This window comes from Rana temporaria, chromosome 12 (assembly GCF_905171775.1).
Source record: "Rana temporaria chromosome 12, aRanTem1.1, whole genome shotgun sequence".
NCBI classification, from domain to species: Eukaryota; Metazoa; Chordata; class Amphibia; order Anura; family Ranidae; genus Rana; species Rana temporaria.
In genome coordinates this window covers 79304719-79448897 of record NC_053500.1, presented here as the reverse complement: position 1 = coordinate 79448897, position 144179 = coordinate 79304719, and positions in this window count along the sequence as shown.

Here is a 144179-nt window from a genome sequence, read left to right as displayed (position 1 = left end):
TTGAGTTGTTTGGAAGAAACACACAACACTATGTGTGGAGAAAAAGAGGCATAGCACACCAACATCAAAACCTCATCCCAACTGTGAAGTATGGTGGTGGGGGCATCATAGTTTGGGGCTGCTTTGCTGCGTCAGGGCCTGGACAGATTGCTATCATCAAAGGGAAAATTAATTCCCAAGTTTATCAATACATTTTGCAGGAGAACTTAAGGCCATCTGTCCACCAACTGAAGCTCAACAGAAGATGGGTGTTGTAAGAGGACAACTACACAAAGCATAGAAGTAAATCAACAACAGAATGGCTTAAACAGAAGAAAATACGCCTTCTGGAGTGGCCCAGTCAGAGTCCTGACCTCAACCCGAATGAGTTGCTGTGGCATCACCTCAAGAAAGCGATTCACACCAGACATCCCAAGAATATTGCTGAACTGAAACAGTTCTGTAAAGAGGAATGGTCAAGAATTACTCCTGACCGTTGTGCACGTCTGATCTGCAACTACAGGAAACGTTTGGCTGCCAAAGAAAGTTCAACCAGTTATTAAATCCAAGGTAATGGAAAATGGTAAAAATAAACTGTGCTAGGATAACTACAAATTAGTGATGGCCTTAACCACTTGCCGACCGCGCACCGTCGAAATACGTCCACAAGGTGGCTCTCCTGGGCGAGATCACGTAGTATGACGTCCGGCGCGTGAACGGCAAGGGGGCGCGCGCGCGCGCCCCCCCGCCGTTCCCGATGATCAGATTCGATGCAGAACTGATCAATCACCAGGTACAGGCCAATAAAATCTGGCCTGGACCTGGTGATCACTCTAACCAATGGTTGTCTTCCCCTGGCAATGTTTTGTAAACATTGGCAGGGGAAGTACTGCTCTCTCCCTCGTGTCGGTCTTTCCGTTCCAGACCGAGAGGTAGAGAGCATCTAACCGTGAGTTGCACAACACTACACTGACACCAGGTCACGTAGGCACACAATTCACCCCCCGATCACCCCCCAAATTAACCCATTCACTGCCTGTCACTGTGTCACCCAGTACAGCAATCAGATTTTTTTTTGATCGCTGTACTAGTGTCATTAGTGACAAAAATAATTGTTAGGGTAATTAGTCTTAGGCCCTAAAAAGTCTAGGGACCCCCCCTAACCCCCCCAAAAAAGGTTTAACCCCTTCATTACCCCCTGTCACCAGTGATCACAGTATAAGTGTCACGGGTGACACAGTTTAGCTAGTTAATTTTTTATAGCATCAAGGCACCCGCCATTTTTTTTGCAATAAAGTTTTAACCCCCTGATCGCCCGGCGGGTGATCAAAGTTTGGTTTTAGCGCCAGATAGGGTCTGCGTCGCCCCAGGCAGCGGCCAATAGCGCTAACACCCACGCACGCACCATACGCCTCCCTTTAGTGGTATAGTATCTGATCGGATCGATACTTGATCTGATCAGATCTATACTAGCGTCCACTGCAGTTTAGGGTTCCCAAAAACGCATGGTTAGCGGGATTAGCACAGATACCTGCTAGCACCTGCATTTAGCCCCTTCGCCCAGTCCAGCCCACCGAAGTGCAGTATCGATCGATCGATCACTGACACAAAACACAAAAACACATAACTGCAGCGTTCGCAGAGTCAGGCCTGATCTCTGCGATCGCTAACAGTTTTTTTGGTAGCGCTTGACTCGGTCACTAACAGGTCAGGTGCTTTTTTGCCTGTGAATCTCACCACTGTACCCCTAAATTTAGAGCCCAAAATGGCAAATCGATGGTATAGTGATGAAGAGGCCTACTTGTTTATGAGCCTGACAGATAGTGATGAGGAGGTCACGCATCTGTCAAATTCTTGCTCAGAATACGATCCTGTAGACGACAGTGGCTCCCTGACAGATAGCTCTGACGACGGAGTTGTGGTCCCTGCTAGGGTCAGGCGTACCAGACCCCGATCTTCTGCTGTCGCTGAGGTGCAAGAACCGCAGGGCTCTCGTATGGAGGAGAGAAGTACTAGCGCCGCTATTCCTTCTGGTGAACTGGCAAGCACCAGCGGCCTAGTACATCCTGGTCGTGACGAGTCCCATAAGTGCAGTTCAAGCTGGAGAGGTGGCAAGCACGAGTAGTGTCCCGCTGCCACCAAGAAGAAGACGACAAAGACAGGCCCGTCCCCATATTGCCCTTCCTGCTGCATTCGCCAATCCTGATTGGGTACCCACCACTTCTGCAGCACCCGTACTTCCCCCATTCACTGGCCAACCCGGAATTCAGGTGAATACAGTTGATTTTACGTCACTGGATTTTTATTCGCTGTTTTTCACCGAAGATCTCTATAGATCTATTGTGGACCAAAGCAATTTGTACGCTGGTCAATTCATCGCCGCTAATCCCCAGCTGTCCCTTGCCAGAGATTGGAAGCCAATTGTAGTTTCCGAATTTAAGATCTTTCTGGGCCTTTCCCTCATCATGGGCATTACTAAAAAGAGTGAGCTGCGGATGTATTGGTCCACGCACCCAGTTCACCATATGCCCATTTTCTCTGCCTCCATGACCAGGACACGATACAAGCAGATCTTGCGGTTCGTGCATTTTAGTGACAATGAACTCAGTCGTCCTCGGGGAGACCCTGGATTCGATCGGCTCTACAAAATTCGGCCCCTCGTAAACCACTTCAACGAACGGTTTGCAGCCTTGTATAATCCCCATCAAGTTGTCTGCGTTGATGAGTCCCTGGTTAAGTTTTCTGGCCGCTTGTCATTCAAACAATTCCTTCCCAGCAAGCGTGCCAGATACGGGGTCAAGTTGTATAAGCTCTGCGACAGGGCAACAGGCTATACATCTAGCTTTATGGTTTACGAGGGAAAAGACAGTCACGTAGAGCCAGAGAATTGCCCAGATTACATAGGGAGCGCTGGTAAGATAGTGTGGGAATTGGTGTCACCCTTATTCGGAAAGGGGTACCACTTGTACGTGGACAATTATTACACAAGCGTGCCACTTTTTAGTCCCCTTTTTGATTATGGAATTGGCGCATGTGGCACCGTGCGACCTAATCGCCGGGGCATCACCCAACGGCTTGTAGAATCCTGTCTTAGTCGGGGGGAGAGAGCCTGCTTACAGTGTAATAATTTGTTAGCAGTGAAGTGGAGGGATTCACGGAATGTTTTCGTTCTGTCCACGCTTCACGCAGACACGGCAGTCCAAATTCCTACGGCGACTGGTGTTGTGGAGAAACCCCTCTGTAACCACGAGTACAACCTTAACATGGGAGGGGTGGACCTCAATGACCAGTTGTTGGCGCCGTACCTAATTGCCCGGAGGTCCAAACGCTGGTACAAAAAAGTGTCAGTTTATTTGTTTCAATTGGCTTTGCTGAACGCTCATGTGCTATACAGAGCTTCAGGACGGACTGGATCCTTCCTAAAATTCCAGGAAGAGATCGTCAAAGCCCTTCTGTTTCCAGATGGTGCTGTGCCCCACCTTCCCAACGCAAATGCAGTGAGCCGGCTGTATGAGAGGCATTTTCCTTTTGTCCTCCCTGGTACCCCTACCCAAAGAACCCGCCAAAAAAAGATGTCGTGTCTGCAGCAAACTCGGATTTAGGCGTGACACCCGCTTTTATTGTCCCGACTGTCCTGACCAACCTGGTCTCTGCATTGGTGTATGTTTCAAACGCTACCACACACTAGTTGAGTTTTAGCGTAGGGTACAGCACCACACAGTCCTAGGCACACCAACACAGGGTCTCGGAATATGTGATGGCCATCACATTTTGAGAGACCATAATCTGCAACGTTCAGTTTACAGTTTTCTTACAGTTTTTATAAAAGTGAAAAAAAGTGGAAAAAAAAATTAAAAAAAAACTCACACAAAAACAAAAAAAATATATAAAATAAAAAATCCAAAAATAGTTGTGGTTGTATTTTTCTCCTCTCTTTATTGTTCTCTTATGTTCACTCTCTACTGTCCACTCACTATTGTTCTATATCTATTCTCTCTATTTTTACAATGTTTTATTGTATTTGCTTTGCAGGTATGGTATGTTATACTGTAATGTTTGTTTTATTGTTAACCATCATTTGCTTAGCAGGTACGCCATTCAGTTGCATCGCGGATTTATTTAGCGTGACAGCAACAGCGTTTGCTCCCACGATACATAAAGCTGTGACTCCAACGCTGTAGGAGGTGATTTCACCACCACAGTTAAAAAAAAAGCATATATGCCGAAGCATGGGGGCATTAGGGGCGGAGGAGCGATTTTGCTCCTAATGCCGCGTACATACGGTCGAAATTCCGACGGAGGCTTGCCCGTGGAAAAGTTTGACCGTGTGTACGCGGCATAACTTTTTATGCGGGAGGAAGCCCCCATGCTTCGGCATGTATATTTTTTAGGCACAGGTTGCGTTAAAAAATGTTTTATTTTTTACTGTTTTTATTTTTTTGGTATTTGCTTTGCAGGTATGGTATGGTAAGATCTTAATGTTAAAATGTAATGTTACTTTGTTATAATGTTAACCATCATTTGCTTAGCAGGTACGCCATTCAGTTGCAGCACGGATTTATTTAGCGTGACAGCAACAGCGTTTGCTCCCACGATACATAAAGCCGCGACTCCAACACTGTGGGAGGTGATTTCACCACCACAGTTAAAAAAAGAGCATATATGCCGAAGCATGGGGGCATTAGGGGCGGAGGAGCGATTTTGCTCCTAATGCCGCATACATACGGTCGAAATTCCGTCGGAAGCTTGCCCGTGGAAATGTCTGACCGTGTGTATGCGCCATAACTTTTTATGCGGCGTACATACATGTGTGAGCGGCATAACTTTTGTGGGAGGATGCCCCCATGCTTCGGCATATATAAATGGTGCATGTATGCCCATCATTAGAAGTGGGTGGATGAAGGGAGGTATTCTAATGGTGGGCATACCCACCGATCAATCTCTTTTTTTCGTTCAGCCAACAGGCTGCATGAAAAAAAAAAGATTACAATACATGTCCAACAAGAACCATCAACGTATGGTATGTTGCTGGACTTTGAATGGTTATACCAGAATGATGCCTGCGGGTTTAGGTATCATCTTGGTATCATTCTTTTCAGCCAGCGGTTGGCTTTCATGTAAAAGCAATCCTAGTGGCTAATTAGCCTCTAAACTGCTTTTACAAGCAGTGGGAGGGAATGTCCCCTCCCCGGATATAAACCGCGCCATTGGGAAAGTGGAAAAACATTTTATCACACCGATCTTGGTGTGGTCAGATGCTTTAAGGGCAGAGGAGAGATCTAGGGTCTAATAGACCCCAATTTTTTCAAAAAAGAGTACCTGTCACTAACTATTGCTATCATAGGGGATATTTACATGCCCTAAGATAACAATAAAAATTATAAAAAAAGTAAGAAACAGTTTAAAATAAATAAGTGTCAGTCTGGCGTCATATGTAAACAGCAATTGTACCATGCATGTGAGGTATCACCGCGAAGGTCAGATCGAGGGCAGTAATTTTACCAGTATACCTCCTCTGTAAATCTAATGTGGTAACCCGTAGAGGCTTTTAAAGGCTTTTAAAAATGTATGTAGTTTGTCGCCACTGCGCATTTGTGCGCAATTTTAAAGCATGTCGTGTTTGGTATCTATGTACTCGGCCTAAGATCATCTTTTTTATTTCATCAAACATTTGGGCAATATAGTATAGTGCATTAAAATAAAAAAATATGTATTTTTGCCCAAAAAAATGCATTTGAAAAATCGCTGCGCAAATACTGCGTGGTAAAAAAAAATGCAACACCCACCATTTAAATCTGTAGGGCCTTTGCTTTAAAATAATATATAATGTTTGGGGGTTCAACTTAACTTTCTTGCAAAAAAATTATATGTTTTTATGTAAACAAACAGTGTCAGAAAGGGCTTTTTCTTCAAGTGGTTAGAAGAGTGGGTGATGTGTGACATAAGCTTCTAAATGTTGTTCATAAAATGCCAGGACAGTTCAAAACCCCCCCCAAATGACCCCATTTTGGAAAGTAGACACCCCAAGCTATTTGCTGAGAGGCATTTCCTACAACACAAGTTGTAGGAAAGAGAATTATTATTATTTTATTTTTTTTGCACAAAGTTGTCACTAAATGATATATTGCTCAAACATGCCATGGGCATATGTGGAATTACACCCCAAAATACATTCTGCTGCTTCTCCTGAGTACGGGGATACCACATGTGTGAGAGTTTTTGGGAGCCTAGCCGCGTACGGGACCCCAAAAAACAATCACCACCTTCAGGCTTTCTAAGGGTGTAAATTTTTGATTTCACTCCTCACTACCTATCACAGTTTCGGAGGCCATGGAATGCCCAGATGGCACAAAACCCCCCCAAATGACCCCATTTTGGAAAGTAGACACCCCAAGCTATTTGCTGAGAGGTATGTTGAGTATTTTGCAGATCTTGCTTTTTGTCACAAAGATTTGAAAATTGAAAAAAGAAAAAAAAAATATATATCTTTCTTCATTTTCAAAAATAAATGAGCGCTGTAAAATACTCACCATGCCTCTCAGCAAATAGCTTGGGGTGTCTACTTTCCAAAATGGGGTCATTTGGGGGGGTTGTGTGCCATCTGGGAATTCCATGGCCTCCGAAACTGTAATAGGCAGCGAGGAGTGAAATCAAAAATTTGCGCCCTTAGAAATCCTGAAGGCGGTGCTTGGTTTTCGGGGCCCCGTACGCGGCTAGGCTCCCGAAAAGTCCCACACATGTGGTATCCCCGTACTCAGGAGAAGCAGCAGAATGTATTTTGGGGTGCAATTCCACATATAACCATGGCATGTGTGAGCAATATATCATTTAGTAACAACTTTGTGCAAAAAAAAAAAAAAAAAAGTTTGTCATATGCCAGCAACTGGTGGCAAGATATAAAATATTCCATGAACTCAAAATGCCTCTCAGAAAATAGCTTGGGGTGTCTACTTTCCAAAATGGGGTCATTTGGGGGAGTTGTGTGCCATCATGGCATTTTATGGCCTTCAATACTGTGATAGGTAGTGATCGGTAGTGAGGAGTGAAATCAAAAATGTATGCCCTTAGAAATCCTGAAGGCCGTGCTTGGTTTTCGGGGTCCCGTACGCGGCTAGGCTCCCAAAAAGTCCCACACATGTGGTATCCCCGTACTCAGGAGAAGCTGCAGAATGTATTTTGGGGTGTAATTCCACATATGCCCATGGCATGTGTGAGCAATATATCATTTAGTGACAACTTTGTGCAAAAAAAAAAAAAATTGTCATATTCCCGCAACTTGTGGCAAAAAATTAAATATTCAGTGGGCTCAATATGCCCCTCAGCAGATTCCTTGGGGTGTATAATTTCCAAAATGGGATTCAGGGATTTTGTGCTATTTGGGCATTTTATGGCCTTCAAAACTGTCTTAGGTAGTGAGAAGTGAAATCAAAAATTTGCGCCCTTAGAAATCCTGAAGGCGGTGCTTGGTTTTCGGGGCCCCGTACGTGGTTGGGCTCCCAAAAAGTCTCACACATGTGGTATCCCCGTACTCAGGAGAAGCAGCAGAATGTATTTTGGGGTGCAATTCCACATATAACTATGGCATGTGTGAGCAATATATCATTTAGTGACAACTTTTTGTAATTTTTTTTTTTTTTGTCATTATTCAATCACTTGGTACAAAAAAAAAAAATATTCAATGGACTCAACGTGCCTTTCAGCAGGTTCCTTGGGGTGTCTACTTTCCAAAATGGGGTCATTTGGGGGGGTTTGTACTGCCCTGCTATTTTAGCACCTCAAGAATTGAGATAGGCAGTCATAAAATAAAAGCTGTGTAAATTCCAGAAAATGTACCCTAGTTTGTAGACGCTATAACTTTTGCGCAAACCAATAAATATACGCTTATTGGCATTTTTTTTACTAAAGACATGTGGCTGAATACATTTTGGCCAAAATGTATGACTAAAATTGAGTTTGTTCGATTTTTCTTATAACAAAAAGTAGAAAATATAATTTTTTCTCAAAATTTTCGCTCTTTTTCCGTTTATATCGCAAACATTAAAAATCGCAGAGGCAATCAAATACCATCAAAAGAAAGCTCTATTTGTGGGAAAAAAAGGACGCAAATTTTGTTTGGGTACAACATTGTATGGCCGCGCAATTACCAGTTAAAGCAGCGCAGTGGAAAATTGTAAAAACACCTCTGGTCTTAAGGCTGACAAATGGTCTGGTGGGAAAGTGGTTAACCTCCCTGGCGGTATGATTCTGTCTGGAATTACGTACCAAAAGCGGTACAATTATTTTGCAAGGAAATTTGGCGTTTTATACTGTAGGCCTGTAATTTTTAGAAATAACTCACTTAAATCTGACCAAGCAAGAGTCTTGTAGGCATCCCGGGTATGATTTTTTTTTTAAAACAAAATTATAAATTATAATATAATAAATAATTATAAATAATTATAACAAATAATAATATAATTATAATAAAAATTATTCAATAATGTAATCAACTCAAAATCACTGAAATTTGCTCAGTTGCAGAATTGTCGCTGTCATTATTATTTTTTTTTATGACGAATTTCCCCACAAATCGCTATCGCACATTTCTGCAAGTGATTATAATTTATTATCGCTGTTTTCTAGCTGATCTAAAACCATTTTTGACATAAAGGGACACTTTTGGACAATCTACAGTTTTTAGGCAGAAATTACATTTTTTATTATATAAAAGTACATGCAGGGCACTGGGCAGACCACTAGGGACAAGGGGGGTGTGTATTTTTTACATACAGCACTGTAATCTATAAGATTACAGTATACTGTATGTAAAGTGTTTGTTTACTTTTTTGAATTTGGCACCGATCTCCGCTCCCGTGCGTCGTAACGTCGCAGGGAACGGAGATCGGCAGCACACGGGGACACTGTGAATCGAGCGAGGAGGACACGCTTGCTCACACAGCGGGGAGGCATCGCTGGATCCAGGGACAAGGTAAGTAACTTGCCTGTGGATCCAGCGAGAAGGTAAGCCGCGCCGCTGCACACTCTGCACGTCCAGCCCGAGCGTGACTCGGGGTTACCGATCCTAACATTGAAAACCAACCCCGAGTCACGCTCGGGTTTACCGCCAAGGGGGTTAAGGTCTATAAAAGAAAGCAACTAACCTGAAAACATAACAGTGAAAATAAGTGGAAAAAATATAAATAGTTGCGCTAGTATCAAAAGGAAAACCTTTACGAAGAAGGTGACCATAAATGTGAAAGTTGCATGAATGAACATGAACTGTGAACAGGGCCGGACTGGGAGTAAAAACCAGCCCTGGAAAACATTTCATACCAGCCTCATAGCATTATTATACCAGCTGTAATGTTTGGGGGACCAGCTTGATCGCAGGACACAGGCTTTTTAAATCAAAACTAAGGTTTATTAAACTTAAATGGCTTAGCAGCAGCAAAAACAAAGGAAATAACAGTCTCACCGACTTGTACAGCTCAGAACTGCTATCGCAGTTAAATAGTCCTTGCAGGTAAGTCCTTCAGTAGCAGGCTTTCAGGCAACACACTGCCAAGTCCTTTCACAGCTTTTCATAGCTTCCACAGCTTTCCTTGTCCACCATTCACCATGCATAGACTCTCCTACACTCCTTCACTCTCACCTGCACTTCCTGTCTGCTTTAAACTACTTCCTTACACAGGTGCGTTAACCCTTTCCGTTCCCTTAAAGGCACCACAGTCCAAACAGAGGGGAAATATAACGTCCTTCCAGGACCCAGCCATGGCGTCCTGTACACAGCCCAACATCACAACGTCATTATTTTTTTGTTCATAAAAGAGAAAACCATACATTTTAAAGAAACATTTAAAGAGCGTATTATATAAAGATAAGACAGATATGAAAGCACATAGGGCTAGGGAGATATATATGTTACACAGTGGAACCTCGGATTACGAGCATAATCCATTCCAGGAGAATGCTCGTAATCCAAAGTGCTCACATATCAAAGTGAGTTTCCCCATTGAAGTTAATGGAAACGAAAATAATTTGTTCCGCATTGACTTCAATTGCATGCAATACCGCATGTGGCCAGAGGTGGGGGGCGCCGGAGAGCATCGGAGACACTCGGAAATGTCACTTGTCACTTGTCACCAGATTCAGTATGTCACTTGCCATCCGTCCCCTGCCACCAGATTTAGTGTGTCACTTGCCACCCATCCCGTCACCAGATTCAGCGTGTCACTTGGACTGGGTGACAGCAGGGGTACTGGGCAACAGCAGGGGGACTGGCTGACAGCAGAGGACTGGGCGACAGCAAGGGGACTGGGTGACAGAGGACTTGGCGACAGCAGGGGACTGGGTTACCGAGGACTGGGCGACTGGGTGACAGAGGACTGGGTGACAGCAGGCTGGGTGACAGCAGGGGACTGGGTAACAGAGGACTGGGTGACAGCAGGGGATTGGGTGACAGAGGACTGGGTGACAGAGGACTGGGTGACAGCAGGGGACTGGGTGACAGAGGGCTGGGTGACAGCAGGGGACTGGGTGACAGGGGACTGGGTGACAGAGGGCTGGGTGACAGAGGACTGGGTGACAGCAGGGGACTGGGTGACAGAGGGCTGGGTGACAGAGGACTGGGTGACACCAGGGGACTGGGTGACAGAGGACTGGGTGACAGAGGACTGGGTGACAGAGGACTGGGTGACAGCAGGGTACTGGGTAACAGGGGACTGGGTGACAGGGGACTGGGTGACAGAGGGCTGGGTGACAGAGGGCTGGGTGACAGGGGACTGGGTGAGAGAGGACTGGGTGACAGCAGGCTTGGTGACAGAGGGCTGGGTGACAGGGGACTGGGTGACAGATGACTGGGTGACAGCAGGGGACTGGGTGACAGAGGACTGGGTGACAGCAGGGGACTGGGTGACAGCAGGGGACTGGGTGACAGAGGGCTGGGTGACAGCAGGGGACTGGGTGACAGGGGACTGGGTGACAGAGGGCTGGGTGACAGAGGACTGGGTGACAGCAGGGGACTGGGTGACAGAGGACTGGGTGACACCAGGGGACTGGGTGACAGAGGACTGGGTGACAGAGGACTGGGTGACAGAGGACTGGGTGACAGCAGGGTACTGGGTAACAGGAGACTGGGTGACAGGGGACTGGGTGACAGAGGGCTGGGTGACAGAGGGCTGGGTGACAGGGGACTGGGTGAGAGAGGACTGGGTGACAGCAGGCTTGGTGACAGAGGGCTGGGTGACAGGGGACTGGGTGACAGATGACTGGGTGACAGCAGGGGACTGGGTGACAGAGGACTGGGTGACAGCAGGGGACTGGGTGACAGAGGACTGGGTGACAGCAGGGGACTGGGTGACAGAGGACTGGGTGACAGCAGGGGACTGGGTGACAGCAGGGGACTGGGTGACAGAGGGCTGGGTGACAGAGGGCTGGGTGACAGAAGACTGGGTGACAGGGGACTGGGTGACAGCAGGGGACAGAGGGCTGGGTGACAGAGGGCTGGGTGACAGAAGACTGGGTGACAGGGGACTGGGTGACAGCAGGGGACAGAGGGCTGGGTGACAGAGGGCTGGGTGACAGGCTGCTGGGTGACAGAGGGCTGGGTGAGACAGGGGGCTGGGTGACAGGGGGCTGGGTGACAGAGGAGTGGGTGACAGGGGACTGGGTGACAGAGGGCTGGGTGACAGGGGACTGGGTAACAGGGGGATGGGTGACAGAGGGCTGGGTGACAGGGGACTGGGTGACAGGGGACTGGGTGACAGAGGGCTGGGTGACAGAGGGCTGGGTGACAGGGGACTGGGTGACAGGGGACTGGGTGACAGAGGGCTGGGTGACAGAGGGCTGGGTGACAGGGGACTGGGTGACAGAGGACTGGGTGACAGAGGGCTGGGTGACAGGGGACTGGGTGACAGAGGACTGGGTGACAGAGGGCTGGGTGACATAGGGCTGGGTGATAGAGGGCTGGGTGATAGAGGGCTGGGTGACAAGGGACTGGGTGACAGAGGGCTGGGTGACAGAGGGCTGGGTGACAGGGGGCTGGGTGACAGGGGAATGGGTGACAGAGGGCTGGGTGACAGAGGGCTGGGTGACAGGGGACTGGGTGACAGGGGACTGGGTGACAGGGGGCTGGGTGACAGAGGGCTGGGTGACAGAGGACTGGGTGACAGGGGACTTGGTGACAGAGAACTGGGTGACAGAGGGCTGGGTGACAGAGGACTGGGTGACAGGGGACTTGGTGACAGAGGGCTGGGTGACAGAGGGCTGGGTGACAGAGGACTGGGTGACAGAGGGCTGGGTGACAGAGGGCTGGGTGACAGGGTACTGGGTAACAGGGGGATGGGTGACAGAGGGCTGGGTGACAGGGGACTGGGTGACAGGGGACTGGGTGACAGAGGGCTGGGTGACAGAGGGCTGGGTGACAGGGGACTGGGTGACAGGGGACTGGGTGACAGAGGGCTGGGTGACAGAGGGCTGGGTGACAGGGGACTGGGTGACAGAGGACTGGGTGACAGAGGGCTGGGTGACAGGGGACTGGGTGACAGAGGACTGAGTGACAGAGGGCTGGGTGACATAGGGCTGGGTGATAGAGGGCTGGGTGATAGAGGGCTGGGTGACAAGGGACTGGGTGACAGAGGGCTGGGTGACAGAGGGCTGGGTGACAGGGGGCTGGGTGACAGGGGAATGGGTGACAGAGGGCTGGGTGACAGAGGGCTGGGTGACAGGGGACTGGGTGACAGGGGACTGGGTGACAGGGGGCTGGGTGACAGAGGGCTGGGTGACAGAGGACTGGGTGACAGGGGACTTGGTGACAGAGGACTGGGTGACAGAGGGCTGGGTGACAGAGGACTGGGTGACAGGGGACTTGGTGACAGAGGGCTGGGTGACAGAGGGCTGGGTGACAGAGGACTGGGTGACAGAGGGCTGGGTGACAGAGGGCTGGGTGACAGGGGACTGGGTGACAGAGGACTGGGTGACAGAGGGCTGGGTGAAATAGGGCTGGGTGACAGAGGGCTGGGTGATAGAGGGCTGGGTGACAAGGGACTGGGTGACAGAGGGCTGGGTGACAGAGGGCTGGGTGACAGGGGGCTGGGTGACAGGGGAATGGGTGACAGAGGGCTGGGTGACAGAGGGCTGGGTGACAGGGGACTGGGTGACAGGGGACTGGGTGACAGGGGGCTGGGTGACAGAGGGCTGGGTGACAGAGGACTGGGTGACAGGGGACTTGGTGACAGAGGACTGGGTGACAGAGGGCTGTGTGACAGAGGACTGGGTGACAGGGGACTTGGTGACAGAGGGCTGGGTGACAGAGGGCTGGGTGACAGAGGGCTGGGTGACAGAGGACTGGGTGACAGAGGGCTGGGTGACAGAGGGCTGGGTGACAGGGGACAGGGTGACAGAGGGCTGGGTGACAGAGGGCTGGGTGACAGAGGACTGGGTGACAGAGGGCTGGGTGACAGGGGACAGGGTGACAGAGGGCTGGGTGACAGAGGGGTGGGTGACAGGGGACTAGGTGACAGAGGGCTGGGTGACAGGGGACAGGGTGACAGAGGGCTAGGTGACAGGGGACTGGGTAGAGAGAGATTATACAGTCCAGATTACAATTTGCAGGGGCAGCAAAGGTGACAGAGAAAGGGGGTGCACCATGTAACCCCCTCTCTCTCTGTCACCTTTGCTGCCCCTGCAAATTGTAATCTGCACTGTATAATCTCTCTCACCATTGCATGGTCACCCCCCCCCCCCCCTTTGCACCTACCTTTTCTGCCCCTGCTCCAAGGGTGGCCGGCGCCGTTCACTTCTTCTCCTCTGCGGCTCTGCCTTCACACGTGGAGAAACATAGTGGGCGGTGCTGGCGCCGCACGGGAAGATGGGACGTTCGGTTCTCCTGCTAGGCTCCTCCCCTCCCTCAAATACATGATCGCTCCAGTCTAGTCCACACTTCACACAGCGGCGCGGAAAAGAAAGTGAAGCGGCGAGCATAGCGGCCGCAACCCTCCAGTGGCCGGCCCGTCGCTGATTTTTATTAACATAACGTGATGTCATGGACATCACACTGGAGTGAATGCAGCTAATCATAGGGCAGGCAGGCAGGCGTATAATTGTAAAGTGCGGCCGCGGCCCACAGCTGAGCTGGTTTGACTGACAGCAGGCGGCCTACCGGGAATTTTCCCGGTATTCCCGGTAGGCCAGTCCGGCCCTGACTGTGAATTATATTAAAGTGCCTGTCTGCATAAACAGTAAACACATTCTCAAATGTGCAAAAAACAAATACAGATCATAAATTATATGAACAAAACATGAACTGCGAGCCCTACAATGGGCTATACCACTATTATTAAACAAAAACATAAACATAAACACAGTGATTTGAAAAGGAAAAGAAAGTCCATATGGCTGCAATGTGAGGAAAACAGCCAGTGATGATCCAAAATAACAGCTGCTCTTTCTTCTTGAGATCCACAACTTTAAGTGAATTCCACCACCATAGTGTAAGTAAAACTGCTTAGCAGAGCCAAAGGTCCCTTGATATAGGACCAAAACCAGCATAAGTGTTAAACCCAGCAGTCACGACAGAACACTGCATCCATGGCGATGGTACGATGTGATAATACGACAAACTCCTCAGCATAAACGTCAATTGGTATGGTGTCATGCAAAGAAAGCAGATGCCTCGATAGTGTAAAACCAATGACTTTTATTAAAATATAAAACAAACAGTAAAAAACTCACATTTCGTAAGTGTAAGAACAGCCTTAAACCTGCTGCGCCGGCCGGACGCAAAACAGGAAAACCCGTCCATATGGGAAACCGAGCAGATGAGGGTGATGATGTCAGAAAGCCGCTCGTTCCGCCCAACGCATTTCGTGATAGGTCACGTCATCTCGGGGCACTAGATTAAATCCAAGGGTTCACATACTTTTTCCACCTGCACTGTGAATGTTTACATAGTGTGTTCAATAAAAAACATGGTAACATTTAACTCTTTGTGTGTTATTAGTTTAATCAGACTGTGATTGTCTATTGTGACTTAGATGAAGATCAGATCACATTTTTTTTGACGAATTTGTGCAGAAATCCATATCATTCCAAAAGGGTTCACATACTTTTTATTGCAACTGTACCTCAAATCTAACAAAATTATTTCTTCTAGACAGCTTTGTTGGATGCTTTTCTTTGATAGATTTGACTTTCTGATTACTTACAGGCCTGGCACAAAAAATGGAAAAGCAGATTCTCTTTCTAGACTTTCAGACAGGGGTTCCCAGTTTATCTCAGTGGTGTAGTGAGTAGCACTTTCGCCTAGCAGCAAAAGGGTCGATGGTTTCGAATCCCGACCACGACACCATCTGCCTGGAGTTTGCATGTTCTCCCTGTGCCTGCGTGGGTTTCCTCCGGGTACTCCGGTTTCCTCCCACACTCCAAAGACATGCTGTTAGGTAATTGGATCCTGTCCAAATCGGCCCAGTATATATATGTATATCTGTGTGTATGACTGTGTGTCCCAAGCGTGTCACGATCCTACGGGGTAAAATGACCGCACCAGCCAAGCAGACACTGGCTGGAAAAAGCACCCAGAGGCGATTCAGTTCGCATGAGTAGCGCTATACAAGTCATTCATTCATTCATTCATCTCCAAATTCTGGAAGGCCTTATGTCTTATCCTCCAAATAGACCATAGATATTCCAGTGGTTATCATCCGCAAACAAACGGACAAACAGAAAGAGTGAACCAGTGCCTGGAACAATATCTCAGATGTTACTGTACTCATCTCCAGGGTAATTTGTCTACCCTTCTTCCCCTTGCGGAATTCTCTAATAATAACTCAACTAGTTCATCTACTAGTTATTCTCCCTTTTACGCAAATTATGGGTTTCATCCCAAAATCCTAGCAGAGTCTTCATCACTCTTAAATGTTTCTTCAACAAATGACTATTGGTCTACCCTCTCATCAGTATTACAAGTTTTGAAACAAAACCTTAAAAAGGCTCAGGACCGCCAAAAAGTCTACTACGATCTTAGGCTTAGACCCGCACCTTCCTACAAAGTAGGAGATTAAGTATGGCTTTCTAGAAAAAACCTATGGTTACATTTACTGGCGAGAAAACTCGCAAAACTGTTTTTTGGTCCATTCCCAATTGTTAAGGTTATTAACCACTTCCCGCCCGGCCTATAGCCGATTTACGTCCGGGAAGTGGTTATGAATTCCTGACAGGACGTTCCACAACGTCCTGCAGGATTTCATGCTGCGCGCGCCCGTGCGGGCGCGCATCGCGGCGATCGGTGATGCGGGGTGTCAGTTTGACACCCTGCATCTCCGATCTCGGTAAAGAGCCTCCGGTGGAGACTCTTTACCACGTGATCAGCCGTGTCCAATGACGGCTGATCACGATGTAAACAGGAAGGGCCGTTGATGGCTCTTCCTCACTTACGTCTGACAGACGCGAGTAGAGGAGAGCCGATCGGCGGCTCTCCTGACAGGGGGGGTTTGCGCTGATTGTTTATCAGCGCAGCCCCCCCTCGGATCGCCACACTGGACCACCAGGGATGCCCACCCTGGACCACCAGGGTGGGCAAAAAAAAAAAAAAGGCTGCAAAAAAAAAAAAAAAAGACGTAAAAAAAAAGCATTCAAATAAATATGCCAATCAGTGCCCACAAATGGGCACTGACTGGCAAAATCAGTGCTGCCCCACAGTGTCCATCAGTGCCACCCCATTGTCCATCAGTGCCACCCCACAGTGTCCATCAGTGCCACCCCACAGTGCCCATCCATGCCCAGTGCCCATCTGTGCCACCCATAAGTATCCATCAGTGCCACCCATAAGTGCCGCCCATGAGTGCCCATCTGTGCCGCCTATGAGTGCCCAGTGCTGCCCATGAGTGCCCATCAGTGCCGCCTATGTGTGCCCATCAGTGCCGCCTATGTGTGCCCATCAGTGCCGCCTATGTGTGCCCATCAGTGCCACCTATGTGTGCCCATCAGTGCCGCCTATGAGTGCCCATCAGTGTCGCATACCAGCGCCGCCAATCAGTGCCACCTCATCTGTGCCCGTCAGTACTACCTCATCGATGTCCATCAGTGCCATCTCATCGGTGCCCATTAGTGCCGCCATATCAGTGCCCGTAATTGAAAGAGAAAACTTATTTACAAAAAAATTAACAGAAAAAAATAAAAACTTAATTTTTTTCCAAATTTTCAGCCTTTTTTTAGTTGTTGCGCAAAAAAAAATCACAGAGGTGATCAAATACCACCAAAAGAAAGCTCTATTTGTGGGGAAAAAAGGACACCAATTTTGTTTGGGTACAGTGTAGCATGACCGCGCAATTGCCATTCAAAGTGCGACAGTGCTGAAAGCTGAAAATTGGCTTGGGCGGGAAGCTGCGTAAGTGCCTGGTATGGAAGTGGTTAATCAAAATACTATGCAACTCTCGCTCCCTCCTGAGCTCATGATCCATCCATCATTTCATGTGTCCCTTCTCAAACCTTATAGGCCTATCCAGTTCGCTGGTAGGAATCCTCCTTCTGCACCTCCTATTGTAGTTGATGGTGAAGAACATTATGAGTTTGAAGAGATTCTAGATTCTAGAAAAAGAAGAGGACGCCTACAATATTTAATCAGATGGAAAGATTATGGTGTACAAGAAGATTCTTGGGAAGACTCAGAGGAAGTGCATGCACCTGAATTATGTAATCAATTTCATTCTACATATCCTCATAAACCTTCACCCACTTAAGATCCCCAGAGGGTATCTCCTAATAGGGGGGTACTGTAACAAGCACCGCTGCGCTACTGCTCCTCTCTCTGTATGGGCGCTTCAGCGCCGTAGTGTGTTCCATGGTGGAACGTACACAGCACTCGTGCGATGACGTCATCGCCCGGCACCGTGATGCGTTCCAGCCTGGAACGCGGAAGTGCGTCTTATACGGCGCTCTATTTTGAATCTGACTGCAATGTGTTACACCTGATCTCCTGCCTATAAAGGCCTGCACAGGAGATACAGGTGTTGTTCTATTATTGCCAGCCGTATGTCAGTCGTGGAGCAGTGCTAGAGTGAGCTACAGCTTGTCAGCATGGAGGCCCTGTTACACCAGCCGTTTCCTGAGCTCCCTATGCTGCAACACCGTTCCTGGAAACCACTACTCCTTTGCTGCTGATCTCTTATCTGCAATACAGCTCTATGCAAACCAACTACAGGACATTTGGCAACCATCCTCTTTCATGAGAACTTCTCTCCTATCCTTAGAAGCTACAAACGGAAAAGTAACCCTTGCTACATTTATAGTCATATAGAAGATCTACTATTAGTGTTTCAACTGCTATTACATATGCCGTCTGCTTATATGGGAGATACTACGATGCTAAATCCTGCTTACTAAATACTAACTAAAAGGCTCAGCAACCTACAACATACCAATGCTATGTCTATCTAATATATGCAGCTATAAATACCTCATCTATGCATACTACATACCTGAGCTATACTGCCTCTCTCTTGCAACTAATAATGAACTATACTGCCTGTAAGGCCCCGTACACACGACCAAACATGTATGCTGAAACTGGTCCGCGGACCAGTTTCAGCATACATGTTCGGTCATGTGTAGGCGCGAGCGGGCAGAATTCTAGCAAACATTTGCCCGCCAATGCTCCCATATTGCATCAAATTTTTTAAGATTACCACGTCTAATCCATGTTCCCCTCTCCTTCCCTATTATGCTGTTCATTACATTAAGCCATTCCGCTACTGTGGGTGGATTTTGTGCTTGCCATTTTAGTGCCATCAATTTCCTCGCCTGGAACAGGCATCTTATAGCTGCTTCTATAGAGGTGTGGGACCGCTAACCCTCCTCGATTTGTTGGCAGCTGCAGCGTTCGGAGACTAATCCTTGCTTTTCCCTTTTTCCAGATTAGAGTCCTAAAAAGGGTCTCTATCTTTTTAAACCATCGGTTATCAATCCATACTGGGAAGTTGTAAAGTATATAAAGCAATTGTGGCATCCAGATCATTTTGATGAGATTACTGCGGCCGGCTACCGACAGTGGCAAATGTCCCCATGTATCCGCTTTATGTTTAAATTTACCCAAAATTGGCACTAGATTATTATTTATAAATTGTTCTGGTTTACGTGTTACCACAATTCCCAGGTACTCCATCTTCTCCCCAGTTTTTAATTGAGGGATTCCTATCCCATCCATGTTGCTTACCGGGTCCACCGGTAAGAGTGTTGATTTTTCCCAGTTTATTACCAGGCCCGAGAATCATCCGAACGCTTCTACTGTTTGAACTGCAATTTTGAGGGAGGTTGTAGAATTACCCAAAAAAAGGAGGATATCGTCCGCATAAAGCGCGACTTTCTGCTCCTCTCTGGAACCCCTGTATTTCCTGTTTAGCTCTAATTGCAGTCGCTAAGGGCTCAATTGCCAGGGCGAAAAGGAGAGGGGACAGTGGACATCCCTGTCTCGTTCCCCTCTCCAATTCAAACGACTGTGAAACTTCATTATTTATTTTTATTTTGGCCCTTGGGGAGTTATATAATAACTTTATCCATTTAATAAAAGATGGACCAAACCCAAACTTTTCCAGAGCGAACCAGAGATAGTCCCACTCCAGACTATCAAAGGCCTTGGTGGCATCCAATGATATGATAGATCTACCACCCACATTCTCTGTTGGAGTCTGTAAGTTTAAGTACAGCCTTCTTATGTTTATACTCGTGGACCGATTTGGAATAAATCCAGATTGATCTGGGTGTATTCATTTCTGAATGTATTTATTTATTCTCGTTGCCAGTACCTTGGCCAAGATTTTTACATCTGAGCAGAGTAAAGATATCGGTCTATAAGATGATGTATCTAGTTGGTCTTTCCCTTCCTTCTGGAGCACTATAATAATTGCTTCTAACATTGAGGGGGGTGGCCTTCCTCCTTCTATCGCCCAGTTCAGCGTTTTTAGTAATTCCGGGAGCAACACCTCACCGTATTGCTTGTAAATCTCCGCTGGTAGGCCATCTGGCCCTGGGGACTTTTGATTGGGAATCCTTCTGGCTTCCCCATCACTTCTAGCCAGTAGGGACTTATTTTCCAATTTCTTGGAAGACATTTTTTCCCTGTGGTCAGTGATAGCACCAGAGGGGAGTGATCAGAAACCCCTCTTGGATAATAGGATATTTTGCTGACTGCTTGTAAACTTGCACAGTTTCCCAGGGCCATGTCTATTCTTGATAATGTGGAATATGTACTTGAAAAACAGGAGTACTGCAGCACATCTGGGTATTTCGCCCTCCAAATGTCCCACCATCCAACCTCTTCCAAAAATTGACTCAGATGCCCTTCTCCTGACCCTGGGCTCCGTGTCCCTGGTGGAAATCTGTCAGGGGATGCCCACGCAGGCATCCGAGTACTGAGTTACAGGTCAATGGGCTGCACTAATGGAAACAGGCACCAAGATAGTGAAAAAATATATATGTTTATTAAGTTAAAGCACACGTGAAAAACAATCAATGAAAGCAAGCGTGACACAGCAACCAAAAACCACTAAGCAGGTAATGCAGGGATAAGACATAAGCAAGTCCGAGGTCCAAGCCAGGGGTCAAGGATAGGAGAGAGCAGCAAAGTCCAAAATACAAGCCGGGGTCAATAAGCGACAGGGTCCAGGGCAGGGAGCGAAGCAGGAACAGATGGGCAACAGCTAACAGGTCAGGCAGGGAACAGGCTGACAAGCAAATACTGAAGCCCTGAACTCCAGTTTAGGGCGGGCTTAAATACCTGTGCAAATCTGTATTGAGCGACACCTGCTGGAGGCCACCAGAACTGCACCCCTGTTACTGAAGAGAACAGTGCCACCAGCAGGTGACCAGAGTCATGACACAGATCATGACAGTTCCCCCCCCCCCCAAGGGGTGGCCTCTGGACACCCCATTCTGCCCTTGCCCTGGTAGTGCATGTGGATGCAGAAGAGTCCCAAATAGTCCTTCGGTCCCAGCCCTTTAACCCATTGGGAGACCAGCCCCCCGAGTCCGGAAACGGAACCTGCATCCTACCACCACCAGGGTCTGGAAGTTGGTATCTAGAGGTGGAAACAGGCCAGGCAGCGAATTTAGGGTCATTAGGCTGGGAAAGTGACACATCGAACTGAAAGTCAGGCACGTCAGGCTGGGAGCCCGTACCCAGGACGTCGGGGCGGACAACAGGAACCAGGCCGCCAGACTGGGCCGCAGATGGTGGCAGATCAGCAGACGGTGGCAAATCAGGCTGGGCAGTAGACAGGAACCCCTCCGTCTGGGCATCAGACAGGAACACCTCCGGCTGGGCAGCAGACAGGAACACCTCCGGCTGGGCAGCAGACAGGAACACCTCCGGCTGGGCAGCAGACAGGAACACCTCCGGCTGGGCAGCAGACAGGAACAACTCCGGCTGGGCAGCAGACAGGAACAACTCCGGCTGGGCAGCAGACAGGAACAACTCCGGCTGGGCAGCAGACAGGAACAACTCCGGCTGGGCAGCAGACAGGAACAACTCCGGCTGGGCAGCAAACAGGAACAACTCCGGCTGGGCAGAAGACAGGAACAACTCCGGCTGGGCAGAAGACAGGAACAACTCCGGCTGGGCAGAAAACAGGAACACCTCCGGCTGGGCAGCAGACAGGAACACCTCCGGCTGGGCAGCAGACAGGAACACCTCCGGCTGGGCAGCAGACAGGAACACCTCCGGCTGGGCAGCAGACAGGAACACCTCCGGCTGGGCAGCAGACAGGAACACCTCCGGCTGGGCAGCAGACAGGAACACCTTCGGCTGGGCAGCAGACAGGAACACCTCCGGCTGGGCAGCAGACAGGAACACCTCCGGCTGGGCAACAGACAGGAACACCTCCGGCTGGGCAGCAGACAGGAACACCTCCGGCTGGGCAACAGACAGGAACACCTCCGGCTGGGCAGCAGACAGGAACACCTCCGGCTGGGCTGCAGACAGGGGCTCAACAAGTTGGTATGTTGGCATTGCAACGTCGGGCTGGGCAACTGGCACGTCAGGCTGGGCAACTGGCACGTCAGGCTGGGCAACTGGCACGTCAGGCTGGGCAACTGGCACGACAAACTGGGCAACTGGCACGACAAACTGGGCAACTGGCACGACAAACTGGGCAACTGGCACGTCAGGCTGGGCAACTGGCACGTCAGGCTGGGCAACTGGCACGTCAGGCTGGGCAACTGGCACAACAAACTTGGCAACTGGCACGTCAGGCTGGACAACTGGCACGTCAGGCTGGGCAACTGGCACAACAGGCTGGGCAACTGGCACATCAGGCTGGGCAACTGGCACATCAGGCTGGGCAACTGGCACATCAGGCTGGGCAACTGGCATGTCAGGCTGGACCACTGGAACAGGCTGAGCAGACGGCACTGGAACAGGCTGAACAGACGGCACTGGAACAGGCTGAACAGACGGCACTGGAACAGGCTGAACAGATGGCACTGGAACAGGCTGAACAGATGGCACTGGAACAGGCTGAACAGATGGAACTGGAACAGGCTGGGCAGGTGGCACTGGAACAGACTGAAGCAGGTTGGCTGAAGTGGATGCAGATTGGGTTAGTGGCAGGATCGAGTGGGTTGGAAAAAACTTTTTCTTCTTCTTCTTTGGTTTCACCACTGGGGGTTTGTATATGGGTATAGGGTTGGAGGTAATGGATACGGCTGGTAGGGGTGAAGAGGATTTTGGTGGAACAAACGGAGGCAGTTGAGAAGCAGCAGAAGGGTTAAAGGCAGGGTAAGTGCAGCAGGAGGAAACAGGGGACTGGTACTTTGTTGTTAGCAGGGTGTATTGTTCAGCAAAAGTGGGAATTGGGGGTAAAGAAAAAGACATCCCAGCAGGTTGGTAACTAGAAATGGATGGTTGGAAGCTGGCAGGGGCTGAGTACAACAAACTGGACCAGGCTTGTAATAATGGTTGCACAAAATCAGGTTTGCACACAGCTTGGCTGACCAGAGACTGCACAGAATTAATGCATGCTGCAATCACCTGTTGAGGACAAGCTGAGTACTGCTCATGAAAAAAGGCTGAATCATCCTCCAACAGCCACACCAAAGACTCTACCTGAGCTGCACTAAAAGGAGGTGTGTAATCATCACGTTCATTAGCAGCATCAGACTGAGCCAACTCTGTGCAGATCTGAATCAATGGCTGCACATCCTCAAACAAAACACTGCCATGATCAATAAAAACATGAGCCATACGGATACATTCCAACAACTGCTCACTAGTGTATTCACTTAGTTCCTGATAGCAGAAATCTCTGTCATCTGTTGCCAAGAGTGACAGGTACACAATATCTTCTAGATGCATTTTTATAAAAGCAAATGCCCAGAGCCAATTTCCCAAATGCAGCCGACCTGTTTATATGGCTTCAGTATTATGTCAGGGGATGCCCACGCAGGCATCCGAGTACTGAGTTACAGGTCAATGGGCTGCACTAATGGAAACAGGCACCAAGATAGTGAAAAAATATATATGTTTATTAAGTTAAAGCACACGTGAAAAACAATCAATGAAAGCAAGCGTGACACAGCAACCAAAAACCACTAAGCAGGTAATGCAGGGATAAGACATAAGCAAGTCCGAGGTCCAAGCCAGGGGTCAAGGATAGGAGAGAGCAGCAAAGTCCAAAATACAAGCCGGGGTCAATAAGCGACAGGGTCCAGGGCAGGGAGCGAAGCAGGAACAGATGGGCAACAGCTAACAGGTCAGGCAGGGAACAGGCTGACAAGCAAATACTGAAGCCCTGAACTCCAGTTTAGGGCGGGCTTAAATACCTGTGCAAATCTGTATTGAGCGACACCTGCTGGAGGCCACCAGAACTGCACCCCTGTTACTGAAGAGAACAGTGCCACCAGCAGGTGACCAGAGTCATGACACAGATCATGACAAAATCTATCCATCGTTCTATTTAGCACATTATTTAGATCTCCAACCACTAATACCGGGATATTTACCTTATTTACCACAAATTCTGTTAATTTATACAACACCTCCATCTTAAAGGGAGGGGGTATATAAATATTAGCCAATACATATGGTACATTTTCTATCAAACAGTGCAGAAAAATATAGCGACCCAGTTCATCTATTCTTGACTCTATACATGTAAATGATACGCCTGTTTTTACCATTATGCTCACTCCTCTAGAGTAAGAAGAGTGGACAGAATGGTACTGGTTTTGATACTTTTTTTATTGACCAATTTTAACTTTGTTTCTTTAGTCAAATGGGTCTCTTGAATGCATATCACCTCCACCCCATAGCACTCCAGGGTAGTAAAAATTGCAGCTTTTTTCACTGGGTCCCCCATCCCCCAGACATTCCAGGAGCTTATATTTATCGTTTTAGATCTCATACCCGGCCTCATAGACATGATTTACAAAAATGAAAAGCCTCCCAATGGGATCAATTACATTCCCTTCTCTTGTGCTTAATAAGTGAAACGTGATGCTCGTGAATTTGTGAATCTTTAACCCCCCCTCCCCCCTCCCCCCCTTGATACAACTTTCCCCCCCCCCTCCCACCAACCCTCCACCCCCCTCCCCCCCTGCCTATTTAGGCCTACCCTTAGGGCTATACATGTGACCTCTCCCTTCCATCCTTCCCTTACATTCCCCTTATCATCCATATCTATCGTGATCCCGTGGCGTCTCCTCCCCGCCACTCCCCCCACACAACCAAGGGAGGAGAGAGGGAAAACAAGAAAAAAAAAAGGGAGGGGGGAGTTTTATTCAATGCACATCCATCTTTAATGTATTTATATAAATATATATTCCTTTTCTTTTCTCCCCTTTCTCTTTCCCCCTTTTTCTTACCTCCCTCCTCCCCCCCATCCTCCCCTATTCCCCCTTTTATATCTATCCATGTCCCAATTTATACTTTTAGTGTTATATTTTGGTGTGTTTTTAATGTGTGTTTAATTTATTTTCCTTTCTTCCTTAGTGCTTCAAAAATAACTCCCAAATATTCCAAGCCAAAAACAAATGAAAGCCTGCCCCCCCCCCCCTCGATGCCTTCCCACCACATAACCCTTGTTTAATCTTTTCCATATTGTCCAAACAAACAAGACATAGTCTACTCTTGTACTTTATTCTCTTCCAGCCACTGTGCTGCTTTTCCTGGTGAGTCAAAAAATTGGGGGCCTTCTGCCGTCATTATTCTTAGACGTGCTGGATACAGTAGTGCATATTTAATTTTATTCTTTAAAAGATTACGTTTAATAGGTGTAAACTCCGACCTACGTTTACTAAGTTCTGGGGAAAAATCTGGGAATAGTGAAATTCTTGAACCATTATAAAAAATGTCCCCCTTCTCTCTTGCTCTTTGCAGTACTGCTGCCTTGTCAGTGAAATTAAGAAACTTCAAGAGCAGGGGCCGAGGGTGACCGTCCTTAAGATGTGCTCTAAATGGGACTCTATGGGCCCTTTCTATTGCAAATAGCGATGAGAAGGCATTTTCCCAAAAAATGTCTCCGAACCATTTCTCAAAAAAAATTATGGGGTCGGTGCCCTCACTGCGTTCCGGAAGACCCACCACCCGAATATTATTTCTGCGTAACCTATTTTCAATTTCATCCAGTTTAGATGCCTGCCATCCATTTTGTTCCTTTAATTCTTGCATCTGTTGTTTTAATGAATATACCGCATCTTCTACTTGGCTCACTCTCTCTTCTGCTGATGTTATCCTTTGTACAGTCTTTTGCAATTCCTGACCCATTGTCACTAGTTCTTCCTTTATTTCTTTTATCTGGTCAGTTAAGTTATTCAGTAACCCCCTGCATGCATTTATGGCATTTAATATCTCCTTGAGTGTTGGCTCTTCCTCCCGCTTGGTGTCATCTGCTGTATTTGCCAAGGAAGCTTCTATAAGAGTTTTTGCTGATGCCATTGCAACCCCCCCTTGGGGCTCTACCACAGGGTTTTTTTTATTTTGGGCACTGATGGACCTTGTCCACTGCTTTTCCTGTCCGTTGCTGCCCCCGTTTGATTTTTAACCTGTATTTGTGGGTGCTGAACTGCTTTCCCAGGCGACTTTACTATAATATGTGAAGACTGTTCCAATTTAGCTGCAGCCGCTGCCTGCGCTGCTTTCTCCTTATCCTTAGCAGCTTGTGTTATTTGAGGGCAACCACTCTCCTGATTGGGCTGTCCCTTTTTTATTGCTGCTGCAATTCTACAAGAGAGTATAGCACAAAAAAAGGGGGCACTTTAACCGTGTGCCTGGTATCCCTGTCTGCTCAGGATAATTGCCAACAGTTGCGTATTCAATAAATGCTCAATATATGTCCCGGCAAAGCACTTTAATAGCACTTATTTTAGGCAGCTACTAAGCATGGGGTAACAGCGTCAGAGATACTCATTCAGTGAATTAGTGCATAGTTCATAGTTCAATTCAAAGTGATGTGTAGTGCACCCACTCACCAATGTTATACTGGGTTACTCACTGAGCTGCCGACTACTGTGGGGTTTCCGGGTCTTTTCCAGGGTCTCAAGCCCGTCTCCTGTCCGTCCTCTCCTCCAGTGCCCTGTCAAGATGTATCAAATGCGGTGGGGAGCGAGGGGGGGGAACCTCCAGGGTATCCCCAGTTATCCCCAGTGTCTTCCTCTCTGCTCACCAGCCGAGACCCACCGGGATTCGCTGGGGCCGGTCACGTGGTCCGGTCAGCTGACCGCCACCCTCCAATCGTAGACCCGGATCACCAGCTGCAGCCAGACCTCCACCGCCGGGTCTCCTCCGCCTTCCGCATCACCAGGGGAACTCCCGAGAAGCCCCCCCCAAGCAGGCAAGCAGGCGCAAACAGCCGCTGATCCCGAGGGCACCCGGGACCACCAACAGGTACGTCTGCCCAGCGGCCACAGCAAAGGGTAAAAAAAAAAAAACGAGGGGTTCAGCCGATCTCAGGATTTGGGCCTGGGAGTTTTACAAGTCATTTTTGCTGGAAGCTAGCATAGTTAACACAGCGTGTATCATACACAGAATAGCAGGGCGGTGGGAGACACAGCATGCTCCTCTCACATCTCGCTGACTTGCCTCACTCACTCACTCTCCGCACACCTGCATCTGGTCACGCCCCCTCGATATTACGTTACTATAGTACATGCAGTATACATGTACCCAGTTGTTACTACAACTCTCAAATTATACGAGCTTGGCATAAGTACAAATGTCTTATAGGCCTCGGCCTAATAGTTAAAACTTGTTCTCCTTAAAACCTTTTTTGGCTAAGGGTTGATGCTATTTTGTGGCATCTCCCTTAGTAACCTAATACATCCCTGCATGCTGCAGGTGATATCATGTAGAGAACCTCCAAACTCCTGTTGCTAGGAGCGACGCCTGGGGTTCCTTACTGTAATCACGCGCATGTAGAGGTGTATTGGAATATAGTCCTTGAAGCTAAAATATATATTTTAATCGCTAAGGTCTGGTCCCATGTTGTAATGCTTCCATCCTTAGTAAATCAATGCCCTTCTATATGTGACAGGAAGATGATGTAGAGACCCCCCAAACTCCTGTTACTATGTGACGCTATGTGACGCCTGGGGCTAATACTGAGTTGTCGCATACAGAAGCGCATTGAGGTCCTTGTATCCGCAGTTGTGATTCACTCCCGTTTCTCCAGTGCTGTTACAATAACTCAACACCAAGTTCACTACATGGATGCCTTACGTATTTGTACATGTTAATCATATCCCCCTTAATCTCCTCTTCTCAAGAGGGAATAGATTCAGTTCCTCTAATCTTTCCTCATAGCTGAGCTCCTCCATGCCTCTTATCAGTTTGGTTGCCCTTCTCTGCACTTTCTCCAGTTCCCCAATATCCTTTTTGAGAACTGGAACCCAAAACTGAACTGCATATTCCAGATGAGGTCTTACTAATGATTTGTACAGGGGCAACATTATATCTCTCTTTCTGGAGTCCATACCTCTCTTAATACAAGAAAGGACTTTGTTCACTTTGGAAACCGCAGCTTGGCAATTGCATACTATTATTGAGCTTATGATCTACCAAATCCCACAGATCCTTCTTCACCATTGATTCTCCCAGTTGTACTCCCGCTAGTATGTATGACGCATGCATATTCTTAGCCCCCAAGTGCATATCTTTACATTTATCAACATTAAACCTCATTTGCCACTTAGTTGCCCAATTAGACAGAGCATTGAGGTCGGCTTGTAAATTGGCGACATCCTGTAAGGACGTTATTCGACTGCATAGCGTGTCATCTGCAAAGACAGAAATGTTACTTTTGATCTCAGACCCAATATCATTTATAAAGATATTAAAAAGTAACCCACTGAACCTTGGGGTACACCACTGATAACCTTAGACCATTCAGAGTAAGAATCATTAACTACGACTCCCTGAATTCTGACTTTTAGCCAGTTTTCTATCCATTTACAAACTGATATTTCCAATCCTGTAGACCTTACCTTACACATGAGCTGTGTGTGCGGAACTGTATCGAACGCTTTTGCAAAATCCAAGTATACCACGTCCACAGCCACCCAGGGCCAGATTAAGAACATCATGGGCCTGGTGCTGAGGATTTTGGTGGGGCCTTTTAGGCTGCATTCACACCTCCGTGACAAGTAACGCCGCATACGCGGCGTATTTTGCCGCGAATAGTGTAACTTTTTTTTTTACAAATCCTTCCTATTGCTTTGTATGGCCGAACGCCAATGCCACCTGAAAAAAAGGGTCCGGGACTTTTTTTCATGCCGCAGGTGTACGGCGTCTATGAGATGTGAACCATCTCATAGACAGCAATGGGAATTCTCCCCTCCAGCGGCACGAGCGGCCGGCGTCGGGCGTTTTGTCGCGGAGGTGTGAATGGGGTGTAATAAATAATAAATAAATGCGTGGGAATGACATGAACGCAGCCCAGCCAAGGCAAGTGACCAAAGGCACAGAACCCAGAAGGAAGACCGGGTGAAGATGGAAGTGTCCAGGCCCCGCCTGATTCATCGCAGCACTGGAGGGCTCAGTCTGAAAATTGAAGTGTACACTAATGTGCTAATATGCTGTGCATGATATCATGTAGATATATATTTTAGCTTCAAGGACTATATTCCAATACACCTCTACATGCGTGTGATTACAGTAAGGAACCCCAGGCGTCGCTCCTAGCAACAGGAGTTTGGAGGTTCTCTACATGATATCACCTAATATGCTGCGCCATTAGTAGTAAAAAAAAATAATAAAAAATAATAATTCTGTCCCCTATTTTGTAAGCGCAATAACTTTTGCGCAAACCAGACACTTCTTGCGTTTTTTTTTTTTTTAACAAAAATATGTAGAATAATACGTATCGCCTAGACTGAGAAAAAATTATATTTTTAAAAAAAATTGGGCAATTTATTATAGTAACAAGTAAAAAATATTGTTTTTTTTTCAAAATTGTCGCTCTATTTTTGTTTATAGCGCAAAAAATAAAAACCGCAGAGGTGATCAAATACCACCAAAATAAAGCTCTATTTGTGGGGAAAAAAGGACGTCAATTTTGTTTGGGAGCCACGTCGCATGACCGCGCAATTGTCAGTTAAAGCGACGCAGTGCCGGAAGCTGAAATTTCACCTGGTCAGGAAGGGGTATATGTGCCCAGTAAGGAAGTGGTTAAAGGCCTCGTGCAGACTGCAGCTCAAAGAAGCTGCACCTACAGGTGTTTGAACTGTTTTGAGCATTTACTTTTCTCTGCCTGCTAATTGTGTCCATGGACACTATAGGCTTTTTCAGGAGAACCCCTTTGGGTTTTTTTTTTCTGCCCGTAAACTCCCCTACCACTAAACTCCTGAAAACGCCTATAGTGTGCATGGACACATAGGTTTACATGGAGGGTAGTTAAAGTGGAGTTCCACCCATAAATATAACATTACATCAGTAGTTTAAAAAAAATGTCATTAGTCCTTTACAAATTTTTTTTTTTTTTTTTAGATGCCTTCAAAGTGTTGTTGCTAGGCAGAATAGTTAATCTTTCCACTTCCTGCACCTAGGTGCTTAATGCTTCCTAACCTACACCGCACAGACTCCTGGGAATGTAGTGGGTGTAACTTTCCAGGAGTCTGTGCACTCCCCAGTCTCAAAGAATCATGTGACTTGGACAGCACAGGTGCTGAAACCTGATCTGACACTGCTTGTGCAGCACTGAGCATGTGCGAGATCTGCAAGGCTGAAATCCAGGAAGTCATACAGTCTGGCTTCATGATGCCGACACTTAAGATGGCCCCAGTCCAGTGGCGTAACTAGAACCTTCAGGGCCCCGATGCAAGAAACCATGAAGGGCCCCCCTGACCCCCGGACAGGGCTCTTTTCTCTGAGCTCGTTGGTGGAACAGGACCCGGTTGCAAGTGGGTGGCTGCATATAAAGGAACCGATTTCTCCAGTTCCCCCTGCTTCTCCTCCTCTCCCTCCTGCAGGGATTCAGCGGCTGCAGGAGGAAAATGGAGGCATAGGTTGCTCTATGTCTGTGATTCTCAATCTTTTTCCAATCAGGGCACCCTTGAAGTATACCCCTAGGTGAATGGGGCTATACTGCAAACCCCCCTGCAACTGTGTGCATTGCGTGCAGTTGCAGCATAGCGATGATGCATTTAAGGGGTTAAAACAGGCGGTCAGTAGGCAAGATATTGCCTCTTTACCGGCTGTCAAATGCCTCTGAACAGCGATCTGAGCATGGATCGCTTTTTGGAGGAACAGCCTTTTTTTGCTGGTACTATGAACAATCAAAAAATAAATAAACAAGTAGGTTCTGATTGTACACATATAGGGGGTCAGGATTAAAAGCGCATACATAAAATGTGCATACATACATGTAAACACAAACACATATAAAAACACACACATATATATAAATGCACATATGCACGCACATATAAACTAGTGGCGGCTGGTGCTCAAAATTTTTAGGGGGCGCAAGCAAACTGAAAAATTCTTAAAAAAACATAATTTGCAGCCACTGTGCCCTTTATTTACAGCCACCCTGCCCATCAAAAGCTGCCACGGTGCCCATCAAATGCTGCCACTGTGTCCATCAAAAGCTGCCACTGTACCATCAAATGCCACCACTGTTCCCATCAAATGCTGCCACTGTGCCCATCAAATGCTGCCACTGTGCCCATCAAACGCTGCCACTGTGCCATCAAACGCCACCACTGTTCCCATCAAATGCTGCCACTGTGCCCATTAAACTCTGCCACTGTGCCAAACACTGCCACTGTGCCCAAATGCTGTCACTGTGCCCATTTAAATGCTGCCACTATGCATCAAATGCTGCCACTGTGCTCATCAAATGCTGCCACTGTGTCCATTAAATGCCGCCAGTGTGACCATCAAATGCCAGTGTGCCCATTAAATGCTGCCATGCTGCAACTGTGCCATCGAATGCCATCACTGTGAATCCCCCTGCCCGCTCGGCCAGAACCCTGTCTCGCGGGGCAGCAGGTGACCGCCACAAGCGGGGTCCTTCATGCGTCTCCTGCCGTCCTCATCTCCCTTCCTCTCCTCCTGATAATCGTCCAATAGCTGCTCCTATCGTTTCAGCCAATCAGGTGACGGGTAATAGACCCACACACCTGATTGGTGGAGAGGTGGTTCAGTGTTAGGAAAGTGAATATTAATTTGCCCTTCTAACACACCTGGGTGGACTTTTGGGCTCCCAGCATGGCGCTCGCAGTTCACCTTTTTTGAAGCCTATTAGAGCCTATGGCTCTAATCAGGTGCTTCAAACCCCCCCCGCTGTAATTCAGGCACCCAGCGCCCGAAAAGGGTCCGGACATCTAAATATGGGGGTGGCAGCGATGACCATGGATAGATTCATGCTATGCATGAATCTATCCATTAGTCATAGAGGGGGTGGCTGGAGAGAGGGGGCGGCACCCATGCACCCTTATGGACGCACCGCCACTGATAAACATATGCACATACATGCACTCACATACATACATATGCACACACACATGCATACATACATACATGCACACACACACACATTAGGGTGACCAGACATCCCCGGTTTCTGGGGACAGCCCCCGTATTGAGAACACTTTCCCCTGACCAAGTCTGTCCCCGGTTTTGTCCCCAGATTGGATTTAAACAGGGGCTAAGGCAATTTCAAAGACAGTCAGTGCAGAATAGAAAAAAAATCTGAATTACACACCCGCCGCTCCTACTAGCTTAGGGGGGGTGTAATTTTTTTCCATTATCTGTGCTCCTTTCTGATGATTATGCCTCTTCTGCCTTGGCTCAAGCCCCGGCCTGCTGCCTGCTTATCTCCTTGCCTTCCCCTGGCGGAGTGATCTTCCTCCGCTCCCCACCCAGTAATAGCCGGGGCCCAGAGAGTGAGACTTGACAGGCTGTTAGGCGGGCGGTGGCGGCAACGGGCAGAGAGTCGCTGATTTCCATCATTACTAGTAAAAAAATAATATGTTCCCGGATTTCCTTTTAAAGATCTGGTCACCTTAAAGTGGTAGTAAACTCTGTACTACCACTTTAACCTACAGGTAAGCCTATAATAGGGCTTACCTGTAGGTATAAAGAATATCTCCTAAACCTGTAAGGTTTAGGAGATATTCCCCCTGCAATGCGCTGCTGACTGCAGCGGCACATGCGCAGCGGGGATCCTCGGCTAAAGGGCCGGCAGTCGCCGGACCTTGCCGGAGAGAAGTCTCCTGCGTGCATGCGCGGGAGTGACGACATCGCCGCTCCAGCCAATCACAGCGCTGGAGCGGCGATACCCGGAAGACACGCTGAGGAAAGATGACATCTCCCTCGGCGTGGGCCTGGTTCGTTCCAAGGTAAGTATTTCATAATCAGCTAGTATGCGGTGCATACTAGCTGATTATGGCTTTTGCTTTTCAGGTTTAAAAAAAATAAAAAAATGACAGTGGGTATACAACCGCTTTAACATACATACATATGCACACACACATGCATACATACATGCACACACACACACACACACATACACACACATGCATGCAAACACACACACATACATACACACACATATACATGCACATACACACACACCCACACACACACACACATACAGTAGATAGATAGTCATAAAAAAAACGGCAGACATGTACCTTGGCTCTTCCTGCCGAGTACTGCACTCTAGGGGGAGACAAAGAGCACACACTACTTTCATGTGACGAGCTCCTTCCCTGCATAGTTCAGCTGACGATCGAGGAGCTCATCTCAGCCGCCCCTGCCGCTCAACTGCCGATCCTTCTATCGAAGAGTACAGGGGGCCCTCAAGGGCCCCCTGCAGCAAGGGGCCCGGCTGCCATTGCGATCTCAGCGACCCCTATAATTCCGCCACTGCCCCAGTCAATTTCTATTTTATAAAGTGTCTAAATGCTGTAACAACCTAACAAAACGGACCTTAGTTTACAGACTAACTTTACTAGAATACATTAAGCTTGTGTATTACAGGGGTATTTATATTTAAAAAGTGAAATTGTGGCCGGAACTCCGCTTTAACATGCAAATAATTGTAAAAGCTGAAAATGACTGTAGGAACAGCTTCTTTGAGCTGCAGTGTGCATTAGGCTAAAGGGCGTATGAGGATATGGAATCACTATCAGAAAACAAGATGCAGGAAAGCTGCCAGGGAATGTAACAGAGGTGCCAGAGAACATAACCTGAGAGGATAGCTGCCAGAGGATGTAGTGCAGGGAATAGGTTAAGACATCCAAGAAAATGTTATATTAATAGGAAAAGGGTACTGCCAGAGAACATAGCATGAATGCTGGGCTGCATGGGGTGCTGACAGAAAATATAGCGGAATATAGGTGGAATGTTCTGTTTCAAGCATAAGAAGACAATGACCTTCCTAACCCTGTTTCTGTGAATAACTAACACTGAATGAGGGGACATTGAAGAAGCGGGGAGGGTCTATCTTAGGACTAAACCAACTAGCCCTAAACAGGAGGGGAGGACAGAGAAAGATACCAAAATCATATCAGTAAACAAATTGCAATGGCTTAAAACTGCCACTAGATGTCAGCATACTATTGAAAAGTGATAACCTCATGCAGTTCAATACAACACAGAAAAACTACATGGAAGTGAAGCCAGAGAAAATATGGTGTAGGGGGAAGGGGGGATTGCCAGACAATGTTTGTGTGGGCAATATGGGGAGAGGTACCAGAGAATGTGTGTATTTTGGATGGGTGTAGGGCATGGTTCTACCAGAAAAAATAGTGTAGGGGGGGTAGGTTGCCATGTATTGTCGACAACAGGAGGAAAGGTGCCAGTCAGTGTAATATGCATGGGAGAAAGTGGTTGGTATAGCTCCCAAATGTCCCTGATTTCGAGGGACTGTCCCTGATTTGGAGCAATGTCCCTCTGTCCCTCATTCCTCCTCATTTGTCCCTCATTTTGGTCTGATCTATATAGATGTATATAAAATGCACTTTTTATCTATCAAAAAGTGTTTCCCAGTGCTAAACCTTTCATCCAATTTCTAAATTGCTGTATTTGTGAATTCCAAAAGCCAATATAAAGGAATAGTAGTGGTAAAAAAAAACACATGTGGGTTTAACCAATCTTTTTTTGTACAATTCTACTTTAAGGAGGTTTGGCAAGGGGTGTGTCCTATGCCTGCATACTTTTCCTGATAGTTGTCCCTCACTCCCATCTCAAAAAGTTGGGAGGTATGATTGGGGTTAAAAAAAATGGACATTGTGGGAAAAGTTAATACAGCTTAAGGTAGAGGTACAATGTAGTGTTTTGCAATGTGCCATGTGCCGAGGGAGCAATGTGGTGCAGACCCGGGCACTTATGTTAAAAATGTTATGTTATCATGGAGTGGGATATAGACCTGCCAGTGCTGTAGTACAAATGTCTGAGAGGGATCAGATCCTGAGACGTGACTCGTGATTTCATAACAGTCACTCCTAATTGCAAAATTCTGCAGAAGTGAAAGTTGCAATCTCTTTTTTTAACACATGTTAAAGGACTGAAACTCCCCTGTTCTGTAAACAGCTGGTTATGGATGTGAGCTGCGTGCATTGTATACGTTGTGGGCAGCTTTATAAAGGCTGAACACATAGATCTGCATTCTGCTCTAAGCACTCACACAAAACACTGGCAAAATGCTCAGCGAAAAAAAAAGGAATCTAATCTTTTTCAGTTTTTAATACTGATAGGATAGGCTATAGGATAGTATGTAAATTGTTTGATATAGGGTGGGTTACACACAGGGCCGATCCACCCTATAGGGCTCACTATGCAAACCGCTTAGGGCCCCGCAAATTTGCGGAAGGCCCTCCAAATTACTAGAGGCCCTGCCTGGTGAGAAGTCATTTTTGGCCCCTCGCCCCACTTCTCAACTCGCTGGCTGCATGGGAGAAGAGGTAAAAAGTCAGCACCCCCCGCTTCTCACTTTTAATGTAGATGTAATTTCTGACAGCAGAACACCCCCCCCCCCCCCCCGGCTTCTCAAATTTAATGATGTAATATGTCGATTTGCTTAGGGCCCCAGGGAGGTCAGGATCGGCACTGGTTACACACTGTCACAGCTTCTGTTGCTGTTTCCAATCTTACTGCAACCTTGAGTGGGATTCCATCTCAAGTGATCAACAGACATTTGCGGCCTTTTGGTTACATTTATAACTGCCCTTGTGTGTTTCATAGGTGTGCACCCATGCTAGTGGTATGTTTTCCTGGGAAATTCACAGTAATACCTGTAGATAGTTGCCTTGGAGTGCTTTATGGGAAAATGCTTTGCTACAGCAAGACACCTGAGCAAAAATTCAATATACTGTAGCTGCTGCACCATTTTTCTGGCATTAATCCCTCTTGATAATGTACTGTGCCAAATTCATAAAGCATTCTCAACACTTTTGGTTCTGACAGCGACTCGTGCATAGGGTTCTTCTCAAAAATCAGCTTGTGCTGTAACGAATCACAACACAGTGATTAGACACAAGAGGTGGGATTTATGATTTCTCCAATCACAAGCAGAGGGTGGGGTATGTGCTCCTCCAGGCATTCCCGGCCAGGGCAAGTACTGTCAGTGAGTAAAGCAGTGATGTCTCGGCCTTTTTTTGGGGGCATCAGATTGGCCCGGGGGGTGGCTGTGTCAGTTTCATTCCGGGACACTGTATTGTCCTGGAATGAAGGTGCCCGGGACAGACCTGCAAAATGCGGGACTGTCCTGGGCAATCCGGGACATGTGGTCACCCTACTCGTGCACCAAATTTAAATAGTTCTAAAATGTGCCACTTTTACGCCATAAATGTGTCAAATGTGAAAGTGGAAATTAAGAAGAACTCTCTTTTTGGCATATAGAGAGAAAAACTGTCTCAGATAGATTTTGTAAAAGTGTTTCACTGCAATCTAGAAGTGGCGCAGCATGAGTCAAATTCAAGTACAATTTCTAGACAGGTATATGAATTTGGTGCATTTTTCTCTACTTTTAGGATGCATGAGAGACCCTTTCGCAAACTCTGCCTGTGACTGTCTCTGTGAGACCTGGTTCCCAGGCTCCTGATCTCTTGATCCAGTTTCTGATTCTCATTGTTGATACTTTTTGCCTCTGACATGATTCATGCCTGCTGCCCACCATGACCTCTGTTTGTTTTGTCATCCTTGTTCACCACCATCCCTGTTGCCTGTCTGGTTATATCCAAAAGCCCAAGTCCATGGAAAAATCTATTGTTCCTTGCAAGGTGTACTACGGTAGTGAATACCTGGCAGCTTCTTATGCCGCGTACACACGACTGTTATTCATGTCATGCAAAAAAAAAGTTTTTTTCAACGTGATTTGTCGTGATTCCTCTCAAGCCTGCCTTGCATGCACACGTTCGTGAAAGAAAAATGCTCGAGCAAAGCGCAATGACGTACAACACATACGGCAACACGTACGACGGCACTAGAAAGGGGAAGTTCCATCATCATCCAAATGCACGTGCTAAAAATGGCCAAGGCTCAGAAGGCCAAGGCTCGTGAAAAGTGAAGTTCCATTCGAATGGTGCCACCTTTGGGCTGCTTTTGCTAATTTATTGCTTCTGGGCATGCGCGTTTTTTCCCCCTCTTTAAAGCGTACACACGACCGTTTTTCACAACGTGAAAAATAACGACGTGGAAAACGCAGATAAAAAATAGAGCAGGTTCTAAAAAAAAAAAAACGGAAATTTTTCTTGTCGAGAAAAATGCGATGGAGCATACACACAACCGTTTTTTACAAGCCTTGGCCTTCTGAGCCTTGGCCATTTTTAGCACCTTTATTTGGATGATGATGTGAAGGGTCCACCACCACTAAGAATGGGCAGTGATGGCTTCCTGGCAGGTTTGATCCGAACACGCCTGAGCCCATTACTAACCACCACTATGAAACACATATTCCATAATACAAATATGACATAGTTTACATGTAAACTTGGAAATAAACTTGACTATTATTAATTGCAGGGTTAGATGATATCAAGATGTCAAGCAATAACATTGGATAACTCATGTCTTCTCAGCCATTAAATATTGTTTAACCATTGAGAAAAATGGGTGGATTACTGGCAGACAAATGGGGCATACACTGTAAAGCAAAGAACAAGTACAAAACTGAGAGCAACCCATTAGAACTCAAAGTACAATATGCACACATATGCACTTTCTTTTGCCAGGAGGGAGTTGATTAGCTAGTGCTTGTCTCAATACAGAACTAACTGGGGACTGACCTTGCAGCTGTAACCACAACTGTAACCACTATCTTACACCTGTTCCTGCCTCGTCTCATTCATCATAGTTTTATTCACACTGATCATTTCACTTCCTGCTACATAATTAGAAACTAAGAGTCTCCCACTTACTAAAAATAACCTCCCAGGCTTACAAGAGATTCCTCTCTAATATACTCTTGAAGGTTTCAATGGTCCCTTTTATTCTTAAAATGGAAGTAAACCCTCCATTACAACTTTCACCTACAGGTAAGCCTAGATTTAGAGTAAGGTAGAGAGGTGGCACTGATAGGCAGCACTGATAAGTGATACTGACGACGGAGGCACTGATGGTCACTGATAGGTGGCACTGGTGGGCACTGATTAGCAGCACTGGAGGGCACTTATTAGCAGCACTGGTGGGCACTAAAGGGACCGATGTCCCTCTAACAGAAGCCGGTTGATGACTTTCTTTTGTTCTTCATGCTGACAGCGTGAAGAAAAGAAAAGTCGATAACTGGCTTGTTTACTTCCACGATTAGCTGTCATTGGCTGTCAGCTGATCATGTGGTAAAGGGCCCGCTGTGATTGGCTCTTTACCTCGATCAGCGATCAGTCCCAGTATATTATATATTGCCAAGGAGAAAATGTATTTAGCAGTTTATAGTTACTAAAATAATTGTATTTCCATGTTCTGTGTACTGTGGGAGACCAGATATAGTAAATGCAGGGTTCTGGGTTTAGTAACACTTTAAACCCTTCTGCAACTGCGCATGCTACAAAGTAAGACATTCTGACACTAATGTGTGTGTAGGACATGTGCTATCATTTCTAGCACAATAAGTCTGAGATATACAGTACATTGCTTTAGCAATACTTGCTCTGTCATCTCTTCCCAACCTCTTTCTGGTGTGGGATACAGTGGGAGTCCACATACAGTATCTCACAAAAGTGAGTACACACCTTACATTTTTGTAAATATTTTATTATATCTTTTCATGTGACAACACTAAAGAAAGGATACTTTGCTACAATGTAAAGTAGTGAGTGTACAGCTTGTATAACAGTGTACATTTTCTGTCCCCTCAAAATAACTCAACACACAGCCATTAATGTTTAAACCTCTGGCAACAAAAGTGAGTACACCCCTACGTGAAAATGTCCAAATTGGGCCCAATTAGCCATTTCCCCTCACGTGTGATGTTAGTGTTACAAGGTCTCTGGTGTGAATAGGAAGCAGGTGTGTTAAATTTGGTGTTATCACTTTCACTCTCTCATACTGGTCACTGGAAGTTCAACATGGCACCTCATTGCAAAGAACTCTCTGAGCCTCTGAAAAAAAGAATTGTTGCTCTACATAACCACTTAAGGACCGCCCACTGTATATATACATCGGCACTTTAAATATGGATATCTCGGTAACAGCAGCAGCTGCTGCCACAACCAAGGTAACCATCTTTTCAGTGAGCGGTCCTGTAAACGATAATGGTGGTCTCTGTGGCGGATTCACCGCGAGATTACCGTTGTCGGCGGCGGGAGAGGGGTCACCCTCCCGCCGCTCTCCTGTGCCCTCTGCCGCTTACCGGAGCCGTCGGTAGCGGCGGAGGCGATCGTGTCCTCTTCCGTGCTGGGTATGGAGATGAGTGAGGGGAAGATGGCCCCTACCCGTCTCTATACCATAGCAGGGCGGAAGCGGCGTCAAAACGTCACTTCCGCCCATACGTCTTTACAAGGGATGTTTACATTCCATGTAATAGGAGTAAAAGTGACCCAATTATTATTTATTTTTAAACAGTGTAAAAAAAAAAAATAAAGAAAAAAAATAAGAAAACAATATTTTTTTTTAAAGCGCCCTGTCCCGACTAGGTCGCACGCAGAAACGAATGCATACGTGAGTAGCGCCCGCATATGAAAACGGTGTTCAAACCACACAAGATGGCCTAGACTATTAGAAAATTAAGAAAATATGTAGAAAAATTTGCCTATTCTTACTTAAACAAGCGCTTCTCGATTAGGTGAAAATAATTAATTCCTCAATGGAAATAATATGTTACCTAGTTAGTCAGGTTGAAAAAAGACACAAGTCCATCAAGTTCAACCACAAGAAATAAAACAATAATAATATTGTACAATCACAAATACCTAATTCTATACCCACAGTTGATCCAGAGGAAGGCAAACAACCCCAGCAAAGCATGATCCAATTTGCTACAGCAGGGGAAAAAATTCCTTCCTGATCCCCCATGAGGCAATCGGATATTCCCCGGATCAACTTTACCTATAAATGTTAGTACCCAGTTATATTATGTACATTATGAAAGAATCCAGGCCTTTCTTAAAGCACTTTACTGAGCTGGCCAGAACCACCTTTGGAGGGAGTCTATTCCACATTTTCACAGCTCTTACTGTAAGAAACCTTTCCGTATTTGGAGGTGAAATCTCTTTTCCTCTAGACGTAAAGAGTGTCTCCTTGTCCTCAGTGTTGACCGTAAAGTGAATAACTCAACACCAAGTTCACTATATGGACTCCTTATATATTTGTACATGTTGATCATATCCCCCCTTATTCTCCTCTTCTCAAGAGTGAATAAATTCAGTTCCTCTAATCTTTCCTCATAGCTGAGCTCCTCCATCCCTCTTATCAGTTTGGTTGCCCTTCTCTGCACTTTCTCCAGTTCCCCAATATCCTTCTTGAGAACTGGAGCCCAAAACTGAACTGCATATTCCAGATGAGGTCTTACTAATGATTTGTACAGGGGCACAATTATCTCTCTCTCTCTCTGGAGTCCAAACCTCTCTTAATACAAGAAAGGACTTTGCTCGCTTTGGAAACCGCAGCTTGGCATTGCATGCCATTATTGAGCTTATGATCTACCAAAACCCCCAGATCCTTCTCCACTACAGATCCCCCCAGTTCTACTCCTCCTAGTATGTATGACGCATGCATATTCGTAGCCCCCAAGTGCATAACTTTACATTTATCAACATTAAACCTCATCTGCCACTTAGTCGCCCAATTAGACAGAGCATTGAGGTGGGCTTGTAAATTGGCAAATCCTGTAAGGACGTTATTCCACTGCATGGCTTGGTGTCATCTGCAAAGACAGAAATGTTACTTTTGATCTCAGACCCAATATCATTTATAAATATATTAAAAAGTAAGGGTCCCAACACTGAACCTTGGGGTACACCGCTGATAACCATCGACCATTTAGAGTAAGAATCATTAACCATAACTCTCTGAATTCTATCTTTTAGCCAGTTTTCTATCCATTTACAAACTGATATTTCCAATCCTGTAGACCTTACCTTACACATGAGCCGTGTGTGGGGAACTGTATCGAACGCTTTTGCAAAATCCAGGTATACCACGTCCACTGCCACGCCTCTGTCCAAGGTTTTACTTACCTCTTCATAAAAATAAATCAGGTTTGTCTGACAACTTCTGTCTTTCATGAATCCATGCTGTCTGTTGCATAAATAGTTTTTTCCCAGCAAGAACTTGTCTATGTGGTCTTTTATTAATCTCTTCAGTAACTTCCCAGCTATAGAAGTTAAACTCACAAGTCTATAGTTACTTGGTAAAGACTTTGTTCCCTTTTTAAATATGGGCACTACATTGGCCCTTCGCCAATCCAGTGGTACCATTCCTGTCATTAATGAGTCCCTAAAAATTATATACAGTGGCTTTGAAATGACAGAGCTCAATTCTTTTAGGATCCGTGGGTGGATGCCATCAGGCCCAGGTGCTTTATCCACCTTTATTCTGTCTAAATATTTCTGGACCATGTCACTTTTGAGCCATTGTGTATCATTTGGGGCTTTGTCACTACCACCCCCATTATGGACATGATCTCCCCCATGCTCTTTTGTATACACGGAGCTGAAGAAAGTATTTAATAAATTAGCCTTCTCTTTGTCCCCAGTCACCCACTCTAGAATATTTTGTAAAGGGCCTACATGCTCATACTTGACCTTTTTACTATTAATATATTTGAAGAATTTCTTGGGGTTTGTCCTACTATCTTTTGCAATCTGTCGTTCATTTTGAATTTTTGCATCCTTGATTTCCTTTTTACATATCCTGTTATATTCTTTGTAACATTTAAATGACACTAGTGTTCCTTCATTTGTATATTTTTTAAAAGCTCTTTTCTTATAGTTTATAGCTTTTTTAACATTAAAGGTTTTATTTTTAGCCTTTTAAACTTATTGCCCATGGGAATATACTTTGCAGTGAGTTCACAAAAAAACAGTCTTTTTGAGGAATTATCATTTCTGTTCTGTGCCCATTGATGCCAATATTCCCTCCCAGTCTAAGTCCTGGAGAGCAGCCCTCATCCTTGGAAAATGTGCTCTCTTGAAATTAAGTGTTTTTATCTTTCCTGTATGTGGTTTTTGCTTACAGCTAACATCAAATGAAATCATGTTATGATCACTGCTACCCAGGTATTCTTTTATCTGAACATTAGTAATATGCTCTGCATTGTTTGAGATTGCCAGGTCCAACAGAGCATCATTCCTAGTTGGGGCCTCAATAAGCTGGACCATAAAATTGTCCTGCAATAGGTTTATACATTTTTGTACTTTAACTGTCCTAGCAGTGCCATTACTCCAGTTAATTTCTGGGTAGTTAAAGTCCCCCATTATTATCACCGTCCCAGCCCTTGCAGCCCTTTCCATCTGTGCAAGGAGCTGAGTCTCCACCTCCTCATTAACATTGGGTGGTCTATAACAAACTCCAATGATTAACTTTGAACTACGCACATTTGTATGCAGTTCCACCCATAATGCTTCAGCCTCATCACACTCTCCATCAACCAGGTCCTCTTTCACGCTGCTTGCTTTGAGGTCACTTCTCACATAGAGACAGACCCCGCCACCTTTCCTTTTTACCCTGTCTTTCCGAAAGAGTGCATAGCCAGGAATATTAATAGCCCAGTCATGTGAGGAATGAAGCCAAGTTTCAGTAATACCGATTACATCATAGCTCTCCTGATGCATCAGAGCTTCCAACTCACGTATTTTGCTTGGCAGACTTCTGACATTGGCGAATAAACACTTTACTGCATTAATATATTTACTATCCTCTTGGGTGTTTCGAGATTGCAACTAGGACCTTCTACTCTACTTACCTTGGGTTTATGTGCTTTGGTTACCCTACCTCCAATGACCCTAATACTACCCTCTTGAATATATTGAATATGTTCCACACTGACTATCTCTGGACCCTCCCCCCCGTCGCCTAGTTTAAAAACCCCTCTAACTTTTTTGATCTGCACCCTCCTCATTTAGGTGCAGTATCGACTGAGAAGTCGGCCCAGTCCTCCAGGAACCAAAACCCCTCTTTACTACACCAGCTCTTCAGCCACTTGTTTACTTCCCTAATATCCCTCTGCCTTTCTGGCGTGGCTCGATGTACTGGTAGTATTCTTGAGAATACTACCTTGGAGGTCCTTTTCCTCAATTTAGCTCCCAAGTCCCTAAAATCGTTCTTTAGGACACTCCATCTACCCCTGACTTTGTCATTGGTGCCAACGTGCACCATGACAGCTGTGTCTTCCCCAGCCCTTCCCAGTAATCTGTCCACCAGACCCGTGATGTGCTGAACCCGAGCGCCCGGTAGACAACATACAGTTTGGTGCTTCAGGTCTTTGTTACAGATTGCCCTCTCTGTCCTTCTAAGAATTGAGTCCCCTACCACCAGCCCTGGATCGGCCTCCCTGGCCCTTGCCCCTCTACCGTTCCTGACTGTCACCCATCTACTATTTTCTAGTGCCTGCACCTCTTTGTCTCCACCCACCTCTGTGCTGGCCCCTGCCATCTCCTTCTGGGTACATTTACGGCTCTCCTTTAGTGTGGCCAATTAAGGCCAAAGCTGCTACCATAAAACCCAATCGGGGTATAATAAACATATATATATATATATATTGTAATGTTGGGGTTATTTAGCATCTGTGTAGAGCATATCAGTGAGCAGAGTCCACGCCACTTGTGCTTTTTAAGGGTTTGTTGACCCACTTTTATTAAAAAAAAAAAAAAAACATCCATCCTGAATTTCCCACGCACGGGGTTTCAAGTTGCTACAGCAATAAAGAAATAGTCAACCGAAAATGCTGAGCCACCTGGCTCTCTTCAGAAATACAGCCCCTTAGGCTTACACTTCAGCCCTCTTGGCCACGTACCAAAGTACCTGTACAAATCACTGTACCTTCTCTCTGCTTCTGTGCTGCTCAGCCCACAGCTTTGGGTTCTCTGTCTATACCATGCAGACATGCATGCTTCTCCCTTGCTTGCCTGGACTCCTCGGGAGGGTGGAGTCCAGAACACTGGTCCTGACTCTACTATAAGCCCAGGAACCACCTGTTCAATCAACCAGCCAGACTCCTGGCTGTTTCCAAAACCCGGTCCCAGGATTGGAGATTCCATCCCACCCATGTCACTATAGAAACAGATTCCTCCACATTAAATAACCCTGGATAGGCATGTGCAAAAGGGAAAAATTTGTTTTGTTTCGTTTTAATTCGTTATTTAATTTGTTTCGTTAAGTTAGATTCGTTAAATTCATTTTCGTAATTCGTTTGTTTTCGACCGAATTTCGAAAAATCCGGTCGAATTCAAAAATATTTCGTCTGGATTCGATAATATTTCAATCGGATTCGAAAACAAATTCTATTTGAATTGAATTTGAAAACAATTTGATTCGAAAACAAATTCGAATGAAAATTTAAAGCAAATTTGAATCAAAATCTAAAAAATATAAATCGATTTCTTTTTTTTTTAACTTGAATACTTTTTTTTATTTTATATTTCTTTCTTTCTTTACAAAAATATAATATATTACAAACAAGGATCATCACTTCTACATAAAAATTACATAGTACACACATTCAAAGTGACATTTATCCTGTTGCCTGTATGTATAATATCTTGCCCACATTCCGTTCCCCCCACCCCACCCCTACCCCTTCCCCCCCCCCCCCCCCCCCCTCAGGCAGCACCCGTATCGTCTTAGTTCAAAACAAAAGCAGAAGGAATCAGGAAGGAAGGAGAGAGAAAAAGGAAACACAAAAAAAAAAGATAGAAGAGAGCGGAATCTAACTCAGATATGGCTTGTTGTTATTTTTAGCTATTTAAGGTTTCCCGGCTTCAATAAATGTAGGGAAATTTCCAGTACCAACAAACTTTTTACTTCTACATCGGGAGGCCTGTATGTTTCAACCAAGGTCCCCACACTTTTTCTAATTTTCTGTGATTTCCTTGTTTAATAAATACCACTCTCTCACACTCTATTAACCTATTTATTGTTTCAGTCCAATGCCTGACACGTGGGGGATTCTGTGCCTGCCATCGCTGGGCGATTAATTTACGTGCCTGAAATAGGCCTCTCAGCACCCCCTGCAATGTCCCCTGGGGAAGACTATCATCTTCCATGTCTCCCAAGAGACAGGTTCTAGCCTCTAGCACCAATGAGGTTCCAAAGACATCATTGAGCTTATTGATGACCTCAGTCCAGTATCTAAAAAGTTTTGGACATCTCCAAAACATATGGACGAGGTCACCTGTAGCATTACATCTAGGGCATTGATCGTCCAATTTCCAGCCAAATTGGTGCATTTTTTTGGGGGTATAGTATACTCTGTGCATCAAAAAGAGGTGAGACAGTCTCTGTGCAGGAGCAATAGACACTAATACTCCTCTTGCCAAGATTCTGTCCCATCTCTCCTGGGTTATTAGCCCCAAGTCTCGTTCCCATCTTTCTTTACTCTTTAAATTGCCCTTTTGATTTATAGCCCTATCACCCAGGTTGTTATATAGTTCGGATATTAACCCTTTTGTTGAGATTTTTTTGGCTATTTTATTAATGACAGGGGTCTTAGCCCTGATTAATGGGAGGGACTTGAACTGGGTCTGAATGGCATGTCTAATCTGGAGGTATTTAAAAAAGGTGTTATTTGGGATGTTAAATTCTAGTCTTAAATCTGAGAACGTCTTTATTGTATCCCCCTTATACAAATGGAGCAATCTTGTGATTCCCTGTCTTTCCCAGATACCACATTTCTCTACCCCCTCGATTTCTGGTAAATTTTTATTGGGGCAAATTCAGATATACCACAGTATCCCAACAACATCTTTGTTGTCTTCCACACCTTGTTAAGTAAATCAGTAGTCGGGCATTTATATGCAAATGAATTTGCCTCCAGGGCTTCTATTAACCTTCTGTGTGGAGCCCCTGTCAACATTATTTTGAAGTGGTCTTCTCCGCTATCCAAGCTCTCACAGCCTGCAATGTGTTGTAATTGAGATGCAAGAAAATAGATTCTTGGGTGCGGAACCGCTATCCCTCCCCACCCGGCCGGCAGCTGCATAGTCTTAAGTCCGATACTTGCCTGCCCACCTTTCCACATCAGTTCACGAAATAGTGTCTCCAATCGCTTAAACCACCCTTGATTGATCCACATTGGGGAGTTGTGGAGAATATAAAGTATCTGTGGGAGCCAAACCATTTTAATCAAGCTGCATCTCCCGACCGTGGAGAGAGGGAGGCGCCCCCAAATCTCCTTTTTCTGCTTGAGCTTAGACAGCAGAGGGGCCAGGTTCATTACAATGTATTCACTTACGTCTCGTGTAATCCAGATCCCCAAATACTTGAACGTCGTCAGGGTTTTCAATTGGGGCATGTCGGCAGCCACTCTATATTGTTCTGTATCGATTAGTAAGAAAGCCGACTTGTCCCAATTGATGTTTAACCCAGAAAACCCACCGAACTTTTCCATCATCTGCACCACTGGGGTCAATGAATTATTGACGTCTCCAATAAAAAAAAGAATGTCATCTGCGAACAACGATATTCTGTCCTCTTCTGGGCCTCTTTTAAAACCCAAAATATCTTCCTTACCTCTAGTTTTTATAGCTAAGGGTTCCATAGCCAACGCAAACAAAAGAGGGGACAGGGGACATCCCTGTCTCGTTCCTCTCTCTAGTTCAAACAGGTCTGACGTTACTCCATTGATCTTAACTTTTGCACAAGGTTTATTATACAGGAGCTTGACCCACCTAATAAAGGACGGGCCAAATCCAAAACCCTCTAGTGTTCGCCATAAATATGACCACTCTAAGCTGTCAAATGCTTTGGCAGCGTCTAGAGCCAATAATGCCCGAGGTGTCTCGTTGTCGGTAGGGATCTGAATATTTAAAAAAACCCTCCTTATATTAAGGCTTGTTAACCTATTAGGGATAAATCCCGACTGGTCAGGATGTATAAGACGCTCAATGCATCCCTTTAGCCTTGTTGCAAGTACCTTTGCAAGGATTTTTACATCCGTACAGAGTAGGGAAATTGGGCGGTATGATGCCGGGTCAAGTTGATCTTTTCCCTCTTTGGGAATTATGATAATTGTTGCCTCCGTCATAGAGGGAGGGAGATGTCCTTTAGAGAAAGCCTGGTTCAGCGTATTCAGAAGCTCGGGCAGTAGTATGTCACCATATTGTTTAAATATTTCTGTTGGAAGCCCGTCGGGACCGGGTGACTTATGATTGGCCATCTCTGCCACGCATATCGGAGTTCTTCCATCGTGAGTGGGGATTCTATTTTTTTTTTCTCATTATCTAGCAGGGTTGGGAAGGACATTCCCTGAAAGAAAGCCTCCATATTATCATTCCCGCCCCTTGATTTATATAGGGTTTTGTAAAATTCATGGAAGGTATTTCTTATCTCACTGCTTTCCGTTACAATATCGCCAGTCGAATTTCTAATGGCCCCAATACTGGACGATGGAGAATTGGTCTGTATCAGGAGCGACAGCGCCCGTCCCGCCCTTTCCCGTTCGCCAAATTGAATTTGTTTTTAAAAGATTTGGCGGTTTGCGGTTTTTCTCCTAATTACCATTTTATAGGCCTGTTGTTTTTCAAGCCATTCCCCTTGTCTACTTAAAGAGGGATCTAATATGTACCGTTTCTCGGCTAACATCACGGCATTTCTCGCCTCCTCTTCCCATTGCCTAGATTTACGCTGTAGTCTTGCAACTTTTTGTATTAACAAGCCTCTTAGATATGCCTTCAGGGAGTCCCAGACCATATCAGCTTCTGCTGTGCCAGCATTAATCTGGGTGTATTGCTTCAGACCCTCCGACAGATCTTGTGATTTCCCAATCAGTTCGAGCCAATAAGGGCTGATTTTCCACTCCTTCGAGGTTGGTCTCTCCCTTTTTCTAATTATTAGGTCTAATGGTGCATGGTCTGAGACCCCTCTCGGGCCATATTCTATTTCCTTTACCTTATTTATTGAAATTGAGTTACCCAATGCCAAGTCAATCCTAGATAGTGTATTATATGAGCTAGAAAAGCACGAGTACTGACTAGTCGTTGGATGATGGACACGCTAGATATCCTTTAACCCTGCCTCCTCCATAAGCTGGACCAGACGACCTCCCCGTTCTCTCCTCAAGTCCCGCCTCGGGGGGAATCTATCAAGCGCATTATCAGGGGCTTCGTTATAATCTCCCACTGCTATCAGGGGGATATCCGGCCTGTCCATCATAAATTCGACTAGTTTCTGTAAAACTAAAAGGTTAAAGGGAGGGGGGACATATATATTGGCTAATATATAGTGTTCATTATCTATCTTGTGCAGTCCAAAAAGATATAGCGTCCCTGTTCGTCTATCCAACTCTGTTCGCAGGAGAAGAGTAGTCCCTTACTTACTAGAATACTAACTCCCCGTGAATACGAAGAATGTACCGCATGATACCAATGCGGAAATCTACATATTCCCACTTGGGTCATACTATCTTTCGTCAAATGGGTCTCTTGTAGACATAATATACCTGGTCCCCTCCCCTCCATTGAGGCCATATATATATATATTGAGGACAAATATAAATCGATTTCTAAAAAAAGAATACAATAAAATAGAATATAAAATAATAAAACAATAGAATGAAAATCAAAGAATAGTAAAGAACAGAATGGAATTTAATAGAATGTAATCAAATACAATAGAATATGACCTGGCTTCTTCTATCTATCATCCATTTTCTGAAATTCGAAATTCATATAGAATGAACTCAAATTCGAATAGAAAAATATTAGAAGAGTAGAATAATATATATATATATATATATATATATATATATATATATATATATATATATATATATATATATATATATATTTTATTCTACTCTATTCTAATATTTTTCTATTCAAATTTGAGTTCATTCTATATGAATTTCGAATTTCAGAAGATGGTTATATATATAAATGTATATTTTATATATATATATATATATATATATATATATATATATATATATATATATATTTATTTATGTATATAACCATCATCTTATATATATATAACCATCAACTCAAATTCGAATAGAAAAATATTAGAATAGAGTAGAATAAAATATATTTAAGATAGATAGAAGATAGATAGAAGAAGCCAGGTCATATTCTATTGTATTTGATTACATTCTATTAAATTCCATTCTGTTCTTTACTATTCTTTGATTTTCATTCTATTGTTTTATTATTTTATATTCTATTTTATTGTATTCTTTTTTAGAAATCGGTTTACATTTTTTATATTTTGATTAAAATTTGCTTTCAATTTTCATTCGAATTTGTTTTCGAAACAAATTGTTTTCGAATTTGATTCAAATAGAATTTGTTTTCGAATTTGAGTCGAATAGAATTTGTTTTCGAATTCGAGTCGAATTTCGTCCGCGGGTATTCAACTCGAAAACGTTCGTTCGGATTCGGTTAAATTTGTTAATATTACAATTCGGGAATTCGTATGCATCCGAATGTCCGAATAATGAAAAATTCGTCCGAATTTCGATTCGGAACGAAACGAAATGCACATGCCTAACCTTGGAGCCCCTCAACCTGCCTATTTGAGAATCCTGGGCGACCATTACCAGGGCAGGGAACTGTACTATCACGATATATATATATCTATATATATATATATATATATATATATATACACACACACAAAAACACAGGCAGCGCTATAAACTCCAATAACAGTACAAATGTAAACATATAAAAATGTACAAATATTAAAAGGTGTTATCATGCAGTGCAATCATATATATATATATATATAAGAAGGTCTATAATATATTGCAGCTAGATTCTATATTAAAGGGGTTGTAAACCCTCATGGTTTTTCATCTTAATACTGTAGCGCTACCCCAGAAGGCGCCGCTGATTTGTTATTGGGATTGGCATATTGAGTTACCTTAATGTGGCGTATGGGTGTAGTTGGAGAACAAAGCAGTGAGCGAAGGTCCAGACAGTGAATAAAGGGTTTTCCAATGCTTTATTTTCTGGCCAACTCGGCCAACATCAACTTCAAATGGGAAGAAAAGGTTGATGAGGAGAAAAGGGAGAACCTTGCGATATCAGGTCTGGATATGAACCGAGCAGTCCTGCTCTCAGTAGTATCAAATTGTGATTCGTCGCCACTCTTTCTGAGTGGGTGAAGTGCCCCCGGACAGACTACTCTCACAAGCCTGGCAGCCGAGGTGTCACTTTGAATTTGCTGGGAGAAACAGATCTCTCTGGCCCCGTACACACGTCCGAGGAACTCGACGTGCCAAACACATCGAGTTCCTCGTCGAGTTCAGTGTTAAAGCCGCCGAGGATCTCGGCGGGCCGACTTTCTTCATTGAACAACGAGGAAATAGAGAACATGTTCTCTATTTGGCCCGACGAGTTCCTCGCCGGCTTCCTCGCTGAAAAGTGTACACACGACCGAGTTTCTTGGCAGAATCCAGCTCCGGTCGAGTTTCTGGCTGAATTCTGCCGAGAAACTCGGTCGTGTGTACGGGGCCTCTCACAGACCTGGCTCTAGGGCCTCTGCCACAGGCCACTTACTTTAGGTGAGCTAAATGGATGAATGGAGCGAATCCTCCCAGTAGGTTTTAGCATAGGTCACTAGATAACAGCAAAGTGTACCTGTCAGCATTCCGGTCACCAGATCCCCGATTGGTTCGTTCAAGCCCTGTTGGACAACCTGCCTCTGGGTTCCCCTCAAGCCGACCCCCCAATCGAACGGCACCCAGCCTGGGATCCTTTTAATAGAATCGGGGACCCAGTAAGTCACTGGAGTCCCCTTTTACCTCCGGATGAGGTTTTGTGTAGCCTGCAATTCTGGCCTGGTGGGCCGCGCTGGCGGGGTCCATGGATGCGCACACCCTGAAGGTGGATGCCGCACCTGGAACCGGGACCCTGCGAAAACTTGCCTAGCACATGACACCTGTCACAGATATACCCTCCCCCAGCATGCCCCGCGAGGGAAAAACTCCTCTAATTGGCTGCTGGGGAAAACTTACTCTGCCAGAACCCCTCTGGTGCCAACTGCTGGCCAGGGATGGTACTGCATCCCTGGAGCACAGACTGACCCAGTGGATTTTTCTGGAATGACAGAAGTCCCAATTTAGAAAATTGTGAATGGGAGCAAAATAACTCTCCCATTCCCCACTAACTTTAGCGTAGTGCCCATACTGAAAGTAAGGGGGCGCTACAATACATTCTATGCATTAAGGTGAAAAACCTTCTATAGTGCTGCAGCCACCCAGTTTTGCTTACCTGACACGGATATTTCTCTGGCAGGCAACGAGCACACCATCTGTAGTTGGTGTCTTGTGTCCTGATTGAATAGATTGATAGCCGCGCAGACATTGGCTCCCGCTGCTGTCAATCAAATCCTATGACGGGGACAGGGCCGAGTCTTACATTCTGTGTGAATGGCGCGCCCGAACAGGTGTCCACCAGGGAGAGCGCTTCTCCAACGTTGACACTCGTTGAGTGGAGGAGCCACAAGCACTGCTGAGGGACCCCAGAAGAGGACAATCAGGGCCACTGTGTGGAAGACGAACAGCACAGTGGAGGTAAGTATGACATGTTCGTTATTTATTTTTAAACAAGGGTTTACAACCCCTTTAATTCAGTGAAACTGCCCGGAAAGAAGTTAAATTTAATTTCCATAAAACACCCCCTCTTAGGACTTACAAAACAATGTTGCAAACAGAAATAACAATAAAGGTAGCATCAGCAGACCATACGGGGATAGCGTGGTGTCTCCTACCACATTCAGCTGTCCTTTCCAGCGGTAGTGATCGCCATGTCCCTGAGCGGCGTGCTGACATCACTGATGGTTGTCGTAAAGCCATACACTGATGCGTTTCATCATCGACATCTTTGGGCAGCAGGCCGCGTTGTAAAATAGAAAACACATATACCGCGCTGTCCTTGGAAAAATGTATATAGCAGCCAGCACAGCAGACGATTAATTTGCAAGGTGTCAATAAAGGAGTGATTTTGCGCAGTATTAAATTATTGTATTAAATAATAATTGTGACAGAAGTGAATAAAGATATAGTTCCAAAGAATTCTATTCCATGTGGTTCTTGAAAATAATTTCAAATAAATGCTCTTTTGGCTAGGTATATGGTCACAGAACTCTCAACATGTAAGTTTCCATTATCAAGTAATATACGTTCCTCCTGGAGCATTTGAAAGACTCATCTGGTTCACGTGGGGGTTTCATAATCAGTAAGGAGCCTCTGTCAACTCGTGCGACATTCTGTAGTTCTAAATCCACTGTAATTGGATCATATCCCTTCTCAATGAATCTCTGTTTTAATGTCCGAGCTTGGACCAGAAACAACATTGGTACAATTCCTAAGCAGCCTCAAGAATTGGCTGTGAGGAACTTGAATGTAGCCAAGAACTATGATGGCAACTATCGATATTCCCAAATCCCTATCCCTAACCCCATTTCTACTAGTCCCAAATCCCTAACCCTAACCCTAATCCTGCTCCTACTATTCTCAAATCCCTAACCTTAATCCCACTCCTACTAGTCTCAAATCTCTATCCCTAACCCTAATCCTGCTCCTACTAGCCCCAAATCCCTAACCCCACTTCTACTAGTCCAAAAACCCTAACCTTAACCGTAACCCCCACTCCTATTAGTCCCAAATCTCTATCCCTAAACCTAACCCCACTCCTACTAGTCCCAAATCCCTATCCCCTAACCCCACATCTACCAGTCCCAAATCTCTATCCCTAACCCTAATCCTGCTCCTACTAGTCCCAAATCCCTAACCCTAACCCCACTACTAGTCCCAAATCGCTAACCCTAACATTGATCCAGCTTCAACTAGGCCAAACCCCCTATCCCTTAACCTAACCCCACTCCTACTAGTAAAAAAAAACCCTAATCCTGCTCCTACTAGTCCCAAATTCCTAACCCTAACCTTAATCATGCTCCTACTAGTCCCAAATCCCTGACCATGATCCAGCTTCTAGTAGTCCCAAATCCCTAACCCCATTCCTACTAGTCCCAAATTCCTAACACCTAACCCTAATCCCACTCCTACTAGTCCCAAATCCCGAACCCTAATCCTACTAGTCCCAATTCCCTAACCCTATCCCTGATCTAGCTTCTACTCATCCCAAATCCATATCCCTAACCCTAATCCCACTTCTATTAGTCCCAAATCCCTATCCCTAACCCCACTCCTACTAGTAAAAAAAACATAACCCAAACCCCACTACTACTAGTCCCAAATCCCTAACCCTAACCCTGCTCCTACTAGTCGCAAATTCCTAACCCTAACCTTAATCATGCTCCTACTAGTCCCAAATCCCTGACCATGATCCAGCTTTTAGTAGTCCCAAATCCCTAACCCCATTCCTACTAGTCCCAAATTCCTAACACCTAACCCAGATCCCACTCCTACTAGTCCCAAATCCCTAACCTTAATCCTGCTCCTACTGGTCCCAATTCCCTAACCCTATCCCTGATCTAGCTTCTACTCATCCCAAATCCATATCCCTAACCATAATCCCACTTCTATTAGTCCCAAATCCCTATCCCTACCCCCACTCCTACTAGTTCCAAATCCCTAACCCTAATCCCACTCCTACTAGTCCCAAATCCCTAACGCTAAGCATAGTCCTGCTCCTACTAGTCCCAAATCCCTAACCCTGATCCAGCTTCTACTAGTCCCAAATCCCTAACTCTAATCCTGCTCCTACTAGTCCCAAATCTCATTTGTTTGCACCCCCCCCCAAATATTTTGAGCACCAGCCGCCACTGGGCTTTAATATCCTTATGTTGAACTGAGAACAATGTGAGCATGGAGCATTTGAAAGACTCATCTTGTTCACATGGGGGTTTCAGAATCAGTAAGGAGCTTTTGTCAACTTGTGCAACATTCTGTAGTTCTAAATCCACTGCAACTGGATCAATGAATCTCTGTTTTAATGCCAGAGCTTGGACCAGAAACAAAATTGGTACAATTCCTAAGCAGCCTCAAGAATTGGCTGTGAGGAACTGAATGTAGCCAAGAACTATAATGGCAACTATCGATATTCCCCAAAAAATCCCTAACCCAAACCCCAACCCCATTCCTACTAGTCCCAAATCCCTAACCCAAATCCTTCTCCTGCTAGTCCCAAATCCCTAACTCTAACCCTAATACTGCTCCTACTATTCCCAAATCCCTAACCCTGATCCAGCTTCTACAAGTCACAAATCCCTAGCCCTAACTCTAATCCCACAAGTCCCAAAACCCCAACCCTAACACTAATGCTGCTCCTACTAGTCCCAAATCCCTAATCCTAACCCAGATCCAGCTTCTACTAGTCCCAAATTCATAACCATAACCCCACTTCTACTAGTCTCAAATCCTATACCTAACCCTAGCCCCACTCCTACTCATCCCAAATCCCTAACCCTAATCCTGCTCCTACTAGTCCCAAATCCCTAACCCTGATCCAGTTTCTAGTAGTCCAGACTAGCGCCCAGAGGCGATTCAGTTCGCATGTGTAGCGCTATACAAGTCATTCATTCAGTAGTCCCAAATCCCTAACCCCATTCCTACTAGTCCCAAATTCCTAAAAACTAACCCTAATCCCACTCCTACTAGTCCCAAATTCCTAACCCTAATCCTGTTCCTACTAGTCCCAATTCCCTAACCCTATCTCTGATCTAGCTTCTACTCATCCCAAATCCATATCCCTAACCCCACTTCTATTAGTCCCAAATCCCTATTGCTACCCCCACTCCAACTAGTCCCAAATCCCTAATCCTAATCCCACTCCTACTTGTGCCAAATCCCTAACCCCAAGCATAGTCCTGCTCCTACTAGTCCCAAATCCCTTACCCTGATCCAGCTTCTACTAGTCCCAAATCCCTAACCCTAACTCTAATTCTGCTCCTACTAGTCCCAAATCCCTAACCCTAATCATGCTCCTACTAGTCCCAAATCCCTAACCCTGATCCAGCATCTACTAGTCCCAAATCCCTAACCCCAACCCCACTTTTACTAGTCCCAAATCTCTATCCCTAATCCTTGCCCCACTCATACTAGTCCCAAATCCCTAACCCTAATCCTGCTCCTACTAGTCCCAAATCCCTAACCCAAGCCCTAATCCTGCTCCTACTAGTCCCAAATCTCTATCCCCGATCCAGCTTTTACTTGTCCCAAATCCCTAACCCCACTCCTAATAGTCCCAAATCCATAACCCTAACACTGGTCCAGCTTCTACTAATCCAAAATCCCTAACCCAACTCCTACTAGTCCAAAAACCCTAACCTTAACCTTAATCCCACTCCTACTAGTCCCAAATCTCTATCCACCCATTTGCGCAGCCCTGTCATTCTGCTGCCGACGTATATCCTTTTGCGGCAGTCAGAAAGTGGTTAGTTTTTTACATTCTTAAGGAGCCTCCATCTTCCATATATTCTGACATTGGTCCCAACATAAACCAAGAAAGCTCGGTCATGCACAGCCCCTCCCAGTAACTTCTCAACCTGGCCCACCACATGTCACCTAGGACTGGCTTTCCTTTTCTATGATCTCCTACCACTCCCTCTAACTGTTTTAATCCATCTTCTACCTAATAATCTTGACTTACCCCTCCACCCTCCACAATAACCCACTCAACCACCTGCTCCATAAGCAGAGGAATCCTTTTGTTGTTTGTTCCACTCAGTGTTGCAATTTACTCCTCCAGATCTCTAATGTGAGCTTCCAGAAGGGCACCCTGCTCACATTTTTCACAGTGATATTCATCAAATAATCCATTATTATATCCTTGAGGCTTACTGTGCAGTTTTGCTACCACTGGTTAAATTTTCTGTGGATGCTGGAACACAGCAAGAACCAGCGTTCTTTTCAGATCACTAAGCAGACAAGGTAAATGCTTGGTTAAACCAGCTTGGAAGGTTCAACAGAAATATGAGTCTGACAAAAAAAGAACTGCAGGTTAATGTTATTCACCTATGGACTAAAACAGTTGATTGCATGTCATCCCTTTTCGCTACCTCCGAATACACAGATCAACAGCTGCTGACCGACAAACTTTTTACAGCTATTCCCTTTGACAGAGGTCAATCCAATGAGCAAGCATGGCCACTCACTCATTGAAACACACTGAACCTGTTGAATTGAGGTTAGTGTTTAGCCAGCTTTAGTTTACTATATATTCATGTGATGTTTTCAAGCTGGTGATGTGCTGTCTGACTCAAGGTTTCACATTCTTAAAGCAAATGTTATTGTTACAGTGGAAATAGATTGTTGCAAGCTTGGAATGTTCTTCTGTTTGTTGTATTACATTATGATAAGAGGAAATGGGGGATGGGTTGTAAGAAAAGATTAGGTTCAGACAGAAGAAAATATCATGTACACATATGATCACATTTTGAAATCTTTGGTTGTGACTTTCATTCTGATGTAAGAACAGCAGATTTCATTCCTCTCTGTAAATTGGTGGGGAATGGACTTGGAAAGGGAAATAGCCTAAGAAAAGGCTATTTAAAAAGAGGTTACCCGTAGCAACAAATAATGATCTTCACCAAAGTATGATACAACTTAAATTTATTCTAGTATCAAAAATATTGGAAAGTGCAGTTATTTAGAACTTGATGACACAAAAAATAGAATCATTTAAAAACATGAATTATCATGGACATAAATAACAAACAGGACTAACTTGTTACAAAATGTAAACACAGCACCAGTCCGTAAATGGTTCAGTCACAGGTTATAGGCACACCATCCAATATGGTTCATGAATTATTTGGCAAAATTGTTGAAAGAAGGAAAGAAGGAAAGTATATGAATCAAATAACTTAGTTTGATAACACCTTCTTTAGCTGAGCCAATGGGTGCTTTTACTAGTGGCTGAACCCAGTGCGTGAGAGAGAGAGGAGAGAAAGAAAGGATTAGGATATCCTGGTTGGTTAATATCAAAGTAGGGACCATAGGCATGCGTTGGTTAGATATTGTTATTGTTTAGTATTCCTGAAAGCTCTATAATGAGCTGGAATTAGTCCTGACATGAACCATATTGGATGGTGTGCCTATAACCTGTGGCTGAACCATTTACGTCCAGACTGGTGCTGTGTTTATGTTTTGTAACAAGTTAGTCCTTTCCCTACCAATTTACAGACATGCATGACGGTTACAGCAACAAAACCCAACAGGGTACATGATCAACTATAGGTACCTTCAGTGATAACCTATAAAATTAGCGAATACTTGCCCTTCCCTCCAACATTCCCCTTAGTCCATATAGATTCCATTCCTCTCCCACACTACATGCAGTTTAGAAAGGGGGGAACTCAGTCTTGTAATTCACTTACCTCTTCTATTCTGTATAAACAGGAGGATTATTTCTGCTTTGAAGTTTTCAGTATCACCTCTCTGCTTTCAACAGTCCCACTGGATAATAAATCAACACCATTATCTCTGTCCAAGGTGTAGATATCACATGTATTTCAACTGAATATTTTGCTTTTTAATGAATTTTTGCGAAACTTTTTTTTTAGGTTATGACAGGTTGTCACCAGGGCACAACATTGTGTTGGTGTTGTTCTTTAAAGAGCAGCTGTAAAAATCATTAAAAATATATATATTCAGCAGCAGGCAGCTCCGAGCTGCTTGGCAAAATTGAAAAACTATTGCAAACTTTAAAAAAAGATGTTGTCATTGCATCTATTGTCCTTTCATACTATGTAGCCTTGTTGACAGCCTGAGGCCGATTCCATAAGTATAAAAGTTTAATATAAATATAAGTTTTAATAATTTTATAACCACTCAGGGATCAGTATAAAAAGCAAAAATAACAAATAATGAAAGCCTAAAGCCTCCTACACACGATCAGTCCATCTGATGAGAACGGTCTGAAGGTCATAGGTTAACCGATGAAGCCGACTGAAGGTCCGTCGCGCCTACACACCATAGGTTAAATAACTGATAGTGTCAGAACGCGGTGACGTAAAACACAACGACGTGCTGAAAAAAATGAAGTTTAATGCTTCCAAGCATGTGTCGACTTGATTCTGAGCATGCGTGGATTTTTAACCGATGGTCGTGCCTACTAACGATTGGTTTTGACCTATTGGTTAGGAATCCATAGGTTAATTTTAAAGCAAGTTGGCTGTTTTTTAACCTATGGTTAAATAACCTATAGGGCCCACACACGATCGGTTTTGACCGATGAAAACGGTTCTTCAGACCGTTGTCCTCTGGTTAACCTATCGTGTGTACGAGGCCTTACATACATACGTATTTTAAAACATAGGGAGCCCTTCTTTACTCTACTGTACAGTGAACAGTGTCAAGGTGTTTAATACCAACAAAACAAAACAAAACATGTCTGTAATATTCAAGAACCTGACAGCGTTCAAATTCAGATATTTGAAAACAGCATGAACATGGGCAAGATTTTTTTTTATCAGCCATTTTTTTGATTTTGGATTTTCCCAAATATTTTTGTCATACAGACAAAACATAGAAGCCATACTTCATACCAGAGCATCTAGGTAGAGACATAAAAAATTAACAAGAACAGAGATACATCTCTATATTTGACAGAATATATGACAATGATTTGTCACAGATTTTACAGATTTTTAGATCAAAACACAGTGTAACGGAACCCCAAATGGGACAGGGGTTAAATCCGTTCACGATATTCCATTCCACCCAAGACAGCTTATCGACACTCCACAATCAGGCAAACGAACACGACCCATAAGAATTCCCCCCAGAAACGAGACACACAGCTCTGTTTGAGGTTCAAAACAGGGAATGAATCTTTATTATCAGCACATGGTAACACATTTCTCTTCAAAATACATCCCTCCCACCCTTGGAAAACAGGGTGGGTTAAATTGTCCAATGACAATTGTGATACAGGTCAGGTGTGTTCAAACTTCTCCTTCAGTAAACAGTCTTAGCGGGGGGGGGGGGTTGCTGGAGTGACCCCCCCCTTTCCTCACAGCAAGACACTTAAACATCCCATAATAGGTATCCAGACTGTCTACCAAGCTCCAATCCACATCATTCACCACAGTAGCAGACTGAATTACCACAATAGACAATAGGATGCAATCACACCCCACCCCTTTCATCACAGCAAGCTTAATAGTACATATCAGCCAACACAATATATATATATATATATATACAATATCTGACCGCATTAAATGTGACTAGCACAGACCATAGTGGGGTTCTCATTCACCCTGTGCCCCTAAAGTGACTCCCGTTACACACAGTATTTGAAACATGGAAATTAGCAGTGCCAAAAGACCAGAATAATCATTTATTGTCGATTTTGCGCATGGCATTGAATAGATAAAAAACTTGCTTCCAAGACAACACATCTTTTCAGTTCATGTATCCACTGAAGGAGGTGTTGAGGAAACCCATTTTAAGGTTATCATTTTGCAGAACACAAATGGGGATGATAGTACAGCAAATGATGTGCAGTCATGGTGGGAAAAAAACTATACATGTATGGGGTCAGCCACATAGTTTACACTGAAGATTCAATTAATAGTCTAAATCATGCCCTCACAATACCTTCAAAGCTTGGAACAATGCCACAGGAAATTAATTAGGGTGCCACGTGGTTGACTTCATCTGTTACAGCAGGGATAGCTACATAGGCCAATTGTGTACAGGGGTGTGGTAGACTATGTAGGGTAAATAGTTACCGTAAGTAGGCCTATGTGTGGGGCAGAGTGATGTCAACTGAACGGATTGTAAAATTGTTTCCCAGATGTCATCATGAATAGGTTCCATGTCGGTTTCCCAATTTTGGAGAAATTTATGCAGATGTGGAGTCAGCAAGTATGTATAGGTCTCTGAGATTAGGTACTTGGGGTAAGGGAATCAAACAGATGTATGATCAATATACTGTGAGTACAAGCCATGCGTGTCACCGAAATTAATGATCCCTTGAGGGAAAATTGTGGTGGAGGTAGGGGTCATGTGGGGGGAATCTCCACTAGTTTTGCGACAATGTCGCTTCGTCTGGGAAAGTTCTAGAATTAATTGGTATACAATCATTAACTATAAAAGGGTTAAACAAATATGAAAAATTCACACTTGTCAACATTACAATAGAAACAATCAAATAAACATATGAACATTGGGGAACGGGACTTCCCTCCCCCTTCCCGTCACCACCGTTCCTCACTTTCATTCCTCACCTGTTACCCTTATGACATTCTATTGGCACAATCACTTGCACGGTTCCAATCACACCCCTATATTATCTCCGTAGCGTTTACTCATAGTTGCCTATAATATCTAGTTAATAGGTCCATTTCCGCATCCATCCCCCTTGGTCGCCGCGGGAGACCCCCCAACGGTGGCCTTGGCGTCTTAGTTGATAGGACCCTTGTTTTTAGGTAAGCGGCGCAGTCCCCGTTCCCCAATGTTTATATGATTGTTTCTATTGTAATGTTGACCTGTGTGAATTTTTCATATTTTTTCAACCCTTTTATAGTTATTGATTGTATATCAATTAATTCTAGAACTTATCCTAATGAAGCAACATTGTCGCGAAACTAGTTGAGATTCCCCCAACGTGACCCCTACCTCCACCGCAATTTTCCCTTAAGGGATCATCAATTTTGGTGACACGTACGGCTTGTCACATTGTTTATACTGTATTTTATTGTCTATGTTGTTGATGTTTTTTATTTTGTTATTATGTTAATACATTTATACTTTTATATTATATCTGCTCTTTTTGAGTTTACCTACTCACCTTGTACCGTAACAGTTCTACTGCTCTCCTTTCTCCCCCTTCTTCTGGTCTTTTGGGTTTTGGGGTTCCTTAAGCCCTATCTCTATTCAAAATTGATTTTTAGGATGGTGGTACCATTAGTAACAAATGTATGTGTATTTTATTAAGAGGCTAACAATTAATTCACTGTTGGTAGAGAGATAGTACCATGCTGTGCTAAGAAAAAAAATCTGTTTAAATGAAGACCAAATTTGGATTGCTGCTGGAAGGTTTTCAAATAGTCACCAAATATGCAGCCCCCTAATTTGTTGAGTTCATGTAAGGTACCTGTTGTAAGGTAGAGTCCGAAGTGGAGCTTAGGTAGAGGATTGAGGCATAAACATAGTCAGGCAGGCTGGGTCAGCAACAAATCTGGCAGTAAAACACAAAATCAGGATCTGGAAGAATAGTCAAAAGCAGGCAGAAGTCATGCACAGAGGAATGCAGAATCATCAGGCGGTAGGGTAGTCAAGAAATCAGACAAAAGTCCAAAACCAGTAGTACAGCAATTCACACAGGAAGGCAGATACCCAGGGAACAAATCCACACAAACAGGCACAGAGCAAAGGTGCGCAAGTGCTGCTATTTAAAGGCGAAGCTGATTGCAGATTGACTGTGCCTCTAAGACAGGTAGAGCTAAAGAGTAAATGGGACAGAAGCACTAAGTAGAGTATATGCTAATCTGGCACGGATCAGTGGCTACATAGGAGGAGCAGACATGTGAGGTGAGAGCTTCCTCACACACCTGGCCACACATGGCGAGACGGAGAAATTGCGTGACAGCTGTGCCTGATAGCAGGGAGTCGATAGCAGACGGCAGATGCAGGGGCTGCTAGGAAAGGAGGCGGGACAAAGCTCAAAAGTGGAGATGGCCACTCACAGGCGGGCAGCGCTCCAACCGACTGGAGGAGGGACCAAGAGTATGGCTGGTGGACTGAAAACCTACATGACTCCGCAGAGGGGAGCCCAAAACCACGAAGGAAGGTACAGAAGCCCAGAGGTCAGAGGAATCCAAGGGAAAGTCAGACACTGCTCACTGATCCTCACCCACAGTGCCTACATACAGAGCTCGCTGAACCGGAGCCCATTAATGGGCAGACAAGGTAACCAGACGCCAGGTGGAGGTGAGTGAAGCGGAGGTAGAGACAGTGGGTGTTCGGAGCCAGAGCGGAGGGACAGCCGCATGTTCACAGAGGTATGAATGAGAGCTGGAGGGGAATCAGACCTAAGAGAGGCAAGAAGGGACTTCCGAGGCTGGGAGATACACCAACAGAGCAAGGGAAAGTCTCACCAACACATCCAAAGAACAGAGCAGGCCAGTTGGCATGTAATGGTGGAATAAACTCAGGACTGGTGATCCAAAGGACTTAAATGAAAATGCTACCTCCTTAACAGATTCAAGGAGAGCTAAGCAAGGCCATGGGAGACCAGGGAAGGGCCCCCTAGAGACAGATGGCATCCGAAAGGCAGTGACATCACCTGTGCCCCTGATTGAGCTGCACCTGGACTTAGAAGAACAGCAATATACATCTTGCATAGAAGGTAAGAATCTTGCGCCAAATGTGAATAAATTATAGTGAATAAATTAAATTATTATATAAGATCTGCTCCCGCTAAACTAACTACAAATACATGTAACATATGATATTAAATAATAGTAGATGTGTGCCAACAGTGCAGTGGCTGTCCACCACCCGATTGAGTAAATAGTTGCCGATTTTGCATCAAAAACATTCACATGCATAAATCAAAAGCAAATAAGTCTGTTGCAATATAACAGTAAATAAATAAAGTGTCCATAAATAGTGCATACAAAATGTTGATAGTGCTCAAAAATTCCTTCAATTGGCGTTGTGCAAAGAAAGAGGTTTCCACCTTCACCAATTAGAGTACACCACAATTGTGCATATAAGGATGGCACCTTACCAGATGTCGTTGACCTTTTTCATTAGAAAAGAGGTCAAATGGAGCATTGTGTCACAATGGACAGACTGTGGCAAATATGTTCCCTTAGTTCCTTGAGTACAGCTTGACTTGGGAGTCATTAAGCGTGGCAAAAAGAAGAAGAGACCGCCATAGCATGATACCATTTATTAAAATATTTAACATAACACAGTGCCGAGTGGCTTCTTACTTGGAAAAGTGCCCAAGTCCTGGCACTGAGGCTGTACGGCTTAGGTCGGAAATTAGATGGATCCTCGCTGGGGAAGCTGGCGTGCGTTCCACCTCTGGTGTCAGAGAACCAGCGGGACCGGAAGTTGATGCTGTGCGCGCCCAGGTACCGCCTCGACGTACGTTTCATCTATAACATCATCAGGAAGCGTACCTGGTGCACGCATAGGCCCCATAATATAGGTCCTCTATCAGCAAATAGGAGGGATTTAGCCTATGACCGCCTCTGTCCCGGTTACCGCAGCAACTATACACAAACCTCTAGAGCAATGGTAAACAGAGCTACATAGCAATAACGAGGATTGATTGAATACGATTAAGATTAAATAGAAAATTAGCATAACAAACAAATGCCCAATAACATTAGCAATATATCCTTACATTGATAATTAAAAATAAAATTAAACACTAAAAACTAAATGCCCCACACCCGATCCGTGGCTAAGGATCAGTAGAGAGAGATGTACAGAACTGTTCGCCGGCGAATAATTTGCGGCGATTTTTGCGAGTTCGCCGATGCGCGCGAACATATGCGATGTTCGATCCGCCTCCTATTAATTATCATTGAGCAAACTTTGACCCTCTACCTCACAGTCAGCAGACACATTCCAGCCAATCAGCAGCATACCCTCCCTCCCTGACCCTCCCACCTCTCGGGCAGCATCCATTTTAGATTCATTCTGAACCTGCATTCTTAGTGAGACGAGGGATAGTTATGCTGGTGCTGAATTGATAGGGAAAGCTATAGCTAGGCTAGTGTTTTCAGTGTCCACTCCAGTCCTGAAAGACTCATCTGATCTCTGCTGTAAGGACAGCACCAAAAAAAGCCCTAGGGCTAGTATATCAGTCAGCTTTTTTTCTTCTCTGTAATCTAATTGCAGTTGCCTGCTAGGCAGCGTGTGTCAGGATCACAGCGTATACTGTGCCCAGTGCCACCCACCACTCATCTATCTTGGTGGCACAGTAGATAACATTTAAAAAAAAAATGATTACTGCAATATAATAGTAGTCAGTTGCCTGGCTGGCAGCGTGTGTCAGGGTACAGCGTACACTGTGCCCAGTGCCACCCACCACTCATCTATCTTGGTGGCACAGTAGATAACATTTAAAAAAAAAATTGTATTACTGCAATATAATAGTAGTCAGTTGCCTGGCTGGCAGCGTGTTTCAGGGTACAGCGTACACTGTGCCCAGTGCCACCCACCACTCATCTATCTTGGTGGCACAGTAGATAACATTTAAAAAAAAAAAATTATTACTGCAATATAAGGCCTTGTACACACGACCGGATCTGTCCGCTGGGATTTATCCGCGGATCAGTTCCAGCAGATAGATCCGGTCGTGTGTAGGGCCTAGCGGACATTTTCAAGCGGACATTTGTCCAGCCGACGGTTTTCCAGCGGATAAAAATTTCGTAGCATGCTAAGAAATCTATCCGCTGGAAACCTGTCCTTCGGACTTATCCGGTCGTCTGTACAGACTCACCGGATAAGTCCGTCCGATCCCCATCCCTCGCATGCGTCGTACTGATTCGACGCATGCGTGGAAGTATTTACCTTCCAGGGTCGTGCACGTCGCCGCGTCATCGTCGCTGCGACGGCGCGGACACGTCACTGCGGATGTTTTCCGCGGGGATTTTGATCTGATGGTGTGTACAGCCATCAGATCAAAATCCGCCAGCGGACATATCTGATGGAAACGGTCCAGCGGACCGTTTTCATCAAATATCCGCCCGTGTGTACGAGGCCTAATAGTAGTCAGTTGCCTGGCTGACAGCGTGTGTCAGGGTACAGCGTACACTGTGCCCAGTGCCACCCACCACTCATCTATCTTGGGGGCACAGTACATAACATTTAAAAAAAAATTATTACTGCAATATAATTGTAGTCAGTTGCCTGGCTGGCAGCGTGTGTCAGGGTACAGCGTACACTGTGCCCAGTGCCACCCACCACTCATCTATCTTGGTGGCACAGTAGATAACATTTAAAAAAAAAATTATTACTGCAATATAATAGTAGTCAGTTTCCTGGCTGGCAGCGTGTGTCAGGGTACAGCATACACTGTGCCCAGTGCCACCCACCACTCATCTATCTTGGTGGCACAGTACATAACATTTAAAAAAAAATATTACTGCAATATAATTGTAGTCAGTTGCCTGGCTGCCAGCGTGTGTCAGGGGTACAGCGTACACTGTGCCCAGTGCCACCCACCACTCATCTATCTTGGTGGCACAGTACATAACATTTAAAAAAAAAATTATTACTGCAATATAATTGTAGTCAGTTGCCTGGCTGCCAGCATGTGTCAGGGGTACAGCGTACACTGTGCCCAGTGCCACCCACCACTCATCTATCTTGGTGGCACAGTATATAACATTTAAAAAAAACCAAAAATTTACTGCAATAGAATAGTAGTCAGTTGCCAGCGTGTGTCAGGCTCATAGTGTAAACTGTGCCCACTTGCCCAGTGCCACCACTCATATATCTGGTGGCATAGTATATTAAATTTAAAAAGAAAAAACACAATTTTGACTGCAATAGAATAGCAGTTAGTTGTCTGCAGGCGTGTGTCAGGCCTACAGCGTCTACTCTGCCAACTTCTGCCAGTGCACAGTGCCACTCATATCTGGTGTCACAGTAGCTTGCACGCATAGTGCAACAAATAAAAAAAATGACTGGCAGAGGCAGGCCACCCGCAGGGGCTGTCGTGGTCGTGGTGCTGTGATTCCCTTTGGCCCTACAATAATGCCCAGTGTTCAGAGGCCACATACCCTGAACTCAAAAAGTTCTGAGGACATAGTTGACTGGCTAACACAGGACACCCAATCTTCTACAGCTTCCGCTCATAACCTTGACTCACCATCCTCCTCCAGCTCAGCTTCGGGCACCTCTCAAGTTACCACTCGCCCGCATGCCACCACCACCAACACTAGCATCACAGCTGCTTCACTTGATCTGTCAGAGGAGTTATTTACACATCAGTTGGAAGAAATGAGTGATGCGCAACCATTATTGCCAGAGGTTGTAGATAAAAGGGATATGACTCAGTCAGGCAGCATTACACACATGGACGTATGGTGTGATGATGATGTACTCGCTGCTGCTTCCTTTGCTGAGTTGTCAGATACAAGTGAAGTGGTTGATGATGACGATGTGTCTGGGAATGTCACGTGGGTGCCCGCTCGAAGCGAAGAAGAACAGGGGTAAAGTTCAGATGGGGAGACAGAGAGGAGGAGGAGACGAGTTGGAAGCAGGGGGAGGTCGTCGCAAGGAGCTAGTGGCACAGTCAGACAGCATGTATCGGCACCTGGGGTCAGCCAGACAGCACGCCAATCAACGCATGCTGTTGCCACCACCAGAATGCCGGCATTGCAAAGCTCAGTAGTGTGGCATTTTTTTTGTGTGTCTGCCTCTGATAACAGTGATGCCATTTGCAACCTGTGCCAAAAGAAACTGAGTCGAGGGAAATCCAACACCCACCTAGGTACAACTGCTTTGCAAAGGCACATGATCGCACATCACAAAAGCCTATGGGATCAACACATGATGAAGAGTACAAGCAGCACACAAGCTCAAAGCCACCATCCTCCTCCTGGTGCAGCATCTTCAGTCACGTCAACCACTGTTGTCCTCCTTGCCCCCTCTCAACCATCCGCCACTCCGTCTCTCACCTTGAGCAGTTCCTGCTCATCTGCCCACAGTCAGGTGTCTGTCAAGGTAATGTTTGAGCATAAGAAGCCAATGTCACAGAGTCACCCCCTTGCCCGGCGTCTGACAGCTGGCTTGTCGGAACTCTTAGCCTGCCAGCTTTTACCATACAAGCTGGTGGAGTCTGAGGAAAGTACCGCAGTGGAAGGTACCCGGCCAAAATTTCTTTTCACAAAAGGCAATCCCCAACCTGTACACTATTGTTCAAAAGGAAGTCATGGCATGTCTGTCACACAGTGTTGGGGCAAGGGTCCATCTGACCACTGATACCTGGTCTGCAAAGCACGGTCAGGGCAGGTATATCACCTACACTGCGCATTGGGTAAACCTGCTGACGGCTGCCAAGCATGTAATGTGTGGCTCTGCAGAGGAGTTGGTGACACCGCCACGACTTGCAGGCAGGCCTGCTGCCACCTCCTCTACTCCTCCTACTCCATCCTCTTCGATAACCTCCTCGGCTGAGTCCTCTTCTGCTGCTGCGTCTTGCTCCACATCAACTGCACCCCCCAGCTCCCCAGGGGCTATTCCACATCACGGTTACGACAGTGTCACGCCGTCTTGGGGTTGACTTCCCTGAAAGCAGAGAGTCACACCGGACCAGCACTCCTGTCCGCCCTGAACGCACAGGTGGATCAGTGGCTGACTCCGCACCAACTGGAGATCGGCAAAGTGGTGTGTGACAACGGAAGCAATTTGTTGGCGGCATTGAATTTGGCAAGTTGACACATGTCCCGTGCATAGCACATGTGATGAATCTGATTGTACAACGCTTTGTGCATAAGTACCCAGACTTACAGGACGTCCTCAAGCAGGCCAGGAAGGTGTGTGGCCATTTCAGGCGTTCCTACACGGCCATGGCGCACTTTTCAGATATCCAGCGGCGAAACAACATGCCAGTGAGGCGACTGATTTGCGACAGCCCGACACGTTGGAATTCAACACTCCTAATGTTCGACCGCCTACTCCAACAAGAAAAAGCCGTCAACGAGTATTTGTATGACCGGGGTGCTAGGACAGCCTCTGCACAGCTGGGATTTTTTTTGCCACGTTACTGGACGCTCATGCGCAATGCCTGTAGGCTCATGTGTCCTTTTGAGGAGGTGACAAACCTAGTCAGTCGCACTGAAGGCAGCATCAGCGACATCATCCCATTTGTTTTCTTCCTGGAACGTGCCCTGCGAAGAGTGCTTGATCAGGCCGTAGATGAGCGAGAGGAAGAGGAAGAGTTGTGGTCACCATCACCACCAGAAACAGCCTTATCAGCATCGCTTGCTGGACCTGCAGAAACGCTGGAAGAGGAGTGTGAGGAAGAGGAGTCAGAGGAGGAATGTGGCTTTGAGGAAGAGGAAGACCAACCACAGCAGGCATCCCAGGGTGCTCGTTGTCACCTATCTGGTACCCGTGGTGTTGTACGTGGCTGGGAGGAAGAACAGACCTTCAGTGAGATCAGTGAGGACGAGGAACGGGACATGAGTAGCTCGGCATCCAACCTTGTGCAAATGGGGTCTTTCATGCTGTCGTGCCTGTTGAGGGACCCTCGTATGAAAAGGCTGAAGGAGAACGACCTGTACTGGGTGGACACGCTACTAGACCCCCGGTATAAGCAGAAAGTGCCTGAAATGTTACCAAATTACCGGAAGTCGGAAAGGATGCAGCAGTTCCAAAATAAATTAAAAAGTATGCTTTACACAGCATACAAGGGTGATGTCACAGCACAACGGGAATCTAACAGTGGAAGAGGTGAAAGTAATCCTCCTCCTACCATGACCACGCCGGCAAGGACAGGACGCTTTACAGATGTGTTGTTGATGGAGGACATGCGGAGCTTTTTCAGCCCTACGCGTCGCCACAGCCCTTTGGGGTCCACCCTCAGAGAACGACTTGAACGACAGGTAGCAGACTACCTCGCAGATATTGACACTCTGAGGAGCGATGAACCCCTTGACTACTGGGTGTGCAGGCTTGACCTGTGGCCTGAGCTATCCCAATTTGCGATAGAACTTCTGGCCTGCCCCGCTTCAAGTGTCCTTTCAGAAAGGACCTTCAGTGCAGCAGGAGGTATTGTCACTGAAAAGAGAAGTCGCCTAGGTCAAAAAAGTCTAGATTACCTCACCTTTATTAAGATGAATGAGGCATGGATCCCGAAGGGACTGACAGTGGGCGATACATTTGACTAAAGGACTGATGAGATGAGCTTCCTTGGGCTACAAATGTTCCACATGCTGCTGTATTTTATCTCTGCATGCCGGATGACTTGCGTGACTTATCCGCCACCAACTAGGGTTCAAGCCTCAATGTTTTAGTGCACTTTCTGCCTGGAAAACATCAATTTTTCTGTCCGCTGCTACAGCAGCAGCTGCAACAATACCTACTTTTTCAGGCATGTATACATGCCTAATTTTTCTGGCCTCTGGTGCTGCACTGTAGCTGCAAAAAAAAAAAAAAAAAAAGGCACATTCATGTGTCAATTCCCCTTCGTGATCGTTACCTTGTTGTGGTGAAGGGGCTTGCGTATCACAATGAAGCGACCATCTCTATGAGTGTGTTGGCAATGGCAATGTTGGCACACCCCAGATGATAAGGTCGTTGCTTCATTGTGATCAGACCAAAAGCGATCGGCTGGATAATTTTGCATAGAAAAAACATGATTTTTTTTTGTGATCATCTAAGGAGATCATTAAAGCCTACTAGGCCAACAATGGGCCCACACTGCAGAAGCATTGTTTTCTGGGTCACTTAACTGTCACTGAACTACCTCAGCACGACCATAGGCTTTGAAAAAAAACCATCGCCTGCAATCTCCAAAACGTTCATTGACGTCAGTGAGGACAAGGAACGGGATATGGCTAGCTTGGTATCCAACCTTGTGTAAATGGGGAGTTTGCGGTTGTGCAAATGGACTGTTTGCAGGTGTTTGTGGTGCGTTAAACAGGGAGTTTGGTCTGTCACTGTGAACCTTAATCCTATTACAGACAGGGTTAGGGTTACAGATAGGGTTATGGTTACAGATAGGGTTAGGGTTACAGACTGTAACCCTAACCCTATCTGTAACCCTAACCCTAACCTAACCCTATCTGTTACCCTAACCCTATCTGTAACCCTAACCCTATCTGTTACCCTAACCCTGTCTGTAACCCTAACCCTATCTGTAACCCTAACCCTAAGCCTTACACTACCTCATCGATATAACATCATACTTGATGTTTTAAAGCACGTTATTCCAAACAATTTATGAATGTTAGGCGATTTATGCCCTTTATGGATTAAAAACGAAATCTGCGACAACTACGTAATTTTCCATGGGAGTTTTGCCATGGATCCCCCTCCGGCATGCCACAGTCCAGGTGTTAGTCCCCTTGAAACAACTTTTCCATCATTATTGTGGCCGGAAAGAGTCCCTGTGGGTTTTAAAATTCGCCTGCCCATTGAAGTCTATGGCGGTTCGCCCGGTTCGCGCATTCGCGAACATATGCGCAAGTTCGCAATCGCCATTCGCGAACGCGAAATTTTAGGTTCGCGACATCACTAAGGATCAAATGACAGCCATAGCAGGGGATTTTACATAGTAGGTCGTATGTTAATAAAACCACTAAATGGTAAAAATGTATTTAAACATTAGTACTGTACATTATGAACATTATTAAAATAATTATAAACCCTAATTATTACCAGAATAATTAATTTTCATGAATCTCGCCATACATCCCTTATTCATTGGTCAAGAAACAATTTAGATGTTGAGGCCCAGTGGTCGTATAGTTCATTTTGTGATATCGCCCTTGTGAGGTTGGTCCCTCTCCAATGGCTGGTAATTCTGTCAATTCCATAAAACGTAAGCTTACGTGGGTCCCTATCATGGAATAGATCAAAATGCTTGGAGACACTATGATTTGGATAGCCTTTGATGATGTTGGCTACATGCTCATTTATCCTCACCTTCAACTCTCTGGTAGTCCTACCCACATACTGGAATGTACATGGGCACTCCAGGACATAAGTGACATACCTGGAGTGGCATGTAATAAGCGGTTTAATGGCGAAGATTGCATAGATTACAGAGACATCAAAGACCAGTGACGGGCAGTGTCACAAACTATGGTGAACGAGAGTGAACCACAACTACGGTTAGGGAAAGATTTCAATGCACCTCTCTATGCTATGTGAAATTTCAGTACTGGACCCCAGGCGTCACTCCAGTCAGAGAAAAGGAGTTTGGGGGTTCACTACATCATCTCTCTCACATATAGGAATGCGTTGAGCTATTGAGGGTGGAGGTATTACAACATGCCTCTAACCCCTTGAAAGATTACAATAAACATAAATGAGCACAACTACATTAAGGATTTCAATGCACTACTCTATGTATAGTGATTATCAGTACGGGACCCCAGGCGTCACTCTAATCAGAGAAATAAGAGTTTGGGGGTTCTCTATATCATATCACTCTCATAGAGGAATGCATTGAGCATTCGGCGCGGGCCGTTGACATCAATGCGTGGAACGCAATACGGCGACAAGCACCATTTACAGGCAGGGTGCCTTTGGCCAATCATGGCTCAGGGGGACTAAGTACATGCCCCACACTATATAAGGCCGCCTGCGTGTCGGCCTTGTGTAGTGTGTTGCGGCGGCAGAGAAATAGAGAGAGAGAGGGGCCGATTTACTAAAAGCAATGCGCTGCGCCGGTTCATGGCTTAATTGGCACGCCGGATGAATCCTTAATTAGGCACATGAACCGGCGTAGTAGTGGGCGCAATGCAATTAATATGTAAAGCCGCCTCCGAACTCCCTTTAGAAGTCTATGGGAGAAAACAAAAGTGTTCATTTTAAAAGTTAATATGCAAATTGTTATCCTAAAAAGTGTTTGGGGACCTGCCCCAGGGGACATGTATCAATGCTTTTTTTATTTTTTAAAACGGCCGTTTTTTCGGGAGCAGTGAATTTAATAATGCTTAAAGTGCAACAATAAAAGTGAAATATTCCTTTAAATTTCGTACCTAGGGGGGGTGTAAAGTAAGCATGTGAAATAGTGCATGTTTCCCGTACTTAGAACTGTCCCTGCTCAAAATGACATTCTGAATGAAAAAAAGTCATTTAAAAAATCACTCGCAGCTATAATGAATTATCGGCTCCTGGCAATTCAGAGCAAATTTATTCATTAAAAAAAAAAAAAAAGCGTGGGGTCCCCCAAATTCCATTACCAGGCCCTTCAGGTCTGGTATGGATATTAAGGGGAACCCCGCCGTAAAAAAAAATTACATGGGGGTTCCCCCCAAATATCCATACCAGGCCCTTCAGGTCTGGTATGGATTTTAAGGAGAACTCCACCCCAAATTAAAAAAATTGGCGTGGAGTTCCCCCAAAAATCCACACCAGACCCCTTATCCTGGCCGGCCACAGAAAAGAGGGGGGGGTCGAGAGAGCGGCCCCCCCTCTCCTGAACCGTACCAGGCCACATGCCCTCAACATGGGGAGGATGCTTTGGGGTCCCCCCCAAAGCACCTTGTCCCCATGTTGATGGGGACAAGGGCCTCATCCCCACAACCCTGGCCGGTGGTTGTGGGGGTCTGCGGGCGGGGGGCTTATCGGAATCTGGAAGACCCCTTTAACAAAGGGGACCCCCAGATCCCGGCCCCCCGTGTGAAATGGTAATGGGGTACATTGTACCTCTACCATTTCACCAAAAGAAAGTGTAAAAAATGGCACGGACCGATGATGCCCAGAGCACCCCGGCGGGGAGAGTGCGTCCAGGCCCCTGGCCCTGGAGGTCGCGGGCCGTCCGGACGCCTCAACCCCCTCCCGTCCGCCCGGGGAACAGTGCCCCCGTCGGTCCCGCCGTTTAGGCGGCGGATCGCCCCGTTCAACACGGCCGAGGTGTCCCCCACCCTGGGCGGACCTCCCTCGACCCGCAGTGAGCTTGCCAGTACCCGAACGACCCCCAGGATGGCTGAAAAGACACCGCCGGAGGCGGACGCCGAGCGGGGCGAGGCCCTGGGAGTGAGCCGGAAGGTTTTATCCGGCCGGCTTCCTGCCCCAGCGGCCGAGCGCAGTTGTCTCCGACAGCCCCGATACGCACTCAGGCAACCTCCCGCGGACCCGCCACGGGAGATTGCATCGTCGAGCGCGGCGGGTGAGGTCAGGCTTTGGCCGAGCTCGCGCCACCCCGGTAAGCGTTGCCCTGAGCCCGCCCGCCCTCCCGTGCCGCCCCAGGGAGGCGGACGGTGCCCAACCCCGACAACGGCACGCAGCCCTCTCCCCCCCAGTGGGACGAGGCCGGTCCCGACGATGGGCTACCTGGTTGATCCTGCCAGTAGCATATGCTTGTCTCAAAGATTAAGCCATGCACATGTAAGTACACACGGCCGGTACAGTGAAACTGCGAATGGCTCATTAAATCAGTTATGGTTCCTTTGATCACTCCATCGGTTACTTGGATAACTGTGGTAATTCTAGAGTTAATTAAATGCCAACGAGCGCTTACCCCCAGGGATGCGTGCATTTATCAGATTAAAACCAATCCGGAGGCCCGGGGGCTCCGACCCCTTCCCCGGCTGCTTTGGTGACTCTAGATAACCTCGGGCCGATCGCACGTCCCCGTGACGGCGACGATACATTCGGATGTCTGCCCTATCAACTTTCAATGGTACTTTCTGCGCCTACCATGGTGACCACGGGTAATGGGGAATTGGGGTTCGATTCCGGAGAGGGAGCCTGAGAAACGGCTACCACATCCAAGGAAGGCAGCAAGCGCGCAAATTACCCACTCCCGACTCGGGGAGGTAGTGACAAAAAAGAACAATACAGGACTCTTTCAAGGCCCTGTAATTGGAATGAGAAATACAATTTATAAAAAAAAAAAAAATGTAAAAAAAGACAATAGACGGTTTTTGACAATTCCTTTATTAGGCTTCATTTCCATGGACGTTTTTACAGCCACTTTCTTTAGCCTTTTTTTACAGCTTAAAAACGACTGTCCATGTTTTTATATTTTTTTTTATTTTTTAGCTGGAGCTCAAAAACGCTGTGGTAGCGTTTTTGAGCGTTTAACGTCTGGTGTTTTTACAGCTCTACTCTGGAGCTTCAGAACGCACTGGTCCTGGGTTTTTTTTGCAGCTTAAAAACGGCTCAGCCATCTACAGCTCAAAAACCTCATGGTGGGTATGAGGCCATAGACTAACATGGAGAGCTGTTTTTAAGCTGCAAAAAAACGCTCAGAAAAGTGGCTGTAAAAACGTCCAAAAACCTCCATGGAAATGAAGCCTTAATGTCTTCTTTACGCGCTTCTTCTTCCATCTTCTTCTTTTCTGCTTTCATTCGGGTTTCTTCCTCCATCTTCTTCTTCCTCTGCTTCTTTCTTGGGTCTTCTCCTCCGCATCTTGCACCGGCTTCTTCCTCCATCTTCTTCTCCTTCCTTCGGTCTTCTCGTCCGCATCTTGCAGGCTTCTTCTTCCCCGGACGATCCGCTTCCAATTGAAGTTCCCTCTGTGTGATGCTCCTGTGACACCGCCCCCTCTGACGCACATGTATCACACAGGACTTTCTTATTTCTTATGGCTGATCGATGTGTATGCAGACACTAAACTGCACAAGCTATATTTTGACTTTCTTTTTCATTAAAGGGGTTGTAAAGGTTCGTCTTTTATTTTCTAAATTGGTTACTTTAAGCTAGTGCATTGTTGGTTCACTTACCTTTTCCTTCGATTTCCCTTCTAAATGTTATTTTTCTTTGTTTGAATTACTCACTTCCTGTTTCTCCTCAGTAAGCTTTCCACCATCATCCGAGTGGTGGAAAGTCATTTAGAACAGCTTACTGAACACCTTACTGAGGAGGAAATTGAAGAAAAAGGTAAGTGAACCAACAGTGCACTAGCTTAAAGTAACCTATTTAGAAAATAAAAAACAAACCTTTACAACCCCTTTAAAGAAGTCAAATTTATCTGGTAAGCGCAACCAATTACTTTGAGCACTTTTGGGTGATATTTACATCGTATTTGGTGAAGGAACAACTTACTATAAGCAAGATTCACGTCACTATATTTCAAGTGGTTTGTCACGGCAGAAGATTGGAATCTGTCTAATTTTGGGACTTTTTTGTATACATTCAGTATACTGTGGCACTATCTGGATAGTGGACTTAATATCAACTATTCTCATATTTATTTTTCATTTACATGTATTATGTAATTTTATATTGATTTATCCACTTTTAGCATGCACTAGCACCCTCTTTTTTTCTATAATCTAAGGAATGTGTCTTTGCAAATTTAATTTAAATCCTTTCTTATTTTTGCTTGGGGCTAGAGTGCAGAGGGATTAAAAGTCTGCTCATTTTTTGGGGATGTCTGCACCCCTGATAGGGTGAAGACACCTCCCAAATTGTGTCACTTTCTTCTTCAAATTCATTCACTTTTTGTCACATAGCCAAACAGGAAGTGAGGGTAAAACCCTACTAATGTCTTTTCTTGGGGACACACCGATCAATCTAAATAGTTTCCCCATTATGTAAAGTGCACTCTAGCATTTTGCTGTGTACAAATTATTAGGGATCTTGGACTTTGGGGTCCATTTACTAAAGGCAATTCCACTTTGCACTACAAGTGCAACTGCTGGAGATGGAGGTGGACAAGCAAGGAAGAAAAGAACAAAAACAAAATTCTTTGCTTCTACATGATTGGATGTTAAAATCATCATTGCTTCCCCTCTGATTTTCAGCGACTACACTTGTACTGCAGAGTGGCTTTGCCTTTACTAAACCAAAAACTACCTAATCATTTGGGGTGTACACAACAAAGTGCTGGAGTGCAATTTGCTTAATGGGGACACTAGTTAGATTGACCTGTGTGTCCCCAAGAAAAGACATTGGTAGGGTTTTACCCTCACTTCCTGTTCAGCTGTGTGACAGGAAGTGAAGCCAATTTTAAGAAAAGGGACACAAAGCCCAACCAAAAAAACACAAGCAGGGTTTTCCTCACTCACTTGGTTTCCCTCAAACACCCACAAAGGACATCCCCCCCTCCCACCGCCATCTGGTGCTTCTCCGGGCTCTCCCGTGCCATCGGAGGCCCGGAGAACGAATCGTCCGCCGCTGAATGAGGAGCATAGAGATTTAAAAACATAAACAAAGCTGCAATCGCGGCTGAAAGCATGAGATCAGTGAATTTTTTTCCCCGATCTCATGCTTTCCAGCCTGGAGGACAGATGTGGGGTCTTATTGACCCAACCTCTCTCCATAAAGAGGACCTGTCACACACTATTCCTATTACAAGGGATGTTTACGTTCCTTGTAATAGGAATAAAAGTGATCAAAAAAAAAAAAAAGAAAAAAAAGAAAAAAACTAAAAATAATTACGTAAAAAAAAAGAAAAAAAAAACAATAAAAATGCCCCTGTCCCTAGTAGCTCGCATTTGGAAGTGAACGCGCATGTAAGTCCCGCCCACATATGTAAACGCCATTCAAACCACACATGTGAGGTATTGATGCGTGCGTTAGAGCGAGAGCAATAATTATAGCACTAGACCTCCTCTGTAACTCTAAACTGGTAACCTGTAAAAAAAATTCAAGTGTCGCCTATGGAAATTTTTAAGTCCCGAAGTTTGGCACCATGTGTGTGCAATATTAAAGCAGGACAATTTAGGTATCTATTTACTCGGTGTAACATCATCTTTCACATTATCCCCAAAAATTGGGCTAATAATTTTGTTATTTTTAAATACATGAAACCATTTTTTTTTTTTGCCCAAATAAAAAGGTGTTTGAATTTTTTTTGCGCAAATACCATTGGAGATAAAACATTGCAATGACCGCCACTTTATTCCCTAGGGTCTCCTAAAAAAAATATATAATGTTTGGGGTTCTGAGTAATTTTCTAGTAAAAAAATTATTATTTATACATGAAGGAGAGAAGTTCCAGAATAGGCGTGGTTATGGAAGTGGTTAAATAAAACACTGGCATGGGTTTTTGTTACGCTGATCATGAAGGGAAACTCCTCGCCAAATTTTAAATAAAAAAATGGCGTGGGTTCCCCTTCAGGAGCATACCAAGTCCTTAAGTCTGGTATGAATTGTAAGGGGGAACACCTACGCCGGAAAAATGGCGTGGGGGTTCCCCCAAATTCCATACCAGACCCTTATCCGAGCACGTCTGGACGGTCAGAAATGGGGGTGGGGACGGACGAGCGAGCCCCCCCCCTTCTGAGCCGTACCAGACCGCATGCCCTCAATGTTGATGGGGACAAGGGCCTCTTCCCGACAACCCTGGCCGTTTGTTGTCGGGGTCTGCGGGCGGGGGGCTTATCGGAATCTGGGAGCCCCCTTTAATAAGGTGGCCCCCAAATACTGGCCTCCCACCCTATGTGAATGAGTATGGGGTACATCGTACCCCTACCCATTCACCTGGGGGAAAAATGTAAAGTTATAAAAACACTACACAGATTTTTGAAGTAATTTATTAGTCAGCTGGGTGGGTCTTCTGCCGGGCCCCCCCTTTCTTCTTTAACCATTTAAGGACCTTGGCTGCTTTTCAGATTTGGCGTTTACAAGACTAAAACAGTTTTTTTTTTTATAAAATTACTTAAAACCCCCCAAACATTATATATATATATATATATATATATATATATATATATATATATATATTTCTTTTTCTAACACCCTAGAGAATAAAATGGCGGTCATTGCAATACTTTTTGTCACATCGTATTTGCGCAGCGGTCTTACAATCGCACTTTTTTTATTAAAAAATAAGACAACAGTAAAATTCGCCCAATTTTTTTATATATTGTGAAAGATAATGTTACGCCGAGTAAAATGATACCCAACATGTCACACTTAAAAATTGCGCCCGCTCGTGGAATGGCATCAAACTTTTACCCTTAAAAATCTCCATAGGCGATGTTTAAAAAATTCTATATGTTGCATCTTTTAAGCTATAGAGGAGGTCTAGGGCTAGAATTATTGCACTCGCTCTAACGATCGTGGTGATACCTCACTTGTGTGGTTTGAACACCGTTTTCATATGCGGGCGTTACTCACGTATGCGTTCGCTTCTGCGTGCGAGCTCGTCAGGACGGGGCGCTTTAAAAAAAAATGTTTTTGTTTTCCTTTTTATTTTTATTTATTTTATTATTTTTTACACTGAAAAAAAAAATGGATCACTTTTATTCCTATTACAAGGAATGTAAACATCCCTTGTAATAGAAAAAAGCATGACAAGTCCTCTTAAATATGAGATCTGGGGTCAAAAAGACCTCAGATCTCACATTTAGACTTAAATGCAAAAAAAAAAAAAAATTTGGTCATTTGAAAAAATTACATTTAGAAAATATTGCTTTAAGAAGCATGGGCGGAAGTGACGTTTTGACGTCACTTCCACCCTGCTATGCTATGGGGACGGGTGGGGGCCATCTTGCCCTCACTCGTATCCCAGCTGAGGAGAGGAAAGGACCCGATCGCCTCCGCCGCTACCGACGGCTCCGGTAAACGGCGGAGGGCGCGAGAGGGGGCCCCTCTCCCGCCGCCGATAACGGTGATCTTGCGGCGGCGAATCCACCGCGGATACCACCGTTATCGTTTACAGGACCGCTCACAGTAAAGATGGATATCTCAGTTGTCTTCTGCCGGGGGGGGGGGGGGTCCCGGACTTCTTTGCTGTCTTCTGCTGGGGCAAAGCACCCACCCCCCATGTTGAGGGCATGCGTTCTGGTATGGCTCAGGGGGGGGGGACGCTCGCTCATCCCCACCCCCATTCCTGACCTGCCATGCGGCGGGCCTCGGATAAGGGTCTGGTATGGATTTTGGGGGAACCCCCACAACGTTTTTTCAGCGTAGGTGTTCCCCCTTACAATCCATACCATACCTAAGGGCCTGGTATGCTCCTGAAGGGGAACCCACGTTTTTTTAATTTGGCGCACAGTTTCCCCACTGTAAACTAAAAAAGATTCGGCCATTCAGGTGCGCCTCTTCAAGCCACGCAAAGGCAGCTACGCCACTTGGCATTTACCAATATTTTGCCGGCGTAGTGAAGAGGCGCACCTGAATGGTCGAAAATGCCACTCACGCATGCGCAGAACACAAATAAACCTCCCGCAGGTTTAAATGTACTAGCAGTCACAGCGGCTGGTTTTTGCAAAAGTCACTTTTACTTTCTATTCAGGCCGTATAAGTTACACAAACACATGTCACTACACTTCCCCACATCATCCCACATCCCCCCATAATAAACTCACTTTATTTACATTTCTAGATGTCGTGCGCCAGGTCCATAGTGGCGCACCGTGCGCCCCCTCCTGGGTGCATTCAGCATTATAGTAAATTTGAAATTGCGCTGCATTGCCGCCGCATTCCATTAGTAAATACAATAACGGCCGTTGCTCACGCCGATGCGCCATGTTTCATGGCGCAAAGGCTTAGTAAATCAGCCCCAGTGTGTCAACATGTGCTATCTGCCATCACAGAATATCCCTCCTCTCCGGGGTGAGGGTCCTCTGGGGGAACAAGTGCATTAGTGACCAGTGGCAGTTAATTAACCCCTTTGTGCTGCATTCGTGGCAGTGGTGTCAGTGTTAATTAACCCCATCATGCTGCAGCACAAAGGGGTTAATTAACTGCCACTAGTCACTAATGCATCAGTAACCAATGGCAATACATTAATAACCCCCCTCCATGCTGCATATTCCAAATAGCATTGTAGATTCAAGTGGTTGTAAATGTTCTTTTTTTTAACATGTTATACTTACCTGCTCTGTGTAATGGTTTTGCACAGAGCAGCGCAAATCCTACTCTTCTGGGGTCCCCCACCGACGCTCCAGGCCCCTTCTCTTCATCCTGTCACCTTGAAATGATCACATTTCTGTCTCCTATGTGATTAAAAAAAATAAGTAAAACAAAAAAAATTTGTGGGGAAAAATAAAAAAGTTACACCCAAGCACATAAACCCCCTCCAACCCCCACCCACGCCTACGCGTGAAAACGTCAATTGCGGACTGAGAGCAAGACAAGACCTCCTCCGTAACATTAATCCGATACCTATAAGGGGCCTTTGATGCATTGCCTATAGAAAATATAGGGTATCGAAGTTTGCCGCCATTTCACACAAAATTAAGGTTTGAAATGTTGGATGTATTTACTTGGTGCAACTTCGTCTTTTATATATTGCCAAAAATGTGGGTAGTTTTATTGTGTTTGTTTGCCCTAAAATTCACTCTAATCCTCTGGTTATACTTGTCCCTGGGCCAAAAATTGACAGTCAGCCTATGCCAGGGGCTCTGGAGGGCCATATTGTTCCCCCCCCATTTGTGATCATGGAAAACCTTAGACTGTTTTCCTCGATCCATCACTGTGCCACCACTGGCTCTATGGGCCACTTGACTAAACTTGCCCCCCAGGCCTAAGGCTGCCAGCTCTCCCCTGTCTGTCACATCAGCTGACAGTGGACTTTAGCCTGCTGATGGCTGAAAATGGGTCACAGGAGTGCAGAACCGATTGCACTCCTGTGATCCATAGGAGAGGTAGGGTAGCTTTGTAACGTTCCCCGTAGTGGCTGCAAATGACAGGGTTCCCCACTGCTGCATAGCCAGGCGCATAGCATCTTTAACTTGCATCCAGACACAGAAAACAGTCCTTGAGCTTTGTTTTTGTTTTATTGAGGGGATAATAATTTGGATGGGGATAGGAATTATGGGCCAAATTCTCAAAAAACCTGCCTAACTTAACTTTCAGCAGTTAAGTTACACAGGCGTTAAATTTCTACCTAAGTGCCCGATCCACAAAGCACTTACCTAGAAATTACACGCCGTGTAACCTAAGTGCCTCCGTCGCAAGGCGGTCGTCTGATCGAGGGGGCGATTCTTATTCAAATGAGGCGCTCTCCCGCGCCGGACGTTCGGCGCATGCGTGTGACGTCATTTTTCCCGACGTGCATCGCGCGAACGTACTTTACGCCAGGCTTTGTGGATCGCGACGGGACAATAAAGTTGCGTCGGGTAAAAAAAAAAATATGCGCCGGGAAAAAAAAATTGAAATTTAAAAAAAACCTTGGCGATCAAAAAAAAGGTTTGTTTTTACAAGGTCTAAACAGTTTAGGCCTTGTAAAAGCATCCCTAGTTTTACGCATGCAAAACGTAACTTACGCAGAAAACACAAAGCTAAAAAGCTTTGTGGATCTGCCTAAGTACTCATTTGCATACGCAAAGCGGCATTTCGACTCGAAATGCCCCCAGCGGCGGATGCTGTACTGCATCCTAAGATCCGACAGTGTAAGTCTATTACAGATGTCGGATCTTCTGCCTATCTTTGGAAAAATCCTTCTGAGGATCGTTTCCAAAGATAGCCACAGGGATACGCAGGCTGAACAGCAGTTCCGCCTGCGTATCTCCTTTGAAGATTTGGCCCTATGGTCCCAGCTGTACCTCTGCAGGGAATGTTAGCCCACCAGCCTCTTCACCAGCCTACCTGGCTGCTTCTTCTTCCCAGTCCACCCGACTGACACTCTGGAACTCTCCCAGGGCAAGGCTGAAGATTTAAGCATACCGCTGTCTTCAAGAGAGACCTGCTACATGTGGCAGTCTCTCCCCTTGTCTGTGTCTGCACTGTGCTGATGTACTCAGACTGTCTTTCCTTGCTCCTGCTGCCTCCTCCAACTTCTTCTGTGGTAGGATCCTTCTAGGCCAGCCACCTAAGCCCCGGGCCAGAGACAGTCTCTGTGTGTCTGAGTTCAGCCCAGCCCCTCCCCTCCCTCCTCCACACAAAGCTCTATCAGGGGGTGGGTGGATCTGCTTGCTCTTTCCCCGCCCACACTGGCAGCCCGTGTTGTCTGAAGAGGATATGTGGGCGGGAAAGTTAAAACAGAGCAGTCTGCTGCTCTGCTCGACATCCACAGGCTTAAAAAAAAAAGAAGTGAGCCTCCTGGGACTGTCCATTGCCACCAAGTAAGTGACAAGTGACTGAGCCTCTCCTCCCTCCCTTCCTGCTCTCTCCCCCCCTCTGCATATTACCAGCAGCCTGTCATTACTAGTACTGCAGCCTGTGACAGTTTCTTGCCCTCCTATGTTTTTTGATTTGGGTTCACACACACGTACACTGCAGTTTGGTCGCAATGCTGGTGTACTGGCACTGTCTTGCTGCATGTTACCCCCGGTCCCGGTAGACTTCTATTAGGTTGTACATTTTTGCTGCATGTTCTGAAAGTGCACATAAAGTCCTGCATGCTGCATCTTTGGTGCAATTCCAGAAAATGCCGCAAAAACGCACAACCTAAAAGAAGTCTGAGGGACTGCGGCTATGGAAAACTGCCAGCACATCAGTGCAGTGGTGGCCAGTCTATTAAGGGTGCACAGGCGCTGCCCCCTCATGCCACCCCCTATATGTAAAATTGATAGATTCCTGCCTTGCATGAATCTATCCATGGCCGCCGTGCCCAGCCCCTATTTAGGTGTCCGTAGGGGGTGTCATTTGATGGGGCACAGTGGCTGCGTTTGATGGGTACAGTGGCTGCATATGATGGGGCACAGTGGCTGCATTTGATGGGGCACAGGGAACAGTGGCTGAATTTGATGGGGCACAGTGGCTGCGTTTGATGGGGCACAGTGGCTGCGTTTGATGGGGCACAGTGGCTGCGTTTGATGGGGCACAGTGGCTGCATTTGATGGGGCACAGTGGCTGCTTTTGATGGGGCACAGTGGCTGCATTTGATGGGGCACAGTGGCTGCATTTGATGGGGCACAGTGGCTGCATTTGATGGGGCACAGTGTCTGCATTTGATGGGGCACAGTGTCTGCATTTGATGGGGCATGGTGGCTGCTTTAGATGGGGCACAGTGGCTGCATTTGATGGGGCACAGTGGCTGCATTTGATGGGGCACAGGGTACAGTGGCTGCGTTTTATGGGAACAGTGGCTGCATTTGATGGGGCACAGTGGCTGCATTTGATGGGGCACAGGGAATAGTGGCTGCATTTGATGGGGCACAGGGAACATTGGCTGCATTTGATGGGGCACATTGGCTGCATTTGATGGGGCACAGTGGCTGCATTTGATGGGGCACAGTGGCTGCATTTGATGGGGAACAGTGGCTGCATTTGATGGGGAACAGTGGCTGCATTTGATGGGGAACAGTGGCTGCATTTGATGGGGAACAGTGGCTGCAGTTGATGGGGAACAGTGGCTGCATTTGATGGGGCACAGTGGCTGCATTTGATGGGGCACAGTGGCTGCTTTTGATGGGGCACAGTGGCTGCATTTGATGGGGCACAGTGGCTGCATTTGATGGGGCACAGGGTACAGTGGCTGCGTTTTATGGGTACAGTGGCTGCATTTGATGGGGCACAGTGGCTGCGTTTGATGGGCAACAGTGGCTGCATTTAATGGGGTACCGTGGCTGCATTTGATGGGGCACAGTAGCTGCATTTGATGTTTTTTTCTGAATTTTTTCAGTTTGCTTGCTGACTGCAGTACAGCCAGCCTGTCCTTTTTTCTTTTTGTCGATCACTGCTGGCTGCTATAGCTGCCGGCAGTGATCACTGTATTCTGATGGCTGGGAAACGTTCACCTCAGAGCACAGCACACACTGACACATTTCTCTTACGGAAACTTGGTAAATCAAATGCCAGGCCTAGCATTACACCTGTGTGGCTGCAACCAAGTCTGGGCACAAGCCAGCACAGGCTTCTGGAAACGCAGGAGAGTGGCCAGTAAGAGGAAAGCTGGGATAGAACATTACTTGCATCATATCCATGCCGCTCCTAAATCTGCTCCACTGCCGCACCAGGCCCACAATGCCTTTAATCTGGTCCTGGGGGCCAGTGCATAGGCCTGTGCCTGCACATGCACAGACCTGCCCACACAGAGAGAGTGACCACTTCACATTGACCGCACAGAGAGAGACTGCGCAACATTGCTTCCAGAGAGAAACGGCCATGTGGATCGATTTATCTCTATGTCAGTAATGTGGATAGATTTTTCTCTCTGTTCCGGCAATGTGAAACGGTTTCTCTCTGTTTAGGCAACGTGGAGCAGTCTTTTTCTGTGCCGAAAATGTGGGCAATGTGGAGAAGTCTCTCTCTTAGGGTGACCACATGTCCCGGATTGCCCGGGACAGTCCCGCATTTTGCAGGTCTGTCCCGGGCAACTTCATTCCAGGACAATACAGTGTCCCGGAATGAAACTGACACAGCTACCCCTCTGGGCCAATCTGATTCCCCCAAAAAAGGGCGCCACATCACTGCTTTACTCACTGACAGTACTTGCCCTGACCGGGAATGCCTGGAGGAGCACAATTCCCGCCCCCTGCTTGTGATTGGAGAAATCATAAATCCCGCCTCTTGTGTCCAATCACTGTGCTGTGATTCATTACAGCACATTATTTTTAAATTCGTGCTCACATTGTGTATAGTGATGAGGCGCACACACAGTATGTTGATTCAGGTGTCTAAAGATATAACACCTTTATTTACCCAAACCTTGTCCTGCGTCTGCAGTTAACAGGGGGCAGGATAAAACATCAGGGATCAGGTTATCACACTGAGATGGGGAGTACTTCTCTGGTTAAACAGAGTTTTCGTTCATTTGCCCCATCGCTGCATAGACACCACCTCGAACAGGGTGACACAGATGCCGTGTCATCCGATCGGAGGGAGGTGTCACTAAGCTTTAACATCCGGCATATTATGGAAGCGCGGGCATTACAATGCACTCCGCGCCCATAGTTTTGCATAGGGTGATACCATCAGCCCAAAACAGACCTGAGAGGGAACTCCAGGTCTGAGTGGGCGGGTACCATCCACACACATAGCTGATGTACCATAGGCTGGAGCGCGGATGGACACTCCCGCTCTGCCTATTTAAATTCAGAGCCAGCGTTGTGTAGCTACGCCCTCTGTAGACGGGAACCAATCCGAAACGCGTCAGGGCGTGGCTACACAACGAGTCTACACCCATACAGACAGCAGTTGTATAGAACGAGCAACTTGTCAGCTGGAGCTGAGCTGACAAGCAACATAGCTACGTGAGCTAATAGTCCTAACATCTGATGTGCCTGTATTTTTCTATTACATTGTAAGCATAACATTTTGTGAGGGGCTTGGTTTGAATAAAAAGCAATATCACACTATGTTCCTTTCCTATGCTTATTTTCCATGATCATACTCTGCCCTTGATTACCCATCCACTCCACCGAGAGACGCTGGTAATAGGAGGAAAGATATTTAGAGTCTTCCAGGATACATCCTAGGTATACCATTTGAAGGAGCCCAGCAGGATCACAGGAGTTCTCAAGGCTGATTACACCATAGGCATCTGGTGAGTAGAACTCCTAAGGGAGACCTGTATGTGAAGATCTTTGTGCGGACACTTCAGGAGTATAACAACGCACAGGAATTACAATGATTTTAGAGACTTTTTTATGCTAATGATTTTTTTTTGGTAAATGGACTTTGTATCATCGTTTCTTTTGCAATTTCAACCATTATCATTTCAGTGAGGTTTTGTGCTCTTCTTTTTCACTCATGGGATATGATTGATTTGGAGTGACAATTGCTCTCACCAAGGGTGATTATCTATCACCATAAGCAGAGGGGTAATTTTAGATTTTTTTCTTTTACCTGAGCGCTGTTAGTGTTTCCATATAGAGACACCTTTCCTCATTACAGCACAAGCTGATTTTTGGGAAGGGTGGTGTCCCTGAATAGTAGTTTGGAAATGTGGTCACCCTACTCTCTCTCTCTGCGGGCAATGTGGAGCAGATGGATGGTGAGCTGGTTCAGTGGGCCACTTGACTAGACTTGCCCCCCAGGCCTAAGGCTGCCAGTCCTCCCCTGGACCCAAGGACCAGCGAAGAAGAATTTGTTTGGGTAAGTACTATGCTGGACCCCTGGACAGGTAAATGTCCTTTTATTAAAAGTCAACAGCTACAGTATTTGTAGCTGCTGACTTTTCATTCTTTTAAAAATAGGGCGAAGAACTGCTTAAGGGAAGAAGGAATCTGTACTGGAGGGAGAAGCGCTGTACTTGAGAGGGGTTCTCTGTACTAAGAGGGGAGGATCTGTACTACAAAGGAAGGCTCTGTACTAAAAAAAATGTTTTTTGCTGAAGTGGGGAGTTTGTATTTGGGATGGATGCTGTACTGGTGGGGAGGGAGGAGGTATGTACTGGAGGGGGAAGGTATGTACAGGATGAGGGAAGCTCTGCACTGGAGGGAGATTCTGTACTGGCAGGGAGAGAGAGGGCCTGAATGGAGAGGAGGAGGAAGAAATATGTACTGGTGCAGTTGAAGTGGCTTTGAACTGGAGGGTGATTCTGCAATGGTGAGAGGGAGGGGAACTGTACAGGTGGAGGGTCTGTATTGGTGATGAGAGAGGGGTTTTGTATGGGAGATGGAGTCTGTACTAGTGGTAAGGATGAACATCTGTACTCAGGGCTGGTGCTACCACTAGGCAAACTGGCCACTGGTGTTCCTACTCTCTTCTCTCTGCAGCAAGCAACTAGGTCTCAGCAGGCAGCCGCTGCTCCATTCACACCTCGTGTCAGAGGAGCAGCAGCGGCCCATCACTGTGTCTGTGTCCCGACTCCTGAATGAATGGAAGCAAGCAAACATTCATTGATGGGCATTGGTATGCTGCATTGATGGGTGCTTGTAGGCTGCATTTGATGGGCACTGGTGAGACTACATTTGATGGGCACTGGTGAGGCTGCATTGATGGGTGCTGGTGGGGCTGCATTTGATGGTCGCTGGTGAGGCTGCATTTGATGGATGCTGGTGAGGCTGCATTTGATGGGCGCTGGTGAGGCTGCATTTGATGGATGTTGGTGAGGCTGCATTTGATGGGCGCTGGTGGGCTTCATTTGATGGGCACTGGTGAGGCTGCATTTGATGGGTGCTGGTGAGGCTGCATTTGATGGGTGCTTGTGAGGCTGCATTTGATGGGTGCTTGTGAGGCTGCATTTGATGGGTGCTTGTGAGGCTGCATTTGATGGGCGCTGGTGAGGCTGCATTTGATGGGTGCTGGTGAGGCTGCATTTGATGGGCACATCATAAAAAAATTGGGATTTACATGGGCAGGGAAAAGGGGATGGAGCCAAGGGCAGTCCTAAGACCCAATATCCTGATTTGGTGGGAGTAGAAATGACCGTTGGGATTTAGGAGGAGATGCAGGGGGAAGCTACTGAAGCCATGACCTGGATGGGGTAAGTGGAGGGCTGTCAGGGGACCTGGCAGGTGACAAGTAAGTGATGCGGTGATGGAGTGGAAAGTAGCGATCAAGCGAGCGAGTGCCGGAGGGTGTGTGACTGACTATGGGGAGGTGGCTGGCTAGGGGTGCCTCCCCCCAAAACAAATTGAGCACCAGCTGTCACTGATAAGCATACTGGCTTGTGTGTTACATACTCTAACCCCTGCCTTACACGCTCCTGAGCCTTTGCCCTGTAGACACTATGTTGTACATTTGTTGGTGTTTATCACTCTGCAAAAGTTGTTAGGTTTACATTTTTGGATGTTTTTATTTCCTTATAATGACAAATCTGCCAGTAACATGTGGGATTCTTATTAAAGTTGCTGTAGGAATATCATTAAAACACACCCATATGACCACACCAAGTTTCACTGGTAACACCCATTTTTCACTACATGTGCTACATTTTGCCTCTTTAGGGCCTCGTTCACATGGGCAGACTGATTTATACTTCCATGCAAAGAGCCGTCTTCAAATACCCAGGATGCACAAGGGTACCATGTGGGGGCATGCAGGTTGCCTGGGCGCAGACAGTCTTTGATTTCAACAGTCTGCCTGCACACCTGTGCATTCTGGATGCAGCCCTTCTCATGGGCATATGGGTTCAGTATGCCCAAGTGAATGAAGCATAAAATACTGTATGTTCCTTTTTGACAAGTTCAAAAATTGGGAGGTATGCTTTTTGGGTTTATTAAACCTTATAAACAGTCTTCCTTGGGTAGGGGGCCCTGAAGTGAAAACAGTCCAGGATCCTAGCTGATTGTTGGTGTCACAAATCACTACAACAGTAAAATATCTGTGAACTGGTTTGGCTCTGTATTCCTTTTTTTCCCTGTAACAGGACACGTGAGTCTGGATATAGTTTTGTTATCAGAAGAACTCTAAGGCCCCATACACACGATAGAATCCATCCGCTGAAATTTATCCGCGGATCGGTTTCAGCGGATCGGCGGATTTATCTGTTGGTCCGCTGGAACGTACACACTAGCGCATAAAAATCCCTGCGAACCAGAACGTATGCAACGTAAACCACGTAAGACGTCACTATAAAGGGGAAGACCAAAGTCAACGGCGCCGCCCTCTGTTCCGCTTTTGCTAGTTCCGTGTTACCGCGTGCTAGTGAAAGTTTGGTTAGAGCCGATTCGTGCTTTTCAGTCTCCGCGTTTTGACAGTAGGTATTCTCGGGTTCAGTGCGTTTGCTTGCGGGTTCGCAGTTGGCATTCGGGCACAGGCTTTCAGCACGTTTCTGCGTACTGTGCGCTCGTATCTGTTTGTCGTGCGTTCTTAGCAGGTTGTGCTGGATTTGGGGGTGCTTTCTGTTGGAGTGTGTTCTTGACTGACCAGCCGGCCGGTTTGAAGCCATGATGGAGCAGCAGCGTCGATTCTCGCGAATTGGTGCTGGTTATGGGATTGCTTATGGCCATGTCCAGCGAACCAGTTGTTTGGCCAGGAACAGTGGGAGGAGGCGTTTCTGGGCCAAGAATTGGTTGCGCCAGCGTGACCAGTTTTCTCATATGCCTCTGCTTAGGGAACTCCAGGAGAATAATCCTGATGACTTTAGGAATTTTCTCCGCATGACGGACCCCGTATTCAACCGTCTGCTGGAACTTCTGTCCCCCTATATCACGAGGCAGGACACTGTGATGCGCCAAGCCATCACGGCCGAGCAGAGGCTTATTGCCACGTTGCGGTACCTGGCGACTGGGAGGACCCTGCAGGACCTCAAGTTCTCGACAGGCATCTCTCCCCAGTCGCTTGGGGTCATCATACCGGAGACGTGTACTGCCATCATACGTGTTCTGAAGGAGGAGTATATTAAGGTAAGTTTCCTCATGTTAACATCACAATGTTTTTTTTTAAAAATGTGTGAAAAAAGTCTAATTTTTTTTTTATTCCCTAATAACCATGAGATTGTAATCTGCTGTGTGTTGGGTGTTCCCTTTTCTCCCCATGCATGTTGTTATCCTTTATACATGTTTGTTTTGGGCCTACCTGCATATTTTGTCCTTACACACCATAAACCTGTCCAGCATGCTTTCCTAGGCCCAAACCCACCTAGCCCATTTTTGGGTGATTTTTTGGCTAATCCATTGTAGCTCTGCCCCCCTCCTCCCCCCCGAAAATTGTTTATTGCTCTATCATCAGAGGGATGTGGAGTCTGATAATTAAGTGGGCCTATATTTTTGAAAATAAATACTCACTTCACAATGCTTGTAGGAAATGTGAATCCTGTTGTTGATGTTGCACAATGATGGTTTTTGTATTCTGTTTGCAATGTTTATGTGCCAAAGTACTAAATCTCTTTATTTGTTTGTCCCCACAGCTACCCTCCACACCACAGGAATGGCAGTCTGTGGCTTCCCAATTTGCCCATCGGTGGGATTTCCCGAACTGCGGTGGAGCAATAGATGGGAAACACGTCCGCATTGTGCCCCCACCCCACTCGGGGTCCTACTATTATAACTACAAGGGTTATCATAGTATTGTGTTGATGGCGGTGGTGTCGGCACAGTATGAGTTTCTATATGTGGACGTGGGGAAGAATGGCCGGCTGTCAGATGGGGGAGTGTTCTCACGGACTGAATTCTACGATCGTCTACAAACTGGTGGTCTGGCATTGCCACCAGATGAAGATAATGTGGAAGGACTTCCGTTTGTGTTCCTAGCGGACGAAGCTTTCGGGCTTGGACCTCACCTAATGCGGCCGTTTCCCCAGAGGACCCTCACCTCAGAGAGGAGGGTGTTTAATTATCGGTTGGCCAGGGCTCGGAGGGTAGTCGAGAATGCCTTTGGGATCCTCTCCAACCGGTTCCGCCTTTTCCTGACAGCGATACACTTGGCGGAATATAAATTGAACACCATTGTATTTGCCTGCTGCATTTTGCACAACTTTTTACGCAGGCACTCCCAGACGTACCTACCCGACAGCGTTTCTGAGGCAAGACTACTCTCAGATCCTCTCCCTGGGCTGGACACTGGTCGCGCTGGCTTTGCCACCCAATCAGCTCGTGAGGTACGCGACAAATATGTTGAGTACTTCATGGGTCGGGGGGCCATTGCTATGCCAGATCATATTTCTTTCTAATTCGGCCCCCAAAAGAAATAAATATTCACAGAACTAATAAATAATTAGACCATTGGACTTTATACAGTTGTTTGTCATTACTGCTTTTTCTCTTTTTATCTGTCTTCCTGGTTCTCACCAAAAATAGTGCACTTCTAGTGCCAAATGTAGGGTTCAGGTTTTAGTAAATAAACACAATTACACATTATTCACTCATCTCCAAACTGGGTATTCAGCATATAAAAGAATAAAGCCACTCATTTTTAGGATTTTGAAAAAGCTTTTTCTATTTTCAGCTTTTTCATTTTCCTTGATTTTTCAAAAGATTTTTAGTAACAAACATGCCAACATTTTTAGTTTGCAAGGCTTTTAATTTTTGGTTTTGTGTGTTTTTTCCCCCAAAAAATTTTTTTGTCCAAACAATGTTTTTTTAATTTTTTGGTGTTCACAAACAATGTAGTACAATTGTACCATTTTTCACACAAATATTCTATTTCCCAACTGTAAACTTAACCAAATGTTTATTTTGTCTTATTTTTTTATATTTTTTTTTCCCAAAATATGTTTGAGATTTTTTATCTCTTTATTTTTTACTAAACATTTTTTGGGAATTATTATCAAAAATATTGCTAACATTTTTTGAATATATTTGTTAACCAAATTTTTTAATTTTTTATTTTTTATTATATTTTTTTCGTAAATTTTTTTTTAATTTTGAATAATTATTTTATAATTTATTTATTTTTGTTTTTTATTTTAAAAAAAAAGATTGGTAAAATTTTTTGGATAGATTTGTTACCCAAGTTTTTTTTTTTTTTAAAAAAAAAATTTTCAAAATTTTTTATTTTAATTTTTTGGGATTTTTCAGGCTTGTTGATTGTAAGCCATGTTTTTGCTTGAAAAAATATAACATGTAAAAAAAATTTAAAAGACAAATGTGTCACTTTTACATTTACAATAACAGTCATGGTGTGATTTCACACCGGAACACGCCAAAATTTGAAGATGCACACATTCAGTGCAATTCGCCAAATGTCAGTTCTACAACATAGAAACACAGACAAAGGGCGACATGTGCTATCTGCCATCATGGGTGATCAATGTCTGTGTTTTGTGGGAGCAAACCCTTCCTCGAAAACTAATTGAGAATCGAGGAGGGGGTTGTACCCACAAAGCACAGATATTCGATATTCTGTGATGGCAGATAGCACATGTTGACACACTGTGTGTGCATCTTCAAATTTTGGCGTGTTGCTGAGTCAAAAATTAAAACAGGTTGGGGGATGGGCGGGGGGGGGGGGTGTTCAGTCTTTGATACGGCCCATCATGTCAATGATGTTTTTATAGTTTTTTTCTATAATCAGCATTCTTTGCCGCATAGTGTCCAGCTCGGTGCAGCACTCCACAATTACATTTCTCACATTCTGTTCCATGAGAACCATTCGTTGCCGCATATTCTCCATTTCACTGCTGCACTCCATCACTTGCTGGATAATTATTCCCGCACTTGCGCGAGAAAAATGCGGAACAGCATCTTCATCCCCTACAAAATGAATCCAAAATATAAAATTAACAATTTTACCGGCCTATCTACATCTAGGGTTGCCACCTCATCCCTTTAAACCTGAACACATATTAATTACACAGGTTCTGTGGCTGATTAAAATGTGGTAATTTAACTCACCTGGTGCCATATCTGCATTACATTAGCCACAGAACATGTGTAATCCATATGTATTCGGGATTAAAGGGATGAGGTGGCAACCCTATCTACATCTGTTTTGCCCTATAAAGCTGGGGTGACACTGACCTGATGGTGTGTGAATTTCCTCCTCCTCCACCACTTCTCCATCTTCAATAACTCCTCCTTCTTGAACCACTTCCCCCTCATCCTCCACGACTCCTACTTCTTCTTCTTCCATCAATCGACCATCTTCAAATTCACCAAAATCATCTTCTTCAAATTCATCTTCATCCTCTACAACTACCAAATTTAAAATGACTCCATCCTCCTCTCTTCCTTCCTCCTCGCTTCCTTCCACCTCCTCCTCCACATCCTCCTCTCTTCCTTCCTCCTCCTCCTCCTCCACATCCTCCTCTCTTCCTTCCTCCTCCTCCACATCCTCCTCTCTTCCTTCCTCCTCCTCCACATCCTCCTCTCTTCCTTCCTCCTCCTCCACATGGCCAGATGGCAGATTCTCTGCCTCCTCGAAATGCTGGCGTCTTCTTTCCCCTATAAATAACACAAAAACAATATGTTTACTCATCAGCACACAGATATTGTAGAGCAGAAATCGCACACATTGCATTGAAGTTTAGAGGCTTTAATTGATTATTTTTTTGTGTCTTATCACCCCAAACCTACATTTTTGGATGACTTCTAGGCCAAGCTCTGATTCAGTCCCTTTTTAGCAAAGTGACACACATGGATGTCCCCCCCTTAAAATTTGGAGCTGAGACCATACAAATGTTAGTGTAATATTTTGGGGGAGACACAGGTGCTCTGGATTACAGATATGAAAACACCTGCTTAGTAGCACTGTTTGCATTTCCCATTCTAGGATTCAAATTTTAGAAAACTATATTTTTACACAATGTTTACAAACAATGTTTTTGGCCAAAGAGGCATGTCCAGGTGTGTTGTTCCTGGGCCAACATCGTATTTGTGAGAAGCAATCTGATGTGAACAAGGTTTCCTATTAACACTCGTTGGCCAAGCAAATGATATTATTAAAAAAAATTCAACATGTGTTCAGAAGTACAACCAGGCCAAGGATACAGATGTAGAAATGTACCTGACCAAACATTAAACTAATAAAAAAAAAATTACTTTTTTTGAGGATTTTTTTTATTTTCTTCAATTGATGTGGCTCACGGAGTTTCAAGTCGGACCACCGCTTCCGTAGCTGCTCCTTGGACCTGGTGATCCCGAACATCCTCTGCATTCTCCTTGCCACCTTCTCCATAATTTTCCCCTTCCTGCGGTTTGGGGTCTTGTATGGCCCATATTGCCCATCATAGTCCTTCCTCCGCATTATTTCGACCAGCTCCACCATTTCGGCAAAAGACATATTAGTGGCCTTATAACGTTTTGGCCGGGATCGCGACGTTCCTGCCTCTGTCACTTCACTTGCGGCCTGAGAGCTCCGTGCACGCTTGTGTGACATCGCCATCTTTCCTTCCCACAGAGATTAGGGGCGTGGAAAAGAGGAAATGTCCCGTCATGGGCGGGGACGAGGGCGGCGGTTCATGCATACGCGGAGTGTAGAGAATGAATAAGACGTGATTACGTAGGTTACGCGGATATTATTCGCTCGTTTAACAGAAGTAACACAGTTCACGCCATATTTTTTGAGTTAACATTGATTAGGGGGCATGGCAAAGGTGACGAAGGCGGTGTGTCACGCACACGCGGAGTCTATTAAAGGGAACCTACGTGATTACGTAGGTTACGCGGAGATTATTAGAACATTTGACAGAAGTTACACAGTTCACGCCATATTTTTTGAGTTAACATTGATTAGGGGGCATGGCAAAGGTGACGAAGGCGGTGTGTCACGCACACGCGGAGTGTATAAAAGGGAACCTACGTGATTACGTAGGTTACGCGGAGATTATTTCATCGTGCTTCACGAGGAGCTAGAGATAATAAGGTAAGAAATTACAACATGGGATCAGCAGAGGCCTAGAAACTTGAGAGCCATGGGATTGGGGTTTTGTCTGTTGTTTGCACCCTTTTAACGCTACTTATGTTTCTTGTGTCCCCAAAACGGTATTTACTTCTCACAATGCTTTCACACATCACTTAAATCTAGATGTGAAGAATGCTCTACCTATTTGTACTTTTTGCCAGGTGTATTGTGATCATGCAAGTATTGTTCTGTGTTGGTTGGCCAGAGGTTATTAGGAAGTGTATTTATATGTCAGGAATGATGAGGGGCATGCTAGGTACACATGAAATAGTGCCTTGAGGAATGGTCAAAATAGTAAAAATTGTGGATGGTTCTAGATTACACGTATTTAGCAAACTTATTTCAAAAAGGGTCTGCATGTGAACTCATTTTTGGTCACAACAATGGGGCAGAGCTGGCCAGCATTTTAGCTGCAGGAGACACTGGGGCAGATTCATGTAGATCTGCGGATCTTTAGATCCGCTAGATCTACCTGGTTTGCGATCCGCCGGTGCAATTTAGCGAGGCAAGTGCATGATTCATCAAGCACTTACCTCGCAAACTGCACCGTCGGATCCTAACTCCCCCCGGCGGAATGCAAATTCCGCGGCTAGGGGCAGTGTACAATTTAAATCAGGCGCGTTCCCGCGCCGATGCGAAAAAGCCCAGTGCGCATGCTCCAAATGACGTCACTACAATGTCATTGTTTGCGGCGGGTACGTCGTTTGCGGCCATCGGTATTCCCGATCGCGGTACGCAAACAAAATAGAAAATTTAAAAATCGGCGCTGGAACGTCGGCCATACTTAACATTAGCTACCCCTCATAGAAGCAGGGGTAGCTATCCACCAGAAAAACCCGAACGCAAACGACGTAGAAAACGAGCGACGGGCGGGCGTACGGACGTGAATCGGCGTTTTTCCTCATTTGCATATGCGACGGGTAAAAAATCGCGACGACACCTAGCGGCCGGCGGGAGATTACAGCCTAAGATTCGACTGGTGTAAGTCACTTACACCAGTCGGATCCAAGGGAGATCTATGCGGAACTGATTCTTATGAATCAATCGCATAGCTCCGACGGTGGGATCTCACAGATCCGACCGTCGGGTCTCACAGATACGACGGCGGATCAGGAGATCCGCCGTCGTATCTATTGATGAATCTGCCCCACTGTGTTTGCATAGTACTTGATAAATCTGGGGCCACATATTATTACAATGTGAATGCTGTGCATTTTTTAATGCTTATTTATTTTTGTTTTAACAGTGTTAAGCTTGAAAATTGCCAAAGCAAATTAGAATAAACCATGGACCAGATCGTGGGTAAAGAAATTATTGCTCGCCTAATAGAAAAGTTTAGGGAAATGCCCCTACTTTGGGATACAAAACATCCCCACTATTCGAAGCGGGACCGACGAACGGCAGCACTTGATGAGATTGCTACATATATGCAGACATGGGTTCCCGGCTGCACAGGCGAGATGGTCAAGAAGAAAATGAACAACCTGAGGGCCGCATACCGAACCAAAAGAAGAGAACTACGTGAACAAAGATCAGGAGCAGCAGCAAGCGAGTCCACGGAGCCCAGTCTGTGGTACTACCAAGAGCTGGAGTTTTTGGGGGATCAAATGGAGGGCCGGCAATCAATGTCAAGCCTTCCTTCCAGCCGGCATCGCAGCAGACTTTCCACGGATCACCACAGCCAGGAGGGAGTACAGTGAGGGGCTGGCTGGCATGCATCAAAATCTGCGACTCTCCACTTCTGATGAGGTAGAGTATTTTTCAAAATTTTTTTGGGCTGCTAATTCTTGTTTGTTTATTGAGTTGATATTGTAATCCCAAAAGAAAAAATGGCCTAGAAAAGTCATGGGCATAAAAATAGGGGTCATGGATGCCAAGTGCAGGGATCAGAAGGAGAGTCTATTCAAGTTTAAAGTAAGATAAAACAAACCAGTCTAGAGCATGAAAATGTGTGTGATTTGCTTGTGCCAAATTGTAAAACATGTCCCTTTTTTTGCCATAGGAAGAAGTGAGCAGCCATGATTTTTCGGCTACTGATGCGGAGATGCATGCCAGCCAGGAGGAAGGGGTCAGTGGCAGCCAGGAGGAGGAGGCTGGGCCCAGCACCAGTCAGCAGGGCCCCAGGGTCAGCACCACCAGGCAAGTCCCTCCCCCCCGGGTCTGGCAAGCAGGCCTAATGAGGCGCAGGAGGCAAGTGGAGGATGAGAGCCTCGAGATGATAATGAGGGCCCCCCTCAACCCCACTGAGGCCTACAGTGCCTACGTGGCACACGAAATGTCACAAGCGGGGGAGGCCGATCAGAGGCGTGCCAAGGACCTGTTTAACCAGGTCCTTTTATGGATGCACCAGGGCTGGCTGACCAATGACACTGAGCTGAGTGACCCGGTCCATCCTGCCCAACACCTGCTAACTCCTCCTGCTGCCACATCATCCCCACCTGCAAGGGGCCGTGGATGGGTCCGTGGAAGATCTGCTGCAATGCAGGCTGCAAGGAGGGTTACAAGGAACAGGAGAAGATGATTCCCGGCCTTCCATTTGATCCCCCAAAAACTTTGGTCTTTTTGGACTACCACAGCCTGGGCTCCATTGGCTCACTTGCTGCTGCTCCTGGTTTTTGTTTTTGTGGTTGTTCTTTTTAGTTCTCGGTATGTGGTCCTCAAGGTTTGCCATTTTCTCCTTGACTATGTTGCCTGTGCAGTCTGGAACACAAGTCTGCATGTATGTTGCTATCTCATCAAGTGCTGCCGTTCTAGGTAATTTATTTTTGTTTATGGCCAAAATAAATGGTTATTTGATTTACTGAAATACCTTGTCTATTGTGTTTTAATACTTTGGTGATTAGGCATTAAACATTTTAGCAAATAATATGTGTCATTTAGAAAGGACACCAACTCCTTGGGGGGGGGGGGGTACATTTGGCGTACCAACTTGGTAAAACAAAAAAGGAAAAACACACGCCAAAATAAAATGGTGACATAACTTGACAAAAAAAAAAAATGTGCAAGAAAAAACAATGGTGACATAAATTGCACAAAAAACAAAAAACAAAAAAAAATGCAAGAAAAAACAATGGTGACATAACTTGACAAAAAAAAAAAAAAAATGTGCAAGAAAAAACAATGGTGACATAAATTGCACAAAAAAACAAAAACAAAAAAAAATGCAAGAAAAAACAATGGTGACATAACTTGACAAAAAAAAAAAAAAATGTGCAAGAAAAAACAATGGTGACATAAATTGCACAAAAAAGAAAAAAAAAAGAAACAACATTAAATAAAAAAAAAAACAGAAACATAGACATGTGGAGGACAAAAAGAAAGTTCCAACATCTGGATAGATAGCATCAGCAAGAGAACGGGTTTATTCTAGCAAGAGAACGCCGAAAAAACAAGAGGCAATAAACGACACACTAGATATTTAAAAGGACGAATGTGCCATATCACAAACAAACGAGAGTTTTACCTGAACGAGTGCTCCCATCCCCTTATTTTGTCTGAGCATGCGCAGGGTTTTTATCCGCGGATATTGTGTACTAACCAACGGATCTGTCCGTCGGATAGATTCACAGCGGATAGATTTGTTTAGCATGTCAGCAAATATTCGATCTGCTGAAAAGCGAGTCGACGGATAAATATCCGCGGAAAAGTATCCGCTGGAACGTACACACCATAGGATCTATCCGCTGAAACCCATTCGCTGGGATTTTTCAGCGGATGGATTCTATCGTGTGTATGGGGCCTAAGAAATGTATAAACCATTATATGCTGATTGCCGACATAATGATCTGTTTTAATATTCATAGGAAAGCTGCTAACATAAGTACTTTTGATTATTTGGAATAAGGGAGTTCCCCTCATAACTTTTTCACCCTGTCATAGTGACTACGTATGCTTGGCAGTTCAAAGAGGTGAAATCACTTTTGGCGCAGCTGCTTGGCTGAAGTATGAGATCTCCTGAAATTATGAACTGCTCCTGAGAGGCTTGTGAGAGTACATATCCATCGACATGATATCTCATTAAATGTATTTAACACCAAACAAGAAAACACACAAATGCAATAGAATTTTTATAAAATAAAGTTAAACAAAAAAGGAAAAACTGATTTGACGTCAAAGCTGAACTCTGGGACTATGAAAAAAACAACCACTGCAGTGAGCGTGTTTGGTCTAGGGCAGCCTTTTTTGGGACCTTTGAAATAATTTTTAGGTCTCAGGGAACCTCTGCTCAAGATTAGTCCATCAGGGGGCATTGGGATAATGCCCTTTACATTAGTGGTCAGTGGGGTGAATGCCTCCCCCAATACAGTTGCTGCCAAAATGTCTTAATTAGGCTCAGTTCACACATAAAGTTGTATTCAAAATTATTCAACCCCCACTGAAATTGATTGTTTTGGCCAGTTTGACATTGATTTGGATCATTCAGTCACCCTGCTTACAATTAAATCAAAGAGGCACGTTTAGGTCAGACAAATATAACATAACATTTATAATGAAATAACCACAAATGTATTTTCTGTGCTCACATCATTATCAGTTTTATTCAACCCCCAAGTGACATTCAATCTTAGTACTTAGTACTTAGTACAACATCCTTTTACAGTTATAACAGCTTTTAAACGTGAAGGTATAGCTTGACACAAGTGTCTTGCAGCGATCTACAGGTATCTTCGTCCATTCGTCATGGGCAAAAGCCTTCAGTTCAGTCACATTCTTAGGCTTGCGCACTGCAACTGCTTTCTTTAAGTCCCACCAGAGGTTCTCAATCGGATTTAAGTCTGGTGACTGCGATGGCCACTCCAAAATGTTCCAGCCTTTAATCTGCAACCATACTCTAGTGGACTTGGAGGTATGCTTGGGATCATTGTCCTGTTGAAAGGTCCAACGTCTCCCAAGCCTCAGGTTTGTGACGGACTGCATCACATTGTTATCCACTATCTCCTGGTACTGAAGAGAATTCATGGTACCTTGCACAGGCTGAAGCTTCCCTGTACCTGCAGAAGCAAAACAGCCCCAAAGCATGATTGACCCCCCCGCCATGCTTCACAGTAGGCAAGGTGTTCTTTTCATCATAGGCCTTGTTCTTCCTCCTCCAAACATAGCGTTGATCCATGGGCCCAAACACTTCTAATTTTGTTTCATCAGTCCACAGAACACAATCCCAAAACTTCTTGTGGTTTGTCCACATACTGCAGTCGACTCCTCTTATTCTTTGGAGACAGCAAGGGGGTGCACCTGGGAGTTCTGGCATGGAGGCCTTCATTACGCAGTGTGCGCCGTATTGTCTGAGCTGAAACTTCAGTACCCACATCTGAAAAATCTTTTCTCAGTTCCTCAGCAGTCACACGGGGACTTTTCTCCACTCTACGCTTCAGGTAGCACACAGCAGTCGAAGTCAGCATCTTCTTTCTGCCACGACCAGGTAGCGTTTCAACAGTGCCCTTTGCCTTGAATTTGCGAATGATGCTTCCTATGGTGTCTCTTGGTATGTTTAACATCTTTGCAATCTTCTTATAGCCATTGTCCTTCCTGTGAAGAGTAATCACCTCTTCTCTTGTCTTCCTGGACCATTCTTTTGACTTCACCATGTTTGTAACCACACCAGTAAATGTCTAGAAGGAGCTGAGTATCACAGTCCTTTTAAAGCTGCCTAATTGGTGCTTATTAGGCTTTATTGCTGCTCCCTGACATCCACAGGTGTTTTCAATACCTGATTGAAAACACTTCAATGAACCTCTGTTCTTCAGAGTGGTAGTCTTTAAGGGGTTGAATAATTGTGTAAATGAAGAATTCACAAAATAAACATTTACTACTGTATTACAAAACCAATTGATGTCATTTTAGTTGCATATGGTTCTTTAAGAAGTCCTTGTAGGATTTCATTCTGAATACAATTACAAATGTACACTAAATTCCCTAAAACCCTTTACAGCAGTGGTCCCCAACCTTTTTGGCACCGGGGACCGGCTGCGTGGAAGAAAATGTTGCCAAGGCCCGGTTGGGGGGAGGTTAGGGATGGCATGCGGGGGGGTAAGCGATTTTTCACGGGCAATTTGTCAGCGCATTATTTCTATTACATTGTAGTAATAAATTAAATAGTTAAACCCACCATAATGCAGAATCAGTGGCAGCCTACCCCCCACATTACATTCCCAACCTCCACTTTAATATCCTCAGCCCCCCTCACATGACAGTTCTTGGTCACCCCAATTTAACTTCTTCAGGCCCCCCCACATTACAGTCCTCAGTCCCCCCCCCCCACACTCCAGGCCTGCCACCGACAGCCATATCACTTGTCACCTGCAACCTGCCACCATGTCACTTGCCACCTGCAGCCATGTCACTTGCCACCCACAGCCTGCCCCTGCCACCATGTCACTTGCCACCTACAGTCATGTCACTTGCCACCCACAGCCTGCCACCTGCAGAAATGTCACTTGCCACCATGTCACTTGACACCTGCAGCCATGTGACTTGCCACCTGCCGCTATGTCACTTACCACCTGCAGCCATGTCACTTGCCACCTGCAGCCATGTCACTTGCCACCTGCAGCCATGTTACTTGCCACCACAGCCTGTCACCCACAGCATGCCACCTGCAGCCATGTCACTTGCCACCATGTGACTTGCCACCTGCAGCCATGTGACTTGCCACCTGCCGCCATGTCACTTGCCACCTGCCGCCATGTCACTTGCCACCTGCCGCCATGTCACTTGCCACCTGCAGCCATGTCACTTGCCACCTGCCACCATGTCACTTGCCACCACAGCCTGTCACCCACAGCCTGCCACCTGCAGCCATGTCACTTGCCACCATGTCACTTGCCACCTGCCGCCATGTCACTTGCCACCTGCCGCCATGTCACTTGCCACCATGTCACTTGCCACCACAGCCTGTCACCCACAGTCTGCCACCTGCAGCTATGTCACTTGCCACCCATGTTCCCCTGTATAACCTTCCCCTCAGGAGGCGGTGCCAATGTGGGCAGTGGAGAGGACTGTGCACAGCATGTCTGGATAGGGACAGGAGACTGACGAGAGGCGTTGCAGGGAGGGAGGCGGGACAGTTCTGGATGGAGGGCCGAGGTAACAAACAGGTGATTGGCTGCTAGGATGAAGGACAGTCCTAGCAGCCAATCGCCTGTTTGATAACCTCGGGCAGCTCCGCCCTCCACCTAGAATTGTTCCGCCTCCCGCTGTCGGCTCTGTGAGGATTACAGAGCGACGGCAGGAGGAAAAGAAGTCTCATGCCGCCTGCTCGCACTCGCGGCCCGGCTGCAGAAGGGCTGCGGCCCAGTAGTGGGCCACGGACCGGGGGTTGGGGAACACTGCTTTACAGCATTGGGGGGTTGAATAATTTTGAACAAAACTGTAAACCGGCCGTGGATCGCACAGCAACGCTGTATGTCCCTGTTCTCTGTTTCAGGGATGAATCAGGGCAGAATCTTTGCCTGAATTCGGCCCTGAAACGGAGGCAAAGACATACAGTGCACTCCCCAGCCGCCCCAGAGACATGTGAACTGGCTCCATAGAGAGCCGGTCACATTCTCCTGCTGTATGAAATGGATGCGGAGAAACTCACTTCCAATTCGAATAGGTGTGAACCCAGCCTTACAGTCAGCTAAAAAAAGGATGGATGCCAAGTGACATTGGATCTGGAACCATGCTTCAGCTCAAGAAACCTCTGACAACCACTGGACTGGAGGAACCCTGGCTGAGAATGGCTGGTCTAATGGAGATTGAACAGGCAATATTACTTACTTTAACCGTCAATAATAGCTAGAGCCGCTGGAAGAGAGTGACGGGTGATGTGCAAGCAGTGGCGGCTGGTGTTTAATTTTTTTTGGGGGGTGCAAACAAACGAAAAAAAAACAAACACAATTGCAGCCACACTGTGCCCATTAAATGCAGCCACTGTGCCATGCCATCAATTGTCGCCACTGTGCCATGCCATCAATTGTCGCCACTGTGCCATGCCATCAAATGCAGCCACTGTGCCATGCAACGCAGCCACTGTGCCATCATTTATCACCACTGTGCCCATCAATTGTCCCCACTGTGCCATGCCATCAAACGCAGCCACTGTGCCATCAATTGTTGCCACTGTGCCATCAATTGTTGCCAGAGTGCCATCAATTGTCGCCACTGTACCATGCCAAACGCAAATTTTTACCACTGTGCCCACATCAATTGTTACCACTGTGCCAACATAAATTTTTACCACTGTGCCCTTTAATTGTTGCCACTGTGCCCTTTAATCCCTCAATGTCTTCTCGCGCCCTCGATGACGCTTCAGCCAATCAGGTTACCGGTAACCAGAACCGGTGAACCTTATTGGCTAAGACGCCTCTCAGTCTTATCCAAGGAACACACCCCCTGTGCGTCCCCTGGATAACTATTTGGAAGCCGATTACAGCCTGAGGGCTGTAATCGGAAAGCCTAACAGAGCCGCTGGCTCTGATAGGCACTTCCAAAGCCAACCAGCTGCCTTTATTCAGATGGCCGGCGCTCGCCAGGGGGCGTTACCTCACGCAGAGCACACTACAGGTCTCTACGCATCACCTCATCTCTAGTGTTCACATATTGTTGTTCAAGTGTAACAGCCCTCTGCTCTGATAGTACTGTGTCCCCATTTTAGTTCTCCAAGTATAGGGGCTGTGATTCCCTGCCTGTAATGGGCCTTTGCTACAAAATCACAACAGGGTGACATAGCTGAGTTCTGCAAACAAGAGTGTGCTGGAGGAAGAAACAGAGCTGTATATAGGACTATATAGTGGGCATCCCTTAATTCCCAATCACCATCTAAGTTCTAATCTCTCAATAAAATAGCAAAAACCAAGTACTGGACTGTTTTATGACTCTGAAAATTTGGCGTGCATGGCTGTGCACGATAGGGGATCCAAATCTACTTGCTGCTCCTTAGGGGGTGTGCTACATTTGAGGAGTGGAACTATTACTGGCTTACCACTCGCTTAGGCAGTTTTAGGAATTAAACATTTAGGAGCCAAAAGATTGCAAAAATGTAGTCCACATTGAACACATGCATAAGTTCAGTGCACATGCAAGAGATTAAGAATGCATTTCACACTAAAATTACTTAGTCACACATAGCACACACCTAAAGTTCTTAAACATATATGTGAGAACACACAACACACACAATAAAGTTCTTAAACATGAAGAAACGCCCCTTTCAATCTAAAAAGTATGAATAAACCTAGTGAGTAACTGATAAAAGGCATGATAGTGTACTATTTATATCTGTCAGTTAGAAATACTAATCTATTCGTGAACAGTGTTTTTCCACTTGTTATAAACAGTTTATTATTATAAAATGTCTATATCAGCTCCACAAATCAAGGAAAATTGTGGCAAAATTCAAAATACTGTATATTTTCGCTGCTGTTTCTAAAGTTAGCAAAATACTTATATCTACGTATTAGAAGAGGTATGGACTGCAGAGAGAGAAACATAATTGTTTTCCCTGTACCAATAATTATTAAGACCTCATCTAGAATTTGCAGTTCAGTTTTGGGCACCATTTCACAAAAAGGATATCAGGGAACTGGAGAAAATGCAGAGAAGGGCAACCAAACTTTTAAGAAGTATGGAGGAGCTCAGCTATGGGGTAAGATTATTAGCTGAACTACTGAATCTATTCTCTCTTGAGAAGAGGAGATTAACCTGCTGAGCAGTATTCCAGAGTCAGGCTCGGGGTGAATTTTCACTACCAAAAGTGGTAACCCCGAGCCAGACTCGGGATCGCATCGCAGTATCCAGGCATAGTTACTTACATTGTCCCCTGGATCCTGCGATGTCTCCCAGTTGTGTCTGCGAGCTGCCGAGCTCCGTTCCTGAGCATTGCGACGCACGGGGACGGAGTTCGGCGCCAAATTCAAAAAGTGAAAAACACAGTATAGCTACAGTATACTGTAATCTTACAGATTACAGTACTGTATCAAATAAATACACATCCCCTTTGTCTGTAGTGGTTTGTCCAGTGCCCCCCATGCACTTTTATATTATAAAAACTTTTTTTTCTGCCTGGAAACTGGAGATTATCCATAGCAACCAAAAAGTGTCAGTTTACGTCAAAAGTGGTTTAAGAACAGCTAGAAAACAGCGATAATAAATCACTTGCAGAATTGAGCGATAGCGATTTGTGAGGAAATTCATCATCAAACACTGAAAGTAATGACAACGACAATTCTGCAACTGAGCAAATTTCAGTGTGTTTTATTTGATTAAATTATTGAATATTTTTTATTATAATTACATTATTCAAAAATGTAAAAAGTAAATGAGGAGCGGTGGCGCTGCCTAGAAGTTACAAAATTTAAACGGCTAGGTGTGACGATAATATATCCTGTATAAATCTCCTATAATGGAGGGTGTTGCGTACACCCCCCTATATGGGTGAAATGACGAGTCTCCTACAATACCGAAGTGCAGGTATGATGCTAGTGAGGTGATTCAATATGATGAAAAGCAAACTATCATAAACTCCAGCCTCCGATAGGCGATTCACCACTTGATCGCTTCTCATTGAGCGTGGATAATATCACTTATTAATTACATTATTATTTGTTATAGAAAATGTATAGTTATTTATTATATTATAATTTATGATTTTGTGTTTAAAAATGTATCATACCCGGGATCAGTGGCGTACTAAGTGGGGGGACGGGTCGCCCCGGGTACCACAGACTGGGGGGGTGGCAGGTCGGCACCCCCCTCTGCGATTATATAAATGACAGCGCCGCGGGATTTGGCAGCGGTGCAGGGTGAGGAGAGGCAAGCCATAGTGGCGATGCGGGGGGGCTGTGCAGGGTGACACACCGCTGCACGAACCATCCCCTCCTCTTGCAGACGCTGCTGTGTGTCTGAGTGATCCCACCTGATATCAGGCAGGCAGACTGCAGGGGCGAGGCGAGCAGACTAGTGGCGTCGGGGGAATCGATAGAAGAGGAGTGGGTGTGCAGGGTGACACACCGCTGCACCAACCATCCCCCCTCTTGCGGCCGTGGGCTGTGTGCATGAGCGGTCCCGGATATCACATAGACCGGCACAGCCGTGTAGAGTGCACTGAACAGGGGCTAAACTGAAGGTGGGGGTCTGCACTGAAGGGGGGCTAAACTGAAGTTGGGGGTCTGCACTGAATGGGGGGCTAAACTAAAGGTGGGGGTCTGCACTGAACGGGGGGCTAAACTAAAGATGGGGGTCTGCACTGAAGGGGGGCTACACTGAAGGGTGGTCTGCACTGAAGGGGTGGTCTGCACTGAGCGGGGGTCTGCACTGAGCGGGGGTCTGCACTGAAGGGGTGGTCTGCACTGAAGGGGGGTCTGCACTGAAGGGGGGCTACACCAAAGGGGGAGTCTGTGTAACATGCAGGGGGTCCAGAGCTGTGGAGGGCTGTTTAATGTAAAGGGGTCCAGAGATGCAGGGTGCTGTGTAATGTAAAGGGGTCCAGAGATGCAGGGTGATGTGTAATGTAAAGGGGTGCAGGGTGCTTTGCAATGTAAAGGGGACCAGAGGTGCAAGGTGCTGTGTAATGTAAAGGGGAACAGAGCTGCAGGGTGCTGTGTAATGTAAAGGGGACCAGAGGTGCAGGGCGCTGTGTAATGTAAAGGGGACCAGAGGTGCAGGGTGCTGTGTAATGTAAAGGGGACCAGAGGTGCAGGGCGCTGTGTAATGTAAAGGGGACCAGAGGTGCAGGGTGCTGTGTAATGTAAAGGGGTCCAGAGGTGCAGGGTGCTGTGTAAAGTAAAGGGAACCAGAGGTGTAAGGTTCTGTGTAATGTAAAGGGGACCAGAGGTGCAGGGTGCTGTGTATTGTAAAGGGAACCAGAGGTGCAGGGTGATGTGTAATGTAAAGAGGTCCAGAGGTGCAGGGTGCTGTGTAATGTAAAGAGGTCCAGAGGTGCAGGGTGATGTTACATAGTTAGTCAGGTTGAAAAAAGACACAAGTCCATCCAGTTCAACCACAAAAAAAAATAAAAAAATAAAAAATAAACAAACAAAATAAAAAACACAATGCAATCCCATACACCCAACTCCATACCCACAGTTGATCCAGAGGAAGGCAAAAAACCCCAGCAGAGCATGATCCAATTTGCTGCAGCAGGGGAAAAAATGCCTTCCTGATCCCCCGAGAGGCAATCGGATTTTCCCTGGATCAACTATACCTATAAATGTTAGTACTCAGTTATGTTCTGTACATTTAGGAAAGAATCCAGGCCTTTCTTAAAGCAATCTACTGAGCTGGCCAGAACCACCTCTGGAGGGAGTCTGTTCCACATTTTCACAGCTCTTACTGTGAAAAAGCCTTTCCGTATTTGGAGGTGAAATCTTTTTTCCTCTAGACGTAAAGAGTGCCCCCTTGTCCTCAGGGTTCACCGTAAAGAGAATAACTCAACAATGTGTAATGTAAAGGGGTCCAGAGGTGTGGAGAGGGGGTACACAGAAGTGTCAAAGAGATATTGAAGGATGCAGAGGTATGCATGGGGCACAGTGGGTTGTTTTTACATTTTAATGTGGGGGGGGGGGGTGCCAGATATAGGATCCGCCCCGGGTGCCAAATGCTCTAGGTACGCCCCTGCCTGGGATGTCTACTAGACTCTGGTTTGGACAGATTTAAGTGAGTTATTCCTAAGAATTACAGGCCTACAATATAAAACGCCAAATTTCCATGCAAAATAATTGTACCGCTTTCAGCATCAAAAATCTGACATAATCATACCACCAGGGAGGTTAAAGGGGATATGATCAACATGTACAAATACACAAGTAGTCCATATAGTGAACTTGGTGTTGAGTTATTCAGTTTAATGTCATTACAGAGGACAAGTGGACACTCTTTACGTCTGGAGGAAAAGAAATGTAACCTCCACATACAGAAAGGTTTCTTCCCAGTAAGAGCCGTGATGATGTAGCATAGACTCCCTCAAGAACTAGCTTTGGCCAGGTTACTAGATTGTTAATAAATAATTTCAAATTAATTATTTAAAGTTAATAAAAGAGCTGAATGCATTCCAAACTGCACAAAAATACTAACATCTATAGCTACTAACCCCAGACAATGTTGATCCAGGGAATATCTGATCGCTTTTTGGGGATCAGGAAGGATTTTTCCCCTGCTAGAGCAAATTGCACCATGCTTTATATTTTTTTTTTTTTTGCCTACTTCTGGATCAACCGTGGGTATAGAGTTCTGTATATGGATGTTTTCTATTCATTTTATTTATTTATTTATATTGGTTGAACTAGATGGACTCCTGTCTTTTTTTAAACTGACTATGTAATTAAATATAAAATACTAGCTAAGAACCTGAGTAGCTTATAGCAAATATGTAGATATACAGTACCTTGAAAAAGTATTCATACCCCTTGAATTTTTTTTACATTTTGTCATGGTACAACCAAAAACGTAAATGTATTTTATTGGGATTTTATGTGATAGACCAACACAAAGTGGCACATAATTGTGAAGTGGAAGGAAAATGATAAAAAAAAGTTTTCATTCATTTTTGTAAATAAATATGTGAAAAGTGTGGCGTACATTTGTATTCAGCCCCCTTTACTCTGATACCCCTAGCTAAAATCTAGTAGAACCAATTGCCTTCAGAAGTCACCTAATTTGCAAATAGAGTCCACCTGTGTGTAATTTATTGGCGTAAAATGAAGGATGGATGGCCGCACTCCAAACCAAACAGGTTGTCTTTATTTAAACGAACAGCAAAAACATACCAGATCACAGCAAAAGAAACAGGAGGATAACCGACGTTTCGCACTGGCTTAGTGCTTATTCAGCCATGAATAAGCACTAAGCCAGTGCGAAACGTCGGTTATCCTCCTGTTTCTGTTGCTGTGATCTGGTATGTTTTTGCTGTTCGTTTAAATAAAGACAACCTGTTTGGTTTGGAGTGCGGCCATCCATCCTTCATTTTACGCCAATGCTTGCCTAGTGCACTGCCAGCACCCATGGAATCCTACACCTGTGTATGACCCTATAGCAGACCCACCTTGAGCGGTGATTTTCCTTCTTCTTGTGTGTAATTTATAATCTCAGTATAAATACAGCTGTTCTGTGAAGCCCTCAGAGGTTTGTTAGAGAACCTTAGTGAACAAACAGCATCATGAAGGCCAAGGAACACACCAGACAGTTCAGGGCTAAAGTTGTGGAGATGTTTAAAGCAAGGTTAGGTTATACAAAAATATCCCAAGCTTTGGACATCTCACAGAACACTGTTCAGCGGTGCTTGGTATCCTCCAGACATGACGCTTGCCATTCAGGCCAATGAGTTAAATCTTTGTTCCATCAGACCAGAGAATTAATTTTCTCATGGTCAGAGTCCTTCAGGTGCCTTATACTGAGGTGTGTCTCATGCCTTTTACTGAGGAGTGGCCACTCTACAATACTTGCCTGATTGGTGGAGTGCTGCAGAGAGTGACTATCGGGTTCTTGATCACCTCCCTGACTAAGGCCCTTCTCCACCGATCGCTCAGTTTGGCCGAGTGGTTCCAAACTTCTTTCATTTGCGGATTATTGAGGCCACTGTACTCATTGGGACCTTCAATGCTGCAGAAAATTTTCTGTACCCTTCCTCAGATCTGTGCCCAATACAATCTACAAAACAATGGGGGTGGTGCTGTTATCGGGTATGCAAGACAATATGTCCATTGAATTATAGCCCTTTTATGTATTATACAGCGTCTGTCACACAATGGGAGAAATTTGAATGGGGAATGGAAAAAAGTCTTATAGATTAAAATAATACAGAGTCCATGTTCAAGGGCAAGCCTCCAGGGGGAAGATGAGAGCAGGCTCCAAATATGCAAAACAAAAGAAAGAAGGCGCACCAAGAGTGAGGCTTGAGACACAGACACAAACAGCGTGGGAGCGCGATGATGTCACGGGCAGCGGCAGAGCGACGACGTTACGGAGCATGCACCGTAGGTTGCTAGGTGCGCTCCTTTTTCAAGCATGCAGATGCTTGAAAAAAGAGTGCACCTAGCAACCTACGGTGCATGCTCCGAAACGTCGTCGCTCTGTCGCTGCCCGTGACATCATCGCGCTCCTACTCTGTTTGTGTCTGTGTCTCAAGCCTCACTCTTGGTGCACACATCGCCCGGACTTCCTGGTTTCCCAGCTGACGAAGATCCAAGGGGATAGTTTAACATCACAGCCTACATCTGCAGCGGATGATCGCCACCTATGGGCCAGCAAGGACTTGTATGCCGAATTCTCTCATTTTAAATGTAAGTGGATAATGCACCTATTGTAAAATTAAAATCACAATGTTCCTGACCTGGTGGCGCCTTCTTTCTTTTCTTTTATTTTGCAATACAATACAATGTACAGACAATTCTGTGGACTTCATGGCCTGGTTTGTGCTCTGACATGCACTATTAACTATGGGAACTTATATAGACAGGTATGTAGCTTTCCAAATCATGTCCAATCAACTGAATTTACCACAAGTGGACTCCAATCAAGTTGTAGAAACATCTCAAGGATGATCAGTGGAAACAGGATGCATCTGAGCTCAATTTTGAGAGTAATGGCAAAGGCTGTGAACACGTATGGTATGTACATGTGATTTTTTATCTTAATAAATTTGCAAAGATTTTACGCAAACTTCTTTCACATTGTATGGGGTATTGTTTGTAGAATTTTGAGGAAAATAATGAATTTAATCTATTTTGGAATAAGCCTGTAACATAACAAAATGTGGAACAAGTTAAGCGCTGTGAATACTTTCTGGATGCACTGTATATCAGGTAAGCAATGTTGGTTGTCTTTGTGACAGGGACTCCACAGCTTTTAAAGTGTATCTAAACCTAAAAGCAACATTTGAATATATTTGAATATATTGCAGCTTACCAATCCTTAAGACCCCTTTCACACTGAGCCGCCCATAGGGTCGGCGGTAAAAATGGAGCAGCTGTTTGATGGCGGATTGCAGGTGCTATTTTTAATGCTATAACGCCTGCAATACGCCCTCAGTGTAAAAGGGGTCTAAAAGCGAAGTATGGCCAAAGTTCTTTTTTTTTAGCAACATTTTTTTCCCTTTATAAAAAAAGGTTTTATATAAAATGAAAGTGGCTGTAAAGTCAAAAGTTTTTTATCCTAATGCATTAAGATAAAAATCCCTTTGTGTGTAATAGCCCCCTAATACTTACCTGAGCCCCATCTCTGTCCAGCGATGTTGTAGGATTGTCCCAGTTGCCCAGGACTCCCCTCCTCATTGGCTGAGACAGCAGTGTAGCATCATTGACTCCTGCTGCTGTCAATCAAGTCAGTCAGCCAATGAGGAGAGTAAGGGGGAGGACTGGGCTACAGCTCTGTGTCTGAATTGATACACGGAGCTGCAGCTTGGCTGCCCCCATAGCAAGCTGCTTGCTGCGGGGGCACTCGATGGTAGGGTGGGTCCAGGAGAGCTGAAGAAGGACCTGAGAAGAGGAGGATCAGGGTTGCTCTAGGCAAAAACCATTACATAGATCAGGTAAGTATAACGTGTTTGTTAAAAAAGAAAAAAAAATAACAGATAAAAATTCACTTAAAGGAGTTGTAAATAAAAAAAAATTTTTTTGCTGAAATGACAGTTTACAGGGTATAGAGACATGATAGTTAACTGATTCCTTTTAAAAACGATTAGAAATAGATAAAAATGAATCATATAATGTACCTGTAGTTTCTAGTTTCGTTTTTGCATGTTGTTTCCTGCCTCTGTGCTGTACAGAGCCACAGAGCCAATACAGGGCAGTGATGGTTTGGAAAACGAAACTGATTGGTGCTGAGGGGTTTTAGACACACAGTAATCACACCTCCTTGAAGTTAGTGACCACAGAGAGAAAGCTCTGAGTACTGTGGTCATCAGGAAACAGACAATCAGGAAGTGTGGAGATCAGAGAAGAATTACAGCAACTTGAGAGAAAAAACGAACAATGAGGACATGAAAACAGCACTGCATTAAGGTAAGAGAAGCTATTAAGATAAAAAAAAAACCTTTACAAACCCTTACATTTACAGATTCATAAAGTGCAATATATTATGTTTGATTTTGGGTCTAAATATACTTTAACAAAATGTAAAAAAAAAAATAAGCCAAATCAATGTGTAAAACTTGCAGCTGTCAGAACCAGCAGAGTAGAAAGCAGGGATGCATCAGGTTGACAATGGTATAGTGACTCACCAGCCCTCAAGCACCACCGATCACAGAGATGATGATTAGAGCAGGGAACATCACAGCTTTCATTTCAATAGCTGTGTGTTCCCCCGCTGTGCGCCATCACATACAGCCCCTCCTCTTTTTCTGGGACTTTGATAGACAGATCACCCATCCAATCCTAGGATGGGTGACGTGTATCAAAGTTCCCTGGACAAGGGGAGGGTCTTATGTGACGGCGCAAGGCAGGGGAACACACAGCTATTGAAATCAGGGCCATCTTAATAGCATCATGGTCCCCTGGGCAAAGTAATGCTCTGGGGCCCCTACAATGGAGACAGTGCAGGTAAACAAAAATCAAGTAGGTAGGAGGTAGGGAATATCTAGGGTGTAGAGGGGTCAGAGTGCTGGGGGGATATCTGGGATGTAGAGGGGCAGCCCGGGCTCAAGGACCAGCTGCTTTGGGGAAAGGACAGGGGCCCCCCATGCAGCTGGGGCCCCTAGGCAGTGCCCAGGTGTGCCCTCCCATTAAGACATCCCTGATTGAAAGGAAAGCTATGATGTTCCCTGCTCTGATCATCCGGCCGATGGCTCCCCTCTCTTCCCCTCCACAGGTAGGCTGCATGGGACACAGGCTGCATGGTGGGCACAGGCTGCATGGGACACAGGCTGCATGGTGGGCACAGGCTGAATTGCACACAGGCTGCATGGTGGGCACAGGCTGCATTGAACACAGGCTGCATGGTGGGCACAGGCTGCATTGCACACAAGCTGATATCGGAGGCAACTGATGATCCTGTGGCTAAGTGCGTACAAGACCCCAGTGCTGCAGAGTGTGACTCTGGTGCTTTGAGACTTTGAGAGGATAGGTCACAATCAGCCTAGAGATCCAGTGGGACATTTCTTTTGCAGTTGCAGCACAGGAGTTGTGCAATACAGTCAGGAGTTGTGCAGTGCAGCCAAAGGTTGTGAAATACAACCCAAATGTTGTGCATAGCAGCCAGAAGTCAAGCAGTTGTCAAGTTGTACAAGTTTGCAGTTCCAGGGTATCCCAGCTCCCCTTTCCAAGTTCATGTTGCAATAATAAACCCTAAAAGAAACCCCTAGACTGATCTTTTACGCCAAAGAATGCCAGAAATGCTGTGGGCCTAGCTGTGTGTGCTCTAAAGCAAGGAAATAGGACCAAACTACCAGCGGCTCTTGCTGGGGTGCACTACATATGCATTCATTTTACAATCATGTATTTATTTATTCTATCAAGTTTATTTTCCCTTCTACGTCCCCTGCTTGTTTGGAGCTTTAAGGTTGAGCGGAAAGTTTTTATTTATTTTTGCAATTGTTCCTGGAACAACTGAGAAACTAAATACTTTCCATAAATTTCATTGATTTCCTGAAGACTGTAACACGTTGCTTAAATAGAAATTGTAACAGTGACACCCTGTGGCTGAATATTAAAACAGCAGAGAATGTAAAATGATGTAAAGGGGACATCTGCTTCAAAATCAGCCACTAATAGCTCATAGGTGAAAAATGGTGGTGCTTCCAAAAGCTTACCAATTGTTTAAGAGCATTATTAAACCCAAAAGCAAACTTAGATGTAAGGGTTTCATTGATTCATCGAGTATAAGCCAACCCGAATATAAGCCGAGGCACCTAATTTTACCACAAAAAATGGGAAAACTTATTGACTTGAGTATAATGCCGCGTACACACGACCGTTTTTCGCGATGTGATTTTTTTATGTCATTAAAAACAATCGTGTGTGGGCTCCAGAGCATTTTTCACGACGTTAAAAACGGGCATTAATAATTTAGAACATGCTCAAAATCTTTGCATCGTTTTTAACGTTGTCGTTTTTAACGTTGTCGTTTTTAACGTTGTCGTTTTTAACGTCGTCGTTTTTAACGTCGTAACAAATTGGTAGTGTGTGGGCTTTAACAATGTGAAAATAACGCGCATGCTCAGAAGCAAGTTATGAGACGGGAGCGCTCGTTCTTGTAAAACTAGCGTTCGTAAAATTGTGAATCGCTCTCACGAAACTTTTACTAACACGAAATCAGCAAAAGCAGCCCCAAGGGTGGCGCGATCCGAATGGAACTTCCCCTTTATAGTGCCGTCGTACGTGTTGTACGTCACGGCGATTTGCTAGAGCATTTTTTTTTTCACGATCATGTGTAGGCAAGGCAGACTTAACAATAATCGGGTTGAAAAAAACGTTGTTTTTCCTAGACCATTAAAAATGTATGTGGGTACGCGGCATAAGCCTAGGGTGTCCATCTGCATGCCTCACTGTGCCTCACTTTGCTTCACTGTGTCTATGTGCATGCCTCACTGTGCCCATCCTTCACTGTGCCCATCCCTCACTGTGCCCATGCCTCACTGTGCCCATGTCTAGACTGACGTTTAACATGGGAGTCTATGGGAGGGGTGCCCGGGTTTGAAAAATCGGTGCTCCCCAGCCGTAGGTCCCCCAGACAACAAACTTTAAACACTCGTAGACGAAGAGTGGGGTTACATGTGTGCCAGGTTTGGGGTCCAGGGGACCTACGACCAGCAAAAAAAATGTGCTGAAAAACTCGGCTTATACTCGAGTATATACGGTATTTTTGCACTCCTTTGACCTGTTTTCAGTAGAGTGGTCTAAAGTCTGCTCTCCGCTGACATCACTGGAATCAGTCGAAGCAGTGCGTCATCCCAACTTAGGAAGTCTGGATTCGCCAGCTGCCTAGACTGATGGCAGTCTCAGCTGCTCAGTTAGCCGCTGAGAGGCTGAGGTGGTCGCTCCCCGTCCCTCCACAGCTCAGCTCTCCAATGAGCGTGGAGGAGCAGAGAGGAGAGATGCTGACTGACAGGCAGCAGCTCTTCGCTTGGGGGGGAGAGAGAACTGAGCCATCTGTGGTGTTCCATCGCTCGATTCTCAGTGCAGAGGCGGCGGGGGACAGATGCAGCATCGGACCGATAAGTATGAATCTCCAAAAAACAAACATACAGGCATACCCCGCTTTAAGTACACTCACTTTACATACACTCGCGAGTAAGGACATACCCGCGAGTGTATGTTAAGTGCCTTACAAGTACTGTACAGACATTTTGAAGCCGCAGTAGAAGAAGCTGAAACTCTGAGATCATACCCCACCCTGTTCCAGTGTGCCCCTGACACCCCCACTACAGCCCCTGGGACCTCAACTACAACTCTTGACACCCCCACTACAGCCCCTGACCCCCTAGAAGTGAAAAAAGGTATTGTTTCACTTTAAGTACATTTTCGTTTTACATACATGCTCTGGTCCCATTGTGTACTTAAAAGTGGGGTATGCCTGTACTTCTCTTTTAACACTGGCAGGGGTGCGTTCAATGATCAGCTTTTATTTATCAAACTTTTGTCAAATCTATATCCTAAAGGGAAAAAAAAAACTGTATGCTGTAACTGAATATAAAGTGTGAGCTGTAGTTTGGCTTCAATGTGTTAGTGTATTTAAATCTTTTAGTACATTTAACACCCCCCCCCCCCCCAAGAATGTCAATTCTGCTGTCTGCCGTGCCCCTTGTACTCATTCATCCAGAATGAGGGAACTCCAATACAGGAGGTGTGTTACTGGCCAGATCACCAGGTGAAAACAGAGGTGAAAAAAGACTTATAAAAAAGAAGGCAGCCACACATCTAATGATTGGTAAGCTGCAAAATATTAACTTTTTGGGTTTTATAACGCTTTAAAGCTGAATTCCAGCAAACATAATGTTCCCGTTAGGTAGCCCAATTTCTCTCATTAAAGTCTATGGCTGGGGTCTCCAAGCTACAGCTCGCAGGCCACATCCAACCCACTACAAGCTTTTATCTTGCTTCAGCTAGGGTCAGTGATGTACCCTCACTGTGCACTGATTAAGAATTGGGGTCAGCAGAGGCTGACTATGGTCTCTGCTTCTGATATAATGGGAGACATTGATTGGAACCCTGATGTAAGGAGGACTCTAATGGAGACCTGGATGTAAGGGGGGAATTTGATAGGAACCTGGATGTAAGGTGGAATCTGATGGGGACCTGGATGTAGCGTGGGAATCTGATCTGGTATTTACATTTATTGGTAAATTGTACAATATTTGTAAATAATTCAGTATTACCCCCCTACTAAAAACGTTGGAGACCCCTGGTCTAGGGGATCCACAAAGAGGAATACTTGCCATATTCTTTATTCCCCTGGCAGCCAACGCTCTCTTTTGATTCCACTCCAGCTGTACATCTTTACCATGAATTTCCTTGACAGTCTAATAGTAATGCTGGACCTCATCCATTTAAAGTACAAAGAAGAACAGCAGTACCGGATAAGATTGAGAAAGCTGAGGATGATTTTTCTAGGTGCACCCTCTTAATAAACAGTAGTTCTACTGTAGCACTCCTCTAACACCTCAAAGGCAGAATAGCACCTCTGGTTCCAGACATCATGAGATCTGGCCTGCTGTGGAAGAGCACATACTGCAGAAGCAGCATGTCCTTTAAGAGCGAATGGGCGTCAGCCAGCCCCTTTATATGCATGAATCTATCAATGCCCGGTGCCGCCAACCCCTATTCAGGGGTCCGGCCCCTTTTCAGGCCCTGAATTACAGTGGCGGAGGTGTATTTTTGAAGTACCAGATTAGAGCCATAGGCTTCAAAATAGGTGGACCCAGGTGTGTTAGAAAGTGAATGAATATTTGCTTTTCTATTACTGGACCACCTCTCTGCCAATCTTGAAGCGTGGGTCTGTTACCTGTCACCTGATTTGCTGAAAGGACAGGCGCCTGCCATTGGACGTCATCAGGAGGAGGAGACACATGGAGGACACAGCTCGCCACTGCAAGGTATCACAGCTTTCCTCCGTTACACCCGCTGGCTGACCCGCCACCAGGATAGGGTAAGTGCCGGTCAGACGGTGAGGGGGGCACAGTGGCGCCATTTGATGGGTACAGTGGCAGCATTTGATGGGGCACAGTGGAACTGAACTCACAGGGCAGAAGAAAAGAGGTGAAACAGGAAGTTTTCAGAACAGCAGTCAAGCCAACTGCAGCAAACTGGAAATACAGACCCCCACCAAGCCGTGAGTCAGCTTGCTACCGCTGTGGGAATACAAACCATGACCACAAAGTCTGCTGGTTTAAAGGGGTGGTTCCCCCTAAAACAAATTTCTAACAATACATTCGTAAGACCCGTTACACTGCGGGTAGGCTGGCTTTTGTTTTGTTTTTTTAGTACATACCGCGATACCGCCGTTTCGTCCCTTGGCGGTGGGCGTTCCTAGTTGATTGACGTTCCTCCGACGGGCACATACGTGACGTCACGACTTTCCGAAAGAAGCCGAACGTCGCTGCGCAGGCGCCGTATAGAGCCGACTCTATACGGCGCCTGCGCAATGACGTTCGGCTTCTGTCGGAAAGTCGTGACGCGCAGTATGCGCCCGTCGGAGGAACGTCAATCAACTAGGAACGCCCACCGCCAAGGGACGAAACGGCGGTATCGAGGTATGTACTAAAAAAACAAAACAAAAGCCAGCCTACCCGCAGTGTAACGGGTCTTACGAATGTATTGTTAGAAATTTGTTTTAGGGGGAACCACCCCTTTAAGGATCAGACCTGTCATAATTGCGGAAAGACAGGCCCACTTAAACAGGTGTGCCGTAGCAAGAAGGTGTGAGATAAACAACCTCTGAACCCCAAGACAAATACATATGAGGTCGGAAGATATACATCGTTCTCTGAGTCAGAGGATAAAGAAGCGCTCCACAGATTAGACATACATTATATGCATTCAGCACTCTCCGCAATGACTGTAGAGGCAGGGCCGTCTTAATGAGCGGGCACACCTAGGCACGGACCAGGGGCCCCAGCTGCCCAGGGGCCCCTGCACTTTTCCTGAACCCTTGTAGACATGTACTGCATCTTTTTGCTTAGGGGGTGAATTAATATATTTTTCTGGGCCCCATCAGTTCAATAGAGGGGCCCAGAAGGTGGGAGCTGAGGGACTATTTTTTCATTGTCGGGTGGAGGTACACCATCTTGTGCCCAGCTGCATGCTCTAGAGCAGTGGTCTCCAAACTGTGGCCCAAGGGCCAGATGTGGTCCTTTGCTGGCCTTTACCTGGCCCTTGGGGCACAATTCCTCCCATTGATATGAGGCATTATTCCTCCCACTGACTCCAACAATGGGGCACTATTCCAATGATGGGATACTATTCCTCCTACTAATAGGGGGAATACTCCTCCTTCCATTTACCACCAACCCTGAGGCCATATTTATTCTCAGTGATGCTGGGCCTGTGACAATTTCTGCCCCTGCTGGCCACAATCCGGCCCCCTCTAAAGTCTGAAGGACAATAAAGTGGCCCTTTGTTTGAAAAGTTTTGAGATCCCTGCTCTAGAGTTCCTGGCTGTAGCTCCAAGCCCCCTCCCTCAATATAGATCCATGGCATTGGTTATCTGTGTGCCATCCTGGAGGAAGAGAAGAGGAGCCCTCCGTGCACACATGGAGGAGAAGTGTCAGCCGCTGCAGCCGAGTCCTGTCCCAGCCTATGCCTGTCTCCTATCACAGGATCTGTTCTCCTCACACAGATCCTCAGTGTCTGGGAGCTGTAGGCAGATGTCTGGGGGAGGGGGGCTAATGCCATTCTAGCTTGCAGGAGCCTGGGAGGAAGGAAATCTGCCATGCTGTTGAGAATTGATGGGCTTAGTAAACTTATTAGGGAGGGAGTATTGTGTAGAAACTGACCTGGGTGAGTGTACTGATTGTGCTAGGGGACACCCTCTCCCTTGTAATGTGCCCTCTTGTGCCCACTATGTCATGTGCTGTGCCATAAAGTGCCCACTATGTTGTGCAGTTCCTACCAGGTAATACAAGCCGACCTCAATGCTCTGTCTAATTGGGCGACTAAGTGGCAGATGAGGTTTAATGTTGATAAATGTAAAATTATGCACTTGGGGGCTAAGAATATGCATGCATCATACATACTAGGAGGAGTAGAACTGGGGGGATCTGTAGTGAAGGAGGATCTGGGGGTTTTGGTAGATCATAAACTCAATAATAACATGCAATGCCAAGCTGCGGTTTCCAAAGCGAGCAAAGTCCTTTCTTGTATTAAGAGAGGTATGGACTCCAGAGACAGAGATATAATTTTGCCCCTGTACAAATCATTAGTAAGACCTCATCTGGAATATGCAGTTCAGTTTTTGGCTCCAGTTCTCAAAAAGGATATCGGAGAACTGGAGAAAGTGCAGAGAAGGGCAACCAAACTAATAAGAGGAATGGAGGAGCTCAGCTATGAGGAAAGATTAGAAGAACTGAATTTATTCACTCTTGAGAAGAGGAGAATAAGGGGGGATATGATCAACATGTACAAATATATAAGGCAGGGGTAGTGAATTAAAATTCACCTGGGTCCGGACGGAAAAAAATCTTCTAGCAGAGGTCCGAGTATCATTTGGTGCTATGACTCCACATGATATCCTCCACATCGCAGCCTTCTGTGCACATCTCAGACCCCCATCATAGACTGCCCCCCTCCATCACAGACTGGTCCCCCATCGCAGACTAACCACCCATTGCAGACTAACCCCCATCACAGGACTGGCCCCCATCACAGACTACCCCACCATCACAGGACTGACTACCCCCCACATCACAGACTGACTACCCCACATCACAGACTACCCCCCCACATCACAGGACTGTTCCCACACATCACAGGCCCCTGCCACAGGCTGGACAATTTAGGATTTAGAAAGGTCAGGTTGAATAGATCCTCCCAGTTAGTTCAATTTATGTCACCCACTGACAGTCTGAACATACCTGTTGTACGGTGCGGTGACCGGATCCCCGGTGTTTTGTCTAGGCCCTCCGGACAACCTCTGGTTCTAGGTTCTCCCGAGCCAACTCCCACCGCACTGCTCCTAGCTTGGGATCCCTCCAACAACAGTTTGGAACCCAGCAAGCCGCTGGGGTCCCTCTTTAATTAAGGTGCATGGCAGGACGCGGTGGCGGGGCCCATGGATGCGCGTACCGTGAAGGTGGGTACCGCACCTGGAACGCGGGCCCCACAAGAACAAACCGCCAAAAAACGGCCCAGCCAGGTATATCCCCCTTCCCAGCATGCCCAAAGAGGGAAAAAACCCTCCCGATTGGCTGCTGAAAAAAAAAGGTGGATTCCCCAGAACCCCTCTAGGGCCAACTACCGCCCAGGGGTGTCAACGCACCCCCTGCGCGCAGACTGACCTACAGGACGATTCTGGAATTGGCAGCAGCCTAAATTCCATAATTCGTGAATGGGAGTGATTAAGCCTCTCATTCCCCACTAATTTTAGTGTAGCGCCCGTACCAAAAGTAGGGGGGCGCTACAGGTGTAAACAGCTAGGGCACAAAAAGCTAGACTGTCCGTTGAATCCACCCAGGCAGTCCCAGTCATGGAGACAGCCAGTAAGGGGAAACCCCCACACATCCATGCCTGTGGCCCACTGCATTGAGGAGGAAGAACATTGGGGCGTCCTGCACGAGGCAGATCCAAGCAGCTAACCAGAACAACAGGCAGCAACACAGGCAGACTGTCTGGGTCAATGGAAAGGTAGCCAATGGCCTACATGATACTGGGGCTACCATGACCCTGCTACAGAAGAACCTCATCCCAGAGAGCCAGCACACCGGAGACACGTCTTCCGGCTACCCGTTGCCCGTGTTCACCTGGATTGGGGGGTTGGTTCGGGACACGTGGATGTGGGGGTGATGAAGGATTTGCCAGCGGATGCACTACTGGGGAATGATTTGGCCCCCCTTGTTTCTGCTTGCCCCCCGATGTGCCCCGCTGAAGCCAACCCAGTGACTACTTGTGCCCAGACCCGTGCTGCGGGAACCAACCCGATTGCTGCTGAGACCCGGGTAAGACTATCTTCCCCCGACATGTACCTTAGATCCAGCACAATATCACAGTGGAAAATTGGAAAGTGACAAGTTGGCCAGTGAGAAATCGGAGATGCAACGACACTACGTCATGTATTATGAGATGTCCCGTGGCTTGAACATTGAAATGCACAAACAGGCTGAAATTGTCAAAAGGTTAAATGGGATTTGCATCCAGGTTGTGCCTTATCTCTCCCAAGAGCATCAGCAACAAGTTTTGGGAGCCATTGAGAGAGCAAAGCAAGTGACTGTTCCAGAACTGAATTCCATTATTCACCCTGCAACCTTACAACTTCACCATCAGCTACCTACCTGGTAAGCAAAATGGCAATGCTGATGGGTTGTCCAGGCATTAGAGGAATGGAACTATGGACTAACTTCGGAGTCAACCCGTCTGGGGTCTCCTCCTGTGTTAGTCTCCTGCCGAAAGGGGACACATGTAGCGGGAGGGCCCGTGGGACCCAGAAGCTCTTACAAAGTATGAGCCAGGAAATAATGGACATATGTTGGATTGCTTTAACATGGGTCTGTAATCCACAATATATTCAAGAATGTCTGCAATAACTATTTACAGGTTGTTGATTCTGAACTCTACAGGTTAATTGAAAGAGTGACTCATTCAATGTGGGAACACTGACTGTTAGGTGTTAATGTCGTCTGCTACTGTGATGTAAATGAATCTTAGTATGGCTCCTAAGAACCTTCCATTGCGTTGTGCTAATGGACACCGTATTGTGTGAAGTTTTATTGATGATAAATGTGGATTGTGAGTTAACACAGTCTAAAGGTCAGATGTCTGACTTATCAGCGGTAGTTAATTAGCTCATGTAAATTATGTCTACTAAAGGAATGTGTATTGTATAGCAGGTTTCTATCTTGAAAGGTCATATCTCGGAGTCACCTTGTCTGGGTAAATGATTGGTTAATTAGCTCATGTAAATTAGCTCAAGAGCTGGTGCCAGAAGGTCTACCAAAAAGATGTGTATTGAGCTCCTTGTGTCATGTGGTGGGTGGAGTTGAGTCATTGTTCATTTTTTGTTACTGACTGTATATGAAGAGCCTGAGTTTCTCATTAAAGAGTCTATTCGTTTTGAACCAGAGAACAGAGCTTTGTGTCTCATTTCTGGGGGAATCTGTATGGGTCGTGTTTAGAGTTGAGCGGACACCTGGATGTTCGGGTCCGAACCCGAACTTTAAAAAAAAAGTTCGGGTTCGGGAACTCAAACCCGAACTCCGAACCCCATTGTAGTCAATGGGACACGGATTTTTAAAAAAAAATGCGCGGAGGTCCCCGCAAATTCAATAACCAGACCCTTTAGGTCTGGTATGGATATTAAGGGGAACCCCGCCGTCAATTAAAAAAAAAATGACGTGCGGTTCCCCCTAAATATCCATAACCAGACCCTTCAGGTCTGGTGTGGATTTTAAGGGGAACTCCACCCCAAATTTAAAAAAAAATGGCGTGGAGTTCCCCCTAAAATCCACACCAGACCCCTTATCCGAGCACGTTGACCTGGCCGGCCGCAGAAAAGAGGGGGGACAGAGTGCGGCCCCCCCCTCTCCTGAACCGCACCAGGCCACATGCCCTCAACATTGGGAGGGTGCTTTGGGGTGCCCCCTAAAGCACCTTGTCCCCATGTTGATGGGGACAAGGGACTCATCCCCACAACCCTTGCCCGGTGGTTGTGGGGGTATGCGGGCGGGAGGCTTATCAGAATCTGGAAGACCCCTTTAACAAAGGGGACCCCCAGATCCTAACCCCCCCAGTGTGAAATGGTAATGGGGTACACTGTACCCCTACCATTTCACGAAGGAAGTGAAAATAGTTGTCTGAAAAAAAAACACACGCACACCCTTGAACAAAATACTTTATTAATTAAACCAAATAAAAATCCAGCGGTGAAAATAGACGATCCATGCTGCTCCCTGATCCATCGTTGTCTTGTATCCCGCCGCGGATGAGTTCTCCTGCGACGGGTGTACGGGTGTTCTCACCCACGATTGGTCCAACGATGAGAAGGTCCGTCCATTCAGAGCACAGCTCTGCGAATGACGCTCCGGAGCTTGCCGTTTCTTTTATAGGGGAGGCGGGCCACACGTCACGTGACCCCGTCCCCCTCTGATGCACACTGTGCTACGTCACTGGGACAGTCCTATTCCTTAGTAAGTGTACCCCATTACCATTTCACACAGGGGGGGGGGGTCAGGATCTGGGGGTCCCCTTTGTTAAAGGGGTCTTCCAGATTCTGATAAGCCTCCCGCCCGCATACCCCCACAACCACCGGGCAAGGGTTGTGGAGATGAGACCCTTGTCCCCATCAACATGGGGACAAGGTGCTTTGGGGGGCACCCCAAAGCACCCTCCCAATGTTGAGGGCATGTGGCCTGGTGCGGTTCAGGAGAGGGGGGGCCGCACTCTGTCCCCTCCTCTGTCCCATAGTTAAATTTGGGGTGGAGTTCTCCTTAAAATCCACACCAGACCTGAAGGGTCTGGATATGGATATTTAGGGGGAACCGCACGTCATTTTTTTTTAAATTGACGGCGGGGTTCCCCTTAATATCCATACCAGACCTAAAGGGTCTGGTTATTGAATTTGCGGGGACCTCCGTGCATTTTTTTTTCCCGAACTCCGAACCCGGACCCGAACTTTTTCCAATTATTCGGGTTCGGGTCCGGGTTTGGGAAAAACCCAATATCCGTACCGAACCCGAACTTTACAGTTCGGGTTCGCTCAACTCTAGTCGTGTTCACTGGATTGTGGAGTGTCGATAAGCTGTCTTTGGCTCGGAATGGAATATCTTAAACTGCGTTAACCCCTGTCCCATTTGGGGTTCCGTTACACCCTTTCTCTCTCTCTCTCTCTCTCTCTCTCTATCTCAAATTAAAATTGTTTTAACAAAATAAAAAAAAATTGTTATTTTCATAAAAAGGCCCACCAAAACCCTCAGCACTGGGCCCATCATGCTCTTAATTCTGGCCCTGCCTGAATGCTATCTTTCTTCCCTGGATGTCAGTGTTTGGCGGAGTGATCTGTAAAGTGCTGCAGCTGTTCTGCTCTTACAGGTGGCGGGACTGATGTGAGAGAGCCAACAGAGAGGGAGCAGTAAAACGAATACGAGCGAAGCGGCGGTGGCGGTGGGTAGTGTGACAGGCACTGAGCAGCACACAGTGAGTGAGGTGTCGCACCTGTTGTGATATCCTAAAAGAATCAGGGATGGACTGGCCTTTGGGACTCCAGGGAGTTTCCCGGTGGGCTGATGGGTCAGTGGGCCGGCTTCAGTGACAGCAGACCGCTGCCCCCATCCGCTCCTCTGTCTCTCCCTCCCTACAGCGCTCACCTGGGGGGAACAAAGAAGCAGAGGGAGGACCAGAGGAGCAGGGGGGGTGACAGAGGAGCATGGGGGAGGGGACAGACAGCTAACTCAACAGCTATGGCCTGGGAGTTTCTCACTTCTGCCTAATCTTGTCCCATAAAGGGGGGCACCGAACTGATTCTTTGCCCCGGGTGAAATAATGTCTAGCTTCCCCACTGGTACTGCCTATAAGAGTACCAGTACCAGCTGTTCTACTCTAATAAAGTAGAACAGCTAGTGGCTAGTGAAGGGAGAGAGGGGGCTTGGGTGGCCGGGGGGGGGGGTGCGGGAGTTGTCCGGTCCCCATGGGAGAGACCTGTCAAAGTGGGCCAGTCTGGATGAAGTCCAGGGCCAAATTTTTGTCCCAGTCCAGCCCTGAAAAGAATCATCCAAAGTCCTCACAGTGACGACAGCGACAGTGTATCTACTGATACTCCGGCGTAAACCTACCTGAATCCAGCTAATAGAGTCCAATGGTGCATCTGATCATCATTTAGGCACTCCTGATCTTCGTGGCATTGTAATGATTGCAGTACATGTGCCCAAGCCCAATAAGAGGGCTGATATCAGAGGATTTCCCTCAGAGTGTCCACTGCTCAGCCCAGATCCGGCATACCCCTCAGTCAGTGCCTGTGTAATGCAGCATGCTGCTATAGATCAGAGGACTGGAAAACCCCCCTCCCTTCCAAGCTCAGCAGCTATATTAAAAACAGATGGATGCCTGCAGCAGTGATCAGCCTCACTCCTCCTAAGCCTTCCTCCTCGGACCACACTATGTGACACACACCCCCCCTGTCCTCTCACACTGGCAGGCTCAGTCAGCCCTGCAGACTGCAATGCACTAGTTCTGCTCCCTCCCTCCCTCCTCCTCCCACCATATAAGGAAACACAGCAGCTCTCCTCCTCCTTAGAATACCTGCTTCCTTCAGGTTCCTGTGGCACTGCACAGGGCTGGGTTCTCTCGGCTGCTTCCATCCAAATTTATATTTTGCCGGCAAATGCAGGAGATAGCACGTGTCACCACCAGCACTGGATCAATCCGCCACTGATGCAGGCTCACCACCAGGGCCGGTTTAACATAGGGGCTGATGGAGCTGCAGCTCCAGGCCCCTTCCTCAAGATAGGCCCATTTGCCCCAAAAAAAAGAAGAAGAAAAGATCGACTTCGAGGATTGTAGCTCAGTGACCAGGGGTCACAGAGACTACACATTTGGGGGGGGGGTATGTACCTGAAGTCCCACCCCACAACTGTTCAAAACATGGGGCTGCTATCATTAATGGTTCCGGAGATACGGGGCTGCTTGCGCAGCCTGTCAGAAGCTACATACAGAGCGACCAGTTTAAATACAAGCTGACACACGCTGCAGCAGCAGACTGAGAGCATGAGATCACAGGGCTTATAATAATTATTTGTATATTACTTATGGTAATTAACCCCTCCCCACCCAGGCCAATTCTGACACTTCTCTCCTACATGTAAAAATCATCTTTTGATTTTTGCTAGAAAATTACTCAGAACCCTCAAACATTATGGGCCGGATTCAGAGAGACTTACGACGGCGTATCAGTAGATACGCCGTCTTAAGTCCGAATGCGTGCCATCGTATCTTTAGGCGTATTCTGGAAACCAGATACACCTGAATTTGTCCAAGATACGGCCGACGTAAATCTCCTACGCCGTCGTATCTTGGCTGCCTATTTACGCTGGCCGCTAGGGGCGTGTACGTTGATTTACGCGTCGAATATGTAAATGAGCAAGATACGCCGATTCACGAACGGACGTATGCCCGTCGCAGGAGGCAACGCCGTTAACGTAAGACATACGCCGGCGTAAAGATAAAACACCTCTCTTGGTGGCGCAGCCCATGCAAGGTATGGACGACGGAACAGCCGTCGTATTTTACATTGTTTGCGTAAGCGTACGTAAATGGGGATGGGCTAGGTTACGTTCACGTCGAAAGCATTGAGTATTTGCGACGTGATTCTGAGCATGCGCGCGCATGCGCCGTACCAATGGCCCTCATTTACATGGGGTCACGGTTACTTTACATGTAGCACGCCCACTACCTGCCTAATTTGAATTAGGCGGGGTTACGCCGGGCCATTTTCGCTACGTAACTTTCGACGTAACTTAGGGAGCAAGTGCTTTGTGAATACTGGCCTTGCCTCTCTATTTTACGTCAGGGTAGCTCAAATGAGCTGCGCTACGCCCGCTTAAACATACGCCGATGTATGTGAATCTGGCTATATATACAGTACAGACCAAATGTTTGGACACACCTTCTCATTCAAAGAGTTTTCTTTATTTTCATGACTATGAAAATTGTAGATTTACACTGAAGGCATCAAAACTATGAATTAACACATGTGGAATTGTACATAACAAAAAAGTGTGAAACAACTAAAAATATATTTCATATTCTAGGTTCTTCAAAGTATCCACCTTTTGCAGCAGACACATCTCTAGAACTGTTAAGAGGAGACTGTGTGAATCAGGCCTTCATGGTAGAATATCTGCTAGGAAACCTGCTAAAGAAAAGCAACAAGCAGAAGAGACTTGTTTGGGCTAAAGAACACAAGGAGTGGACATTAGACCAGTGGAAATCTGTGCTTTGGTCTGTTGAGTCCAAACTTGAGATCTTTGGTTCCAACCCCGGATGGACTCTACATGCCTGGTTCCCACCGTGAAGCATGGAGGAGGAGGTGTGATGGTGTGGGGGTGCTTTGCTGGTGACACTGTTGGGGATTTAATCAAAATTGAAGGCATACTGAACCAGCATGGCTACCAAAGCATCTTGCAGCGGCATGCTATTCCATCCGGTTTGCGTTTAGTTGGACCATCATTTATTTTTCAACAGGACAATGACCCCAAACACACCTCCAGGCTGTGTAAGGGCTATTTGACCAAGAAGTAGAGTGATGTGGTGCTGCGCCAGGTGACTACCTCTTGAAGCTCATCAAGAGAATGCCAAGAGTGTGCCAAGCAGTAATCAAAGCAAAAGGTGGCTACTTTGAAGAACCTAGAATATGAAATATATTTTCAGTTGTTTCACACTTTTTTGTTATGTATAATTCCGCATGTGTTAATTCATAGTTTTGATGCCTTCAGTGTGAATCTACAATTTTCATAGTCATGAAAATAAAGAAAACTCTTTGAATGAGAAGGTGTGTCCAAACTTTTGGTCTGTACTGTATATATAAAAAAAAACACTAAAGTTAGCACGATTTTTTTTGTATACTAAGCCAGCGGTCATCAACCCTATCCTCAGGGCCCACTAACATGCCAGGTTTTATGTATTACCTTGGGGAGATGCAGACTAGTATACTGCAATGACTGAGCAACACATTATATCACCTGTGATGTATTTCAGTTATCTTGCAAACCTGGCCTGTTAGTGGGACCTGAGGACAGGGTTGATGACCACTGTCCTAAGCGATGCTTTAACTTTTTTTACAGGTTACATGTTTGGAGTTACAGAGGAGGTCAATTGCTAGAATTATTGCTCTCGCTCTAACGATCGTGACGTATGTAGCCTTTGTGTATCTGGCTCTGATACTAGCCAGGGCCTTCCCAGGGACTGACTAGTATCTCTCCCCAGCCTGTCCCCCACACACTCTCTCACTTACTGACCTGTGGATGGGGAATCACTTCTGCAGTGTTATTGTGTTCTGCCTGTGAATACAATTATCAGTGTTGCTAACTATAGCTGGCAGCACTGATTGTTTTGGGAAAAGTCAGATAATAGATTGACTTGTGTAAAACCAGATAGCCCATACATAGATCGACTATGGCTGATCTCTGCTTAAGTGGCGTAATTTCAATATAGATATAGATTTCAATGTATGTACCGCTTAACCACTATGCTTTTACTAAACATCCTTCCACAAATCTTTAAATTTTTCCTTCCCAGATACCTTCATCCTCCTCACCTGTACATACTCTCCACACTTCTCTCCTGTACCTACTGCTCACTGTCATACCCTCCACACTTCTCTCCTATACATAGTTCCCGCTGTCATACCCTACACACTCCTCTCTTGTACATAGTGCACGCTGTCATACACTTCTCTCCTGTACATAGTGCCCACTATCACACTCTACACATTCCTCTCCTGTACATACTGCTCACTGTCATACCCTCCACACTCCTCTCCTGTACATAGTATTTAGTAGGAATTCCTTCCCTCTTGATCCTGCAAATCAGTCTCTGTAGAAGGGAGATTGGTGGAAAGCCATAAATCAGTAAAAACTGATTCCACGGCACTACCGATGCATCTGATCCGTAAGCCAGAGGATCTTTTGTCCTGGACACAAAATTGTCCAACTTCCTGTTGAACCTGGAAGCTAATAGATCTACATGCGGAGTCCCCCATTTCTGGCAAATTACCTGAAAGATTTCGGGGTGGAGTGACCACTCTCCTGGTGATAGCTGCTGGCGGCTCAAATAGTCTACTTCCAGTTCTCTACCCCTGGAATGAAAATTGCAGAAAGGCAAGGAACATGTTCCTCTGCCCATCTCAAAATGTGATTCACCTCCTTCTGGGCACCCTGGCTGCAGGTGCCTCCTTGGTGATTGATGTAAGCCACAGCTGTAGCATTGTCGGACTGAATCCGAACCAGGTGGCCCTGTAACCTGCTTGTCCAAGTTCTGAGGGCCCAGTAAGTTGATGGGTAGGTCTCTCTCGGCTTTGGTCCAGGTTCCCTGGGCTGAAGCCTCCTCCAATACAGATCTCCAGCCCGTTAGGCTGGCATTCGTTGACACCACCTTCCAGGTGATTGGGCAAAATAATCTTCCCTTCTGCAAGTTCTTGGTTCTTAACCACCAACTGTCCCGGCACACCTGTGAAGACAGGCGCATGGGTAAATCCAGAGCTTGGATCTTCCTGTTCCAGGCAACTAAAATATCACCTTGAAGCAGTCTCGAATAAAACTGGGCGTAAGGGACAACCTCGAAGGAGGCTACCATCTTCCCCAATAGCTTCATTCAAAGGCGAATGGATGGTCTTTTCTTTGCTTTGACCTTATGGATCAGATCCCTTAGTGATTTGATCTTTGACTCTGGTAGAAATACACAGCTTTGTGCTGTATCTATGATCATGCCCAGATACTCTACCCTTCTTTGGGCTTGTAGTGAGGATTTTTGTAGGTTTACCAACCATCCTTACTTCTCCAGGTATCCTATTGTAGTGGATACAGCGTGATCTAACCATGCCACTGATTGATCTATCACAAGTATATCGTCCAGATAGGCTGTTATCACTATGCCCTGTGCTCTGAGATTTTCTAGCAGAGGGGCTAGTACTTTTGTAATTACCCGGGGTGCAGTGGCTACCCCTAAGGGCAGAGCCACAAATTGGAAGTGGTGATGCTCTACCGCAAACCTTAAGAACCTTTGGTGAGCGGGATGGATAGGCACATGTAAATAGGGTGGCGACTACTGAACGACTAGTTTCCATTCGGAAATGGCAAACGTTTAGAAACTGATTTAGTGATCTCAGATCCAGAATGGGTCTGCCGTCTCCGTTTGGTTTTGGGATCACGAAGAGGTTAGAATATAAACCTGAACCTTGCTCCCTTAAGGGTACTTCTGTGACTACCCCTTGGGACAGCAAGTGATCCAATCCCTTGAAGAAGGGTGCTCTTTTCAGAGGATCTTTGGAGAGACCTGAGGTTCGGAACTGAGAAGATGGTGTGACAGACTCACCCGGGACATCCCCGAACCCTCTTATGTCTTAAATCATCCTATGTCTACTAGGGGCATAGGATGACTGAGAAATTATATCTTGGACTACCTGAGATGGGATTATTATGTAATTATTATGCACAATATATTCCAGGATATCTGTAAAGAACTATTTACTGTTTGTTGATTCTGAACTTAACAGGTTAATTGTATGAGTGACTCATTCATACTGTTGGGACACATACTGTTAGATGCTAATGTCCTCACCTCCAGCCATCTGTCTGTTCTCTGTGCTAATTGACTCTGCTATTGTGCGAAGATGTCCTGTGTTTACACTTATGATAATGTGTATTGTATAGCAGGTGAGCGAGGAGACCTGCCAACTACTCTGAAAGGTTATATCTATGAGTGGCCTAGTCTGGGTAAATGATTAGTTAATTAGCTCATGTTAATTTATGTTCTAGTTACCTCCTCTAACTGTATATAAGGTTGTATTCTTGGTTTGATTAAACACTCCATGTTCGGCAGACAAACAAGTCTCGTCTTGTTGTGTGCTTGTGAGCAGCTGGAATATCAGATATCTATATCCAGACTGATAGGAAGCGGTATATGATGGAAGCACTTAAGCGGAGTGTGGGAGGTCCCGTTACAGATGGGATCTCTCGGAACTCCAGCTTGTACCCTAGGGATACAGTGGATACCATCCATCTGTCCTGGATCTCTGTCTGCCATACCGCTGAAAACTGACAAAGCCATTTGGGGTTTTGCTTGTTTGCCTTAGAACCCCACTGTTTCTTGGCTCTCCGGGGCTTGTCTTCCTTGGCTTTTGTGGCTGGCTGAAAATGCCATCACCACTGGCTGGAGGTAGATTTACCAGGAGCCGGGGACAGAGAACGTTTAAAACAAGGTCACTTGTTTTTCTTGGAGAAAGGGAGTAGCCAAACCAGGTGGGAACCCAAATGAAGATCCACCGTAGCAGATAACTCAGGTGCAGACAATGCACTTGGCAAGGCAGGAACAAAAAATGTCTGGACAGCCGCACTCTGAACAAATTGTAGCCTTTATTAAAAGAAGGACAGCACTACAAGTCACAGCAAAAATGAAAATAAAACCTGGCTGCTGACGCATTTCACACTGGAACTAGTGCTTGGTCATAGCTAGAAAATACAACAAATGATATCAAATTTATACATAACCTTAATGAGACCATGTGACTAGAGACCCAAAGAAACAAATTGTGTCTAGTTAAAAGACCAATGGGTGAATGGGAGTGTCTTGTAAGGAGACCCTCTAATGAAAGAGAGAAAATGTGTTTTGTGGTTTACACACATATAATTTTATGTGCACACAAAAGTTATATGAAAGCTTATAAATAGTGAATATTATGTAAATATAAAAGTAACAAAACAAAAAGGCAAAACACCCATTGGAACATTAATACAAAATGTGTGTGATCCATGTATACTAGTGTATACTAGGTAACAGCGTTACCTAGATTTCCGCTGGAAATCTTTTGGATATATTTCTCCAAGTCTTCCCCGAAGAGGCATTCACCATGAAAAGGAAAACTCGCTAGAAGATTTTTGCATGATACTTCCGCAGACCAATGTTTTAACCAAAGGACTCTGTGCATATGCACCAACTGGAATGTAAGACGAGATGCTTGCTGGATCGAATAGCATCTATTGTAAAACACAAGGCCATGGGAAAATTTTCCCACAACTTACTGTAGCCTGTTCTGGAGACAACTCCTTAAGTCCCTCCTTTACCTGGTCCTTGAGGACCTGACACATACCCACTGCAGCTACAGCAGGTTGTGCAACTGCACCTGCCAGCAAGAAGGAGGATTTCAATAAGGATTCCAACCTCTTTTCTGAAGGGTCCTTAACCACTTAAGACCCGGACCAAAATGCAGCTAAAGGACCTTCCCCTTTTTGCGAATCGGCACTGCGTCGCTTTAACTGACAATTGCGTGGTTGTGCGACGTGGCTCCCAAACAAAATTGGCGTCCTTTTTTCCCCACAAATAGAGCTTTCTTTTGGTGGTATTTGATCACCTCTGCGGTTTTTATTTTTTGCGCTATAAACAAAAATAGAGCGACAATTTTGAAAAAAAATCAATATTTTTTACTTTTTGCTATAATAAATATCCCCCAAAAATATATAAAAACATTTTTTTTTCCTCAGTTTAGGCCGATACGTATTCTTCTACCTATTTTTGGTAAAAAAAAAAAATCGCAATAAGCGTTTATCGGTTGGTTTGTGCAAAATTTATAGCGTTTACAAAATAGGGGATAGTTTTATGGCATTTTTATTAATTATTTATTTTTTACTACTAATGGTGGCGATCAGTGATTTTTTTCGTGACTGCGACATTATGGTGGACACTTCGGACAATTTTGACACATTTTTGGGACCATTGTCATTTTCACAGCAAAAAATGCATTTAAAATGCATTGTTTATTGTGAAAATGTCAATAGCAGTTTGGGAGTTAACCACAGGGGGCGCTGTAGGGGTTATGTGTGACCTGAAGTGTGTTTACAACTGTAGGGGGGTGTGGCTGTAGGTGTGACGTCATCGATTGTGTCCCCCTGTAAAAGGGTTCACACGATCGATGACGGAGCCACAGTGAAGAACGGGTCGCGCTCGCCCGTGACCCACGGCTGAACAATCACACAGCACGTACCTGTATGTGCATGTGCCCAGCCGTGCCATTCTGCCGACGTATATGTGCAGGAGGCGGTCCTTAAGTGGTTAAACACCTGTATGTCATCTACTGAACAAGTCAGGTTTTTGTTCACACAAGATATTGCTGCATCTACCGCAGGTAAACTCCACTTCTTGGTGAATTCCTCCTCCATGGGATAAAGAATTTCAAATTTCTTTGGAGCAGAGAAGCGCTTGTCTGGATGTAACCAGTCTGCATAAATTAGCTTCTTTAGCAGTGGATTAACTGGGAAAGAGCTTGAACTCTGCAGGGATTTTAATGAACCTAGAGAGGTGATTCAGATAACTCAGAGGGGGGCAGCCTGAATGCAGTACGTACTGCTTAAGCATAACATTGCACCTGCGATCTTAGCATCTGGGAAGCAAAAAAGGGCTCTTCTTATACCCCTGAGCTGTCTGACTCCTCATCCCTGTCCTCTGCAGATATAGCTTCATCCTCATCCTTCTCCTCTTCAGATCTTTCTGACAGAGGATCTAAAGCTGACAAAGGAGATCTGCTTCGCTTTTTGTCCCTTTGTGAGGACTTAGCGATTAAAGTTGCAATCTTTTCTTCTAATTTCTCCATCGCTGCCGCAAAAGTGTCTTCAGTGACATATGCAGGCCCAGGTGCCACTGGAGAAACTCCTGAAAGTGGCAATGGTTCTTCCTGTATAGGCAAATCGAGGCTTACTGGGCAGTATGTTACCGAACAGGCACGGAAAGAACCCCCTGTCTCCGGCGGTGTTGCCTTCTTATTTTTAGCCCCTGAACCCTTTCTAAGGGAAGACATTTTCCAAAGCAACAAGCCGAGGTACCAAGATGCATCTACTACTGTGCTCAGTTAAGCAATTTACATCAAGTATGCAACTTAAACGTACAGTTTCATGCAAAGAGTAGGTGTCTCTCTTTGGTAATGCCCACCAACCACATAGAGCTTACGTGTCCCCAAGAAACTGCGGCTGTGTCCCGAGGGAGAGCTGCTGCTGGCTTTTTTGCTGCATTCTGGCCCCTCTCTGGACGCCATTTTCAAAACTCGGCATGTGCGGCGCCCGTGCGCGCTCCCGCTATTTCCGTTTTCTCTTGATGAAGCGCGCCCCCATGCGCGCACTTGCGCGACCTAGACTGTTGGGGCGACTGCCTGGAGGCATATAGGAGAAGAACAGTATAGTGCAGAGCTCTGCAGCAGAAAGCGTGCTTGTGGGTCAGACACGTCTGTGGCTTAAGGTGAGTAAGTTCAGCTCTTTACTTTACAAACTTGAGAAGACACCTCTCTAAAAAAAAAAAAGGAAAAGGTCCTTAATAAAACGTAGGCTCCTTTTCCCTTACCTTTATCCCCACTGCAGGTTTAACTGCTGTTTTTACAGACAGAACCAATCTTCACCCATCTCCGCGGGCTTTGTGTGCCAACCTTCAGGGGTATGCGTTCTTATTTAAAGGATACCTCTTCCCTGGGCCTTGTAAAATACTCTGACCAGGCCTTTTAGCTATAGTGCTGGAACTTCAGAGCCCAGTCCTCAAAAGAGAGACATTACAGGCGACGCCTCCTGCGTGAGGCCCGGATCTTATCCAATTTTGGCGTAATAATTTAGCGTCCTGGATGGGTTCTTTAGCCCTCAGAGGGTTCTTTAATCGAGCTTCCCTCTTCACGCGACACTGGCGAAAAAACTGAGGTACTCCCCTGATGGGAGGGGCTATATTGACTGGAACTGTCTCTAAATGGTTGTGCCAGTGTCCAATCACCTCTGGCGACCATACAACCCATTATGTAATGAATATGGCTCTGTGTCCCGTGGTGTACGATAAAGAAAACATATTTCTTATTTTATTTTCGATATAGTAAGTAAGTAGCTCAGGGACAGGGCTCAGGAGGGTAAGAACTTATCTGCATAAGCATTCCCCTTATCTGCATAAGCATTTTTTTGGTAAAGGTGAACTAACCCTTTTAAATGCAAAATCGTCTTGTTTAACCAGCTCAGCTCCGGAAGATTTTACACCCGTGACCAGGGCATTTTTTTCTATTTAGCACTATGCTACTTTAACTGGTAACTGAGCAGACATGCAGCGCTTTACCCAAACAAAATGAATATTATTTATTTTACACAAATAGAGCTTTCTTTTGGTGGTAGTTGAACACCACTGAGTTTTTTTTTATTTTTTATTATATGAATAAAAAAAGATAGAACATTTTGACATTTTTTTTTTGCTATGAAACATCCAAAAACAAAAAATCTAATTTTTTCATACATCTTGGCCAAAATGTATTCTGCTACATGTCTTTGGTAAACAAAATACCAATTGCATTGAGTAAAAGTTATAGGCCCAGATTCACAAAGCACTTACGCCGACGTAAATCACGTTACGCCAACGTGCAATGCCAAGCTGCGGTTTCCAAAGCGAGCAAAGTCCTTTCTTGTATTAAGAGAGGTATGGACTCCAGAGACAGAGATATAATTTTGCCCCTGTACAAATCATTAGTAAGACCTCATCTGGAATATGCAGTTCAGTTTTGGGCACCAGTTCTCAAAAAGGATATCGGAGAACTGGAGAAAGTGCAGAGAAGAGCAACCAAACTGATAAGAGGCATGGAGGAGCTCAGCTATGAGGAAAGATTAGAAGAACTAAATCTATTCACTCTTGAGAAGAGGAGAATTAGGGGGGATATGATCAACATGTACAAATATATAAGAGGTCCATACAGTGTACTTGGTGTTGAGTTGTTCACTTTACGGTCAGCACTGAGGACAAGGGGGCACTCTTTACGTCTAGAGGAAAAGAGATTTCACCTCCAAATACGGAAACGTTTTTTCACAGTAAGGCCCCATACTCACGAGCAAACATGTCTGCTGAAACTGGCCCGCAGGCCAGTTTCAGCAGACATGTTTGGTCGTGTGTGGGCGCGAGCGGGCCGAATTCCAGCAAACATTTGCCCGCCGGGCCTTTTCCCAGCAGACAAATATTCCTGGACTTGTTTTAAAACAGCCCGCTGGAATTCTGCCCGCTCGGACATGTACGGTCGTCAGTACAGACCTACCGTACATGTCCAGGCGCCCGCCGTCCCTCGCATGCGTCGAATGACTTCGACGCATGCGTGGAAGCATTTTAAAGGCGGGCCGCCCACGTCGCCGCGTCATTGTCGCGGCGACACCGCGTCATCGCGGACACGCCCCGCGTATTGTTTACGCGCGGACTTCTGTACGATGGTGTGTACAACCATCGTACAGAAGCCCTCTGGCAGACATGTATGGTGAAAACGGTCCGACGGACCGCTTTCACCATACATGTTTGGTCGTGAGTACCCGGCCTAAGAGCTGTGAAAATGTGGAACAGACTCCCTCCAGAGGTGGTTCTGGCCAGCTCAGTAGATTGCTTTAAGAAAGGCCTGGATTCTTTCCTAAATGTACAGAATATAACTGGGTACTAAGATTTGTAGGTAAAGTTGATCCAGGGTAAATCCGATTGCCTCTCGGGGGATCAGGAGGGAATTTTTTCCCCTGCTGTAGCAAATTGGATCATGCTCTGCTGGGGTTTTTTGCCTTCCTCTGGATCAACTGTGGGTATGGAGTTGGGTGTATGGGATTGTATTTTTATTTTGTTTGTTTATTTTTTTGTGGTTGAACTGGATGGACTTGTGTCTTTTTTCAACCTGACTAACTATGTAACTATGTAACTATGTGTGCGCCAGACCCACAAACCAATATGCGCCTAAAAACAGGCTACACCCCGCCGACGTAGCTTTCACACGCCGGCGTAGCGCAGGCGCAAATATGAGCTGGAGGCACGGTGCTGCTCCCATTGATTAGCCATTTAAACATGCAAATGAGGGAGATACGGCGATTCACAAACGTGCGTGCGCCCGACGCATGCTATGCGAAGTGCGTGTAAGTTGTACGTCCGACGCAAAGTTATTCCCCATAAATGAGGCGCAACCCAGCAACAGACATGCACATGTCAGCTGGAGAGCAGCTGCAGCAGCACCGTTACGGACGAGCTGAGCAACCACACTTGCAGGACAACACATCCGTATGCCAACATGCCAGGGGCAGCCATGGTCATAGCACTACTGGATCAACAGGCACGGAGGAGGGCACAGGAGAGGATATACCGAAGACGCATGAACGTCTTTGGCATGGGGGAATCGGAGGTGTACTGCATCTTCAGATTAAGCCCTGATGCCATCCTGGAATTAGCCACAGCCCTGCATGATGAAATCACCAGCCAGACAGAACGCTCACATGCAGTGCAGCCACTAGTCAAGGTACTGGCAACACTCCATTTCCTCGCCAGTGGATCTTTCCAACGTACAAGTGGAGTCGTGTCTGGGATGTCACAATCCACTATGAGCAGATGCGTGCACCAGGTTGTCCCCGCAATCCTCACACGCATGTCCCACCACATCATCAAACCCACCCATGAGCACCTGCGGCAGAAGGCAATGCAGGATTTCTACAGCATTGCCGGATTCCCACACTCCGTGGGGGCCATTGATTGCACACATGTGGCACTACGGCCCCCCCGTGCCACAGAGCACATATAATCGTAAGCAGAGGCATTCCATCAACCTACAGGTGATAGCTGATGCCCAATGCCTCATATGGCACGTCTGTGCAAAACACCCCGGGGCCAGCCACGACAGCTACATATACTGTCAAAGCACCATCCCAACGGAATTCGAACAGAATGTGTACAGGGACAGCTGGCTGGTTGGTGAGTGACATGGGAGTCAGGCATGACTGTCCGACCCCATGATGCAGACCTCACGAGGGGCACATGCACGACTAACATCCTCCTGTCTTTTCCCTTCCAGGTGACTCGGCATATGCACTTGGGCCCCATCTCCTGACTCCATACCGGAATCTCCAAACCAGAGGCCAGAGAAGATACAATGCTGCACACATACGCACCCCGTGCAGTGGTGGAGCGCACATTTGGCATCCTGAAGTCCCGTTTCCGATGCCTGGATACGTTCGGGGGGGGGGGCCCTGTTGTATTCCCCAAACTTTGTGTGCCAGATCATCGGTGCATGTTGCGTGCTGCACTACGCCATGAGCAAGGGCCTGGAGATTGACATATGTGATGACCTGACCCCCGAGCCACACAGTCCCCCCCTGCCCGAGGCTACCCCGTCTGCTGAAGGACCAGCAGTCAGGAGTTGCCTCGTGGAACGCATCTTTGCACGTTAAACACACACATTTATCATGGCACACGGACAATGCACGCATGCACACCACTGTGGTCCCTAGCTCACTGTCAGGGGATGCCCACGCAGGCATCCGAGTACTGAGTTACAGGTCAATGGGCTGCACTAATGGAAACAGGCACCAAGATAGTGAAAAAATATATGTTTATTAAGTTAAAGCACACGTGAAAAACAATCAATGAAAGCAAGCGTGACACAGCAACCAAAAACCACTAAGCAGGTAATGCAGGGATAAGACATAAGCAAGTCCGAGGTCCAAGCCAGGGGTCAAGGATAGGAGAGAGCAGCAAAGTCCAAAATACAAGCCGGGGTCAATAAGCGACAGGGTCCAGGGCAGGGAGCGAAGCAGGAACAGATGGGCAACAGCTAACAGGTCAGGCAGGGAACAGGCTGACAAGCAAAATACTGAAGCCCTGAACTCCAGTTTAGGGCGGGCTTAAATACCTGTGCAAATCTGTATTGGGCGACACCTGCTGGAGGCCACCAGAACTGCACCCCTGTTACTGAAGAGAACAGTGCCACCAGCAGGTGACCAGAGTCATGACACAGATCATGACAGTTCCCCCCCCCAAGGGGTGGCCTCTGGACACCCCATTCTGCCCTTGCCCTGGTAGTGCATGTGGATGCAGAAGAGTCCCAAATAGTCCTTCGGTCCCAGCCCTTTAACCCATTGGGAGACCAGCCCCCCAAGTCCGGAAACGGAACCTGCATCCTACCACCACCAGGGTCTGGAAGTTGGTATCTAGAGGTGGAAACAGGCCAGGCAGCGAATTTAGGGTCATTAGGCTGGGAAAGTGACACATCGAACTGAAAGTCAGGCACGTCAGGCTGGGAGCCCGTACCCAGGACGTCGGGGTGGACAACAGGAACCAGGCCGCCAGACTGGGCCGCAGATGGTGGCAGATCAGCAGACGGTGGCAAATCAGGCTGGGCAGTAGACAGGAACCCCTCCGGCTGGGCAGCAGACAGGAACCCCTCCGGCTGGGCAGCAGACAGGAACACCTCCGGCTGGGCAGCAGACAGGAACACCTCCGGCTGGGCAGCAGACAGGAACACCTCCGGCTGGGCAGCAGACAGGAACAACTCCGGCTGGGCAGCAGACAGGAACAACTCCGGCTGGGCAGCAAACAGGAACAACTCCGGCTGGGCAGCAAACAGGAACAACTCCGGCTGGGCAGAAAACAGGAACACCTCCGGCTGGGCAGAAGACAGGAACACCTCCGGCTGGGCAGAAGACAGGAACACCTCCGGCTGGGCAGCAGACAGGAACACCTCCGGCTGGGCAGCAGACAGGAACACCTCCGGCTGGGCAGCAGACAGGAACACCTCCGGCTGGGCAGCAGACAGGAACACCTCCGGCTGGGCAGCAGACAGGAACACCTCCGGCTGGGCAGCAGACAGGAACAACTCCGGCTGGGCAGAAAACAGGAACACCTCCGGCTGGGCAGAAGACAGGAACACCTCCGGCTGGGCAGAAGACAGGAACACCTCCGGCTGGGCAGCAGACAGGAACACCTCCGGCTGGGCAGCAGACAGGAACACCTCCGGCTGGGCAGCAGACAGGAACACCTCCGGCTGGGCAGCAGACAGGAACACCTCCGGCTGGGCAGCAGACAGGAACACCTCCGGCTGGGCAGCAGACAGGAACACCTCCGGCTGGGCAGCAGACAGGAACACCTCCGGCTGGGCAGCGGACAGGAACACCTCTGGCTGGGCAGCGGACAGGAACACCTCCGGCTGGGCTGCAGACAGGGGCTCAACAAGTTGGTATGTTGGCATTGCAACGTCAGGCTGGGCAACTGGCATGTCAGGCTGGGCAACTGGCACGACAAACTTGGCAACTGGCACGTCAGGCTGGGCAACTGGCACGTCAGGCTGGGCAACTGGCACAACAAACTGGGCAACTGGCACGTCAGGCTGGGCAACTGGCACATCAGGCTGGGCAACTGGCACAACAAACTGGGCAACAGGCACGTCAGGCTGGGCAACTGGCACGTCAGGCTGGGCAACTGGCACGTCAGGCTGGGCAACTGGCACAACAAACTTGGCAACTGGCACGTCAGGCTGGGCAACTGGCACGTCAGGCTGGGCAACTGGCACGTCAGGCTGGGCAACTACCACAACAAACTTGGCAACTGGCACGTCAGGCTGGGCAACTGACACGTCAGGCTTGGCAACTGGCACGTCAGGCTGGGCAACTGGCACGTCAGGCTGGGCAACTGGCACGTCAGGCTGGGCAACTGACACGTCAGGCTGGGCAACTGACACGTCAGGCTGGGCAACTGACACGTCAGGCTGGGCAACTGACACGTCAGGCTGGGCAACTGACACGTCAGGCTGGGCGACTGGCAAAACAAACTGGGCAACTGGCACAACAGGCTGGGCAACTGGTACTGGAACAGGCTGAGCCGATGGCACTGGAACAGGCTGAAGCAGGTTGGCTGAAGTGGATGCAGATTGGGTTAGTGGCAGGATCGAGTGGGTTGGAAAAAACTTTTTCTTCTTCTTCTTTGGTTTCACCACTGGGGGTTTGTATATGGGTATAGGGTTGGAGGTAATGGATACGGCTGGTAGGGGTGAAGAGGATTTTGGTGGAACAAACGGAGGCAGTTGAGAAGCAGCAGAAGGGTTAAAGGCAGGGTAAGTGCAGCAGGAGGAAACAGGGGACTGGTACTTTGTTGTTAGCAGGGTGTATTGTTCAGCAAAAGTGGGAATTGGGGGTAAAGAAAAAGACATCCCAGCAGGTTGGTAACTAGAAATGGATGGTTGGAAGCTGGCAGGGGCTGAGTACAACAAACTGGACCAGGCTTGTAATAATGGCTGTACAAAATCAGATTTGCACACGGCTTGTCTGACCAGAGACTGCACAGAATTAATGCATGCTGCAATCACCTGTTGAGGACAAGCTGAGTACTGCTCATGAAAAAAGGCTGAATCATCCTCCAACAGCCACACCAAAGACTCTACCTGAGCTGCACTAAAAGGAGGTGTGTAATCATCACGTCCATTAGCAGCATCAGACTGAGCCAACTCTGTGCAGATCTGAATCAATGGCTGCACATCATCAAACAAAACACTGCCATGATCAATAAAAACATGAGCCATACGGATACATTCCAACAACTGCTCACTAGTGTATTCACTTAGTTCCTGATAGCAGAAATCTCTGTCATCTGTTGCCAAGAGTGACAGGTACACAATATCTTCTAGATGCATTTTTATAAAAGCAAATGCCCAGAGCCAATTTCCCAAGTGCAGCCGACCTGTTTATATGGGGCTTCAGTATTATGTCAGGGGATGCCCACGCAGGCATCCGAGTACTGAGTTACAGGTCAATGGGCTGCACTAATGGAAACAGGCACCAAGATAGTGAAAAAATATATGTTTATTAAGTTAAAGCACACGTGAAAAACAATCAATGAAAGCAAGCGTGACACAGCAACCAAAAACCACTAAGCAGGTAATGCAGGGATAAGACATAAGCAAGTCCGAGGTCCAAGCCAGGGGTCAAGGATAGGAGAGAGCAGCAAAGTCCAAAATACAAGCCGGGGTCAATAAGCGACAGGGTCCAGGGCAGGGAGCGAAGCAGGAACAGATGGGCAACAGCTAACAGGTCAGGCAGGGAACAGGCTGACAAGCAAAATACTAAAGCCCTGAACTCCAGTTTAGGGCGGGCTTAAATACCTGTGCAAATCTGTATTGGGCGACACCTGCTGGAGGCCACCAGAACTGCACCCCTGTTACTGAAGAGAACAGTGCCACCAGCAGGTGACCAGAGTCATGACACAGATCATGACACTCACACACCACATCCACCTCACATTGGTTTAGCCCAAGTCCACCGCGCGGGACTTGGGAGCAGCAACGCCATGCCAAGGCCCCAATGATGTTGCTGTCCATTCATACCACATTCACACAGTCGTGGGGATAACCTCTCCCCGACGATCCAAGGTGACACGCCTTGCTGGCAGAAATGTCACACATTGGCCACACTCACACACCAGTCACACCGTAGCATCACCGGTCAAACCCTGCCACTGCAAACCGGTGTCCAGTCACCACTTCTGCACTCCTGACCGTGTGCAGTCTGATGGTACTGTGACATCTGTGAAAAAATAAATACATTTGAGATCATGCCATTGTCCGCCATGGCATGCCCTTACAGGTGCACGGCACATGCATCTGTGCACGTCACGAAAAAAAAAAAAAAAGCTCAGACTCTGAGCTGCAATTGTTGTCCTTAGGACAGTCATTTGACCTCTCCTCAGTTCTGCTCCTCAGTTGTCGTGGCGACGACTTGGGTGGGGGGGTTGGGGCATCACGTGGAGGTTCATCCCCTGGGCTGTCGCTCCTGGAGCTGGTTGCAGATGTTGCCTGCATCCCCTCCAAGGCAATGGCAATGCGTGTCAGCACGCCATTTGTCTCAGCCTGAAATTGCCTCTGCCTGGCATTGTGCTGGCGCTGTAGGCGCCTGTTCTGGCGACCCTCGGACTGGATAACAGCAGTGTTGGCCTGCACTATCACACCCAGGCTCCTCACCTCCGCCACAATCCCTGATGCTGTGACCTGCAGCTCCCCAATTGCCATGGTGTGACGTTCCTGGATCGCCTGCACGTCCGATCCCTGGTCCCCATATGTTGAAGGACCCCCTGCTACCATATGTTGATGCATGGCATCCAGGGTCTGTGACTGGTCACAGAGGCATGTGGCCATGGCTGCGCAGTTGGCATTCACCTCCTGCAGGCAGTCAGAGATGGCCAGGGTATGTTCAGCCTGTTGGTTGAGGCACTACTGCATTGCGGCTGCGGTGCCCTGCACAGCCACTGTGCACTCAGCCTGTGTCTTTGCCGATGACCCGACAAAAGAGGACAGGCTGTCAGCCACACGGTAAAGGTCGCTGGCTATTTCTGCCATGTGGCGTGTCTGGCGTGCCTATTCCCTCTCCAGCCCTTCTTGGATGGATCCGGCTACACCCCTGGTCTTGGTCAGAGCCTTCCTGTGAGATGTAGACGGCTGTGTCCGTCTGGACGGGGTGGCCCTTGGGGGGGTTCCTCTGGCCGGGGTAGCCCTGGGGGGGTTCCCCTGATGGGCACAAAGGTCGACAGGAGGTCCACCGTCTCGGAGGGTCCGGCGAAGATGGTATCCTCATTGAGGTACAGGCATTCCTCCTGTCGGATGTCCACCTGCTCCTCCACAACGACCTCAAGAGCAGCTGTGTGGGCACTCCCCTCCACCGTTGTTTCGTGGCTTCCCAGGGGGTCAGACTGAGGAAGATGTTCCTTGGATGGCGTGGGTCGTCCAGGGACAGAAGATGGCCCAGCTCCCTCCAGCACATCTGTGAATGACACACAGCATTCACATGTTGGTGGACCCACACACTTGTCACATGTTCCCTTGCACCCCCTCACATGCTCCACACCGGATGGGGGATGAAACACACTTACCTCTCCTCAAGTCCTGTTCGCTGGAGTCAAATCCCTCCAGGCCCTCCACCTGCTCCTGCTCCAGGCAGCTGGCGATGACCAGCTCTTCAGCTGTCAGCTTTACAGTACTGACTGATCCACCTCCCGTGGCCCTGTGGTGCCTTTTCAGCTTCTCCCTGACACGCCGACGCATGTCGTTAATTTTTTTTGGACCTCCTTCCAGGTCCTGGTTTCATGGCCAAGGGTGTTTATCTCCAGGGTCACCTTCTGAAGGATCTCTATCTTCCTGGCCTTGCTGGTCCTCCCGCTCTGAGCGCCATGGAGGTAGGTGTCATATTTTCATATGGCAGAGGTCAGGATCGCCCTCTCATCCGCAGAGAAATTCTTCTTCCTCTTCTCCCTGTCAAACTCACTATCTGACATGTTGGCTCAGATCACAAAAGCACGTCTGCACCAGGGAACACAAGCGGGCGTACTTTTGCGCTGGACGTGCGTCTGGCTGGGTGTACTTATGTTCTCGGCGTACGCGGTGGGCCGGTGTATCTTAGGCGGTTGTGCCCGCGTGGTTGTGAGCAGGCGCAGAGGGGTGCTGTGCATGCGTCAACATCGCGGCGCATGCGCAGTTCGTGATACGCCGGGCTTAAAACACTGCACCACGCTCGGACCATCATTTGCATGGGGTCACGCCTGTTGGAGACTGAACATTGTTTCATGCTATGTTATACCTTGCTTGGTTTATTTCCCTGTGTATTTGGAGTATGACCACTAGATGTCACTCTACACAAATACTCTATCATAATGTTCCATGTGTTGACTATCTGTTACTGCAGTTTCCTGTTATATGTTGTTGTTGGTTTTTCTACATCTCGTGTGCTAACATGAGCACCATGCTCTCTGCTGTATGTTTTCCCAATACAAATGATTCCAAGTAAACTACAGCCATCCACATATGTCTGATTATTCCTTGCATCATCCGCACCAGCCAACAAAGGTTATGGGCCCAGACAACGTGAATCATCAGACAGCCGGAACAGAGGCCTAGTCTTCATCTGCACACCATCTTTGATCAAGCTGCGGAGGAAATCTGCTCTGATGTATCCAGGTGTTTGGAATACGAGCAAGGTACATTAATCATGGCTAGCCGCGGGGATCTTAAACTGGGGATCACTAAGCTAAATAGTGACAACTACCAGATGTGGAAGTTCAAGATGGAGATGTTGCTGAGCAAAGATGACACATGGGATGTTCTCACCACAGACAGGCCGGATGTAGACAACCAGGAGTGGGATAAGAAAAACAGACAGGCAAGAGCCACAATAGCCCTACTGGTAGAAGATGAACAGCTTATCCACATAAAAGGGGAAGATACTGCCAAAGGTATGTGGAATGCACTCCGTAGACTACATGAGAGCTCTAGCTTAAATAACAAGCTATATCTACTAAGGAAGCTGTATCAGTCAAAACTGACTCCAGAAGGGGATATGCAAGAACATATAAGAAGCGTGCTGGAGATTGTTGCACAACTCAGGGACCTCGGAGAGGAGATCAAAGATAACCATGTGACAGCAATACTTTTATGCAGTCTGCCAGAGTCATACAACCCTCTGATTAATGCATTAGAGACAAGATCTGAAGCAGAACTCACATTACAGTTAGTGAAATCTCGACTCTCAGATGAATACAAGCGCAGAAAGGAGCAGACTTCTCACAAGCAAGAGAGCGATACAGGAGCAGCACTTAAAGCAACAGACACTAAGATGCCAAACTGGAAGGCCAAACTATGTTTCCGGTGCAACAGGGCTGGGCATTTCAAGCGCGACTGTCCATTGTGGAGGAATGAGCAGAGGGAAAAAGATCACAATCAGGCACTCATAACCACGATGAAAAACAATGACCAAGCGCATGGGCGTCCGCTGAAATTTTTCCAGGGGGGGGGGCATAATTTTGTGATCACCTATGCACCGCTTCTTTGACAATGTCGGGGAGGGGAGGGGCTTAGTCATTATCCTATAAAGCGCAGGCATGTGCCCATGATATGCAGCCTCACTGTGCTGATCAAATGTAAAATACAGAGGGTGTACAGTATGTGTATATAGAAGGGGTGGATGGTATTGGTATATAGAG